Here is a 144,179-nt window from a genome sequence, read left to right on the forward strand (position 1 = left end):
GTTCAGCAGAGTAAGACACTATGGCTTCTGGACCCAAGTGGCAGGCTCTTATCTAATCACACCATCTCTTTTTTTATTTTTTTTATTGTAATTAGTAAAAGGGTTACATGATATTTGCCAGATAGAAGGTGCATTAATTCACATACATTGATACCCTTTCACATGTAATCATACCATCTCTTTCATGTTCCTACATGTAGCTTAAATCCTATAGTCATTGTCACTATCTAGTTCACTCCTCTTGTAATATTGACAATTAAAACCTGTGTGAATGATTATATGAAGTCTATTTCCTTTGAAATACATCCAATTAGCTGAAATAAAATCAAATTTCCTCCAATTTTGTTAGCCTATGTATTGACTAAATGGTTAAACTATTGTTCAGAATTGTTTTTCTTTCTCTAAGTTTTCAGTTATGCTAAAAAATATTTACTACTGTTTATTCTACCTGAAGTTAGATTTTCATTGCATTTTACATGAAGCAGCACAACCAGAGAATAAAAGATAACACAGTTACCAAACCAAGTATTTTAAAATAAATTTATTTCACTGAATGCTATTTATAACCTCCTTTAAAAATAGCTTTCCATTTATCCTGGTAACTAACTTGTGATACTATATTTTCATGGTTTTAAGGCAAAGGAAATATAACTCAGAGCTAAAGTGGAGTAATTTCACAGGCATAAGCATTGGTAGCATATCTTTTAAATTACTTGCAAGTTCACTCCAAAATCTATGCTTTTATCCACCAGGAACAAATGCCTGTTCTTGTTTTTAACTTTCAACCAATAAATATTAAGTCATCTAAGTGATTTAGAACTACTCCTAAGCTTTCATTTCAGATTATTGCCTTTTCACAACGTTTTGAAATGCTAACATTTTATAATATAGACCTGGAATTGCTAACATCAATTTTATGAGAAACATTTCTACAAATAGGTGAAACTGTTCAAAAAGATGTGAATGTGAAAATAATATCCAGTATTTGGTTACTGTCATTGCATAAACTGTGTATTTAAAATTTCAGAACCATGAGTTTGATACCTACACATTTGTAAGCCATTTTTAGTGTATTGTTGGTTAACTTAGAAGATATTTTAGTGTTTATATACATCAATACAACAGGTTTTTATTATTGTAATATAGTGATGGGAGATACTGAATGTTACCAAGGGTTTAAATACAGGGAAAATGGTTTAAGCAGGAGAGTAGATATTTTTATTTCATTTATAAGCATCATATGTTAAATAGAACTGAAATATAGATAAATAGTTATACTTTATGATGAGAAATTAAACATTGGTGTCTTTGGAAGGCTCTTATTTGCCTTTTTGTTTACATCTGCTAATAGGACTTATTTCAGAAATAATATTTCAGTTTTCATTATTTTATTATTCTAGTTACTCTGAAAAGATGAACAACAGATTGGGAAACCTGATTTCTGGTTTCTCCATTGTCACCCTAGATAATATCATGGCAGTCTTCATAATGAAGTGAAGGGACTCTTGGTAGATAAGCTAGCATTGGCTTACTGCTGGTGGATATCTAGTAGATTACTTTTTTGGGACAACAGAGAAAGTTTTTTTTTCTTTCTTTTTTTGTGTAAGTCGTGGGGCTTGAATTCTGGGCCTACAAGCTCTGCAGCTCAAGGTTACCGCCCTACTCTTGGAGCCACAGCACCACTTCCGGTTTTCTAGTGGTTAATTGGAGATAATAGTCTCTCGGGCTTTAGTACCTGAGTTGGCTTTGACCCATGATTTTCACATCTCAGCCTCCTGAGTAGGTAGGTTTACAGGCGTGAGCCACCCTGTCTGGTAGAAAAAGTATTTTTAACCACAAAGGTAATATTTATATACAGGTCCAAAGATTCATTAATGCAGGGTTTTAATGAAATAAATATTTTTTGAAAATCTGTAGTTTGTAAGTAATTGCTTCTTCAATTTTCTGTATGAAAAGTAGCTAGACTGAGTTAATTTCAGAACCCTGTGTATTGAATCATTTCTGAATTACATGAAATTCACTCTGGTATTAATCAAGAAAAACATTTTTTGTTTGTAGGTAATAGGGCTTGAACTTGGCCTGGGCACTGTCCCTGAGCTCTTTAGCTCAAGGCTATTTCCCTATCCTTGAGCCAAGCCCCACTTTCAATTTTCTAGAGGTTAACTGGAGATAAGAGTCTCAGGTCCTTTTGTGATGGGAGCTGGCTTTCAACCTTGATCCTCAGATCTCAGCCTCCTGAGTAGTTAGGATTACAGGCGTCCTCCACTACCTTCACCTTCAAGAAAAACTTTTTATGAATTATTTGATAGGGACAAATACTAAAAATCATAGAACATAAAAGGCAGTGCAACAACTTTATCACTAAAGTATCATATTTGTCATTGAAGTATATGCCAGTTAAATCATCACTGCACATATAAAGTAATTTTCTAAACTGAACAGAAAGCTGTTATAAGTACAAAATATTAATATTGAATTTTCTCTAGTCAGTCTGCATAGGAATATAAAGATGTGATATTTATCTTTCTCAGGTTGGGCTTTCTTGCTTGACATAATAATCTCTGGTTATATCCATTTTCAAACAAAGAATATAACTTAATATTTTATCACTGAAAATTGAAGAAAGGGATGAATATTGTAAGAGTGCATTAAAAATGATACACATAGACAGACAGATAGATGAAATAAATAAACCAATGAGAGATGACATAGATAAATGATAGGTAGATAGATTACTGAATAGGATAGATATATATATAGTTAAATAGATGAGAGATGGATGATAGGTAAATACAAATATAGATATATACAAACATGTAGATATAAGTAAATTGAATACATAAAGCACTCTAATGGGGGAAGAGGAATAAAGGGGTTAAGAATCATTCTAATGGTGAAATAGAACAAAATAAACCATGTCCATATATGTAAATATCACAGTAAAAGCACCTCATACAAATAAGTTGTACTAATTAGAACAAGCAAAAACAATTGAATTACATATATCATATATGTGATAAGATATATATATATATATATCAATGGCTATTATGATTTGAATGATGTTAACAGTGTATGAATAATATTGCTATTTGACTTTACATGTAGTTCAATACTTGGAATAAAAGATAATAGCTTGCTTTTTGTATAAAAATATTTTTGCTGAAGCTTTTATATTTAAAGTTCAGTTTATTTTTTTCATATATTTTTATTGTAATTAATAGAAGGGTAACACTATATTCACCAGATAGAAGGTACATTACTTCACATGCATTGATACTCCTTCTAATGTCTTGGTCCCCATTTCCCTCCAACCACCCCGCCCCTCATCTTGTTTTCCCCCCTTCCTTATCTGATTTCAAATAACCAAATTTTTTCCAATTTCCAAAATTCAGAAAGAAACAAAGTAATCAATTAAAATGTGTGGTATCTATTAATTTTTAATATGCATCTTCCTTGATGAAAACTGATTTTGTAAATCTAATTTTGTACTGATTTCATGTATTGTTCTTAGTGGACATTCTGTTCATTGTGTGTTAGATTAAGAATATATAAATGTGATTTGAAATGTCAGTTACTGAACTGTAAAATATTATGTAGTGAAGAGATCTTCAGATTAGTATTTGTAACCAAAATATTATGTATTATTATAAATAAAATTAATGCAATATCTTTTATAAAACAGGAACTCTGTGTACATCAGAGATACCCTGATGTAGTCCAGAGGAGCCAAGGAGAAGAATATTAGAATGTCCTAGAAAACTGCCAGTGACCTTGTGTCCCAAAGAAATTTTGGAAAAAATAAGAGGTACCAAATTACTCAAAGTGAAATCCCAACCTGTCTTCACTGTATGAGATACCTTGTGGCAGGGACCAGGAGTTTGGCCTAGTGGTAGAGTGCTTGCCTAGCATGCACGAAGGCCAGGGCTTGATTCCTTGGTACAACATACATAGAAAAAAGCCAGAAGTGGTGCTGTGGTAGAGTTCTTGCCCTGAGAAAGCCCACGGCAGTGCTCAGGACCTGAGTTCAAGGCCCAGAACCGGTAAATAAAAAAGGATACCTTGTGGTAGAATGTATAAATATGCCCAATTTTATCAGTTTTGATTTAAAATTAAAGAGAACCTGAGGAATTAAAACTAACCCTAACATCTTTACATAGGTCAAGAAGTTACTTATGTAGACACATTCTTAATTGGTTTGAGTTTCAAAGTTCTCAATATAATCTTAAGAAAATATCCTGATACTCTGTCTAAAAGTCAAAGTTTTTAGAGTTTATTATTCTACTAAGACATTTGTCTTTGCTTAAGGTCATCCTTACAACTTTGAAGAGACAACGTGCTGACAATTTATGAAGCAAATGTCTTCCAACTAACCATGGAATAGTTCAAGCTTATACTACCTGTCAAAGAGATGCTGAGAAACCACAAAAAAAGAAGACAAGGGACTCTATCTCCTGTCTTCTCATCTTTCTTTCTGTGCTGAATATACCACTAGAGAGTTCGAACGAGTCAGAGTCTTCTTTGAATAGAAACGTAACAATGAGGACTCAGCAATGTAGACTCCAGTCATGATTTAAATTTATTTGGAAAAATACCTATCGTTTGGTAGCATTTCACCCTCAGGTACTAATTACATCACCTGAGTGGAAAGAAATACATGGAGGTATCTATTACATTTAATGTAAGAAATTATATTGCAAATGTCCACATCAGTACTTAAATTGCTGCAAATCAAAAGATATGTTTGATTGAATGAATGCATGAATGATTATAAAATAATTACTCCTGAATGATTCCTTTTAGCAGAAGTGATTTTTTTAATATTGAAGGCCATAAAGTCATTATTGTAATTAATTCACAAAATACTATTACTCAGGCGAAATATTATGCTGCCTGATAAAAATTATCATATGGAGTGAAGATTGCCGTACCACACTTGTCTACTCTGTTTTTCGTCATTATTGGAGGACATAGGCTCATGCTATTGAGTCCATACAACATTCCCCTGCACAAAAGGAGCACAGTGCATTTTTTCTTTCCATACTAAACTGAAACCACTAATCCCTCAATCCCACCCTCTAAAGATGATGGAATGATAGGTGTGAGCCCCTTCTGTCTAACATTAAAATGTTTGAGTAAATCCTTACTAGAATTTCAAAACTTATTTAATGCGTTTTATGGTCATGAATATATTTCTTTTTATTTGGATGAAATGACCCAAGAGGATACTACACAATGAGAATTATTATCTACAAGTTTAAAAATGGGTTAGGAAATATTGAAAATAGCATCACAAAACGCAGAACAGAATTTGGCAATTTTACAGGAATTGACAGCCTCAAATTACAGGGCAAGAAAGCATATAACATGCATTAAAATTATAAGTATAAAACAACATTCTTGTTGGGTTAGTTGATTTTGCAATTAAGGTATAAGAGATCATAAATCTTCGAAAGGAATGTTTGAGAGAAAAGGAAGGAATTCTGATACATGGTAAGGTATGTTGCTAGACATTGAATTGTGCTGGGGTGCGTGGAGGTATGTTTATTTAAACCACACAAGGTTAGCTAGGTAGGTGATGGATGTTCACAAAAGCTTGTGGAACTTCATTATATTGCAAAGTGATATTTCAAAGCTGTAAATTAAACGAAGACTAACAGGAAGATAAAGGGCAAGGAATTGAAATCAATATTTGAAGAAATTAAATGAAAACTTACCCTGTTACATGTATGTGCATTTATGTAATTTTTCCTGTATTTATTCATTTCTTGTTTTTTGTGTAGATGTGTGCTAGCCATTCACTTAATGACAAGATAGGTTCAGGTTCATCAGTGGGTCACGGTAGTTTCCCAAAGATCAGAGGGGTCCACGTCATGGAATTTTCACTGTAACTCCTGTAGCAAAAACTTCCCAAAGCAGGCCACGAGCTTTGTCCAAGGGCTCTCATTCCAGGGCCTCACTGGCACTTCTCACTTTTCCAACCTGCCATTGTCTTGAATGGGCCAAAGAGACACGGAAACCCACAGAGTATTCACGTCCACGAGAAGTTCAGATGTGGGTGCTGAAAATGCCTTCGGGGACACCCTTGAACCTTAGGAGGTGGAAGAAGCAGGTGTGAAAGTTGTGACTGAGTGGGATTAGGTCACAGAAGGGATCCTGCCTTCTCTTATGGATCTTCTGATTTTCATTCTTCCCCTGTGATGTCAGTTCTCAACTCCCTGCAAGCCTTTCTCCCGGTGTCTACTTAGGGAGATGACTTTCTCAGGAGTCTGCATTTATTTCCCTCAGGCCTCCAAGTGATTAAGAAGGATCTCAGCTTGTGGGAACTTCCAATTATCTACTGATGGCAGCATATCAATAGATCACTCCAGGCAGTGGACAGACAATACAATTCTTCAAGCATATTATGACACGGATTCAAGGTTCAGAGGTATGGTGGTAAAGAATAAATTGTTGATATTGGGCTCTTTTATGTAAAACTCAATTCTATATAGAAATAACAGACAGCAAAAAATGGCACAATTTTATTTCCAGAAACAAAATGTCTAATTTATTACTCTATGCAATGAATTACGAATTTAGAGTACAGCATGGTCAGTGGAGTGAGACAGAAGGAAAGTGAACATGGGAAGAGGAAAGTGACAAAGTGAAAACATGAATGAGATGACACATCACAAAGTGTCATAAAGCTGAAATGCAATATTTGGGTTTACCTAATCAGGATCTTACAGAAGAATTAGTCATTTTGAAGTTGACTTGTAATAATAAGATAAAAATCACTTTATATTACTTTGGGAAAGAAATAAACTGAGTGACATATTGACATTAGTTCCTGCATTCATTATTATGTTTTTATTGCAGCTTAGGAAAGTAACTCTCAAATATTTTACCATCAATTTTGACATTTCTTAAAGTAATACCTTCTTTTTTTAATTACATCTGAAGTTCTATGAAATTCGGATTGTGCATTGTGAATTATGGAACAAAAATGGCAATATGCCATTAAAGAGCAATATTTTCATGTAAGAAGAAATTATCTATACAAGTACTTGCTTGTTACATACATCTATATATTTTAACTAACATTTTTCTTTGTGTTTGAAGTACCATATATAAGTCATATAACAGTTTGATTTATATTTTATCAGTGCATTTATATTCACTGTGTACTGTCTACATCTTTTATAAGCTTAGATTTTAAGGTGATTGAAAGCAACACATTTGTGATGAATTTTATCATCACTAAATATCAATAAATATCAAGGTCAAAAATCCAACCCAAACACTGTCAGCCTTCCTTGCTGTTTCTATGAAGTGTTTTATATGTGCACCCAGTTACAACTTTATGTGAAAATTATTCAATATTATATATACTTGCAAATGGTTCATATTATTTTAGATATTTTAAGGAAAATTTAAATGTGGAAAAACTAACATTATTTTCTTCCCATATCCAAATTGTTTCAGGCACATCTTGGTAATGATTAAAATATTCCTCTGTCGACTCATTCTCTACTACTTATCCATCTATATATCATTTCTCTATCCATCTGTATATTTATGCATGTATTTTTGTTTGTATGCGTCTATCTATCTATCTATCTATCTATCTATCTATCTATCTATCTATATCTCTATTTAAAAATATTGGAGAAGTGATGGACAGGGGGGTTGTAGTTACATAAAGTTACATGCTTAATTTTATTAATGCATTAAACTTTATTATCCCTCCCTGTTTCCTATCTATCTGTCTATCCACGTACCTATCTATATCTGTTTGTCTGTTTGTCTATGTGGAGCTGGTTACCACTCGGCCTTGTATATGCTAGGCAAGGACTCTACCACTAAGCCATATCCTCACCCAAACTAGTCTTTATGATTATGGGTGACAGACCCACTTGCTATGCATCAGCAGTTACAAATCATGTTGCAAGTATGTCGTGTATACTTAGATAATCTATTCAATGCTTCTGTGGCAATTTGAAAGTCCCAAGAAAAATATACAAGCAAATAGAAGAATTAAATAAATGTTGGGTGTTGCATTGCCCATACAGAATGATGTACTAAATTAACTGATTTTTTAATAATAGCCCCCTTTGTACAACGACTTAAATATAATAAAAATATTTTGGTTTAAAAATAAGTTTTGCTGGGAACTGAGGCTGAGATCTGAGGATCATTGTTCAAAGCCAGTCCAGGCAGGAAAGTCAGTGACACTCTTATCTTCAATTAACCACAAGAAAACTAGAATTGGTTCTGTGGCTCAAAGTAGTTGAGTGCTAGCCTTGAGCTGTAGGACTCAGAGACAATGCCCAGGCCTAGACTTCAAGCACCACAACCAACTAAAAAGAAAAGGAAAACATTTCCCATTGTTGATTAGAACAATTTAAGTCTATTCAAAACAAAAGAATCACCAATTTCTAAGAATAATTATCTGAAAACACAAAAACTGAAGAATAAACATGAAAAAATACCAAAAACAATTCTCTATTGGTAGAGAATAAAATATTTGAAGATAATTATAACTCTGGAAGAATGTTTAATTAAAAAATCTTATAATGCTTTGGGATGCCTGTTGTACCACACTTTTCATACATCAGACATATCTGGTGCCATATTTTATATTATGTTTGAATGTCCATTCTCCAAAAAGAACATTATGTTGAAGTATTCATTTGTTTATTAGTTTTATTTATTGTAATGGTAATAAACATGGAGGTTACTGTTACAAAAGTAAGGTAATGAGGACATTTCTTTTTTTTTTTTTTTTTTTTGCCAGTTGTGGGGCTTGAACTCAGGGCCTGAGCACTGTCTTTGGACTTTTTCCTCAAGGTTAGAGCTCTGCCATTTGAGCCTCAACACCATTTGCAGCTTCTTTTCTATGTATGTGGTACTGAGGAATTGAACCCCGGCCTTCATGAATGTTACGCAAGCACTCTACCACTAGGCCAAACTCCCGGTCCTCTTTTTTAAACATTGTTTTCCTCTCCCTCATTTTCTCCATTTACCACTCTCTACACTCTCCTCCCCAGAAAATATTTATATCTATATAAAACATCTTTTATATTATGGCCAGTATAGTAAAAATTCATTTCTTTATTTCTATTATACTTACTTGCCATCACTTATGATTTTTATTTCAATATATTTCTTCATATTCTTTTTGAATAAAAATTAAGGACAAACCATCACATTTCACCTCTGAGTTTAAATAAGATTATAGACCGATTCTTTGTGTTTGATGCACAATATTGTCCTTCATGTTGAATTTTCCCTCATAATTATGTCAAGTTAGTGATGCCTCAAATATTCTCTCTTGTTTTGATAGCGTTCCACATATTCCACTTTTTTGTACCTCTTTTTGTTGTTTAGTTTTTGTTACCTAAGCATGCTAAAAGCAACAAGTGTTATTTAGGAAATAAAGAACAGCATTCCAGTGCCAGTAGACTTAATCTATTTACTGTCTCCTCTGATTAAATAAACTTTGATAATCTATTGATTAGCATCTTAGAAAACCTAATATCACCACTTATGTGCTTTGTGTACCATGTTTTTTCCATGTTCTTAAATGACACATTTTATTTCCTAGCGTTCCATAGCAGTACAGGCACTACCATGAGATGGTGGCGTTGATCAATCTGTGGAGGCTCCTGAAGCAGCCCATTAGGACACATGTGCACATAGGCTGCAGCTTGACCTGATCTGAGTAAGCTTGCTGCACTAAGGGTATCCATACTGAAATGCAGCACTGTGGGCTCATGCTTCTAATCCTACTTTCTCAGGAGGTTGAGCCCTAAGGATCAAGGTTCAAAGCGAGCTCAGACTTCCGTGGTAGTCTCATCTCCAGAGCTAGATATCTGCAGATGTGTAGCTTAGGTGGTAGAGCACCAAATCAAATGGAAAGAAAAAAAAATAAGAAGCAAATAAAGTGCATGCCTTGAACTCAAGCTTCAGTACTGGCTCTATTCAAACAAACAAAATGGAGACCAAAAAATAAAACAAAATGAAGATCTCCATACAATTTCATTTTCTGCTGTGGGATCCAGCTGGAGGGCACAGCCATCTTGCATTTGAGACTGACTGTGATATCAGTTCCTGTGTTTCTATGTCAGCCCAAGAGTCCTTTCCTTAGCATCTCAATTTTTATGATGCCCAAACCTCCATGCTATTTGACTGCCTTAGAAATGCATATTCAGATAATCACCAAATAAACAAATAAATGTATATACAAGATACCAGGTAACAAGGGAAGGTCATGGGATGATGTATCCAATGTTCAAGACGTTATATACCCACTACCTGATGAATGCAACTGTAACCCCTCTAAAAATCACCCTGACAATAAAATATAGTAATAAAAAAGATAATCACCAAGAAAATGCATGCCATAGCTGCGTATCAGAGAACTCATGTGAAAGCCCAAGAACTCTGATCTTTCACCTGACAACTTTGTTTCCCAGAGGTAGAGGTTAATTGGCATTTTCATGGGATCAGCTCTGTCAAAGACTCCAAAGAGAGAGAGAAACAATCGACTTTGTAATATTCTATTCACTACAGGCATATAGAACGAAAAAGGACCAGAGGCTTAAATGTGTTCTGTTTTAAGCATGATTGACTGAATTTGTCCACTACATTGCTTGTTAATCAGTCATGCCTGAAATTCCTAAAAATAATTTCCATTAGATTTTAGACTATATTTAAAAATCAGATGTGATGTCTATAGAAACATTTATCAACTGGATTAAAAAGAACCCTTGAAACTGTTTTATAACACAGGAGCTTACCTTGCTCAGGTTTTTATAAAAGAATAGTTCTTTCAACTGTTGGCATTGTGACACTTCTAGAGATAGGACTTTCAACAAATTGATAATATGTCTTTTTGTGAGTCCAGTGCATTCTACCAATTCCACTGATCTCATCTCTGTGAAAATCTTAATCCAATTATATAATTTTGCTCTACATTGTTTCAATAAAACAATTCTTTTATTAGAATAACTATATGTAAGCTTAGACTTCATATGTAAAGAATTCAAGCACTTTAGTGCTTGTTTATATAGTATCTCTAGCTGGTATGTGATTAAAACTAATTCTCATTCCTAATTTCATTTTCTAACATTGTTATGTTAAAATTTGTGTGTACAAACAAGAAACTCCACATATATGATTGCTTAATGAGGACATCTCTGTCTACAATAGTTATTAATCTCCCTTTTATGAAAGTGTTGTGACTGTAGAAAGAGTAATGGATGACGGGGGAAATGATCAAAATAGTATGTGTTTATTTGCGGAAATAGCACAAGGAAATGCTTCACTTTGCACCACTGATATAGTGCCAAAAATAATTAGCCAAAGAATAATCAGTATTTGCATCTTATTAAAGTTCTCACATCCTTCCACTCACACACTCTACTGACAAAGCAAATAGACTAAGTTTCTCAACTTTATATGGATAGAATACCACAGTGAGCTCTTTTACATTTGGCTTCTTTCATTCAGTTTTATGTTTATCGAGTTTGCCCACACGGTGATGCAACATTCACATTACATGAGATGTTGTTTCACTTTACCAATGCCCAATAATTTGCTTATCTGCAACACTGATGATAGCGTAAGTTTTATTCACAGTTTGGGGTTATGACAAGTTTCACTGCTATTAATATTTTAAGACATATCGTCGGGTAAATAATGCACAAGCAGTTCTATCAGGCATAAATCTAAGAGTTGATTTGCACAACATATGTTGTACATATGTTCATATTTAGCCTAAACCACCAAATACTTTCCTGAAGTGTTTGTAGCACTTTATACTCCCAACACCAGCAGAACTCGAGAGATCTGACTGAATCATTTATTGCTTTCTTCTCCCCTTTCCAAAAGGGAATAGAGTATTTTCATTGAAGTTTTAATTTACATTTCTTTGACAACAAATGAAAGTGAAAATAAGAAATAAATTCATGCAGTCCTGGGCCATTTGGATATTTTTATTTTAAAGTATGTTTTCTATTTATTCTGTTGTGTTATCTTTTATTGATGGGTAGAGACACGTCTTCAGGAGAGTTTCTCTGAAAAACTCATAAGAGTTTACATTTTCTTCCTCATTCTCTTGCTATTCTAGTCTCCTAATAGTGTCTTTTGTTAAGTGTAAGTTTATTTATTTAATAAACTGTATTTTGTCATTTCTTCAATATTTGGAAATATCGTTCCTTTGCTTTGAACGTAATCCAATCCAGTTTCCTCAAGATTATCTCTTCTAAATTCTTTCTGGAGTTTCTTCTAAAAGTTCTATTGTGTTGCTTTTGGTTCACATTTTACAAATGTATTATCTTTTGTTATAAAGATAGTAAGTCAATATATCTACATGAAATGATCACATTTGTCTATATATTCACTTAATGCCTTTGTCATAAAGCAGTTCAAACATGAATATGGGTGCCTCTGCTTTTCATCCTTGAAGTAACACAAGATAGTCTTAATGCAGTACTAATAATGTTAGTAAAGCATTTTGAAATTTTGAAAATAAAATTGTGTAATCATAGTGAAGTTAAAAATTATAATTTTAAACTACATAATATGTTTGTACTATTAAGTTCATTGCATAAGTAAATGTAAATGTGTATTATTTTATATTTGTAAAATTATGCAAAAGATATAAGCAATGCATTGTTTTCTCTAATTTTTAGATATTTCATCACAAAATTTAGAACCATTGCATTAAACATATTTTCTTTAGTAATTTTATTCTGGAACTTCTGTAGTAGAAATATTTTTTATAAATGTACTTACTAATAGTACATCCCTATTTCAACAAATACCCCTTGTAGAAACAAAAACAAAATCTAAATTTATTGCATTAAGTTTGTACTTATTCTCTTAGAAGTGAATTTCACACTTTCAAAAAGGGAAACAAAAGGAAAAACAAAACAGAACTTCAAAGAAAAAGGAAAACTTTCAATAGGAAAACAATTGAATGACTGAAGGGTTAAATACATATTTTAATATCATTGAATGCTATGTAGCTCTTTCTTAGGACTCAATCTATTTGAATTTCAAGGAAATAATGGATCTAAAGGGAGATTTTTATTTTTCTGTGTATGGCAATAGTGAAGAGAATGAAGTGAATTGTCTTTCATATTTTCTAAATAATTCAGCAGAGTGATTTCACCTTTAATGAGATTGTCTCATCTCTTTCCACTTAAAATGTTACTACATTTTATGATGCTTTTATCCTCATAATTGTCTTGTACATTGTAGTCAGATATGTCAAAAAGACCAATATAATTCTTCAGTAGATTCTCATGCACTGATAATTCAATTTATTCCCATAGAAGTTAATTTTTTTCTGTAATCTATTCACAAGCATTGATCTGCCTGTCTCACTTTCATCTATCTTCCTATTTTCAACTATCTATCTATCTATCTACCTATCTATCTATCTATCTATCTATCTATCTATCTATCTATCTATCTTATTATTCTTCATCATCATCATCATGGTCATCATCTGTCTATTTTTAATCTGTAATCTTCAAGCCTAAGCTTCTTGAGAGGGTAATTCAGAGCTCATAATCTGGTAAAGGTATTCTGATGTTTGCATTTTGCCTTTTCCTACAAGGGACCTAGCACTGAGGGGTTGTTTCAAGGAATTATCCAACGATCTAAGCTAGACCTTCAGGCTTATTTGAGCAACATAGGAAGGTGGTTTTTTTTCTAGCCTGAAGGATATCCACAGATGCTGATTATTGCTCTAGTGCATGTAAATGTTTTAAGGATGACAGGAAAATCAAATTTCCACAGAACTGGAAATGGAGAGCTGTGGAGTCACTCCAAGTTTAGATATCTATCTTTCTTTCTTTTTTCTTTCAATTGCAGTTGTAAACCCTTGTGTAAATGGCTTGTAATATAAACATTCCTCAGAGTGCTGCGAACTCTAGACTAACGAACTCTAGACTAAATGTCATTTCAAGTGGAAAATCTGCATCACATAGTGTATTCAAGTTGTTTAGTATTTTGGTACTGCAGATCAAAAAGGAAGGAAGAAGAAAAGAAGGGATTTTGGAAATGATTGTATCTTACAAGAACAGCAATCACGTGGCAACAAAAGTAACATCAAGTCAATAAATACTAGAGCAATTCGCCCCAGAGTATATTTCCAGTAGTGGTGACATGCACATTTGTTTTGGTGATGTATCCTTCCTCACCTTCACAGACTCTGATAACAGAGACAATAAAATATAAACATGACATTGAAACAAAAATCAACAATTTTAGTGGTGGAGATAACCTTACTAAAGTTCTGTTACAATGACACAACTTAGAAATGGCCTGTGCAGCCCAGTTACAGAAAGGAGACCTGACCTACACACCACACAAATTTTAGAGAAAAATGGTGAGACTGAAACTTCATCATGTCACTGCTGCTTCTTTTCTTCATGAACACTATCCAAGTGTATATTCCCTGAAATTTCAATGAGTTAACTCATGTAATTTCTTTATATGATATGGCTTGTTTCAAGAACATTGGTGATGGAAGAGCAGACAGTATGTGTTGTAGGTATTACTCTGAAGAAGAGCATGCTCATACTCAGGCCTTTGCGGAAAGAACAATGGCTCCTTTCTGTAACTCTACTGCCTGACTCTTCTTGGTTTTGGTCCCCAAAATGCATGCTTAACTATCCAAGCTAAATATCTCTGAAATCATATAGATGAGTATTAATCATTGGGCTCAAATTTGTACACCCTACATGGGAATTCAAATAAATATGCCATTGATGAAAACGCATTGTGTAAGAAACTAAGGTGTTGAGCAGAAATCCCTTTGTACAAGTACTTAAATGTAATTTTTAAACAAAATACAATGTAGAATAGAATGAATTATGTGCCCAGGAGAAGAAGTTTTCTATTCCTGTAGTTTTTATATCCAGTTGTTAGAGACTATCTTAAACAATTAGATTCAGACTTCTATTTATACAGTGCAAAATGTTGCTGAAGTATATATGACAAAGCAAAGAATTAAGAAGCAAAGATAAGATGAGTAATTATAAAGCACATGATTAAATGAAAGTGTATCCAATATTCATATGTATATTTTCAAGTTAGCTAAATGTGAAACCTCAATATAATACTCACTCTAGAATTCTATAATTGGAGTTCTTTTGAAATTGAACTTATGTTAACATATCTGTATTATGATAGCCATAACTCATTAAAATTATCAATTCATATTTTAAAAAGTCTACATTTCTAGGTGTTCTATACTTGTAGCTAATAATGCTTAATTGTACAAAAGATTTCAAAATAATCTTTAAAGTTTGAAATATCTATTAATAATAGCTATGTCACTCCTGGGAAATAAACCACTTTAAAATGAACTGCTCCAGCATCTCTCACAATCTGAATATCAGGTGTGTTTCTTTAGAATCCCAAGGAAGAGCAAGAAAGGATGTACCTAAAGAATGTCCTTTAATTGATCCTGTTTTCTCTCTTAAATTTCTGCCAGTGTTATGAATATGGAATCATAATACTTTAGGTCACTAAATAAGAGAAATAAAAATTTCAAAAGACATTTATTATTACCTCATGCCTCATGACGATCTTATAGTTTGAAATAAAATAAGACTAAATTACTCTAATTATTCTGAAAACATACAGAGTTGACATATTTTCCCAGAATTTAGTTTCTTGCAAAACACATGAATCTTGCAGATGTGACATGAGCTTGCACATAACACAAACTGAAATTGGGATCCAGTAATATCAATAATAAAATTATTAATGTCAAGATGTTTGCTTCTTGGTTTACAAGAATACATGGAATACATTTTGTAATGAAACTTCACTACTGTGACAACTTCTGCTATAATGAGCTCATTATTGATCCTCCCTTGACAAAAGTAAGAAAGAAAAAAATAACACAATTGTCTTTTGTTGGATAATCCTCTTTGTCCTTTAAACATTGGTTCCATCAATTGATATTTCTCTTTTGTGGCTGTAAGCTTCATGAAATTCCTGTATTCTATTGGTTGTATTCATAGAAGTATTACAGATATTTTCTTTATTCCATGTAATACATACCTACATCAGACTTATGCATATCAACATAAAGCCACTTGTAATTACTAGTTGCTATGCTTAGGATCTAAATTTTTGTCTTCATTCTATTTTGAAATCATACCATTCAATGTTTAGCTGTATCCTAACATGATACATAAAGAAGCCACAATTTGTTAAAGGTGGACCTAACATGCTATTGTAAATACCAAATTATAGTTACATCATTTTCCATTTGTTTCTTCAATATTAATTGACCAATTATATGAGAAAATTTTGTTGAAGATTGAAGAATATTTAAAATATATTATTTTCCTCCAACAACTCCATTCTACCTAAGCCTTTCTAATTTTGAAGTCCACATTTTTATATTTTTCTCGAATCCAGTGGATCCATTAAAAAGAAAAATAAATGTATGGAATATATGCTCATGATGTGTTATCAGAGAAAAATATTCCCTCTGTTCTGTGAACTCTTAGTAAATCACAAACCCTAGAGGTATTATCTGATCAGACATGTCCGATAGAATCAACTAGATTTGAGACCCATGCTTTTTCCTTGCAGTCGCTTTTAAAGTGTCTGTTTATTTTTCTCCTGGATTGTCAGAATTTTATCATTTTTATCACCAATTTATCTCTCTACATTCTCTATCTCTATCCTCTCCTTATAAAAAGAAGGAAATAGCAATTATCTCCAGTATTTTATTCATCCTAGGCATAGAATTGGGCCATGACTCACACAATTGGCAAAATGAAGATTTTATGCCAGGAGAAAGCCTTTTATTCATTTTTCTCACATAATAACACAATTGTCTAAGAAGAATGAGATATCTTGACAGTATGATTAACTTGTATGGGAGTATGTAGAATATACAGCTCCTCTTTAACATTAGGGTAAAAATTGCATAAAAATCCAATGGAAAATTGAAAGATGACAAATGCTTTCTACATATTATTTATAATATTAATTTGAGGCTTACAGACACATTACAGAGGTAACAATTCCTGTTTATGTTTCACTCAGCTTTCATTAATGACAAGTATAGGAATTTCCTCAATCATAAACACTTTGAAGTAAGAAGGAGATTCTCATTTCCCGATTCAATTTTAGGTCACTCTAACAAACGCTACAGGAGCTTGTCCAGAGACAGTTTTCATTTTGGCTCACAGTGTCATCGGGGTGGTGTGTGAAATATTGCCTTTGGCTTGTGGTAAGGCCGTGTCTGATGATGGAGAGTGTATCACTGACGAGTACTGCCTATTTCAGGCCCCAAAGCAAAAGACAAAGAGGAACGGGCAGGAACTCACCTGTCTCCCACAGGCCCTACAGTTCCACCCATCTCTATGGCACCAGGAGTGGAGGGTCAGGTCTTCAATACATAGGCTGTGGGGGACATTCTAGTTGCAGACCTTAGCTTCCACCACCATCCTTCCCCTGATCCCCTTCCTACATCTCCTTCCCCCCTACGCCACCCCAGGACCTTGTCTTGAATTTATTCATTGTGTCTCTTTCATTCCCTTCATTTCTTGATGGCTCCTCGGCGCCTCTGTGTTCTCCGTGATCTTTGTCCTTGGAAAGATGACTCTTTATTTAGATCATGGAGCATTAATTACTATTCTTCTAATGTCCTCATTAAAATTTTAGATGGAGTTTATGGATTTGGGGGAAAGATAGGAGAGAAAAAAGACCAAATATTTAAGTACACTTGAGTAGGCTATGCCTCCTCTGAAGGCATGACAGTGAAACAAAATTAAATAAGTGGGACAAAGCAGTAAGAATATCCAAAAAGGACACCAGCAAGGGAGCTTTAATGGCAGTGATAATACAAAAGAATATGGAAGGTGATATTGAGGGATAGTGCCTAACAGAAGACACAGAAAAAATAAACAGTTGAACAGTGACATTGTCTTATACTTATTGTCATTTGTTCCATAAGTTGATTATTTTAGATCTGGGCAAAGTGGTTTGCGCATTTAATCTCAGTTTGCTGGGTAGTGGATGTACAGAAAGTAGCAATTTAAAACCTACCACAGGAAAAAAAGTTATATCAAATTCATCTGGGGAATAAATCATGCTAGTACACATGTGGAACACCAGCTATAAAGAATTTCAAGTAACAGGATTATAATTCACGTGGTCCAGACTGAAAACAATGAACAAACAAAGTGAAACTTCTCTGAAAAATTACTAAGGCAAAAGCAGTGGTAAATTTTCTCATTGATTTTTCTATTCTGGTGCAGAAAATCATTGCATTTTGGATGAAATTGTAATTGTTACAACTGTATAGCCATTTTAATATTAAATAGTTTTCTCATGTTCAAGAATTAGCAGGATTAATGCCATAAATATTCTTTGATATCTGGCCAATTTTCACCTCCAATACTTTCTAATTATTTTTTAAATTACTTTACATCTTAGTGAAATGTATCCCTAAAGGGTGTCTTATTTTTGAGGCTATCATAAATAGGATACTTTTCCTGTTTTGTTTTTAATTTGCCTGTTCATGTTGCTATTATAGAGAAGCCAATCAATTAATATTTTGCAATGAAACCTGCAAAACAATTGACTTGTTTGACTATAGATGTTTCATTTTGTTTCCTTCTCTTATTGCAGAGACTAGAATCTCCATCACTACAATGAATGAGAGTGAAGAGAATGAACATATTTTTCTGGCTTCTGATTTTACAGAAAATGGATTATAATGTTAATTTTCCCAGTATTCCTTTCTCTCCTTTACTTCTTTCTTTTTTGCTTTATCCTTACCGAGTAAATATCATTCTAACTTGTATTTAGTCCTTTTCTGTGAATTGTTTCTTTAAATATCATTAAACTTTGGGGGGGAAAGGAAAGTTAAGTTTAGAGACACTTAAATTATTGAAAATCATTTTTTTTTGTGGGTCATGGGGCTTGAACTCTGGGCTTGGCATTGTCCCTGAGCTCTTCAGCTCAAGGCTACCACCTTACCCTTGAGCCAATATCCACTTCCATTTTCTATAGGTTAATTTGAGATAAGAATCTAAGGTCCCTTTGTGCCAGGGTTGGCTTTCAACCTTGATTCTCAGACCTCAGCCCCCTGAGTAACTAGGATTATAGGTATGAGCCATCGTGCCTCCTGAAAATCAAATTCTTACGCTCAAATTATTCCTCTGTGTGTGTGTGTGTGTGTGATTTTAATTATTAAACTCACATTATTGTCTCATTGTAAAATGGGGAAGTATATGATGGTTCCTGTTTATAACTCTACCTTTTCAAGAGACCGAGATTCAGTTGATTATAGTTTGAAGTTAGCCAGAAAAGTGGATTATAAGTGTGAAGAATTGTGTATGATAGTCATTCTGCTTTTATTTTGTACTTGTCATGTGATTATAACATTAAGGCCTAATTAGTAAATGTTTAAAATTTATGTTTACTGAAATAAAATACCAGTTTGTATATATTGGAATTATTTCGGAGTACCAACAGCCAAGTATTTCTGTTACAATTTTAGAGTGAAATAATTTTACCTTTGAATAACCTCAGGCTCCATATTTAAATATGTGTTATATTTAAATAGGTTTTAATTTTGGATGTTTTCACTCTAATAACAGATAATTTGACTAAAATGTACAAAAAAATCTGATTTAAAACAAAAATGCGGCAACCAATTTACATTTTTATGACGAAGTGTATTACCAGAGAAGTCAATTCTTACATTAACCCAAACACCAATTATAAAAAAAAAAGTGTAGTTGGATTAACACACTCACATATGTATTTGGTAGAACAACTGATGGTTTTGCCCTTAAATTTGAAGTTTAATTTGTGATAAATGGTATCTTCAGGCACCTCCTCTGGAGAAGCCGATTTACTGACGACAAGTTCATATCCCCAGCACCCTAAGGGAAATTAATTCAGTGTGATGAAGCATTATAGCAAAATTAAAATTGAATTTCACTTGTCTCATAAAGGTTTATCATAATTATCTGACAACCTAGTTAACACAACCAATATATTTCCTGTTCTGAAAACCTAACAGGTGTTTGGTGGATTTTCTTCATCTGTTACAAATCAGTATAGATTCCAACTGGATGTGTTCCACTGAATAGACGGACGTGTTTTATACGTGCCGAACTCCTGCACCTGTTCCAGCAGTAGCTAGCTCCAAACCTGTCTTCTTGGTTGATGCTGGCTGCTCTGTTCTTGACATCAGGCCCATTCAAGCCACCTCATTGCTCTATAGAACAGATTTATTGTGTACATACAATTGCACCTGCCTCAAATTATCTAATCTGTCTCTGTCTGGCATGTTGTCAGTCATAGTGTGTCAGTGAAGGAAAAGGTTGATTCATGTAAAATCATATTTTTGTTTTATTAAAAAAATACAAATGTATTTCACTTTTAAAAAAATCACCGAAAATAAAACACACCTGTGTTAGTGTTTGAAATAATTTTCAGATGAGGAATTTCTACTTGGTGTGATTTTGAAGCTTAAGATAGATATGAATGAGAAATAGCTTGAGAATGTGTTCATTTTAGGTGGTGTTAAATAAACTCCGTATTTTTGTATTAAGCAAGGTAATTTACTGCTCTGGAAATCCAGAAAACGTATTTTCCTGGAGTAACTTAAGTAATTTAACAGCTAGTCTTCCTCCCTATTAAGAGAAAGAATGGGGTAAATGCACAAAATATGTTTGCTTTCTTAAGTAATAAACTGAAATTCTGCACAAGTGGCTGCTATTGCATTTTGAGGCAATCACATTTTTTTGCCAGTCCTGGACCTTGAACTCAGGGCCTGAGCACTGTCTTTGGGCTTTCTCAAGGCTAAAGCTCTACCACTGGAGCCACAGCACCATTTCTGGCTTTTTTCCATATATGTGGTACGAAGTAATCGAACTTGGATCTTTGTGCATGCTAGGCAAGCACTCTTACCACTAGGCCAAACTCCCAGCCTGCAACCCCTTTTTTATGAAAATAATTCATACTGGATATAAGCTCAAGATACATGCTTTAGTTTGTCAACAAGTTAAAATATTTTTGTTCATAAATATATTGTATGTCAAAAATTATTTAATTGTGATATTTACAAATTAGATGCATTGCATTTTTAAGCAAAGGCTATCTTTTATAATATAGCCCTCTAACTCCATTTCCATGAAAGATAATACTAATGATTCAGTTTTAATTATCTGAAGTTTTTTCTTCCAACACTACAAAAAAAGTGAATTAACATTTCAAAAAAGATAGAAATATTTAATTAGAATAAAGACTGAGAAAATAAAATAAACTTAAAAAATATTCTAAAAATTAAACTAGAATAGAAAAGAATGAGAAATGACAAGTTATTAAAAATGATTTAAGTATTAAAGAGCTAAACATATTACACAAATATTTAATAGAATTTCCCTTAAAGAAGTCATTTTACAAAAAATAACATGAATAGAACAAAATTATAGGACTATAGTCTAAAACTGTAACTATTGGCTAGGTTAAAACATATCTAATATAATCAATTCATAATACAACACGTGAGGCCGATCGTGACAAAATTGTTGGATTATACAAATAAAACAAAAGAGATCCTTTGAAACTTAAGGCTTGAATGCCAAATTATTTTAGTGTAAATAGTCAGGCTGATATCAAACCACTCCAGAAAACAGTGAACCTGAAAAGCATTTTAATGAATAAAACATGAGGCAAGGACTTTTCCTGTTGATCAAAGCTTTCTTCACAAACAACAAAATAGAGAAAAGTTGTATGTACTTAAATAGTATCAACAACACAATAGAGAAAAATATCTTCATAGCCATTCAGGTTTTTGGGACGCCTACTTGAAGAAAACATAAACAGTGAACTAATCTCAAATACAGCAGAAAGGAAGGTAGTAAATATTATAACAGATCTATATGAAATAGAGACCAGGATCAATTTCATTCAGAAAAAATAAGTTAATGATTTTTTTTCTTATCTTGTTAAATTGACTAAACAGTCAAAACAATGAAACTAAAAATTTAAGAAATCAATTCTCTTTCTAGGGAAAAAAAGAGAATTACACTAATAACTATAAAATTACACATATGGTCTAAGATAAAAGAAATTTTGAAAATCATGAAATCTAGTAAAAGTAAATCTGAATAGACTAATAATTAGCACCTAGATTTAAGCACTCATTAAAAAAAAAACTCTCAACAAAGAAAGCTTTAGTGCTGAAAAGCAAGTAGAGTAAATAAGAAAATAATAGGATAATGAAGCAAATTAGAATGTAATTAGGAACTGTGGTGAGTTGTTACATTCAGAGAATAAACAGGGTATATACATTCAGCACAGAATAGAAAACAGCTAATTAGGTTGAAAGATCACTGAAACACTCAGGTAACCTACAATAAAGGCTAAAACATGACAGATAAAACCATGAGAACCATGTGGATGCAATTAGTTGCTCAAGAAATATAAACTATTAAAAAATATTCCTTACAATTTTTTGTATTAAAAAAAGAAATCCCAGCTGATGAAATCCCAGATAATGAGTCAGCCATCCATTCAATTAAAGTTAATAACATTGCCAAAATAATGATCCTTGGTAGATTAACATAGTTGTTAAATCTAAACAAATATTCTGCTATTTAATGAAAGACAATTGCATGAAATCATTTTTTTAAATCAAAGTATTCTAAAACTGGTACTCACATACAAAATTTGGCAGATCTGAAAATTTTTATCAACACAAATGAGAGGTAGTAAGTAGCTTTAAAATGGTAAATTGTTCACTGAGGGGGAGATAAAGAGGATATGAAGGAAGTAAAACATTAGTAAGTTAATGCATTTACTTGCCTTTAACTCAGAAGGTTTTTTGATCACTGATGAAAGAAAATATGACATTTCAAATGAAAATCTGATAGCAGAAGAATTTAATTACTGAAAGACTGTGACTAAGTTAATATGATCTCTATAAGGTACAGATTGATAAAATCTCTCTCAAACATTCTTGACCAGGCTGGCTCTGAAGCACAATCTTCGTATCTCAGCCTCCTGAATAACTGAGATTACAGATGGGAGCCTGTGGCACACAGCCTCATCCTTTTCTTTCTTTTTACTTTTAAAATTCTTTAATAAATTTATACAGAGTTTCCATTCATATTACCAATTTATCCCCTTTCAAGATGCCCTTCTCCCCCATCTGACTCCAGCCATCTTCTCAAGTAACCTAGTTCTGTTGTCACATATGTGCAGTGAATCTTAGCACTCTTCCTTTGTCTGCCCCCCTTTGCTACTTATTACCTATAATTCCTCAGACAAACATTTTGTTCAACTGTCAGGTGTTGCTCCAGAATTGACACCACTTAAATCCTCCTCTGAGTTTATCATACCTCAGTCACATCGACTGAGTATGGAGTCATAGGGTCCTCTATATGTTTACGTGTATTTATAAATTTTAAATCTAACTTCCACATATGAGTGGAAACATGTGCCCCTTTTCTCTCTACTAGATTGACTTTCAACCAGAAATCAGCCACAATGATCTAGAGAGGCAAAGTTGGTGACAGGCTTCCATTCTTGCAGATACCTTGTATCTTTTGTCTTTCTAGGGATTGTCAGTTGTTGGCATCTTAAAAAATATCCATGATGTTTCATTCTAATCATACTCCATTTTCAACCAGGTTGCCCCCACCCACACATGAGAAATAAAAACATTCGAAGCTCTGGTTTTAAAAAGGAACTATGGAATTTACCCTATTTCAGAGTCCAGGCCTTATAGGAAAAAATCACAGAAGGGCTCCAACCCTTTCCTCTTTCTTTTATCTCTTTCTTCCATTTGCATTACTGACTGGGAACCTTTGATAGCAACAAAGAAGCAACTCACTCTCCAATGTTTCAGCATTCAAAATGACAATTCTTGGTAGAACCTGGTTTATTTGCAAGGAAAAAAAATTAGTGATCTAAACTAGACTTAGTTTTCAATGTTATAATGCTTACCCTTATTCCCATTTTGTCTCATTTTGTTACTCCTCGGTTTTCATTTCTCAACTACTTCTCTTGCTTATTCTACACATTTGTTGCCATGGTTGCTTGTTTTCTTTATTTTTTTTTTCTGAGCTCCTCAATTGTTCCCCCCTTTAGTGTATAGAAAGAAGCTAACCAAGCAAGAGTATGCATTCTGGCTACAGCTTTTTTTCAGGATAAAATTGACATTCTCATTGCTATGGAGTTGCATTAGATATCATGAAATCACATACTTGGAATACTGTAGCAAGATTCCATTCTGTAATCGGTGGTTTTTATGTTTCCATGGTGATATGCCCGCTTTGCACGCTTGTTTATTTGTAGAGCTCATTTCCACTTTATATCACATATAGCAGGATCACAATTCCCATTCAATTTAATTTAATTACAAAGCCACATCATGACAAAAAGAAAAGCCATATTTTAATGCACTTCAGTGCTACTGAAAATGTAAATGTCTTGTGTATAACATGAACTAAAAATAGAAATAACTTATTTCCCTGATGTAATTACATTGAAATTGCAAGAAGATTAGCATTTAGTTCATTTCATTTGCAAAGAACAAATTTAAACCATTATTTTTGTACTGTTTTCAAATGTAAAATATTGCAGTGATACTGTTCTTTGCATACCAAAGAAATCAAGGATCCACTTTCAAAATCCAGTTTGAACGAATGCATTCAAGTAAATGGCAACAGATATTTCTTAAGCAAAGTAATGTAATTCTATTTTATTGTACTCAACTCTTAATGAGAAGTAAGAAAATAATAGAGAGTAAAGATACAGGCATTCAAATTCATTTGCTCATTCAACATGTATGTCTGGGTAACTGATTGCTTCTTTTCTACCTTTCTACCTTTGTTTCTTTTCTACCTTCAGTTTTAAGTGTAATTATTAAGGAAGCAAGCAGCAGGACTCAATATTCCTATTCTCAAGTTTTGGGTTTGCATTCAAGTTATGTGTTTTATTCTATAGACTAAATAAGCAAATATAAAAGGAAGACATGGTGGGCACTGTAATGTGGACGCATTGAGCCCCTTGGAAGCTGACAAGGCTGAGTCTCACAGTGCAGCCAGAAACATGGAGCTCAGATCCCAGATGAAAGACACCACTGCTCTATATTCAGTGAGCAGCACAAGGTTCATGGGTGGAATACTTTATCTGAAAAACAAATCTACTCTTCATTCCAAAAAGGAGTATTACCTCTTATCTCCCAAGATCATTTGCTGTATGAATATTTTTTGGAACACATGTGTACAGAACATAAATGAATGTAAGCCCCATGGACATAGTAAAAGGGATTGTTTAGCAATAGAAATTATTTTGCAAGGTGATCAGATATAAAGACAGATATCTTGATGTGAGAAAGTTTAAAATGAGATGGGCAGAAGATGGCAGCAGTTCAATGCCTTTCTGAAATCTCGCCAAGATACCAGTTATAACCAAAGATCATACCCAAAGATTGTACCCAAAGTTCATACCCAAAGATTGATCCTAAGTAAGATTTAGCGCCCCGGAGCTCTCAGAGAGGAAAAAGGCAGAAAACCAGCACAAGATGACAGCGTAGAGCTGTGCTAGCCACTTGGAGCCACCACGGAGACAAAGGCTCCCTCCTGAACCTGAGCAGTCAGCATTTCTTAGCAGCAGAGACCTGCTGGCTCCAGACGGAGCCACACAGAGCCTGTGTGAGCCCAGAGCCGTCACCCAGTCGTGGCTTGGACCTTCCAGCTTCACGGGAACCCCAAAATCCAGCAATTAGTGAGTACCTCTGTGGAAAAGTTTCCACTTCTGCTTGCAGAACGGCATTGGGAAGGAATCCCCGGACCCCCAAAATGAAAGCAACGCCATCTTGACTGCTGGCAAAGACCAGACCAAACCACCTGGAACCTGAGAACTGGTGCTGGCAGCATCATCATTCAAAAGTGCAAAGGATTTCCAAGAGGCAGCTTAGCTGGATGTCCCCCCTGGTGCTAGGGGAAGTTCCTCCCACTGGGTGGGGCCACAATCCTGGTAAACAAAGCCCCTTGAGACTCCACCGGTTTTCTATTTTTTATTTTTTTTTTCTGCCCAATCAAGCAAACTGATCAGAAAAACCACAAAGCCAAATCACAAGAGAAAAAGACTTTTTGAAGGGTTTGGATACCGAATTTACTGGAGACATAAGTTTTCTATCCTGTCCCCTCCAAAAAAAAAACCAAACTGAAGAATACTCTTGGTTTTGTTTGTTTGTTTCTTTTCTACCATTTTTCAGTTGCATTTTTATGTGTTCTTAATTTTTTTTGCCACTTTACCTCCACCTTTTTTTTTAATGTTATGATTCTTTCCTTTATTTTCTTTTTTTTTTCCCTCACATTCCTTCTGTCATTGTGGTCACTCCTAGAAACATAGTGACAGCACTGGGTACAGACTGGATATAAATGATATTCATATTGATACAATCACCTGCTTTTTAATCTATTGGTCATAACACTAGTATTTCTTGTCTAAGAATTCACAATTGTGGGGGATCTTCCCCCACTTTTTTCACGTTTTCCTTTTTCTTTTTTTTTTAATTTTTACTTTTTAAAATTTTTATCATTGAATTCTCCTATATATACTTTGACATTTTCTCTATATATTCTTATTACTCTCCTTAGTTTAATAAGTTTTATCTTATTTTTTCTAAATTTTGTACTCAACAATTTTACCTTTCTATCATGTTAGGTCAGTTATACTTATGTTATCCCTTTTCTTCATTATTATATTAATCTGACACTACTTCATTACTCTTTTCTTACCCCCCTCTTGTCTTTCATACTATTTTTCTATCTCAGGTCTTCTGTTCATCCTTTAACTTTTATAATGCATGGATCTACAGTTGATGGTTGTTGAGCAATACTGCATATCTAGGTATTCAATCATACTGTAGGTCCAGAGGGACTTAAATACAATAGAGATTGGATTGAGGGGTTTATTTTTTTGGTCATAAAATGATGATTGGTGGTGGTATTAGATTTGTCTGTAAGTGCACAAAAAGAGAGAAAGAGAGAGTGATAATACCAATCTAAAAATTGCGAACATCTATTGTCTGGCAAGTTAAAGAGGTCTAGGTTGGTTATATCTAAAAATTGTAATCCTAAGCTAATGGCTAATCAAGTAATAGCATCTCCCACCAAATATAAATAGGCAATGGAGCAGTCAATGGCAAAATTAGAGGAGTATCCTTTAAATGCAATTGATAAACATGATTAATGAAAAGTTGAAAGCATACAGAAAGAGATACGTGAGAAAGCCATATCTAAATGAGATGAAACCATAAACGAGGTGATACGTGAATGAGAGGAAACCATAAAGGATGCCATAATAAAGCATTTACAAAAAAATGGATGAATTCATAGACTCCACAAACAAAAGGCTGACCGAACTCCAACAGATGTCCAATGAGAGTAAAGCTACTGAGCTAAACACTCAAATGGATATCAAGGAGTTAAAGAAGCCCATACATGATATAAAAAAAGAGATGCAAGGCATCAAATATGAGCAATTAGAAGGAGGATGATGAAGAATAAAGTAGAAAATTTTGATAGCAGGTTGGATAATGCAGAATAGAGTATTTCCGGGGTTGAAGATAATCTAGAAAGAATAGAAAATGAGTCAAACCAAATCTAGGAAATATAAGAGAATACTTCACGAGGTCCAGGATGTAATAAGGAAGCCTAATTTAAAGCTAATTGGTATTGAGGAGAGCCTGGAGAAAGGTCAATGGTTGTGGAATATACTTCAGGGAATCATTTCAGAGAACTTCCCAAATATCCAGAAGGGCAGGCCCATCCAGATACAAGAAGCTTTTAGAATCCCAAACAGACCTGACCAGAAAAGGACATCCCATAGCCACATTATAATTCATACAGGATCAAGAAAGACCAAAGAAAGAATCCTAAAAGCAGCCAGGGAGAAGAGAACAATCACCTACAAAGGAAAACCATTCAGAATAACCACAGACTTCTCTGCAGAGACCATGCAAGCAAGAAGAGATTGGAAGGATATATGTCATGCCCTTAAGACAAATAAGTACAGTACCAACTAAGAATACTGTACCCAGCCAAGCTTTCATTCATAACTGAGGGAACAATAAAAACATTCCATTCCAGGGAAAAGCTGCAATAATATGTAGCAACCAAACCAACATTACAGAAAATTCTCGAAGATGTTCTACACATGGAAAACAAACACAAATGTAATACAGAGAAAGACATGGCACTTAAACTCATAACATCTAAGTACCACAAAAACTATCAAGACACAGGCCCTAATGAAAGCTTTAAAAAATGTCAGGAATGGGCCAGGAGTTTGGCCTAGTGGTTAAAGTGCTTGCCTAGCATGCATAAAGACCCGGGTTTGTTTCCTCAGTACCACATACATAGAAAAAAGCCAGAAGTGGTGATGAGGCTCAAGTGGTAGAGCTCTAGCTTTGAGAAAGTCCAAGGACAGTGCTCAGGCCCTGAGCTCAAGCCCAGGACTGGCAAAAAAAAAAACGGCAGGAACTAGCAAATATTTTTCAATCCTAACTCTCAATATCAATGGACTTAACTCTCCAATTAAATGGCACAAATTCTCTAGGTGGATCAAAAAGCAAGATCCATCATTCTGCTGTCTTGAAGAGACACATTTTGCCCCCCAAAAACAAACTTTTTTTGAAAGTGAGAGGTCAGAATAAATTTTATCAAGTTAATGGCCCCCATAAACAGGCTGGAGTTTCCATCCTCATATCAGGTAAATGGACTTCAAACTGAAATTGGTAAGAAAAGACAAAGGTTATCACATACTAATAGAGGGATCTCTCCTCCAGGAGGACATAACAGTCCTAAATATCTACACACATCTATCTAGAAGCACCGAACTTCATCAAGCAAACTTTATTTTCACTAAAACCACACATGGATTGAAACACGTGATTGCTGATGATTTTAAAATACCACTCTCAACTATGGACAGATCAACCAGGCAAAAACTCAACAGAGAAACCTCAGAATTGAACAAGTGTATAGACCAACTAGATCTAAAAGACATCTGCAAATTATTTCACCTAGCAACATCACAATATACGTTTTTTTAGCAGCACATGGAACATTTTCCAAAATAGACCACATTTTAGGGCATATAACAAACCTGTGTGGATTCAGAAACACTGAAATTATTCCCTGCATTCTCTCAGACCATAAGGGCATCAAATTAGAACTTAACACCAATCTTGACCAATGAAAACCCTGTAACCCATGGAGATTGAAAAATACATTGTTGAATCACCAATGGGTCACTGAGGAGATCAGAACAGAAATTCAACAGTTCACGAAATTTAACAAAAAGGAGTACAAAAAATACCAGCTCCTTTGAGACACAGCAAATGTAGTGCTCAGAGGAAAATTTATAGCTATGAGTGCCTACATTAACAAATTGGAAAAATCAAACAACAATTTAATGTCACATCTTAAGCTTTTAGAAAAAGAGCAACAAACAAACACTAATCCCAGTAGAAGGAAACAAATTATTAAAATCCAAGCAGAATTAAATTAATTGGAGTCAAAAAAAAACTATAGAAAGAATCAACAAAACAAGGAGTTGGTTCTCTGAAAATTAACAAAAATAAGAGACCCTTAGCAAATCTTACCCCAAAAAAGGGAGTCCACCCAAATAAACAAAATCGCAGATGAGAATGGTAATATCACCACAAAAATTACCAAGATCCAGAGCATCATGAGGGAATATTTTTCAAACCTTTATGCCAACATATTTGAGAATATAGAAGAAATGGATAAATTTATAGCCAATATTAATATACACACACTGAAACAAGAAGACCTAATCCAACTAAACAGATCCGTTTCAAGCACAGAAATCGAAATGGCAAAAAGAGAACTTCCATCCAAGTAAAACCCATGGCCAGGTGAATTCACAGCTGAATTCTATAAAGTCTTCAAAGCAGAGCTCACACCAGTACTCCTAAAGCTCTTCAACAACATCGAAAATGAAGGCTCTTTGCCAAACTCGTTCTACGAAGCCACTATAACTCTCATCCACAAACCAGACAGAGATTCATCGACGAAAGAGAACTATAGACCCATTTTTTTGATGAAGATTGATGCAAAATTTCTCAAGAAAATATTGGCCAACCCTCTTCAGAAACTCACCAAAAAAATTATACACGATAATCAAACAGGATTCATCACAGGGAGGCAAACTTGGTTCAACATACGCAAATCAATTAGTATAAGTCAACACATCAACTGGAGCAAGGACAAGAATCTCATGATTGTCTCAATAGATACGGAAAAGGCATATGACAAGATCCAACACCAATTTATGCTAAAAGCTCTGGAGAAACTAGGAATCCATGGAACATTCCTCAGTATAATAAAGGCTGTGTATGACAAACCCACAGCTAGCATTATACTTAATGGTAAAAAACTAAAGCCATTCCCTCTAAAATCAGAAATGAGACAAGGATGCCCACTCTCTCCACTCCTCTTTAACATAGTATTAGAATTCCTAGACAGTTCAATAAGGCAAGAAGCAAGCATAAAAGGGATCCAAGTAGGGAAAGAGGAAGTAAAACTTCCCTCTTTGCAGATGACATGATTCTGTATTTAAAGAACTCTATAGACTCCACTCCCAAGATTCTTGATCTAATTCAAAACTTGGCAAGGTAGCAGGGTATAAAATTAAGCCTCAAAAATCAACTGCCTTCCTTTATGCCAACAATGAGAGGAATGAGACAATCATCAGGAAAGCAACTCCTTTTGCAATAGCCTCAAAGAAAAAACAGTACCTAGAAATTAACTAAGAATGTAAAGGACCTTTTGGATGAAAACTTCAAAACCCTGAAAAAAGGAAATTAAAGCAGAACTGAGGAAATGGAAAACCTCTCATGCTTCTGGATTGGAAGAATTAGCATCATAAAAATCTTGCCAAGGGCTATCTACAATCTCAATGCAATACCCAGTAATATCCCAATGTCATTCTTTAAAGGAATAGAAGAGGCAATCCAAAATTTCATATGGAATAATAAAAGATCCCGTATAGCAAAAACAATTCTTAGTAGAAAAAAAAGTGCAGGAGGAATTTCAATACCAAACTTTAGACTCTATTACAGAGCTAGAGTGACCAAAAGAGCTTGGTACTGGCACAAGAACAGGCCTGAAGACTAATGGAACACAACTGAGGACCCAGATATTAAACCACAGACCTATGGCCACCTAATCTTTGACAAGGGAGCCAAAAAAATAGAATGGAAGAAAGACAGGCTCTTCAACAAATGGTGCTGGCAGAACTGATTAAGCACCTGCAGAAAACTAAAGTTGGATTCTTCTTTTTCACTATGCACCAGGATTAACTCCAAATGGATCAAAGATCTGGAGGTAAAAGCAGATACACTGAAATCTTTACAAGAAGAAATAGGAGATACATTAGGCCTCCTTGGCACAGGTCGAAACTTTCTTAATAAGGACCTAGAAACACAACAAATCAGAGAACGTCTGAATAAGTGGGACTGCATTAAACTTCAGTACTTTTGTATGGTATGGCAAAGGACATAGATAGCAAATTAACTAGAAAGCCTACAGAGTAGGAGAAAGTTTTCACTAACCACACAACAGACAAAGGCTTCATATCTAAAATATATCAACAGCTCAAAAAATTGAATCACTCCAAAACTAATCTCCAAAGAAACAACCATCCCATTAAAAGATGGGCCAAAGACTTAAAGAGATTCTTCTCTGAAGAAGAAATAAGAATGGCCTACAGAACGTGAAGAAATGTTCAACATCTCTGGTCATAAAAGAAATGCAAATCAAAACAACTCTAAGATTCCATCTCACACCAGTTAGAATGGCCAGGATCAAGAAATCTAATAACAGATGCTGGAGGGGATGTGGCCAGAAGGGATCACTACTACACTGTTGGTGGGAGTGCAAAGTCGTTCAACCACTGTGGAAAGCAATGTGGCACTTCCTCAAAAGTCTAAACATAAAAACTCCGCTATGACCCAGCAATTCCACTACTTGGCATTATGCAATTGTCCAGAAACAAGGACATACTAAATCCACTAACACAATGATGTTCATTGCAACACTATTTACCATAACAAAGATATGGAACCTACCCAGATGCCCCTCAGTTGACCAGTGGATCAACAAGGTGTGGTATTTATACACAATGGAATTTTATGCTGCTGTCTGAAACAATGGCATTGCCCCATTTGTAAGTAAATGGAAAGATTTAGAAAAAATCCTAGTAAGTGAAGTTAGCCAGACTCAAAGGAACTTAGGCTCAATGATTTCCCTCATTTGTCATAATCAGTAGAAACCTTGGGCTCTCCTAGCAGAGATTTACAATAGAAAAAAACCTAGATACATAAAGCCATATAGAATGATGCTAAATGAAAGGACTTCCATGATATAGAAACAAAATCCATATAACGAGTGATTGCTGTCCTTAAGGTACTATATTATCTCTCATCTCTTTTGCTCCTCCTTGGTTATCTCATATTGTTGCACTATTTTGCCTGGTTATGTGATATATTGGATATATGCGTATTTCATTTTTTGTAGTCTGTTAGGGAAGGGAGGAAAACAAGATGGGGGCAGGAGTGGGGGGAAGGAAATGGGGACCAAGTCATGAGAAAGGGTATCAATGTATGTGAAGTAATGCACCTTGTATCCGATGAATATAATGTAACTCTTCTATTAATTACAAAAAAAGAATGTTTAAAATGAGATGACTTGAAAGTAAGTGGCTCACACCAAGTGGATTATATACATACATACATACATACATACATACATACATACATACATACTTACATACATACATATGATATATATGAAAATGAATATAAACCTGACACTGTGACTGAGCATCCCTGCAATCCTAGCCTTCCAAGCCTTCCAAGAGGCTGAAGTGTGAGAGGATCATCACCTAAAGCCAATTATGTCAAAGCAAAACCTGTGAGACTTTCAACCACAGAAATAGAGAAGAGTTTAAGGCTGGAGTTCAGCTCAGATCACAGAACTAACTGAATAATGAGGTCCTTAGTGTAAAACTCTGTACTGACAAAATAATAGTAATAAAAACACAAATCAGTGACCATATATTCTCTTAAAATTCCCCAAATTTAAGTGGCTTTGAAATGATGTGTTTTATTAATACCAGGACAACATTCAGATATTGAAACTACCTCATTCTGTGTTTTTGTTTTAAATTTATTTTTCAAAGGCTTGTTTTTTTCTCACTCGTAAGTGGAATTTAGAAGTCCCATTTGTAGATGTAGAGTTTAGATTAGATTTAGAGTCATCATAGAAATGATCACACCATTTATGAATGCCATTTGGAAAATTTATTCATGGGGAAGAAACAAAATTGTTGTTGGACATCTGTTTTATTTGTGAAGAATTATTACTACAACTAAAAATGAATGTCTTCACTTGATACTTTCACACATATGGTAACTTGATGAGCCATTTCTTTATGCATGCTAAACATCAGAAACATAATGCACAGCTATACAATAAACTGCATCTGATAACCTAGGAGAAATTTGCAAAGGTTAGTAAATGATGTGACAACTATATACTTATTATTTTAAAATTAACTTTTGATCAAAACAAATGGAAATTATCAATTTATGTTCCTTTAAAATCCTAAGTGCATATAAAAGTGCTCAAAAAATCTTTAGAATATGCAATTCTGCCCTCTATGTTTGAACTATTTTGAGTTGTAAGCACAGATGAAGTGGATGCTGGCTGTGCACCAGTGGCTTGGGTCTATTATCCTATCTACCTAGAGACTCAAATCGGAAGGAGCTCTAATTCAAATCCAGGTAGACAGATATGTCTGTGAAATTCATCTTCAATTAACTAGCTGAATGATGTATTGGAGATATATAACACTTGGCAGAAGACCAGCTAGGAATGAGAAAGCCAAGCAACAATATATTGTCCTGAGTTCAAGCCTCTGCCTCCTGCAGATATAATCATATTCTGATCCTAATTCATGTTAAAGAAAAATACACAGGAAATAAAATTACAACATGAGAGCTACCATAGAATAAAAGAAATACACATCTCATTTAAAGTGGGAAGGAGAGACAGAGAATTCTACTCTGACAAGTAAATTAATGAAATAACCAGAAAATTACTTGTCTCGATTGTTGTATTCCCATGATGTATTCAGGATAAGCAAACTGATAGACAAAAAGTTGAACTTAAAGTTGCAAGTGTCTGGAAGGAGAAAATGGGTTTCCGCTAAATGGTTTCTGGAGATTCCATTTCAGACAAGAAAACAATTTGAGTTAGTGCCCAGTTGATTATATTTATAATCCTAGCTGCTCAAGAGGTCGAGTTGACAAGGATTACAGCAAAAGGGCAGCTCAGTACAAAAGAAATGGAGACATCTCCACCAACAGACATGCGGCAGCGTGCATAGCTCATACCAGCTTTCAGGAGAATCAAAGTGTTAGACAACTTCAGTCCAAAAAGAAAAAGAAAAAGCAAAAGAAAAAAAGAGAAGGCAGGCAAGCCCATAATACAAGAGTAATCAGAGCAAAAAGTGGTAGACATTTTACTCAGTAGCAAAATACCCATAAAACTAATTAGTAAGTAGTTAGATGTATGCAATACAGTGACTGAGTGGCACCCACACTTAAAATGTACTTAAAATGACAAATTTTTATGGTTTTCAAAAACTCTAGCAAGATAGATATTATTAGCAAGAGTTTTTATTTAGCCAGGCGTGGTGGCTCACACACATAATCCTGGCTACTCAGGAGGCTGAGATCTGTGGGTCTTGGTTCAAAGCAACCCTGGGCTTTGAATCCAATTTATCTCTAGAAAATGGGAAAGTGAGGCTGTGGCTCAAGAGCAGGGTGGTAACCTTGAGTTGAAGGGCTCAGGGACAGTGCCCAGGCTCAGAGTTCAAACCCCAGAATCCCCTCTCCCCCATGAAGAGTTTTTTTATTTAATATGTAGCACTTTAAAAATTATGTTATTCAAAAACAAAGTTTTATTCTTCCTTTGGTCTGATCTCATAATGTTAAAATATGCACAGAAAACTATTATTTAATCATGAATGACTTGATTTTTCTTATCATTTTCCTAATACGATATATTTTTCAAGATAATCAATTCATCTAAAGGAATGTCTCCTTAACACTTTTCTCCACCATAATTCTACATTATCAACCTATGGTAACTAAAATAAATTATTCTAAATTTTACATTTCCAAATATATTTGAGAGTTTTCTTTGCCATACTGTCTTATTAATTTTGGCCAGTAACAGGGTTTGAATTTAGAGCATTCAGCAAATTGCTTGGCTGGTTCTATACCATTTGAGTTACACATCCATATAGCTTTTTTTATAGTAATTTAAAGATGGAATCTTGCAGAATGATTTGCAGGGGTTGGGTTTGCAAAGCGATCTTCCATGTCTCAGACTCCTGAGTAGCCAGAATTGCAAGCATTAACCCCTGGTAACAAGCTTATTTCAAGTTACTGTAATTCCTTCAAAACAGAAGAAAATTACTGCATTACAGGGTGCTGGGCTAAATTTTATTCTGCTAGAGACATTGTTGATCTTATACTAAATCTTCCTTTTAACCTTCACAAAAGTACTTAAAATATTTTAAAATTTAAATTAAGAATTTTAAAACTTTTAGATATTAAACAGAAGTCAATTAAACTCACCTGAACTTTTGACCTGTACAAGAGTCAGATGGTCAGGGTGATGTCCTTGAGCTCGTCAGCTCAAGGCTACCAACCTACCCTTGAGCCAATCCCCCCTTCCCCTTTTGCAGTGGTTAATTGGACATAAGAGTCTCAGATCCTTTTGTGACCCCACTGGGTTTGAACCTTGATGCTTAGTTCTCAGTCTCCTGAGTAGCTAGGATTTCATTTTTTTCATTAAATTTTATATTGTGCAAAAAACAAAAGGCATATGCAACACTAGGACTACAATTCAAAATTTCTTTGAACTTGAAACTGAAATCTATTAAAAATGTTCAAACAAGTGGACTGTGAACTTAAAAAATATTGCAGAAAAACTGGCTACTTTTTTGGCCGATTCTTGTTCTGGTGGTTCAGCTTGGTAGCTTGATGTATAATTATAATAGATGACTGTTTGGGTCCTTCTCGAAAGTCTAGATGGGGGGTAAGATGGTGACAGACCCCATGAATAATCCCAGGAATACAGACCCCAGAGACCAGACCCTCAGTGCAGATCTAATTTTATTTTAGAAACCACATTCGCTAAATACAGATCAAGCGCTGGCCGCCACATCAGCAAATAGGGACCTCTCTGAAAGAGACCATCAGCCAATGGTGTCCTGAGACATGCCACACTCACTGGGAGTATCCAGGAACTCCTGCTCCAAGCGGGAGGGGCCAGGCGCCCTCTGGCTCTGGACTGAGTGTATATGTGCTGAAGCACAGGTGGCAAGCAGCACGGCTCCTACACCACTCACTAGGAGTCCCCACAGTTCCCTTTTTCTTTATTTATGGATACTCATAACGGAATGTAGGATAAGGCCCAAATGTTGTGCAAAGACATTAGCTAGACGGTACCCAGGCAAGCCTGGATAAACTCAACCAACTTAAGTAAAGCTCATGTTGGAAATGAGCTTGGTGGGCCAAAGAGGACTAGGGCTAGGTGGGTTTCAGATGGGACTGGGGTAAACGGGAATCACAGTCCTCATGTCCTCCCCAGTATGCTTGGAAGGAAGACAGTAGGGTTGCAGTTCCTCTGATTATATTGTTCATAATCATATCACGGTCCACTGCTTGGGAGTCAAGTCTATTACTCCAGGCCTCCACAGTTCCTTTTCCTTCTGGTTTCCATGCCAGGGTAGACATAGGATGAGGTAGCTTTGAGGAGAGTGTGGAGGCAGTGTCTATGACATCCATATCCAGCAGAGCAACATCCAGGGCTGTTTTTCTGGATAGGTTGGTGTCCTGCCGTACTGGTTAGGTTGCAAAGGTGGAGGCAGGACTCAGGTCAGCTGGCTGCGGATGGCGGTGGTGTCTCTGAGAGGCCAGTTGGTGGTTGCAGAAACTTGTAGATTGTCTGCTCCTGAAACTTGAGAATTGACAATTATGCAAAGGGGAATCATGTGCTGTCTGAGAGGATGGAAGGGTTCAGGGCCTATCACAGAGGTGACCTTACTTTAGGTCACAAACTATAGCCACGCCTTCTGTGTGGGCTGCAGGCACCGTCTCAGCCAGGTGCAGTAGCTGAGCACTAGGCCATGAGTTAGGCCTCCTTTTCTACAACATAAGTTTCCATTTCCCTGATGTAACGTGCTCCATATCTCCCCATTTTTTGTTTCATTAGCAGCTGCTTGCCTTACTCTAGGGTGTGCCTTGTCTTAGGTTGTCCCCCTCTGGGGATCTTACCTGTCATTCACTACCATTCTAGCTCTTCAGGCAATTCACCTGTAGGGTTGGCAGACCCAAATGTAGATATTAAGTAGGGGAGATGGCCAATTTTCACAAAGGAAACCCTTCTATCCTCTGGTCTACACCTGTACATCCCACTCCACATCTCATTGTAATGACACATGTGAGTCAAACTCCCGCCACATTGTTAACAGAGGGGCCTGCTCCTGCCAGGTGTGAGTGATCAGGTCCTTCCATCAGACAAGGGGCAGGGGGATTGGACGAGGTAGCATGGTGCCCCAATGCTTATAAGAAGGGGAAAATCCTTTAGAATCAAAATTTTAAAAGGTCAATGTAAATAAAGCATCAACGAGCTAATCTTGAGGCCTCATGCCTTAAGAACCTGTATCCCCCCATTTATATTTGTTTTTAAGAGGGCCTAGGGGGCAAAAGTGAGCTAGCTAAAGTCCCGGGAGTGGAATCTGGGTGAAGATCCATCTTTTGTAACTTCTTCAAGCTGACTAAGGGCATTGTCTCTATACTTGGCGAGGGACCCTAAAAGCTTAGCCTATTTTACAGATTGATAGGCACACAGCCTCAGGTTCACAAGCTTCTTCCCTGAGTTTGTGGCTGGTGTCAACCGCAAATCTGCTTAGTTAGGGCTATGAGAAAAATTATGATTGTAAGCTACCCATTTATTTTGACAACCTTAAGTTTTAACTACCCACTATTATACTGACATGTTCCTGCCCAGTAGAAATAGGCATTAGTAAGGCATGTTTACAAACTATTTTATGACCTCCTTGCTCTGATAATTTCAAATGGCCAAGCACAAGTGACTCTAGGATCTGGCACCCCATCTCTCACACAGGGATAAATGTCCCATCGACATTTCACTTGGTTGGTTGCTGGACTTGAACTCTTTTTCTCTTTTTTGAAACAAACACAAAGGATAATCTCACTTCCAAATTTCGTCCAGAAACCCAACTCTAATTTTCTTTAAAACTTTAATACTTAACACTTTAGTTAAACATTTTTCTTAAAACCCTCTTTCCCAAATTTAATACATTTTAGGGGGCAAGTTGAAGAAATACTAATCACATCACTCACTTTACCATTAGATTTCCAGTGTCAGTCTTCGAGGAAGAGACAGGATGAAGCTCTGTCCTTTCTAAAAAACAGACAGACAAAGTTTTTGAAACTGATAAATTCACATTTAAACTTCTGATACTTATCTCCAAATTTAAACTCAAGGAAATATATTCCAAGTTCCCTGATGCCTTTTTGCTAAACAGAATACAATGTTAACAATGTAAACAGCTCTAGGCATTACAATACTAGATTTTAAAGTAGTTCCTCTTTAAGACAATACAATAATCCCTTGAGGCATTTGACTTTGATTGGAGTTTAGACTTAGATTTAACCAACTACCCTTTTTTTGTATGTTATTTTTAAGTATAGTCTCACCATTGTTTAATCTTGAATATGTTTGCTCACACACATTCACACATTCACACTCAAACATCTTAAAGCGTGCAAAATTAATATCGGCCGTAAACTTTCCGAAGTTTTCAAGACATTCAAATAGATAACAAAGATGCGTGCGCGCGCACACACACACACACACACAAAAAAAAAAACACCAAAAGGATCCATATTTAGGGCTGGTACCAATTTCAAAGACAAAACTGGACAAGAAAAAGTACCCAATAAAAACATGTAACATGAACAAGACAGAGAAGCAGAGACTTTTAAGTAACCCCCAAACTTCTGATGGCATGCCTGGCCTTAAACTATCAGACTGATGGAAAGATCATGGGGCCCTGAACTTAGGGGGCGCCTCGCCAATGGAGAAATCCATTCCCTGATAGCCAGCCAGCAGAGACCATCAAGTGAGAGGGAAAGCAAAACACCAAGAAAATTGGGCTGAGTCAGATACACTTATCACAAAAACATGAACTCAGATGAATATTCTCACAAAACAGCTTACTTAGATTTAGACATGTCTTCCCGGTGGGACTTGAACCCACACGTCCTCTCAGACATGCCCTATTATTGACAAGATCCCTAGAAGTGGGTCAAGGTGTCCCTTGACCACCCAGGCCTTAGAGAGGTTACTGCATCCAGCTTTTCCTCTCTCTTTTAGGCCCACAGTGCACTTTCTAGAAAAATGCAGACATACAGGGAGGTCGACCAACTTCTAGTTACCTCCGGAGGCCTTTGCTTTTAACCAGGGCATCTTTTCTGAAAAGGGTTGTAATAGGAGGGGCGGTAAAAGAAGACCACTGCTTATAGAAAAAAGCAATTCTTTATCTCAATAGCATAAATATACAAATTATTAGGAATTGATAAAAGACTTGGGAGCCCTGGTTGGGTGGCCCCCCATGGGTATATTTACCACAGGAGATCATGAAGAAACATGCATTTGAAACGTGAATTTGCCTGATGCTTATGATAACAAAAATGAGCAATTCTGAAGCTGTTCCTGTATTAATCTTCCGATATTGAAGCGGTTCTAGGTTGTGTGGTTCCCAGATCCACCAGGGTGGATTGCTATCTGACTGAGGGTAAAAGAAGCCTAGGGAGTAACAATTACTGGGAACGCTTACAAAAAGCCATGTTGAGGGTTCAACTTGGCCTTAAGTAAAGGAAGCATGGGAGAGAATTACTGAGGGAAGGGCGAACCCCGGGTGAGAACCCAGGGGATTCCTGAGGAGGCTGTGGGGCATAAGGGAACCTCCATGGAGGACCCTCCAGGATGTGGGGGAGGTCTGCTTTCATTTTTGAGTTTGAGATCAATCAGAAATGGATACATTTGCTTGCCCACGCCTTTATTTACAGGGGCGTGTTGACAAAGGTGAGTGGTCAGTCCCTTATTTACAGGTGCCACAGCCATCGTGGGTGAGGCCACGCCTTTATTTACAGGGGCAGTGGAGCATTCTTCCAGGAGGGGCCCAGTCTCAGTGACTGGCACCAGAGCCAAGGTGGCTGAACCCCAGTGGCAACTCAGAATGTCGGCCACGATGGCAAAGAAATACGGAGGGAAATCACCAATGTGCTCCTCTTTCTGACCCTGCTGGGCTACTGTTTCCCATGTGGACTCATCCCGTATCCTGCCTGCAATCCCCCACAGGCAGAGAGACAAAACAGTTTCATTAAATTGCTCAAGCTTTCTATCAGAAAAGTGGAGGTTCCTGCTCTCCAAGATCCCTTTGCACATAATTGCTTGAAGAGGTCCACTTACCTGCTAGTCCTGCCCACGTCCGTGACGCCAGTTGTTGGAGTCCTCGGATGTCTAGGAGGGGGTAAGATGGTGATAGAGTCCATGAATAATCCTGGAAACACAGACTCCAGAGACCAGACTCTCGGTGCAGATCTAACTTTATTTTACAAAATGCGCTCCCTAAGTACAAATAGAGAGGTGGCTGCCACGCCAGCAAATAGGAACCACCCTGAATGAGCCAATGGTGTCCTGAGACATGCCCCACTCACTGGAAGTATCCGGGGGCCTCCTGCTCCAGGTGGGAGGGGCCAGGCACCCTCTAGCTCTGGACTGCTTGCATCACTGAGTGTGTACATGGTGAAGCACAGGTGGCAAGCCGCAGGGCTCCTACACCACTAGCTAGGAGTCTCCGCAGATGACATGTATTGAGTTTTATCGAAGCAACTCCTCATAGCTGGATTCTTTAAAAGATAAGGGGATTCACCATGCCTCACCTAACTCCATACCTTGGAAATTGTACTTCAGAATTATCTTTATGTTTCTTTAGAAGTAATTTCCAATAGAACTTTCCAATTGAAATTAACATGAGTCAACTGAACTAATTTTAAGATGATTGCAACTTCCTAATTGAATTTCAGATAAATGCTACATTTTATGTGGCAAGGCTGGGATTTGAACTCAGTGCCTTACACTTGGTAGACAGGTGCACTTATTATTTGAGCCATGTCTCTCTCTGATCTTCACAATTGAAGATGACTGTGTGAACTCTGATAACTTCACAAATGCAGTTGTGTGGAGAGGTCTCCACATTATGTCTTTGGAAAATTTCAAGATAATTTTACATGGTTGGTGTTCAAAATAACTATTTATGATATTTTAATATCGAATAATCAGGTTAAATTTAGTTGTTCAGAGCTGAGGTAAAATGACCAAAACAAATTAGTGTTTGCAGTTGTCAACATCCATGGAACGCAAGGGACTAAATTAAAATGATAAATGTCATGTACAAACTTTTCTTAGAACCCCTTAAAACTATTTCCTTTGACATCATTGGAAATGTTTTACTTAAATGATATCTGTAACTACTAGAGAACTCATTGGAAAATTAGCCACTACTTCCTTTCTATTTCTCCCTGTTTTTCTTGCTGTTTTCTCTGAGCATTTCTAAGTAAGTGGCTACATTTCTAAGTTAGATTTAACTCAAAATTTGAAATGCATTATTTCAAATATTTATTGAGCCAACGTCCATCTATCTAACTGGGAAGGTTTATGATATTATTTTTATTCCAATTTTTTTCCTAGGGATAGAATTGTAATTTAACATTTACTGTGTTGTAGCATTAGTGATATGACAATTCAGTTATTTTAAGTGGGAGTGTGTTGTAAGATTATAAAACAATGCCAGGAGAAAATACTCTTATGTTACCCAGTGTTGGGGTTTTTAGCGCTTCTTGCCTCCTGACCTGCAAGAGGTACAAGGAGAACACGCCCCAACTAAGACAAGCAGAACTCGTTTATTCCAGAAGTACCTTGGGCTAAATTAGGATGCAGGAGCCTATCAGCATAGAGGTGGGCATGGCAGGGGGAGGTAGGTGCTGTCCGACATGGTGGCGGGCCAAACCCAGACTTAGAGGTGGCCTACTTTACATCACAAACCACAGCCAAGCCTCCCAACGAGGTGACAGACAGGTTGGATTTCAAGACCAGGAAAATGAACCCATTTTCCTGTTGTGATTGTGCCCCACAATCCAGTGTATCACTTCTAAGAATGAAATCAAGTACATATTCTTCAAACATTTTATTGTGGAGACATGCTTAGAGAGACACTGTAAAGGGAGAATGAAGTTGGATCATGGTCTCTGACGTGGCAGTTCCTGATTGGCTCTGTGGTTTCTGCATCTACCATGAGGTGGACTCTTCAGGTGGAAAGTACACTACAATGAGAGCTGCTCATCTCCTGGTAACCAGGAAGCAGAGGCAGACAGAGGTGGAAGCAGAGGCAGGCTCCCAGGTATGTTCCCAGGGGGCCTATTTCTTCTACATGTGCATCTTATCTGAAAGTATCTGTCACACCTCCCCGCCCCCCCCCCCCCCCATTGCCATTGGTGGACTTTCCCAGAGTTTAGCCAAAACCTTCATGGTCTAATCAGTTCTCAGTGATGGAATTTCTCAACTGATGATTGTCAGTTGAACACTTTTAAAACCACTTAAAGCATGATAATTTTGAGGAAACATTTCATATTCAAATCAAAACAGAATATATCAGTAACTATTTTATAGGATATTTTTTCTTGGAAATTGTTTTTCAAATACGTGTATCGGGGATTGTTTCTCTCCATTTCCCTTTAATTCTCTTGTTAGTACCTTCTTGTTACTGTTCTGGTACAGAATCTTGAACTCAGGGTGTTGTATTTTCATTTGGGGGTTTCATAGATGTTCTCTGATCTGGAATTTTGCTAGCTAGAGATACTTCTTACCTGTCTGCTGGATCTGGCTCAGAATTGTAGTCTTCAGACCTGAGCCTCCTGCAAGTGTGGACAACTGGTGTGAACAACTCTCTTTAGAAAGGTAGGATTGTTAGATTTTGATATCTAACTTATATTTCTCTGTCTTTTCTGGTTTATGCCTTGAAGTGTTGTTGGCCTATTCCATGGTATCCATGATAATTTCTAATTCTTTTATTTTTATGTTTATTTTTGTTAGTACTAGGACTTGAACTCAGGCCTATGTGTTGTCTTGGAGCTTCTTTTTTTTCAAGACTAGCATTCTACCATTTGAGTCACAATGCCACTTCTTTTTTCTGAGTAGATTATTGAAGATAAGAGCCTCATGGATTTCCTTTCTGGGCTGGCTTTGAACCATGATCCTTAGATCTCAGCCTCCTGAGTAGCTAGGATTATAACTGAAAGCCACCAGTGTAGTGCTAATGATCTCCCAGTCTTAGTTTTATCTTATACTTAAGTATCCTATCCCTTAAAATTGCATATAATTTCAGAATTTTTTTCTATCTTGTATTTGTTATATTTATAACCAGAATGAAATCCTTGAGAATGAAAACATCTTTATAAATAATCAACAATTTTCAGGTTACCAAGTCAAAAGTACAGAGAGACAGTTGAAAGTTTGAAAAATGTAATATTTCCATATATATTTTGAACAGCAATCAGACAGTACATTTAAAAGATAGATGCATTTAATCAATATAATTTATCTGAATCTCAAAAATTATAATATATTTTACATATCATTTGGAATTAATCACTTCAGCCACTATAGGAGAAATTTTGTTGTATATAAGGAAATGTTGCTGTATTTCCTTTTAAGCATGCCCTATTTCTTCCAAGTTCAAAGCACTTATCAGAAGCAAATGGCATAAGTTTTCAGTACATTAAAAGTAATGTCTATTGACTAACATTATGAGGGCAAAATAACTAATGAGTACTGAGATTCTTTCTAAAAGCCATACTGAGTGCTGAAGATGTTCCTGATATTTTGGTTACAAGAAGTAACTGTTCAAATTGTTTTATAATCTGTTGTAAGAGGATTGCTACTAAAATATCCATTTTGACACCAATTTTAACATCTTAGGTCATTTCAAATCACATGCTTCTTTAATAGTTTTATTTATTAGCTAGACCTTAAGCCTGTAATCCTAGCTACTCAGTAGGCTGAGATCTGTGGATCAAGGTTCAAAGCCAGTTCAGGCAGTAAAGACTATGAGACTCTTATTTCCAATTACCAATGAGAAAAGCAGAAGTAGTGCAGTGGCTCTTGGGGTAGAGCAGTAGCCTTGAGCTGAAGAACTCAGTGACAATGCCCAGGCCCAGAGTTCAGGCACCAGAAACAACAAAACAAACAAACAAATAAATAATTAAAAATGTCATTTTTGGTTGGTCATGGGGCCTAGGCATTGTCCCTGAGCTCTTTATCTCAAGGCCACCCCTCTACCCCTTGAGCCACGGTGCCACTTCTGCTTTTTTAGAGGTTAGAGATAAGAGTCTCAGGGACATTATTGCCCATGCTGGGTTTGAACTGTGATCCTCAGATTTCAGCCTCCTGAGTAGCTAAGATTACAGGTGTGAGCCACCGGTGCTAGGCAAATCATATGCTTCTTAATGCACTTTTGCTAGAAAATAGCCAGTTTTCATTTGCTAACTCTGTCTTTCTTTCAAATCATACTGAATCTCATTTACTGTGGCAAATCTGTATACACCTATTAAGTCCATTTCTATAGACCAGCTTTAATGGTCAAACATAGGCAATTGCAGAATTGAAATCAGAGAGTTAAAACAGCTACAATTTTATCACATTTTGTTTAAATTAGCTTGGAGACTTTTATTAAACTTTTAAAATATCAGTTAATGTAGTAGGGGACAATTTCTTTTTTTCGCCTTTTTTTGTAATTTAAATTCATTGCTACATTTAAAGATTTGCTTGCAATATTAAACACAAAATTTCATCTAATAAGTTTGCTTCTGTGTCTGAAAAAGTTGAAGACATAGGTACTGAAGCATGTGCTGATATTTCAAGCAGCCAGTGTGTTGGTATCAAATGACTTGGTGGAAGCAAGAAGAAAATCAATAGTATTTGATTCCAGGAACATAGAAACTGCTTTCATTTATCTTGTCACATTCTCATAATGGCTTATTATGTGTAACAGATTGAATGTATGTGTCCAGTTAGAATTGGCATGTGGTCTTCAAGTCTCTAATGTGATGATATTAGGAAGTGGTGCATTTAGAAAGTAAATAGATGATGAACATAGAGTTCTCATAAATGGAATTTGGACTATTAGTAGAGGAACTTCTCTCTTCTCCTCCTTCTGCCATGTGAAGAGAAAAGAAGACAACAGGGCTGGGATACCCAGGTTATACCGCAGCCTGCCTGAACTGGCTCCCTCATTGCAGACTTTCAGATTCCACACTATGAGAAATGAAATTATGATATTCCTAAGCCATTTCATGTATAGCTCCTTCTTTCACTAGCCTGAAATGAGATGCTGGTTGAGTGTCCTTGTTCTTATAAAACAGAGCTTTTATTTGAATACATTGTGTTGTTCAGTTTCTACCATGAAGGTAGTGAATAACAAGATGAAATTGGAACTGATTTCTAGGTATGGAATTTCCCATTTCTCACCTTATTATACTGTTTTCAGTTCCATGTATTGAGCACCAATACTAGTGCTTATATTTAAATAAATTTTGCCTTTCACAATGTGTGCTCATATGTGTATATATATATATATAACAAATTGCATTGTAACTAATCACTCCATATATATATATATATTTGTTTTTTCACTACTTAGCAATGTCTATTATTCTTTTTGCATTAAAATATATTCTAATATTCTTTTCTCTTTTAGTAAATCAAAATATACTTAAGACATTAAGCTATATGTTTCAAAGGAGATATAATCACTTCCATTTGGGTATTCAAGTGCAATGAAGAATTCTTTTAACTAATGAATGAAATGTAGCAATAAACTGAAACTTCATTACAAGGATAAATGTTGTAATTCACAATTTTTGCCTATTATGTGGGTTTTATACTCTTGATTTTCACTTATATTTAAAGTATTTATTAAGGGAATTTAGACTAAGAAATTTCCATTTCTGGTGGCTTCATTCAATACTTTCCTGAAACAAAATTAGACAAAAGTTTAATTGATCATTGACCCCTTCATGTCCTATCACTCCTTTCCTTATTCTCTTTTTCTCAACTTCATGTCCCTTACCCAAAGAAAGATACATTCCTGTTCATACACAGTTTCTAAATGGGGCTGAAGTTTCATGACATGTACTAAAATCTATAAATAGAAATGCTCTCTCTTGTCCACAGCTCATGGACACAGATTATAGGAAAATGTTTAAAATTATAAATAAGGACAAATAATTTTGTGAAATCTTGCAAGGGTGACTTAGAAACAACAGAATCAATTTTAGATTACAAAGTGATATAATTTCCATGCATTTCAGTGATGAATGGGAACAATGTTCTTTCAGCTGAAAGACAAGATAATAGTTGAATCCTTTCTTAGCTGCTATGTAGCCCAAGAAAACCAACATTTCTAACTTTCAGACACAGTGTCCAAGCCTGGAAAACTACTCAAGAATTCAAAGAATATTGAATTGTGTTATACTCATTTTTCCTCCCTGCCACCAGGAATGTTCCTGAGACTTAGTTTTAGCCATGGTGATGGGAAGGGGACATTTCAGGTTAAACTAGTGGTGATTTCATCTTGATGTTTTCAACATGACAAGAACTGTAACAATAATATCCCAAACAGGCCTACCAACACATCAATTCCTTGAAAATGGAAGTCAAACATCCCAAGACATACAGCTACTTGTTACAGGAAGATTCAGTGGCTAAGCTGTAGACATTATTTATAACCAGTGTTTCCCAACAGGAGAGGCCCATGTCAGTGATTCAGCAGTTGATAATTTCATAAGATATTGTGTAAAAAAAACTTGATTCAAACAGTAAGAGGCATATGTAATATTAGATTTGCAACTGAACCACCAGGCTTAAAGAAGTAAGTAAATATTTAAAAACTTGCATAAATGTTTTTGTATTGTCTTGAGTATGAGTATTTTGTATTTTCCGAAGTATTTCTTAAGCTTACACATAAACATTGGCACATTGTGATGAAGTCTTTAGTAGAAAATGTACTAAATCTGATGAAATGACCACATTAAATGGAAAGAAAGGTATGTCATGAGTCTACTGTCAGGCACAAAAATGTTGGAAACCATGACCATAATAGAAAAAGGTTAATTTTTAATTGGAAAATGAGAACCTGGACTAATGGAAAGGCATTAGAAGTTCCTTTTGGGATGGATTACAATTAATGTTCAGTGAAGCAGTAGGCATTTTGTGGAGTAATAGTATATGATGGCTGTGCTCACGACCTGAAGATGAGCTCAGGACCCTGACCAGAGAGGATTTAGCTGTTATGACTGTGCTGTATAGAAGTTAATGATCTTTTTGTTTGAAAAACTAGAAGACACTCTCACACTATTTTTCAACGAGGGTAAAATATTCTTTTATTTAAACCAGATCATGATCACATTTATTTATATTTGTAGATTTTGTGTTCTCCTTTTTATCACTCAATTGCATTCAAATGAAATATTTATTTCTAGGGGAACAGAAATGTAAATGAACTTTTACTGTGTAAAGTATTCTTTCTCTTTGAAGTTATATAACTTTTTTTCAAAATACTTCCTTTGTATGGTAATTGGTAATTTATATGTAATGCTTATGAGGGCGAGATATTCTATAAGCTGCTTCTACTTAGAATTAAATCCAGTTTTGTTAAGATCTTCCTGTAGGCTTCGTGCCTCTGCTGTGGTCCTTCTGGTTCTTTAGACTGAATAATTAGTTTAAAGAATTTGAAATTCAGCCTGGCACTGGTGGCTCAGGCTGTAATCCTAGCTACTCAAGAAGTTGAAGGTTACAGATCAAAGCCAGCCCAGGTACTAAAGTCCATGAGACTCTTATCTCCCAATTAACGACCATAACTGGAAGTGCAACTGTGGCTAGACTTCACTAGCTATAGGTAGTAGAGTGTTTTTCTTGAGCAGAACATCTCAGTGACAGAGCACTCAACTCCTGAATTCAATCCCCAAGACTGACAGAGAGGAGGAGGAGGAGGTAGAAACCTAATTCAGTTCCCCTTAACGCTCACATGGGGGGCTCTTACTTCCACTCCTGCTCTCCTTTCAGTAATTAAGGCTAATGGCGGTCATCAAGAGGAAACTCAATGCCCTGTGTCTGGAGTCTTTATGAAGAAGGAGTGACTCTAGTGATGACCATCTTTCTCCGTGGATGGAGAGAGTACCAGGCAAGTACTCGGAGGGTAGTTATGCAAATATGTGAGAAAAATATAATTCAAAGCTAATCCTGGGAAAGCATTCTTCTTTAGACTTGTAGGGTACAATCTTATGAGAAAATAAATTGCTTTAAGCAGCCCAGTCTATGGTTTTCTCTTATGAGAACATGAGGCAATCACTAAAATCTAATCTCAGAATGAAGTCAAGGGAAGGACATAATTTGAATAGGTGATTTCTTCTCTGGACGGGGAAGATCATATTGAACATGCTACAACTTCTTTTGTGCATAAGTTATGGGATAATCCTGAATTACTACCATCACATTCTAGACTTGGTCTTTGAATCCTTCTTGATTTGACTCCTTTGAGACTGCCAACACACTTAGAGACTTTTTTTGTTACTTTGTTGACTTTCTTTCTTGTTGCAGTTTTAATTGATGTAAGCATTTCAGCATTAAATTCTTATTTTAGAATTACTTTTTCTAAAAAAACTGAGAATTTTTTAAACTGAAAATGCATATTACTTTTCCTATTAAATGCATATTATATATTATATATGTTGGATTCTGAGTTCATTTCTTGAAGGAATTACATCACTTGGCTTCTCCCTTGCAAACACCATACTTGATTTAATATATTTATGTATACTTACAACCCCTGTGTGACTACTTGTATATTTATAAATTAACTCTGTCTTCCACATATGAGAGAAAACATATGTTCTTGGTATCTATGATCTTAACTTCACTTATAATATATATATATATATATTTCCAGGTCCATTAATTTTTTTGCAAATGAAGTAATACAATTCTTTCTAATGAATAAGATCAGTACATCTATCTATCCATCCACCCATATATTGGCAATGGTGAATAGTGCTGCACTGAACAGGTTTTACTCTTTTCTTGTTTATAATATATGAGTAAATGCCCAGGAGTGAAATTTCTGTATCACAGGATAGTTAATGTTTCCTTTTTGATGAATCTCTAAATTGCTTTCCAGAGTGGGTGCACAAATTTACATTCCCATGAATAGTATGTTAGGGATCCTTTTTCCCCACAGAGACATCGGCATCTGTTGTCATTTCTTTTCTTAATGATGAGGAAAATCAGTGTTTTGATTTGCATTTTCTTTGTGGCCAAAGAGGTTGAGCATTTCTTCTTGTGTTTATTGGTTCTTTTCATTTCTTCTGAGAAAAAAAAATCTCTACTCCACAGTCTTCTCAGGATTTACTTTCACAGTCTTAGTTAAGGATTTAAGTAATTTTTGAATCTAAACCTAAGGAAAGGATCATGTGAAACCTTGGGAAAATTATAATTAATAACTCACAAATACAACTCACCACTACTCTCCAAAAGCAAATTTCTGCACTCATTGATTTAAATCCATAATAACATGACAAATTTTACTCAAAGAAATGCCTGAAGATTATATATACATATATAATTACACATGTATATGTGTGCATGCATATATATCTGAAAAAACCCTAATCAGACAAAGAGAAATGAGAATAGTCAACATTACAAATTTAATTTTTTAAAAAGAAGTTATATGTGAATGAGTCCTAAAATTGGATTTTTAAAAAATTATTTACCTCTGGTCCACCTATATATGTTAATGCTACCATCAGCTTTCTGGAGTCTTTCCCAGATGTCTGCTGCTTGAACCACAAGGTTGTTTGTGTGTCCCAATTAGCTGCTGTCTAGGGACCATTAGGTCATGTGAATAAGTCAAATTCAGTTTACAACTCATTTATGCTTCCCTAATGCTTAAGCTGCCTATTTTAGGACAGCAATTAGAAAAGCTAGCAAATACAAACTTAGAAGATGTCAAGTAGAATTGCTTATTTCAGCCCTTTCCTCATTAGCCCCTGAACTATATTTATCTTTAAAATGTCCATGTCCATATTCCATTAAGTCAATATTTAAATAGCACCTGTTATTGAGGAAAACAGATGCCTCTATTTCTGCTTCTTTGTGGACAATATTAAAATTGGCCACCACTTTTTTTTAATTCTTAATTTCTAATTTATTAAAATATTTATTTACATAAAAGAATTATATAGTGGGTTTCTTTTTGAGACAGAACATGTATATATTATACTTTAACAAAAATCAAGATCCATGAGTAACTAATTTACTGTTTCTGAGCCATTCTCCATCCTCATCCAACTTTTTAAGTGTTTTGATGGGTGACATTTACTGTTTTCATATATGGACTTGTATACTGTCTACCACATCACAAATTCCTCCCTACCCAAATGCAGACTTCTCTCAATCAATCCCCTTTTAATATCCTGACAAATCATGTCTTAAGCTTCATATTACGTATGAGAAAGAAAGTATAAAAACGATTTTTCTGTTTTTTTTTTTTTTGCCAGTTCTGGGGCTTGAACTCAGAGCCTCAGTACAGAGCCTCAGTACTGTCCTTGGGCTTTTTCAAGGCTAGCACTCTACCACTTGAGCCACAGAGCCACTTGCAGCTTTTTTCTATGTACGTGCTACTGAGGAATAGAATCCGGGTCTTCGTGCTTGATAAGCAAGCACTCTACCACTAGGCCAAGCTCCAAGCCCAGAAAGTATATAAAAAAAAATTAAATGCATTTTATTAGACTTCAACTTTACGTTAGATTATCTTATTATCTGTTGCATACTTACATCATGCAATACAAATTGCTTCTGAATGTATAGGATGATCAAACACTCTTCCTTCTCTTTTTGACCATGTGAATATTTGGGGCCTAAATCTTATCTCAATATACTTGAGAATGTACATATTACTTAAATGTAATTTGATATCTTCATTTCCTATTTCAATCTATTTTAATTTTAAGTAATTGAACAAGGAAGCTGCCATTCAACAGAACAATTTATGAATATAGTTTCTCTTGATCAGTGCTGTCCCTTTCAGTATTCATATCTACTCTTACCATCTTTCTTACCATCTTAGCCCTTGCCTGTTTTCCATTTTGTAATTTTTTGCATATTTCCAAGTTTTCATATATCCATGAATTTTAATTTAATACATAATATTTGATTAATCAAAGTTATATACATATATATGTTAACTTATTCCACAATAATTTATTCAATATGAATACACATGATATTTAAAATAAACTCCATGAAAAGTGCAAATAGTATACTAGTATGATTCTTTAAAAAGACTAAGTCAAAGCCCACCAAAATAAGTACCAGAAAATGGGGGGAGCCAAGGGGAAAGGAGTAGGAGATGAAGGGGGATGACCAAAGAATCAGGCAAGAATTCATTTGCATTGACATCAGAATTGAGAAAAGTAAGAGAACAGGTATACTGAAGGAAGAGTGTTGATGTTGAAATGATGATACAGATCAAGATACAATATATACATAAACTTCTCTGTTATATGGCAAAAAATTAAATATACACCTAAAATTAAGAAAAGTGAGGAGAAGGGTGGGCTGGGAGGGCCAGTGAGAATGTTGAAAGGGGGGCAGTAATCAGGAGTCACTGTATACATAGACTGCTTTGCTGAATGCACCTCCTTTGTATAACTACTCAAAGATAATAAAAATTATCAAAAAAAGGAAAAGAAGAACTGACATTTTCCAAAAAGAATATACTCATCATCTGATGTATAAAATGGTAAAACCTCTGTACAATACCTGCATAATAACAATTACATTATATTTTAAAATAATAAATAAATTTAGTACCAAATACATGTTACTTATCTTTCTGTGTCACAGAGTAAATTTCTGATAACGAGAGATTGAGATAACTGAAGAATAAGATTGTTTAGAGGTTGCACTTGATGATTTCATACATATAGAAAAGCAAATTAAGCCCATTTTTATGTACATTTTACTCCTCGATGAAATTATCAAAGAAAAACTCCTTTATTTGACTCAGAAAGACTTTTGGTATTTTGTACTAGGAACATTGAGTCTAGAAATATAAAGAAATCTTATTACATATCTTAAGCCGGAAAAAATAAAACACTAAACTAATTAGTAAGATTCTAAAGATTTTCAGGGACCTAAGTCAGACTACCTCTATCAATGCTATTTATTTAGTTAAAGCACATCTTACATGAGGGTACTTCCTGTTATTAACCAATTTCATCCATGCAAATATGTGATTATTCATTTAATATATAGTGCTAAAATAAAGTTAAATACCCATCTACACATAAATATTATAGATAAAATAAAAATAATATCTATGCATACATATCTAGATGTCATTATATATTAAATATTAGTATATATCTATACACATATATTGCCCATACATATAAATAGATATTAATGTTTAATTTTTAAACGATCATATTTAACATTTTATTTAATACCATTAATGATATTATTAATACTTATCATAGCTATTTAATATCTATGTATATATAGATATTTAGATCTGCAGATAGTTATATAGATACATTTCTATATATATGTAGATATGAATCTCTATATATTGATATACAGATATAGAGATCTCTATATCTATGTTTCAGTATCTATACCTATCTATTTGTATCTATATCTATATATCTACCTGACTATATATCCATCTATTTGTTTCATTTAATATTTATTTTCTCATGCAAACAAATGAAAACACTTGATATATTTTTCTGCCCATACACAGTCAGGATGAAGAAAGATAGGACTTTGAATTCCTGTCTTGTCTACACAAATCTAAACAATAAATTTCTACTCAACAATCATGAATCTAACATGTTGCTTTTAAACCTTAGAGCTTTCCTAGGGAATCCAAATAAACAATTTGCCTACCATATCCCGTAAGCTTTTAACAATAATGAAATAACTGTTTTATTAATATGAGATGAACCAAAGAGCAAAAAAGAGAAGAGAAATAACATAATACATTAAGAACAACAACCACACAAGATAAAGCACTTGTTTCCACATCCTAGAGTTCCTTTTATTCAGTCTCATCTTATATGACCTTATGTACCTAGGTTTTGTGCCATTGCAATTCTCTGCTGGGAGAGTCCCTATTATTACAGTCTGGCTTATTTCACCTAATTTGATTTTTCTATTGTAGAGGGTAGTTAAGAAGTATATTATAAGAGGAATTCATAACTTACATATGTGTCCCTTATAAAAATTTCCCCAACAAAATATTTGCCACATGAACAGAAATATTTAGACCACTGTAATTCAAACTGAAATATATGCCATAGTGGAAAACATTGTATTACAAATATTATATTAACAATTTGTAATCTCATTTTATAAATATAAAAGTTACTTTTAAATCAAGTTAATAGTAAAATCAAATTTCCAAAGATCACCACTGAGAATTTTTTATTTCCATTATGGATAAAATTGTCACTATGTTCTTTTAAAGTGTGATTTACTATAGGATTTATTTTATTTCTAAAATTTCTATTGGCATCTATACATTTTTCTATAAGTTATTTTAATATAAGCAAGACTTTATTGTGTCCTGTATGACTTTTTAGTACAGTGTAAAGAACATAATTTTATTTTTGTACCTTATAAGCAAGATAGTCATGAGCTGTAAGTGATAAATTCTTCTTTGGAGAGAAATTTGCTTATTGCAATTTAACAAGTTCATTTTATTTAACTGCTGTAAATTACCTTTTAGATCAAAAGAAACACACACATAGAGGTTTTTGTGATTTACTTTAGCACAACAAACCACAAAATAGTTTTCGTAAGTCCTTCATTCAACAACTGAGGCATTTCCATTTATCTTGTCAGGAGGCCAAGAAGCCTTGCAAGGTCTATACTTCCATGAGGAATAGAGAAAACCAACTGTACACATGCATATACATGGCAAAAAGGAATATATTTAAAAGCTTATACAGGATAGAAAAAAATAGCTCCTTATAACAAATAAAATATTAAATATCTAACACAAAACCAACTTTCAAAGGAATGAAACAACTAAAGCAAATAATGTATTATTAAATATTAATTCACTAGGCAATTAATAAATAATTGTTAACAAACTACATGAATGTATGTGTGTGTGTGTGTGTGTGTATTTCTGTAAGGGAGTCAAAATCAATTTTTCACAGGTATTTTCCTATCCCTTATTGGTTTCAGAAATAAAGAAAAATGTGAGTATCCTATCCTGGAATGACTTTATTTGAAGTTTCAAATATTTATCTGTTTTGAAGCAGGTGTATTGGATTACTTGCTACTCTGAAACTCAACAAAGTTTTCAAATGATTGGTCAAAGTCTATTTTTTTTCAAAATTTTATTTATGGCCCTGTGTCATATATTAGAAAGTAGATGTTCAATGAAATCATGTTACTCTTGACATTCAAAAATTAAGCCCACTTTCTTCACAAGCAGCTGAATTCATCCAGAATCACATAGTTTTAGTTATAATACCAGTTGCTAATGATCTAGTCAAATAGTTTTTGTTAAAATAGAAAGTTTGTGGCCAGGGATATGGAAATAAGAGCTTTATGTTGTGTGATCGTTGTTCTTAATATACTATGTTATTTCTCTTCTCTTTTTTTGCCCTTTGGTTAATCTCATATTGTTACTCTATTATGACTTTGTTCCTTGGTATATTGTATATATATTTATTTGCTTATTTGAAATAGGAAAGTGAAGGGGGGAAAACGAGATGATTGGGATGGATTGGGGGAAGGGAAAGGAGGAAAAAAACATGAGAAGGGGTATCAATGTGTGAGAAGTAGTGCACCTAATACCTGATGAATGTAACTGTGACCCCTCTATATATTAGCCAGACAATAAAACATAAATAAATAATTTTAAAAAGGCTCATGAGTTTATAGAAAACCCCTTAGCTACCATCTTATAAACAAAATCTGCTTTCTGATTTTACTTGATGCATTATTTCTAATGGTGAAGCAAATACTCAGTCAAGAAACTCTCACAGTCTTAGTGAAGACGTAACTAAGACTCCCTTTAGTGGTGTGCTCCACCTGTTCCTTTCTATAGAAAAATGACACAATAATTTCTTCTGGTCTGATCATTTTTCCCAAGTTTTGCATCCAAACATTTAAATCACATCCAGAATTTCTTTCTCTACACCACAACTCCATGCTATAAATAAACTGGAGTAAAGGGTCAGGAGACTCTTAAGGCTAAGAAAAAAAGAAAACTGAGCCATAGAAAAACCTTGTATTCCAAGGATGGTTCTGCCACCTTAACAGGGATTGCACACCCGACTTGTAGCGCAGATATGACCTTCCATACCATGCACAAGCCATGGCTACTCCTACGCTAGTAAATCACTTGTGTCATGAATAGTCCCCTGGGATATTGTGGGTATTAAAAGAGCATATGACAGTTCATGTTGTTTAATACTTCCCCTTCTCAGTCATGTCTGATCAGGGCCTTTATTACCTCTTTTCTTCTTGTGTGACAGCTTAGTCAATTTGTTTCTCTATTTACTCACTTTACTTTTTGAAAACTGCCCATGGGATTCACCTACACAAACATACACATTCATCCTTGATTCTCTTAAAGGGACATTTATGTCCCTTTCAATTTCTCTATTGAAATTGAAATGTGTCCCTATATTCTCTCACCAGCATCTGGCTTAGCTCAGCGTCCACACTCACCCTCTCAGAGATGCCACCCCAGAGTTTAAGAAAGTAAACAAGACCCCATCCTTAAATAACGAGTTTTTAAAGTTTACTTTCAAATGTTACTGACAGCCACAGTTAATTTTTATTGAGGTGGCATTTTATCAAAATCTTTAGTAAAAACAACACTGAGCATATTCAACAAAGTATCTACTAGCACAAACCATGTATGAATCTATAATATATCATCAAGATAAAAATCACTGAAACAATCTGAAACATTTCTCTAGGAAAAATAACAACTTGTAGATCACTTTTGATGGGATAACTATGATCCCACTGTTTTCCATAGCATTCCAACTTGAGAACAAAAAAGAAATTAGGAAACAAATATGAGTAGTTGTGAAGAGAACAACTCATTAATTATCATTTTTGGCCCTTCATCTTTCCAGTAGAATACAGTTGATCATAATTCTCTCCTCCCATTTTCTTGAGAAATGAATTTACAGTTCAGGATATACTATGTTTCATACAAGAGGGATTTTGTTGAAATAATATTTTAACATGAAATAGGTAGATGTGAGCATGGTAATTTTTTTTATTTTAGTTCGATAAATGCTGTCAGGACAGAAAGGCAAGAGGATGGGAAGTTTGACTTTAGTCTAAGCCCCATGGCAAGAACTTCTGTAAAAAGAGAAAGGAAACATGGAGAAGTATATAAGAAATAAATATCATAACATTCTTAAGTAAATGGTTTTGCTTATACAACACAACTGTGATCTGCCATGGGTCTCAGAAATTATTTTTGCTATGCTATAGTAGAACATAATTAAAGGACAGGATATTCCCCTGAAAATCAGATGCATTGTTTCAAAAGTACTTTGCATGGAGCTGGGAAAAACAGTGGTGGCTGCCTCTACTTTTGTGTGTATTTCTGGACATGCCTAGTGCTATGCAAAGATGGAATACCCATTAAGCTTGAGGAAGTCTTACACGTTGTTTTCTGTGTCGTACCTCTGAAGAAATGTTGGATCAGAGCCTGGATCGTGAAAAGCACAAAAGTAAAAAGACAAAATATAGTGCTTGGCGGCTGTGTGGTGACAGAGCAGTTGGTTGATAAAAAGCTCATCCCTTGGTATTGTGGCAGAAGCAGCAGTTGGGAGAGTAAAGTGCACTCTTCCTGTGGAGTTCAAATTAAATTCAGATTTGTTTTAGCAGTGCCTTAATAGAAGTTCCCTGACTGGGATGCATTGGCTGAGCTGAAATCTCTCCATGCTTTGGCTATGCCGAAACCTATTTAGTCATTTTGTACATCCAATAAAATGGTATTAGTGATAACCAACTGCTTCATATATTAAATGCACACTTGTAAAGTGTGACATTGTGCTATGATTCTTAGAAGTTTTAACAAAAGCCAGGTGCAGTGTCTCAGGTCGGTAATCTCAGCGTTTGGTAAGAGGAGCAAAAATTCCAGGCTTATCTAGTATATATAGCAAGACCTTGTCTCCAAAAAGAAGTTAGATACTATTGTTAGATTATGCTTAATATCCCAGTAGAAAGTTTTGAAATGTATATATTTTAGTCATTTTAGGGAAGAAGAATGAAAATTAGAATTTAAGAAACCTATTTCTGTTTTATTTTAATTTAATTATCTTCCACTGATTATATATGTTTAGTTTGCTTATTTGATGGGAACTGAGAGCCTTTAGCTCATTGGGATAAAACTGAACTAGACTGCTTCCAATATATACATGTGTTCTTGAAATGAAATTTTGAGAAGTGCTTTCATGAAGCTGTAAGTGAGGCTGAGCTGGGCACCTGCTTCACTTAGGACATTTGGAATAACTTGATGTAGCCTTGTAGAAGTAAGTATGCAAGCCAATACTGAATGCAGCAATATGTAGACTAATTTAGTGTGTGTTTGGGAAATCATCAGCCAGGTGAACAATAAATGCACAAGTTATCATGAAACAAAGAAGCAGGCAGATTCAGGCTTCCACAAAACACAACTTACTGGGGGACTGAAGGCCAAAGCATGCCTTAGGAGACAGCAGAAATGACTGATCTCCACACCCTAAGGCAGGAAAATAATTTAAATGCTACCACACAAACAGCTGCTCTTGCAAAGGGAATCTGAATTTCTTTCTGAAACTATTTAAAGGTCGATATTACTTAACAAAGAATAAAGAGACAGATGTGGTAGAAATGCCTGTGATTCAAGCTACTTAATGAGTTACAGGTTTACAGTTACAGGTCATTGTCAGCCAAAAGGTTGATAAGCTCTGTATCAGTAAATGGCCTTGTCATGGCAGTAAAGAAGTAAAAAGGTCTGGAGGCATGGAGACATGCATAAGATTTTAGAGTGTCTTCCTAACAAGCACAAGGTCTTGAGTTTAAACTTCATCACTGTAAAAGAAAGAAGGAGGGAAGGAGGGAGAGACACGGGGAGGGGGGAAGGAGGGGAGGGAAAGGAAGGAAAAATACAAAGATAAAGGAAAGGAAAAAAAAGGAAGTGAAAAAGGTGGAGGAGGGGAAGATTGGAAAGAGGATGAGAAGGGATGGGAAGGGAAAGAAGGCTTAGGCTGGAACAATATGGTTGGCTGACTTTCTTAATAACTTCTTTCTATAGGACTTGGGATGACTGCCAGGATAACCTGGCAGAGAAAACGGTAGTTATGACCAAGACTTCTCTAGTCATGTCATCCCTACAGTGACTCATGAAATATTAAACGGAAATCTGCCCTATTTTTACTTACAAACAAATGTATGTTTATATATTTCACTTATATTTTGTCGGGAGTTTAGTGATTAATTGACAGCTGTGGCAAAAAGTAATGAAAAATTTTAAAATATAATCAAAATTTGAAGAATAAATTACACATAATTACACATAATTTTAATCTGGTTAACATTACTATTTCAAAAACAGTAGCTTATATTTATTCACTCGCTGATTTTAAATTGTTAGAAGTAACAATTTTCACTCTTTAGTTTCACAGGAGAGACTAAGGTATTAGAGCCATCCTTTCTGAAATATTTTAAAATTCTTATTTAAGTAATGTTATGTTCTTTTAAAATTGCTTTCAGGTACCATAAAACAAAACAAAAGAAAACACTAGCACATCCATGTTTCATGCCGCACTATTCACAATGGCTAAGTTGTGGGAAGAGCCTGTATATTCTCTATCTGACCTTGTTACCTGGTATATTGAATATATATTTATTTGTTTATTTAAATCAGAGAAAGGAAGGGGTAAAACAAGATGATTTGGCAAAGGAAAAGGGTGAACCAGTGTAACAGTGATATTCACAAGAGGATATGTTGGAAATGAGCTTTACAACGTGGGGGTGAGAAGAAGGGAAAGTGAGAGGAAAACATGGGGAGGAGTAACGATATTCAAGGTAGTACTACACACTACCTTACGAATGTAACTGTAACCCCTCTACACATCACCCTGACAAAAAATTAAAATTGTATTTTTACCTCCAAATGCTTGTCCTCTTCGATTTAATCTTTATTTCTAGCGATTTAGCATCCAACATACCTAAATAATTGCAAAATGTGGCTTTAGAGACAAGACAACTGAATTTGAATGCAGCCCACTCACTTAGCCTCTTCTCTAAAATAAGGCAAAACTTGAGGCCATATCATACAGTCACACATTCTTTGAAAATCCTCTGATGAGGAGGAAAAGACTATTTACCATTGTCTTGAATGAATGGATAAAAAATGTGGAACTTATACACAGCGGAATTTCACACAGCCATTAGAAAGAATAATATTATGTCATTTGAGGGAAATAGATGAACCTAAATACAAACAAACAAACGAACAAACAAAAACCTTGGTAAGTGAGGAAAGCCAAGCTCAGAAAGACAAACAGCAGGATTTTTATTTTGTCATGAGGCGGGTGCTGAATCAAAAATACACTGGGACTCATTTGTCACAATCAGTAGAAACCTTGGGCTCTCCTAGCAAAGATTTCTAATAGACCAAAACCTAGATACTTAAGGCCATGTAGAATGACACTAATTGAAAGAACATCCAGGATATAGAAACAAAAGCCATATAATGAATGATTGTTGTTTCTAATATACTATATTATCTCTCATCTCTTTTGCTGTCCCTTGCTTATCTCATATTGTTACAATATTTCACCTGGTTATCTGACATATTGTATATATGCATTTTTGGTTATTTGAAGTTGGATAGGGAAGGGGGGAAAACAAGATGAGGGCCATGGTTGAGGGGAGGGAAATGGGGACCAAGACATGAGAAAGGGTATCAATGTGTGTGAAGTAATGCACCTTCTATCTGGTGAATATGATGTAACCCTTCTATTAATTCCAATAAAAAATATATGAGGAAGAAAAAAAATAAAATAAAATACACTGGGACATAATAAATTATACACAGGACACTAGGTTTCACACATAGTGATACCTAAGCAGAATACTCTTGCAAAAGAAACATAAAGGGCCAATGCCTAGGTGTGTCTGATCAAGTAAAATAATATTTATCCAAATTAACTCTGGGAAATAGAAATAAGAGTGTTTTCTTTTGGGCTGTTTTGGTTTTCTATTCTTTTTCTCTTTTCATTTATCTATATGTCTTCAGGAATGTAATGGGGCCACAGAAATGAAGGGACAAAAGGTAAATAAATATTGCAATAGTACTCATTGTACCCTATGTTGAAAATTAACTATACAACTTGTGGGTGGGATGGGATGGTAAAATTGGGAGAGGGCAAGGGAAAGAGTGACTCATGTAACTGAAATTCCTCTGTGTTGAGTATTTTTTAATAAAACTCATAAAATATGACCATTCAGTGAAGCAATTAACAAATTCAATGGCTCTTGATGTCACCTCTTTCATCATTCTCTTCCATCCCTCAAAATACATTAATATTCACAATCAGATCTGTCCCTACTGATATAGATAGGTCTATGTATCATTTTTGAGCTTGTAAAAAAAGAAAATAATAAATACCTGTGATAATATATGAGAAATAAATAATGTAATATAAGACTATCAGCATCATCCATAATAATTTTATTATAATTGTTATGGGGTCAGGAGGAGGGGATTCCACATCCCTCCAGGTGGGGATACCACGTCCCACCAGAGTCTACCACACAGAGACAGTCTTACATAAAAAGGTGAATTTATTGGGGAAATAGATGGTGAACTGACTGGCCAGGGACACAGTGCAGACTCGGGAGCTGACACTGTGACCCCAAGTGACTCTCACACTGGGTTTTTTTTTTTTTAAATATATGTTTTATTTTATTTATTTATTTATTTATTTATTTATTTTTGCCAGTCCTTGGCTTAAGCTCAGGGCCTGAGCACTGTCCTTGGACATTCTCAAGGCTAGAGCTCTACCACTTGAGCCTCAGCACCACTTCTGGATTTTTTCTATGTATGTGGTTCCGAGGAATCGAACCCAGGTCTTCATGCATGCTAGGCAAGCACTTTAACCACTAGGCCAAACTCCCGGCCCCTCACACTGGGTTTTTAAGGGCAAAACCCATACGGTCGAACCTGGCCACACACAGGTGGCCAATGGGATAGTTACATACACAGAGGGACCATGGTCAGCTCTGATCACACGCAGGTAGCCAATAGGGTTACAGCCTAGTGTTTGAATTTACCTGTCACCTTAGTTGGAGTTGGCGAATTCGCCATCTCCACACAAAGCAGGCCCACCCCCACCCAAGAGATTATCCCTCCTTATGAGGGGTGGGGAGAAGGTCAAGGTTGCTCCTCCCTAGAAGGGCAAGGGTGGCTGGGCTGTACCATTGCTGACCTTCCACAATGGAGTGGGGAACTCTTAGGCATTCAGGATGGTGCTAGTCCCTGCTCCCCTTAACAATAATCAAAAAAAAGAAAAGCATTATTTTACTCATATCATTATAAAAAACTCCTTGTTTAATCTCTCCTTGATGAAAAGATAATACTCATTTAGGATATTGTATTTGTGTATGTACATATGCATGTATGCATATATGTATATATCTATCAATAATTTATCTACAGATTCTTAGAGTCCTAAGGTTTAATGAAGGAAAGTTTTTTTGAGGAGAAAAAGCTCCTTTATTGGAGGAAGCATAAATAATGTTAATAGACCGGTACCTAAGAAAATAATTCCTAGCCTTTGGTCACAAACCGCCCCCCCCCAAAAAAAAACAAGCATGGAAGCAGGGAACTCACAGAAAGCCCAGAGAAAGTAGGAAGGAGACTCAAAGTAGATGTTAAGAAATTCTTTCTTCTGGCCTCTTACAATCATTTGTTTAATTCTCCTGATGCCCAGTGTCAGAAATGGGTTTGAAATTTGAAAGACAGAATTGCATCCCGATTTCAATCAACATTATTTAATTGCATTTGTTTCTCTTTAGAGGTAGCACAACTTCCCAGCATTTGGCTGAAGTGAAAAAGACTCTTTCAGAGAATAAAGCTAATCATTTTGAAAGTAGTCAACTAAGAACAGAAAGCCTCACTCTAGCAGGGTAGAGCAGTGAGTTAGGAGGAAGAACATGAATTCATGTAATGTATTTATAAATTCTGCAGATCAAGGCCTGGACAGATTTGATAAGCTGGTACTCTGGTTACTACACAGACTAAAGCAGTGAGAATTACTAAATTACTTCCAAATTTATAACCAATTATACAATCTTTGCAACGAATCTTTCATTTGCAGAATCTGAGGAATTTGTCATAGATGCACAATCAAATTTATCTTAAAAGTTATGTTTGGTAGGTTTCATGGACTCTCAAGAGCTAATTTTTGATAAAAAATAATAAGCACTGTATTATTTATCTCTGCTTCAGTGTATACAACTATAGTACTGTATTTAAAAATAGAAACCTTTTTCCACAATTAACAATATCAGATCAAAATTTAAGATTTTTTGTCTACGTTTTTGCTAAATTCTCTGAGAACAAGTTCATTGTCTCTTTCTGCTTCTGTTAGCCTCTGGCATTTCCTGGCAAGTAGCACTGTCTTAAGTATCTCTTAAGTTCCTGTGTACTGTGGAATGACTTCTGTTGTATGTGTTTCTAATTCCTACCATCTGCCTATTACTTCCAGAGATATTGTAGGAGATTCAAAGATGCATGAAATATAGGAAGATCTTCCCATCTCAGTGCTTTTAAAACAATCTCATCTGTGAAAATAATTTTGCCAAATAAGGTAAAATTACAAATTTTAGGAAAATAAAATATGGTATAATTTTGGGACAACCATTCAATCCACTGAAATGGCAAAGAGATTATAACACAGCAATCAATTAGGTTATATAAATACATGCATACATTTATTATATGTACTACCTATTTTATTATATAGCTATATAATATACCATATTTCTTTAATATATGACTTATTATATTATATTCATACAGAGCATTTATAAATGATATATTCAACATACACATTAAAGATAAGATATTGAACTCCATTTTGAATCAGTGTGAATAACACCCTACAGACTGAAGGAAGTGCTAAAGATAAATCCCTTAGGGGAATAGGTAGGCATATAGAAAATTAAGATTGTCTTAAAGACCCTAATATACTTTCTTTGTGCAAGAAAATGTTTGGGGGGTTTCAAATCTTTTAAGAATCCACACAACATTTGCTGTCAGAACAATTGAAAGCCAGGCCATGAAATCTCAAGAGAAACAGAAATTCAGTGAGTCAGTGAGATGACTAGATATTTGATCTTTGAAGATATACTAAGAGTTTTGGGGTCTTCAGAGGTTTCATAATAATAAATCCCACTTATCTCACTGAGAGAAACATAAATCCATCTTGTCTCCTTGAGAGAAACGTAAAACAGCTATGGCGACCTCAGCAACCTAACTCTAAGGCTGGAAAGACATGAGGCAGACAGATTGGAGTAGAATTAGAAAATAAAAAACAAAGAAAAGAACAAAAGTGAGAAGCATCAGAGATGTCAAGGCAGTAGAAAGGATTCTGTAAAGGCCTGAATGAGACAGAGGTTCATAACCGATGATAATCCTTCTTTATCCTTGCTACTTCAAAGATATAGGGAGTTGAGAAATAAATCATTTGCAGAAAGATAGGACAGGAAGTAAGGAACACCCTATTTAGTTTACCACCAGTTTTAAGTTTTACTCTTTGAAATGTGAGTGAAAACTAACAAGTAATACTAAATTTGATCCAAATTATGTAATTTTCCATTTTCCCCTAGTCTGACATGGGCATCCATTCCACTTGCATTCCACCCACATTTTTGAATCAGGAGGTAGGTGTACAGATGATAGATTGGTTTTTCACTTTAGAAAATTCATTAATTTCCAGACAAACTCATTGTACATCTGCTCAGATGTACCGAGCTCTTTCTAACACTGGCCTGAAAATATATCTCTGTTTTCTTTCACCCACTTGATGTTAGAGAAACTTTAAAATGACAGAAAATATTTCATATTCTAAAGATTCTCAGATTTTTATCAAATCTTCGAGGTTATTCAAGGGTATGTTTGGGTGTAAGTCATTGCAATTTACGTGGGTGTATCTAAGAAGTAACTTTATAAATTCTTTCCTTTCTGAAGTGTTCTGGTAATTCTCCCCAAAGTAAGGTTATACTTTTTGTCAAGTGCACAGTGAATATTGATTCATATTTCCCCATTGGTATTCTTTAAGTAAACTATAGTGACAGCCAACCAATTTCTCTTTTACTTTGCTTTGCTAGATTTAAATGGATTTCTATCCTGTTTGTAAAATTGTATTTTCATATTTATTTAATGTAGTTCACTGAAGAAGTTTCAGGACATTGCCATGAATGCATGTAAAGTATCTTGATCATGTTTTTGCTTATTTTTTTTCATGATGCTTGAACGTAGGGCCTAGATATCCCTGAGTTTTTTTTACGTATTTATTTATATTTATATTTATTTATTTATTTATTTTTTGCTCAATGCTAGTGCTCTATCGTGGCTAGAACCACAGTGCCACTTCTTATTTGATCATATTTACTGCTCTATTACTATTTCACAGAGACCTCTTTCTCTCCCCCTTGTTCTTACTAATCCTCTATTGTCCTTCATATGGAGTTCTTTTGCTTTAGAATTAAACATGCTTACCTTAACAACATTCATTTTCCATCAGTTTAGCCAGTTTATTTTTATTCTTGCATCTGTCATAATATTTCTGAGATCAATGATAAACTCCAGGGAAAGTGGATAATTCACGGGTACACTGTTGAAAATTAAACAAGCATTCTTTACACTCATTTTAACATCTTTAGTGTGTGACCTTACAACCTTGAGAAACTTGTTTTATGAGCTAAAATAGTAATGATTACATAAGCCAACTCACAACAGGTTTTAATAGGATCAGAGCAATAACAGAAAAAACTCCATTATTTTCATATTTTGAAATACATTTAGCTACGGAACATAAAGCCTCATTTAGTAAGCCTGGTTTAGTAAATAAAAACATAATGTATGCTTTTGTAAATTAAGTATAATAAATATGGTGAATAGGAGTATGCTGACATTTTGACATCTAGAAAAATAAATATAAAAATTAAGCATGAAAGACTAAGTAAATATGTTGTTTATAATTGTTTTGGAAACACTTTAAAAATGCTCACTTTACAAAGAAACAAAATATCTTATTTATACAGATTTCTCTGTTTTATCAAACCTTAAAGTTTATTCAAAATTATACTTTTTGAATCATTGCAGTATGTAAGTGTACTAACATTGTAATTCCTTCCTTTCTGAAGTGAAATATTTTCAATTTATGCCTATATTTCTATTATGCCTACTTTAGCTGTGGGTACATAAAGCAAAGGTATTTGAATAAACAACATTGTATTCATAGAGTTGGAGCTTTGGGTAACAATACTGAAATATTGCTGGTTAAACTTTTCATGACAAATCAAAATTTTACTACTACAAAATGTGGCTTTACTAACAACATCCTGTTTTCCTCTTCAATTTCTACCTCTAAGGCCAGTGTATGTACACATTTTTCCATGGTGACTCTGGGGGACCATCTCCAGATAGAATGAGGTGGTGAAGTCTGGCTCAGCCCCTTGATAGGTTAATGATATCTTTTCATTATTAAATTAAATGCAAGGAGACACATCAGGAAATATACAGAGGGCTTAATATGCAATAAAAGAATGGAAAAATAAAAAAAACAGATAAAGTATAGGAAATGCGGGTTCAACAATTTACTATGAGTATACAGATTTGATAAAATTGACATGTAATAAACCAAGAAGTTATATCAGCCATGACCATGTAGATGGGAAGTTACAGTTCTACAAAATGCATGGAGTGAATTCTAAAGAAGCTCATGTTGTTATTGTATGTGACTTAGTTACCTGGTATATTGTATATATGTTATATAGGGATGGTAAGGTGGGGGAACAGGATGATTGGAAGGGGCTGGGGAAAGGAAACAGGAATAAAAAAGTGAAGAGGTATCAATGTGCGAGAAGTAATGCACCTACTACCTGATGAATATAACTGTAACCACTCTATACATTATCTTGATGATAAAACTTTAAAAAATAATGCAGAAAGCAGGTGATTTTAAAACTAAAGTTGAAAGTTTTTTTTTATTTTCAGCATAATTTATAGAGAGGTTACAGTTACATTCATCAGGTAGTAGATGCATGACTTCTCACACATTGATAACACTTCTCATGTTTTTGTCCCCATTTCCCTTCTCCCACCCCTCCCAATCATTTTGCTTTTCCCCCTTCCCTTTCCTATTTCAAATTAACAAATAAATGAATATACAATATGCCAGGAAACAAAGTCAGATACAATAATAATGTGAGATTAACCTTAAGGGCAATAAAAGAGAAAAGAAATTACTTAGTACATTAAGAACAACAATCACACAAAATAAACTACTTTAAAAATGAAACTTTTAAGCACTTCATTTTTACAGTAGATGGTGCAACCAGGAAAGTATAATACATAACATAAAATTTGAGCAAAGATTTTAGTTTTAATTTGCGATTTTTGTGTGTACAAGCACACTGACTAGAGAAGAACTAAGACAGAAGATACTTATCCACTACACTGCTCAAGGCCACATTACTCAATGATCTTTCCTTGCCTACTTCTAAAAGCAAAGTTGCATTTTCATTGTCTTTATGTAACTAAGCAAAAATACTAGAATTTTTACTGCCTAACAAGTACAAGGCGTTCCTTATGATCAAATCCTATGACAGCTAAAAATTACCCGAACAGAAGCTGCATTTTTAATTATGTCACATGAAGTTTTTCATGAAAAAAATCATCCTAATTACTTTTATACAAGAATAACCTCCCTGAATATATTTTTATTATCATTGAGTAGTTGCACAAATGGGATTATTATTCAACAAATCAGTTTATCAGTACAATGAATCTTGGCTGATGTCACCCCCTTTGCCATTCTCTGCCATTCCTTCTCTTCTGTGGGGCCTCCCAGCTGGTGGCATAGCACATGCAGTGATATGAACAGTCCTGAGCCAGAGAGCCCTGGCTGCTTCCCCCTAGAGCAGGAGCTCCCCAAAACTTCAAGGCAAGTGGGGCGTGTCTCAGGACACCATTGGCTAACAGTCGCATTCAGGAAAGACTCAACAACTGCTGCTGATATAAGGAGGTGGCTACTATTTGATTTGTATTTAAGCCAGCATTGTTTCTTAAAATAAAGTTAGATCAGCACCTGGAGTCTGGTCTCCGGAGTCTGTGTTCCCTGGATTATTCGTGGGCTCCGTTACCATTTTCCCTCCTCCTAGACATCCGAGAAGGACCCCAACACTCTTCAGTTGTCCTCTTTGATAAACTAGGCCTTGCATGTTGTAACTGCAGCTTCCCTGACCCTTTCTTCCTTGTCTGCTCTGGATCTTTTTCAGGCATAAGCCAGGAGGACAGGACAACAGAAACAGTGGCAAAGAGCTAATGGTGGCAAAGCTCTTGGCAGTTATGGATCTGGCTGCGATGCACCTGGGGACAGCAGAATTAATCATGAAAGAAGAGCTGCAGGGGTGCACAGACCCTATGTTTCCCAAACACAGGATGCTGGGAGGGTAGACAACAACTTACTCATGGAAGTAGCTGTCATGAGTCCATGGTTGGATCTAGAACCACTGATGGCAAAATTGGAGCTCTGCACCAAGAAATTTCATAACAAATACCACAGGTGCTGACAAATCAAGAAAATTCTGCCTACATTCTGTCCCTGCCCCCTATTTCTTTTCACTCCTGTGGTTGAGTGGATTGAGGTTTAGCATGCCAATGAAACCTGGCATTTAAGCTAATACAGTATAAATGAAGACATAGCTTGTTCTCTGAATGGATCTAACAGCCTTTTGGTGTCCATCAATCATGAAGTAGTGTAGGCTAAGATTGAATGACAAAAAAAATAGCAACAAATGTAGAGAGGGAAAGGAGGGGGTGGAGAAAGAAGGGGGAGAGGAGGTGAGGGGAGAGTTTTACTGTTCAAGAGGTATGGGGATGTATCTAGGAAACTGAAAAGTCAGGAAAGATATAAATATGGATAAATATTTCCAATTCCCCAAAAATGACTTTTACAAGGATAATGGCAGACACATAATATGCATGATATTGGAGATTAAATTTGTGGGCTGATACCTTAATGAAGTAACAATTAAGGTAAACAATTCTCTGAAATCAAATGTGAGGTTGCAGCATTTCAATGTTTCAATGCCTTCTCCTTTAGAAGGTTTTATTCTTATATATCCAGTAATACAAATTTTAAAGTTATTTTATATTAAAAAGTTCATATGACATAATGTAAAGAAATAGACTTCAGTTTAGGTTATTTTTAACTGTACTTTTGGTTGCTATGCAGGAACTCTACCACTTAAGCTACACTCTAGCTATTTTTATTTTAGATATATTTTAAATAAAATCCTACGTTTTACCTAACCATCCTGGACTAAGTTTCTGATAAATATTAAAGCAGCAAATTATAAGTGCATCCAGTAAAACATTTCTATAAATAATAATAAAATGCACTGTGAAAGACAGATGGTAAAGTTTGCTGAGGTCTGGTTTCTGAAAGGAGTGTAGAAAAATGGGGTGAATTAAATTAGTTAAACTAGAAGTAATTTGTGTGTTGAAGAGGATTCCTTGAATTCAGGGAAAGAAGAGGATTTTCCTGTGCAAAAAACACCTAAAGAAATGTGTATGCCAATGGCTTCTTGTACAGTGATTTATTTTAGTCTCAGTAAATAGAAGTCTGGTACACCAGACTATTACAGGTGGTATGATTTCATTTCACTGGTCAGGTTGCTTTATGGATTTGATTGATTCTTGATTTTCCTGTCAGTGTAAGGCAGGGGGCTAGTCAGAGTTTTAAATGTCTTTTTTAAAATGGCAACTTCAGAGAGATCAGTAGTAAGGAGGAGGATACTTAAGGTAGATATAAATAGAAAAATAAAAAAATAAAAGGATCCCACCCGTGATTGATCTGAAAATCAAAATTCCCAAAAAATTTGGACAAATTTATGAAGATAAACAACATTATCAAAACCCCAAACAGAAGCATTAATTATGACAAAATTAGTGCAAGCCAAAAATAAAGTTTAAACAAGCTCCTACAAAAGGCAAACCTAACACCTAAATAAAATAAAAGGAAGCAAACAAGTTTAAAAAAATCCCTATGTATTGGGCCAGGAGCGTAACCGAGTGGTAGAGTGCTTGCCTAGCATGCACAACGCCCTGGGTTCCATTCCTCATTACCACATACACAGAAAAAGCTGGAAATGGTGCTGTGGCTCAAGTGGTAGAGTGCTAGCCTTGAAAAAGCCCAAGAACAATTGTCAGGCCCTGAGTTCAAGCCTCGAGATGGGCCAAAAAGAAAAAAAAACCTCTCAGTATGTCTTGTGGAATTACAAAATCCTTAATAACAATAAAATATTTTAAAAATCCCATCATAGTATCTCACAGTGAAGTGAGAAATATAGATTTTTTAGCTATTTTTCAATAGAAATGAAGAAAAGCAGACAGGCACTAAAAAACAAATAGAATACCATCTGTATTATTCATGTGGTTGTGTATGTGTGTACGTATTTTTTGAGTTTTCAAGAATTATTCATTTTAATTCATTATATTTGTTCCTATGCCTAATTAAAATTCAGGTACTCACATTCCAGAAGGGTGAGTGGAACGGATTGATGATGTTAATTGGGTCTGACAATTCTGTTCTATTAAGACTGACAAAGTGAAAGCTGATTTTTCCAACTGAATGTTGCTTAAATGTATTAGTAGGCTAGAGGCTAACTTCCATTATTATGCAATTCTCTGCACATTTCTGAGTTATCAAATATAAATAACAATGACAACAAAATAATAATCATAGAACATACACTGTTAACATTATGACTTTTGGTAGTATTTTGTTGGAATATCTATAAAACTAAATCTTTGGTTCTAAAACAATGAGATTTAGGGAAATTTTAATGTTATTTGTTTCTATGAATATATATTTATAAAATCATATTAGTTTACAAATGTGTTGATATTTATGTGTAAATATATTTACTTATATATAAATAAAATATACAGAAGGTATCTGAGGAGGAAAGGAAATAAGTTTTGTTTAAAAAGTAAAAGTTTCTCTTCTACTATTGGTTGGGAGAATAAAGAGGAACAATTGCAAAGTAAATAGAAACTATATTTTCTCAGGGTCATTCTAAAACTTTAAATCATATGGCTATCTTTTCTATTTTTTGGGGGGGCAGGGATATTTTGTTCTTAGAGACTGAAAATTCTTTTTTTTGTTGTTTTTACTTTATACAAAATGAAACTGTGTTCAACAACTCTGTTTGGAATTCCATCATCAGGAATGTAATATCTTACTTTTTGCAGAGTTTTGACAGAGAAATTCCCTTGGCTGACAGAACAGATAGGATGTCAGATCAGGTTTTCTAAACACAGCTTTCATGTATTTTCCAAGCTTTGAGATGGCCCATGGTGGCTTAGAGGATAGTTTTTGCTCATTTTAATAGATGAACACAGCTGGCATTTATTGGAGGACCATTTGTCCTTGATTTTGAGGGCTAATTATAAAAAAAAATAATATCAAGTCTACTAATCAAAAAGATACTGTAAATAATAGGTGAGACAATGAAAATGTTAAAGATGAAAGACCTATTGCTCATTAAACAAGAGAATGTTTTAAATTTAAAATATCTCCAGGCCAGGAGTTTGGCCTAGTGATAGAGTGCTTGCCTAGCATGCACGAAGACCGGGGTTCAATTCCTCGCACCACATACATAGAAAAAAAAAAAGCTGTAAGTGGTGCTGTGGCTCAAGGGTAGAGCTCTAGCCTTGAGAAAAAGTCCAAGGACAGTGCTCAGGCCCTGAGTTCAAGTCCCACAACTGGCAAAAATATCTCCATATTGGTCCCAATCTAAGAATTTACTATAAGTCAACACCCATTTACAGTATTAAAAAGGCTCTTAGCCAACTTGGATATCCCAAGATACTTCATTAACATAATTAAGGCCATCCTTATCCTACAATAAGTAGTTGTATTTAAATTTAAGAGTCAGATGTAGATATTTTCCCAGGCTCACTCTATAAACCTAGATATTCAAGAGGTGGGAGCTAAGAAATCCAGGAAGCCATCCTGAGCAGACAAATCCAAGAGACGCTTCTCTCTAATAATCAGCAAACATACAAAATAGGCATATCTCTAGTAGTAGAGCACCTGCCTTGAATAATAAAGCTCAGCCCAGTATTGGAACAAACACACAAGGTTGAGATGGAGTCTTGTTCCTTTGGCCTATTATATATATATATATACATATACATATATGTATATATATAATCCCAGTAGTGAACTCTAATTAATTATATTAAATATAATTATGTTAAATATATGCACATTGACAAGGGAGAAAACCATGCAAATTCACAGAATGGAAGCTTTTAAAATGTTAGCCTAAGATGAGCAAATGAATAAGAGGCAAGTCCAGATCCTGAAAATTGATCACTTTTATACTAGTAATTGAAAGGACTTCATTAAAATAATAGTGTATGAGAAATACATCTTCCCCAAATTGGATAGCTATTTATAAATGCTTAAAATTTTTCTAAATATGTATGACACAAGATTGTATTATTGGTTCAATGAAATGCTTAAAGCAGCCAAATAAGTTTTCTTTTAGATGAATTTTAAGAAGCTGACTGTAAATTTCACACAAAAGTAAATGATCATGAGTAGATAAGTTATTTTTAGAATAAGATATTTCAATTCCTTTGTCAGATTCAAAGACTAGTTATGAGTTTTAGTAATTAAACCATGTGACATCAATACAAAAATTGTTATGTGAGTGAGGTGTCAGTAGCTCATACCTGTAATATAGCCATTCAAAAGGCTGAGTTCTGATCTTCAAAGCCAGACCAGGCGGAAAAGTCCAGGAAACTCTTATCTCCAATAAACTCCTCAGAAAAAAGCAGAAGGGGGGCTGTGGCTCAAGTGGCAGAGCACTAGCCTTGATCACAAAGAGGCTCAGGGACAATGCCAAGGCCCAGAGTTCAAGCCCCAGGTCAAGCAAAAATAAACATATAAAAAAATAAAAAATGATATATGACTGAGAGTATTATAGTTCATTGAGAAGAAGATATTTATCCAAAAACAGATCATGAAACAACTGGTTACACTAAGAATGTTTAAAAGATGTTATATTTATCCTTTATTTTTTTTTGTCAGTCCTGGGGCTTGAACTCAGACACTATCTGAGCCTAGACACTGTCCTGTGCTTTCTCCAGGCTAGAGCTCTACCACTTGAGCCACAGCACCACTTGTGGCTTTTTCTATGTATGTGGTACTGAGGAATTGCGCCTGAGTCTTCAAGCATGCTAGGCAAACACTCTACCACTAGGCCAAACCCGGGCCCCATGTGATCCTTGTTCTTAATATTTGATGTGAAGATATTTCTTTTCTCATTTTTCCTATTAGTTTATCTCACATTGTTACTGTATCTGAATTTGTTACCTGGTATATTGTATATATGCTTATTTACTTAATTGAAATAGGGAAGGGAAGGGGAAAAAATAAGATGATTGGGAGGGGTGGGGGAGGGAAAGCAAACAAAAATAAGAGAAATTGTATCAAAGTTCGAGAAGCAATGTACCCATTACCTGACCAATGTATCTGTAAACCCTCTATATATTACCCCTATAATAAAATACAATAAAAAGGAATAAAAGATGTTATATTTATATAGATTTATATGGATTTATTTAGGAAGGAAAGGTTTCACTTTTGCCATTCTTTCAGAGCTCCTTTCTAAGCTCCATGCCTGTTTTGATGGCACAGAGTGACAGAAGGATTAATGAGAAAATAAAAGGTGATTTGTCTCTTAAATCTATTTCTTCACTTCCTAGACTACATATAATACTAAAATATTATTTGGCACCTGTAATTTGCACTGAAAAAAAAGCAGTAAAAATGCCTCCACACATTTCTGAGGTCACACAAGAAGCAGAGAAGGATAGGAAGGGAAGATGCCATTTACCTGGCAGGCTAGGAATGCTCAGAACGCGATATGCAGAATTGCAGCATGGATGCCTGTACACAGAGCAGCGGCATTTCCTCCATCTGGAAGCTCTAATTCCCCGCAGCTAGACACTTTCCAAAAGCTTCTCATCCCTTACGGTAAACTTAGAGTTTTTGCTGTCCTGGCAACTATGCGCTTGGTATACAGACTGCCTCTGGCTCTTAAATTATTCTTGTCGGATTACCTCTGCCCCAGACAGTCTGGAGCCCAGGGAGCCAGTCTTGGGCTGGGGGAAGCTTGTAGCAAGCCTGTGCCAAAGGTATAGAAAGGGAATATACTCTTTGTGAGTTTCATTTCCTAGAAGCAAGTGAGAGATAGTGACTTCACTAGAGGTGAGTAGGATATAACCAAGCAAACCATCTATATATGAGAGCTTTCAGAAAGAGAAACACAAACACATGGGAGAACAGCAGAGAGAGCAAAGACAGAAAGCTCACAGGGAGTCAGAAATTGAAAATGAAATCATCAATGCTAAAAATGAAAATTGAAGGACAAAGTCTATAAAGAGCTTTTGAGAAAGAAAGAAAGAAGAAAGAAAAAGAAAGAAAAAGAAGAAAGAAAAAAGAAAAAAAGAAAAGAAAACCTAGGGTCTAAAAACAGCCTTAGGTTTCTTTAAATGTTTATTGTGGCCTCAGACACGGAGAAAATATCTCGCTTCACTTTTGTGCTATTATTTTCATTAGGAAAATGGTCCTTTCCAGAAATTATTCTTATATTCAGAAATATGTTTATACATATGCTGATAATGACACATTCTAATTTTTAAGATCAATGCTCACAAATTTGAATGAATATTGTCTGTTCAAGTTATTTGATCCCTTTTGCTCTATCTTCTTGGTTAGTCTATGATGATTGTGTTGCTATAAGCATTCTATTTGATTTATAGTAAAATTTTATTTATAATAAAAGTCCTTCTGCTCATATTCACACTGTACAGAAACAGTATTGTTTTTTTTGCAAATATTATATTATTATCCAGGACACAAAACCGTATGAAACTCAAACTGCCTGGTAACAGTCAATTATCATAATGATTTTTTTTATCAAAGAATGAAATGTACCTAAATTGTATGTTTCAAAGGGAATCGTAAGGATTATGGATTCAAGAATAATCTAAGCCTAATATAGACATGCTAATGCTTCTAGGTTTAAATATTTATTTAGTTAGATTTGCTGAATTGACTATCCCACATTCTTTAAAAAAAATCTTTTTTCACCATTCTTTTTCATCATATTTCTTTATCTTGGAATAGCTGGAACAAAGGGTTACTAGTCACCAAGTCAGTTCAGAACTAAAATGCATTTTATTCACGTCATCCCTTCAATCTGTCTCCCGCATCACTCTCCACCCATCCACCCCTTGCCCTTTTAAGTTTCATAGGATATACATTGAATATGTTGACTACATTATCCCTCCTTACTTTCCCTTCCCTTGACCTCCTCCACACCTTTCACTCACTAGCTTTCTGTTATCCATTTTGTTTGGCCTGATGTTGGCCAGGGATTTTGAACATTTCTTTCTTTGTCTGCTGGTCTCTTTTTCTTCTTTATCTGAGTAGTCTCTTTTCTTGTTGTTTTAAGGACAAGTGTAGTATCTATCCTCATCATTTTAATATCCTACGTAAAAAATAAGACCCTAACAAGATTTATAACCCTTCTGAGTACCTAAACAAGATTAACAGTGAAAAAAGGTCAGGAAAGTGTTTTAAAATTCTAATGACAAATTTACACTTACAGCATTAAGGATTCTGCATACTCATAGATTTCAATTCGATGTAAATTCTCTCCAGACTCAGCCTAGAAGCATTTCTGTGTTGTGATCATTTTAAACAGGGGTCCCTAAATATCAACATGTATGTGAATAAGCGCATTGAATAAAATAAGGACACAATTTGATTTGATGCTCAGCCCAATGGCTGCACTGGCTAGAATCAGCTTTACTCATTTTGATTATTGGTAAATTCCAGGGAAATTTAGATCCAATCTTTCAAACCCAAAATGAGCATATTTAAGGCTTATCATTTCAGGTTTTGCCACCAGAGAATGTAGACTCCGAAACTACTGGTGCACATGGAGAATTTGAACTTCAGAAGCATTTAGCTAAGTGAAAAGTTAAATTTGCTTTGTGGTTCTTTTTTCTCTGTTTGTAGGATTGCAGATTTTTGTAGCAGCAAAAATAAGAGAACATTATCACATCTCATAGAGCTTAATGTCCATTTTGTGGCTTCCTTTCCTGTTCTACTTTAGAGGAATGCAGAGACAAAATGTCCAAGAAATGTTTTACCCTATTTTATAAATCATATTCTCCTGAAAATTGGGTAGAAAGATCTAGATAAAAGTTTCAAGACATACAACATTTATTCTTAGCCATCTCTGGAATATTGAAATGTAAGTAGTTTCATTTTTCCCAAATATTTTATAAAGACCTGACTGCATTTCTTAAAAATTAAATTATCATTTAATTATTTCCCTTTAAGATACCTAAATAAAACAATTTACTTTTTATAAGTAGTTTGGTTTACTATAATATCCATTTGTGCATAATTATATCTTATTTCTGTCCCTTTCAGGTCATTGTTAGAGTTATTTTGATAACATGCTCCCCCAATTTTTTTGTTTGTTTTGTTTTGTTTTTTTTGTAAGTTGTGGGTAGGACTTGAACTCTGGGTCTAGGCACTGTCCCTGAGCTCATTAGCTCAAGGCAAGCACTCTACCACTTGAGCCACAGTGCCACTTCAGTATTTTTTAAAATTTTTTGCCAGTCCTGGATCTTGAACTCAGGACCTGAGCACTGTCCTTGGGCTTTCTCAATGCTAGAGCTGTACCACTTTAGCCACAGCACCACTTCTGGGTTTTTCCATGTGTGTGGTACCAAAGAATCAAATCCAGATCTTCATGTATGCTAGGTAAACACTCTACTAAATACTCTACACCAAACTCCCATCTCCCAAACTGTGTTTTATATATTAATTTACAAACTAGGTTTTATTTTATTCTTTTCTTTTCTTTTATTGTTGGTCATGGGGCTTGATTCTGGGCCTGGGCACCGTCCCTAAGTTCTTCAGCTCAAGGCTAATGCTCTACCACTTAAGCCACAGTGTCACTTAATTGGAGATAAGAGATTCATGGATTTTAGTGCCCGGGCTGCCTCTGAACCATGATCCTCAGATCTCAGCCTCCTGAGTAGCTAGGATTACAGGCATGAGCCACCAGTACCTGGCCTATTTTAGTTTTTTATACAAATGTTAGACACAGCATTAGTGTTTCCTTTACCTTGTTAAAACTTTAAAAGCTAAACTATAATCAAACGTCATCCTTTGTGTGGGTTCCTGAGTTCATTTTACCCTTGCAGTGATCTAATGCAAATATAACCAGATGACCTATGTATTTGTCTACTCTGCTCATTCTTGAAGCACATGCCTTAGAGAACCTATTATTGAATTGTTTTTCTCAGCCCTTTGACACTGATTTAACAAAATGTGTCTTTCCAATTTCCCAACCGGTTACCAGCTTTCTCCAGGAAGTATGAACTAAGTCATCATCGAAAGATCTAGGACAATTATTTTAATGTCTATAGGTATACAGCAGCCTTTCCTCAAGTTGTAAAATTATTGGTTTTGGTTTTTTTTGGATGGGGGGTAGGGTTGTGGGGCAGGGCCTTGTCCTTGAATGTTTCTCTTTGAGGCTAGTGCTCCAGCACTTTGAAGCATAATTTTTCTGACATTGGGGTGGTTAACTGGAGATAAGACTCTCACGTGGACTTTTCTGCCCCAGCTGGCTTCAAATCATGATCCTCATACCTCAACCTCCTGAGCAGCTAGGATTACAGTTGTGAGGCACTAAGGCCCAGCTTTATCATCTATTCTAAAGACCTGCAAATGTTTATTTTCCTGTGAAGTATGATGTGGCTACTTGTGATAGGTAATTTTGATTGCTGACTTGATTAGATTGAGATTTATCTAGGATTAATCCAGTATCTTTCTAGACACATCTCTGGGGGCCTATATAGAGATGAGTGACATGGAGTGCATACAGAAACTTGTGGAAGAAGACCTGTGGATTGACAGTAGACTCATTGAATTATCTGAGAGCTCAAAGAAGACAAACATGAAGAATCCCTGGTAAAAGCTCTTTCTCTATCTCCCTCTTCCTCTCTCTCTCTCTCTCTCTCTCTCTCTCTCTCTCTCTCTCTCTCTCTCTCTCTCTCTCTCTCTCTCTCTCTCTCTCTCTCTCTCTCTCTCCTTTCTTTTTCCCCTGTAAATCTTTCCTACTCTTAAGTTGTTTCTCTCAGGAAATTATCACATTAGATTCTAACAAACCTGTAATTTGTTGTTCCCCATTAAGCTATGAAAATTAAAAATTTTATATGTTTTATAGGGTGGGCAGATCTTAAATGGAGTTGTATATTTTCCCCCTCATCCACCTCAAATATGCAATCTTTTGTGTTTAACATTTACCTAGTATAATTTTTGACTTGATACCAGTATTATCAGCCTACATATGAACAATTAGCATCATTGTCTTTAATTGATATTTCAGTCACATTGTATCTACATTTAAGTTTGACACAAGTGTATTTGCCCAAGTAAAGTCTATTCAGTAATTAGTAGCATGACTCATATTTTAGGATAATTTAAAATGCAGTTGAGCCTAAGGTCTCTCTGTAAGGTTTCATGGTACACTTTAAATTGGCTAATTCTAATGGCCTATAGAAAATATAACAATGACAAATAGAAACAAATTACTTTGATCATAATTTAATAAATACTGGCAATATATATAAGGAAGTAAAATTCATATGTGTTCTTAGTGAGAATGCCTCCTGGGGTATGCACTAAGCATTGAGTTGCCCATGGGATGTGTACACTTCCTACAGGATTATTAAAATGACTGCTTTTCCACAGAGACAACCCTTTCAAAATAAACTTTCCTTTTTTGCCAAAGATTGGCTGATCACAATACAAAGATATTGTTCCCCTTGAAACTCTCTAGTAATCAATTTGAATAATGTTCATTGTATATGTTCTTTTATATGTACATGCCACTAGAAGTAGACACCAGGACGAAAACTCAGTGCTTTGCAGTCTTGGATTTTATGCTCGTGTCTTATTTCTTCTACTGAGGCAGGCCTTTAGTGTGGTTAATTGAAGATGAAGTGTCCCAGTCTAGCTTCCAATTTTTACATTAACATTTTATTTACTCATTACATATCATTGTTACTTATTATGAGGTAAAATTTGACATTGATCTCATCCATAAAGTAATTATATAAGGTTACTGACTTTAAATAATGTCTCATTTCATAGCTAAAAATAATAGAGAATATATCTCAGAAACATCATTACCAAAACCATTATTGTTAATCACATAACCTTACAGTGTTGATATTTTAGAGATGATTTACTCATCTCAGAATATTTTCTCAAAAGCTGTAGTCCTCTAGAATGCTACCATAATGTCACAGAATGGACATGAAAAGCTTGAATCACTCAGTCAGGTTGATTTATCCCTAACCCATGGTGACTGATACAATTGAGAGGGGCTCAAACTCCTCAGTTGAGCCTCACATCATTTTATTTATCATCTATCTATTTGTCTTTTCATCTATCAATATCATAACTTTTGCTTTCATCCATCTATTATCTACTTATACATAATCTTTCACTTTCTAGGATGATGACATCTAACGGCTATAATCTATTTATCATCTATCTACCTATAACAACTGCAATATTGCCTCTAAGTATCCATTAATTTCAGTCAGTGCTAGGAATTGTCTTGGCACTAGTCGAGTAGGATACAGAGTAAAGACTGCATCAGTGTTTATTTATACACACAAATTAGTGTGCACCTGGGACCACAACATTTTTACTAGACTAAGTAAGTTCTGTATGGTTAATTAGATAAGGTCTCTGCAGCACTAAACCTCCAAAATGTTTGAATTTATGCCATTTTCATTCATAGTAAATTACATACTACCCACACATTAGCACCGAGAAATGTTAAGTAAAATTCTCTAGTGACAAATATACCTACAATTCTGCTAAATGATTCTAAACCAAAGGAAAAGTTAGGTTTCTTCTAGACTATTTTGATTGACCTGTAGGAAATGCCATGTGACAAATGTTGTGTAATGTATAAATGGATTTTCTCTGGTAGATTTTTTTGAGAATAATACATGTAAAAAAAGAAGTATGAAGTAACAGAATAAAGCTATTATTATTTTATTTACTATGATTAAATGACCATGAAAACATGACAGTTTCAAATAAGAAAGCCCTTTCTCTCTTATAAAGTATTAGCCTTTCCAGGAAATAATCTTTAACACTTTTTGGTCTCAAATTTAAACTATGTTGTATGTGTTTTTAATGTTATCATTTTTATATAAGCTACTTAGTTTCTGGCATTTTAAATTGTACTTCAATTGTGGTAAGCTCAAAATAAATTAAAGTAGACTTATTCCTAGCAGTCTCATCTAACTAAAATTATTCTCCCATCAATAGTTTAGGTGAAAATTCCACATCATCACAACTTAAAAGGAGTGCAAGAAAATAGAAAATCTTTATTATTTACTAGAACCAAAGCCCCCTCAATTTCATGACTACTTGAGCATGAAAATTGCTTAAAAATATTTATGGTTTCAAATGAAGTTTCAACTCAGGGATGCAAATTGTGGCCCAGAGGACCAGAAACTTCAGGAAATTTATATCTACAGAATATTAGGGCTCCAAGTAAAAAATATAGGCACTGGGTGAATGCTTATTATCTGAAATGTAATTCCCTGAGCAACGATGGTATCTGGGAATGATCATTAAAAATAATGATGAATCCTTAATTAATTTATAATCATTGTTACAAACAAGATGTATTTAACTAATTATGAATATGTTTTTTGACACTGACAGTTAAAATGGATATCCCCACACATGTATGTGATACTCATTAAATAATGGTGAAATTTATAACAAATTCATTTATTGTAATCAAATGAAAACCAAAAGAAGTAAGAAATGCATTTTAGAAATAATCATTGTAATTTCTTTCCCAAATAGAAATTGACTAGTTGGTAAATAAAAAATATTCAGTCTCCCTACCCGTGATACATAATCACACAAAACATTATTTTACCTATTAAATTGGAAAGTGTACAAGATTCAAAGGCAGAATATTTGAGGAGTATCCCATGAAATATTATTTAAAAATTACATGAAGAGGACAAGAATATGTACATGAAAACATTTTTCAATGGTAAGCAGGCAGAAATTTATTTATTTGTTTATTTTTTATGTATCTAACACATGTTAATAAATCATAGATTGTTGTAGTGATAGTGATGATATCTCATCAATTATTTCTTGTGCTAAATTCTGATCGAGAATGACAGTGTGGCTAGTATAGGAGGCTCAAGACTGTAATTCTGTGAATGTGAGAGACTGAGAAGGGGGGATTATTTTAGAAGCCCAGCCCAGTCTGGAAAGCTAGCAAATCCTATCACAAGTCATTGCTGGTACAGTGGTATGTATCTGTCACTCTGAGAGGGGTGAAATCAGAAGACAGAAATTCCAAGCCAGTGAAGGCAGAGAAAGTCTGCAAGACTCAGTCTCTTTCCAGGCTAGCTGGACAAAGCAGCATGCACTTGTAATCCCAGAAATAATGGCGAGCTTGCAAAACTGGGCAAGAAGGGAGACCCTATACCAAAACAACCAGTAAAATCCAGGGATGGACACCTGGCTCTGCTGTTGTTCCAGCCTGAGTTCAAACCCTAATCCTGCCAAAAATTATACAAACCAATTACATCAAAACAAAATGCCAGAAAGTTAGCAATTGCTATAAGAAAAACAAGCAAAGTGCAGACATCAAATTGAAAGTATCCCAGAGAACAATGGTGAAATAACTTCTATATTAAAATTAATTAATTTCTGCATTTAAAAATAAAATGAATGAACCCTTTATGGTATAAATAATAATCGGATAGTCACATACATTTAGGAGAATTTTCAACCTTTTCTACATAAAAATTTATAGTATATAGAAAAGAAAGGAAGAAAGGAGGTCAGTAGAATATGATAATAATAATAATTATTATAGGCAAGGGGGCCAGGGGTTTGGCCTAGTGGTAGAGTGCTTGCCTAGTATGCATGAAGACCTGGGTTGGATTCCTTGGTATCACATACATAGAAAAAAGCTGGAAGTGGTGCTCTGGCTCAAGTTGTAGAGCTCTAGCCTTGAGAAAAACCCAAGGACAGTGCTCAAGCCCTGAGCCCAAGCCCAGAACAGGCAAAATAAAAAGTAATTAGAGGCAAGATTCACTGACGATTTTTAAATTAATGTATTAAACTTGAAGCGAAAATGAGCTACTTCCATGTCCTCACATAATCAGTTCCAGTCCAAGAATCAATGGTTTTAACCTATGGCCACACATTCTTCAATCATTTTTCCTCTTGAAAGTAGAAAATTCCATCTCCTTGAGGAATACTGGATTAGTGACTCACTTTTTATGGTGGAATAATAGAAAGTGATTGTATTCCCTAGAGTGGAGAAACTTGAGAGGTTTCACTGTGAACATGTGATCATATTCAGCATTCTAGAAATAATGCAGGTGAGAGGATACGTTTGCTATGGGAACAAGAGCATTGCCTCTTACCTGCATAATGTGATTCTTTCAAATCTACACATCAATGTAATGGTCTGAACCAGCACACAAAACCACATTAAAACATCTGCAACAGTGTGCCTGTGCAGTAGAATTTAGTTGTGAAAGTCAAAGCAAGATCTATCGCGGTTTATATGACATTAAGTATGTCTTATGTCTACACACAGTATGACATTGTAGGAGCAATTTTTGATCCTGAACAGGAATATCTATATGGGTGCTTTACTAAGTTCTCTATGTCCTATGTAATTGTTTATAGAATGTGTAATGCTCATGTTGGTAAAGATTGTTTTTTCCTTCCTTCATCTTTACCAACATGAGCATTACACATTTATAAACAATACATAGGAATAGAGAACTTAGTAAAGAACATATAGATATTCAGTTCAGGATCAATTGACTCCTAAAATGAGCACTACAGAGTGTCAGCCATAAGCCATACTTAATTGTCATATAAACCGCGATTGATCTTGCTTTGACTTTCACAGATTTGTCTATTATACAATTGGCGATATGAAAATCTAGCAAAAAACAGCTTTACAAAGAATATAGATGGATGTCTGTATGTGTTGCATAGTGTTTGCAAAGTCAGTTTAGTACCCCCCACTTTAATCAGTTCATCATGGTTATTTGTGACAAGAACACTTCCTATTCAACAGCTTGCATCTCACTGTCACATAAACAGAAAGAGCAATCATAGTGGCATGCACTTAATATAGCCAGTACCATGTCACTTACAATATACAAAACAAATTGATAAAGAATGTCCTCTATTTCATGCAAGATAAATAATTACTTAATACATTGCTAATATTGAATTGTAAAGGAATAAATAATTCGTTGGATGGTAAATGAAGAAAGGTTCTATTTAATTAATATAATTTCCATCTCTCATGCTAAGTGCAGACTGAGAAATCAAGACATATGCCAAAGGCTGCAGAACAACTTCCTTAGGTACTTTTTATCTGCTTTCCCTCTGATCAAGGGATGATATTCATAAATACTAATTTGATACTATGCACTTATTGCTTAACTTCTTTTTGGTAAGAATTTAAGTTACATGTAGACAAGACAATTGTCCATGCTTTCCTGAAATCTGAAGTACTTATTTCTAATGATTAGTAAATGGTAAGTGCTGATGTAAATTAAAAAGTAAATGAATAGTTAACTAGGTAAAATAGCAAATATATCAATCATGACTAGAGATAAAAGAGGTAGGAAACTTTCCAACAGAACAACTATGGTTTATATCTGGAGGTTATGTCCATAAAGAAAGTACAAGACAGATGAGGGTTACAGCTCTACCATGGAACTCTTGCGTAGCATGCCCCAAAGTCCGGATTTGGGCCTCAACATCATAAAATGGTGAGGTGAAAGGAGTGGTTTAATGTTACTAAAACTTAGCATCTCATGAGAACAACTGATGAATTGGCTAAACCAAAAATGGAAGTTTTTCTAATTTGAATATGTATACTAAGTTTGCAATAATATGTATATTTTTTGCCAGTCCTGGGCTTGAGCTCAGGACTGAACACTGTCCTTGGACTTTCTCAAGGCTAGAGCTCTACCACTTGAGCCTCAGCACCACTTCCGGCTTTTTTTCTATATATGTGGTACCAAGGAATCGAACCCAGGTCTTCATGCATGCTAGGCAAGCACCTTAACCACTAGGCCAAACTCCCGGCCCTGCAATAATATTTATAAGTCAATACCAGTCTTTGGAATTCCAGGTGTTAGTTTTCTGTTTAGGGAGGATGTTAAAATGGGAATTGTTTCTCATGTTCCTGAAAAATGTATTTGATATAGAATATTAATATTATATTGAATGAACAGTAAAACTGTACTTTGGTACAGACTTGTCTATGCAAAAAGTCTATCATTTGATTATAATGCTATCATTCCATCCATGATTGAACACTTTAAATGAGAGTTATGTACAAAATATTATCTATGTTGTGATTCACCAACATAGCTTTTCTAACTGTATCATTACACTACACATGAGAGGTCCTGTTTTTCTGGACTTTGAACACCAGTAGAAAAAATATAAAAAAATGACATGTGCTTTATAACTGAGAAATACTCCAGCATAAGATAGCGGGGAAAATAATTACAGTGTGTATTTGCAAGTGGCTAGATGGCTGAGAGCCAAAGACATATTGTGGATTGAGTATTGAGTGGTAAGTACGAAATGTGGTTTGGGTGTCCCACAATTGTTCAAAAGTGAAGAAATGAAGGGAAGAAAGAGGTGGGGTGCAGATATAAGATCCAATGCATATTATACCAAATTTAAGAACAGTGAGGAAGGGGGTAGGTTGGGAGGGGTGGGTGGGAATGGTGAAAGGAATGACACTCATCAAGGTGCTCTGTATCTATAAACCTTGTTGGATGGCAATTCCTTTGTACAACTCCTTAAACATAATAGTCATATTTAAAAATGAGTCGTGAGCCTACTTCCTACTCAGGTAATGCTGAGGGGGGGTCTTGGTTATACCAGTGATTTGGCTGGTTGCTCTTGCCTCCCGCCCCAGTTTTCCTTCAGAAAATGATACAATAGTCCTTTGCATTTCCAGCCTCCACACCCAAGAGCTAAAGACATTTCTTTATTTCTGCCTTTTACGGACTCCAGATATTCACACAGTGAGACCAAAGGAAAGAGTTTCATTGCAGAGTATCACACAAGTTCAATAGCTATGTGCACAGAATCATATCAAATGATACGTATTGAAGGGAACTCCAAGAAATGAAAACAAGAGTTGCTGTCTTCTGCCCCCAGCCCTGAATTGCTGTTTTTGTTTTTGTTTTGTACACTTTGTCTTGTTTGTAAGTTTTCTATTCTGGGGAGTGTAAGGGGTGAACAGAAACGGTGGGACTCGGGGTGAACAAATGCAGCACTACTACTCACTAGTCACTAAGTTAAAAATGAGCTGCACAATTTGTGCAGGGAGATAGAAGGGAAAAGTTGGTAGAAAGTAAGGAAAAGATTGACACTGGTCAAAAGGAAATGAAGGGAAGGGAGTGTGGCCTAGTGGTAGAGTGCTTGCCTAGCCCTCATGAAATCTTGGGTTCAATTCCTTTCTGATACCACATACACAGAAAAAGCTAGAAGTGGTGCTGTGGCTTAAATGGTAGAGTGCCTTGAGAAAGCCAAAGGACAGTGCCCAGGCCCTGATTTCAAGCCCCAGGACTGGGGGAAAAAAAAAAAAAGGAAATATACTCATCACCTGACTCTAACCCCTCTGCGTATCACTTGTACCATAACAAGAAAATCTTATTTACTTGATAATTTTCCCTTTTGCATTGCCCTTTTGCATGGGACTAAAATCATAGGACTCCGCTAAAGAAAGAGGAATAAAAGGAAAGGGAACCGAAAAAACTTGTGAAAACTCTTGGTTTGCTTGGAGAACTTGCATGGGTTAGCCCACACTGGCAGAGTAGTACATAGACAGCTTTAATTGAACTCTTGAGTAAGTAAAGATATGATTTCTATCTTGTAGGATATCTATTTATACATATATATCACACACACATGAGAGAAATGGAACCCGACTTGCCTGTGGCAGGACTGAATCCAGCCAATAAGTGATAGGCAGCCCAGATTAAGAGGCAAGGCCACGGTGGTAATAGACACAATGGTAAAGATGCTTAACAGAGCAGCATTGTATCCACTTCTTGTGCAATTGCAACCAAACAGCAGAAAACGGCACAAATACCAAGGATCTACTGGTAACTGAGAAATCCCTTCATAAAAGCATCTCCACCAATCATAAAATTGAAGAACAGAAGATTAACCAGCAGTCAGCAGGTTTGGTGGAGGAACCTGGTTTAGGTAGGGAGGGGGTTGGGGAGGAGAGGGCAGAGTAGGTGGTATCCATGGAATTGTTTTGTTCCTATAAGTGCTTTAGTCTCTGTTCTTTTTATGCACCCTCAGCTATCCAGCTACACCATTTTATTGTGCATCCTGACCCACAAGGCAACAGCATTGTGAAGCCTCGGCTTTTTTCTTTGCAATTGGTGTGTTTTCCTAGTCCAGCCGGCACAGCGCAGTTGCCCTGAAGAGCCTGTCTGGCTGGCTTGGTCATCTGCCAACAGTGGCTCCAGAGGGACCACTGGTCCCCACTAATCCCGGGCCTTTGCCTTTACTTCTCTCATTCCATGGCCAGGGGCAGGGTGCCTAGAAGAGGATCACCAGCCAAGGGCACGTAGCTTTCTCCCCGGTGTTGAATGACAGGGCTGTGTTTCAGTCTCCTCTTGTGTCTCACGATAGAAACGTTTCAGAATTTGATGACAGTCAGCTACAGGAAGCAAGAGAAGGAGATAGGAATGTAGAACTATTTACATCTCTCTGGCAAGGAGGATGCTTGTGGTGGGGTGTGATTTTTGAATCTATCCTCAACATGGAGTTTCTTTCCTTAAAATTTAAGTCTAAAGGCTTTTTTATCTACTGTACTTAAGGAACACATACTTTATACCCAACTGGAGATTTTTTTTTAATTAAACTAATTCTGAATATTTAAAAAAATACCATGTTTCAATTTAACTTGAATACCTTCTAGTCTAGGTTTGATTCCAGATACCTTTAATCGTCTCATATTATGACACCAAGAAACCATCTCGTGTAAGATTTCATAATAGAAAGCTTACTGGGAAGATTTTCATCCACAGTGGATCACAGTGCAAAAAATGGTTTGCGTTTGTATATTTCAACTATACCAAATTTGTTCGACTAGAAATACAGTCTCCCGCATCTGGTAAGTGTTTGCATGTGGTACACAAATTCAAGTTAACACTCCAAAGTGATGGCCACTAAATTTTTGCAGTTAAACAGACAATTTAAACTTTATTAGTTGTTATGAAAATTAACAAGTTCTTAGCTATTAGATACACTATGAGACCTATGTAAAATCCGAATCTAAGGAATGCTTCTGTTGTCTTGCTTATAGGATAAACAATAACCAATCATATGGAATCATATACTAGGTATTATGATAATAATGAACAATGTATGACGGGTATTCCAATGCTTTGATAGAATTATACTGCAGATCTAATAGAATAAGCAGCCCAAATTTTTAAAGTTCTTTTGAGGTGTTTTTCCCTTGTGTAACATCCATACTGGGCAAATTTCACTGCTCTATTCAGGATAAGATTCCAAGAAAATCCTCTCTATAAGAGAAGAACTCAAGGTGCATTCCCTTATCATTTTAACATGCTTCTTTTGTCTCACATAATCTACTCATGGCTAAAACCAGTCATATTGGGTTAGTATGAGAGGATATTTGTGCAACCTCCATCAATAACTAAGTAATAACACTATACATAGAATTTGGGTAATTATAATCCACATGAGAACTCTCTGTATGAACAACAAAAGATGTGATTAATTAGGGGCCACTGAGATAATAATATACAATAAACAGTAAGGAAATTTAAAGCCCACAGTAGCTAATTTTTTTCTATGGAAATATATTCTAAGCATTTCCTTACTTCTTCCAGTTAGCTTCATTGGTACATGCAGTGTAGCCCCAGAGTCTACTTAGTTGAGTGACTGCTAACTCTCTTTATATTTAATTATGAAACTATAATTAGAACAGATTTGAAAAGGCTTGATGTGTAGGCTGCTCAAACTACCTTTTAAAAGTTGACATATGATGTGTTCAGGTACTTTATAGGCTTTTAATACTGATCTTTATCAAAACATTTTAATAGTAACATGAGGTAATTATAGCTTTAAAAGTCCTCAATTGTTTTGCATCTTTGCCAGGAAATTACTTGTTCATGTCCTAAAACAACCTAATTTTCTCTGGCACTCTCCATTTCTTGATTTATTCTTGAAATCTGTCACATTCAACTACATATGCCAATAAGGCAAAATTAAAATGGTGAGCTCTGTCGAAAATGTATTTTCTAATGTATAAAATTTTCAAACATTCTGATGTAAATACTGAGTCTGATTTTGAGCATAAAACTAACTGCATACTTCCTGACCTCATTTGCTATAAAAATGTAAAATATTAATATTAGCACAATACTCACTGGGTATTATAATATATACTTACAAATTAAATAATATATATGATGGACCTTTGTTATTCATAACTCAGCAAACTAGTTTGACAATCTATTGTATTGCATTTTTTAGTTTTTCCTGGAAACAGTTATTAAATATATTTCCTTAATTATCTTGTGGTTTTCCCTGTAATTTTAATAATTTGTTTCCTCCTCTTCAAGTCATTCTGAAAAAATGTGGTAATACATTCAAATACACCAGATAATTTATTTTGCCCCTTTTGATTTCCTATATGATCTTGGAAACATCTTTCTTAAACGATGTTTCCATATTTCTGTAACAACTCCTGGCTGTATGAACTAATTATGAAATTTTAATTGCAGTGACTTTTATTTTTTTTATTCATTTCTGCCAGCCCTGGGGCTTGAACTCAAGGTGTGGGCACTGTCCTTGAGCTTTATCAAGGCTAGTGTTCCACCACATGAGCCACAGCACCACTTCTGGCTTTTTCTATGTATGTGGTACCAAGGAATAGAACCCAAAGCATCATGCATGCTAGGCAAGCACACCACCCCTAGGCCATGCTCCCAGCTGATCATTCTATCTTTTAAAGAACCTATCAATTTCTTTCTTGGGTAGATGTACTTGTTCCAGGCATCCACAACTTTTGATAGATTTCTCTTTTTGTGGTAGAATATCACCTTCAATAGTTTTCTGAGGAAAAAAACATATGCAGCAGGAATTACTTTAGAAGCCTATGGGCATGCAAGAAATTATCTAAATTATATTCATTTTGCATGCTTTCTTCAGAACTTTAATAAATAAAGTTACAGATTGAAGGTCAGAAATTGAATGTACTTCCCTGAGATCTGACTTCCAGTTCTATTATATACAAGTCTAGAGGCATCTTAACCTTCCATCTTCTATGTAGTAATTGATTCTATTTTTTAGATGCTTGGGAAGTCTCTGAACACACTTTGCTACCAATATTCTACATTTTCAAAGATTCTTATTTTGCTGTGGGTGTCGTCTGTTTACAGAATCAAAATCCATAGTCTACTAATTTATGTCCTCAGATTTGGTACTTGTGAAATTCTCTCTCTCTCTCTCTCTCTCTCTCTCTCTCTCTCTCTCTCTCTCTCTCTCTCTCTCTCTCTCTCATTCTTTCTTTCTTTCTTTTTGGTCAGTCATGGGCTTAAAATCTGGGCCTGAGCACTGGCCCTGAGCTCTTCAATTCAAGGCTAGCACTCTGCCACTTTGAGCTACAGTACTAATTTCAATTTTCTGGTGGTTAATTGGAGATAAGAGTCATGGCTGGCTTTGAACCTTGATCATCAGATCTCAGCCTCCTGAGTAGCTAGGATTACAGATGTGAAGGTGTGAGTTACAGATGCCTGGCTAAAATTGTTTATTTTATTCTCTAAACACATCCATTTCTTTTCCTGGAAATGCCATCTCAAGGATGTACAAAATATTCCTTCCCTTACTCCCTCTTTTCTTTCTCTTTTTTATAGTAAGTTTTATTCATTTGACTATTTTTGTCTTCTCAAGGAATTTTACTTTCTTGTCATTTTAATCACTCTTCCATCCCTTGAATTGGCATTGTTTCTATGTTTCTTTTTCATTACTTTCTTCCCTTTCTTCCTTCACTCCCTCTTTCCTTTCCTCCTTCCTCCCTCTCATCTTCCTTCCCTTCCCCTCCTTTCCTTCCTTCCTTCCTCCCTTCCTTCCTTCCTTCCTCTCTCCCTCCCTCCCTCCCTCCTCCTTCCTTCCTTCCTTTCTTCCTTTTCCTTCAATTTTCTTCTTTTCCTCCTTCCTTATTTCCTCATTTCTTTCTCTATTTTTTCTTCCTCCCTCTCATCTTCCTTCCCTTCCCCTCCCTCCCTCCCTCCCTCCCTTCCTTCCTTCCTTCCTTCCTTCCTTCCTTCCTTCCTTCCTTCCTTCCTTCCTTCCCTCCCTCCCTCCCTCCCTCCCTCCCTCCCTCCCCTCCCTCCCTCCCTCCCTCCCTCCCTCCTCTCTCTCTCTCTCTCTCTCTCTCTCTCTCTCTCTCTCTCTCTCTCTCTCTCTCTCCCTCGTTCTTTCATGCAGACTTTTGTCTCCATGTTTTGAGTGTAAAGGATTACCTCCAATGTATAATGTGACTAGAACACAAGTAAATGAATAAAAATGAAACTTTCCCTATATGAAAAGACTTCTTTCTACTGCGATTCTGACATAAGTAACTTTCTGCTGTTCTATTTTCCTTGATTGTATAATCCTGACTGAAGACATTTTGGAGGGCTGAAGCAAAGATGAATCTAACCACTATTCTAAATATTTACTTAACCATCTTTCTATTACGGCTATACAGTTTTTGCTGCTCTCTTTGCCTGTTATCCTAAACCCAGAAAAACAAGCTCCACATTTCCACTGACCTGGAAAATATGGTCTAGAAATCTCTTCATGAATTTAAACCTCCCTTTCTATTTCTAATGCAATTTGCCTTGGAGAGGTAATCTTTCCCGAAAATATCTTTGTTTTTTTGGTTTGTTTTACCCTATGTATTTAACCTTCATTTTTCTGTGGTATGTAAGTTGCCACTAATCCTTTCCATTCTATAGCTTCCAAATGTTGACATATGGGACAAATAAATCCTTATTCTCATTCTTTTACTGTGTGTGTGTGTGTGTGTGTGTGTGTGTGTGTGTGTGCGTGTGTGTTTGTGTGTGTGTATTTAGAGAAGCTTCTGGAACATAGCAAAATAACACCTATTTGACTGAATTTCTTATAACCTTAGAGGGTTCATTTAGGAGAGATTGTTTAGAGAAAAAAAATGTAAAAAAACGTCCATTTTCATAGGCTGTTCACCCAAACGATGATGAATCTTCCTTCAGAGTAATGAGAGTTTATATCTAGAAGCTTCAGTGTTATTTGTTCAGTTAGATGCCAGGTAAGCAGCCCCTGAGATAACATGGTATGTAGAAGCTGATGCGGGTGGGACTGGAACATTCTTTGCTCTTACCAGTCTAGACACTGATGGCCAGAGAACCCCCTTCACCTGGACCCTAGAAGTCACAGCATCTATCTATGCTGCACGAGGTCATGATTCATTTGTCCACAGAAGCAGTGGTCTCAGCTGTGTGTCTATCTCTCTGACAGTCCCCGTCTGTGATTCGCTTTGTATATACTGCCAGCCACTTGAACAGCTCATTCTGTCTTCTCTTTCCTAATGGACGCAGCCCCAGGATCCCATTCCATCTCAAGCCAAGTTCAGCTGTGCCTGACATCCTTAAGCCTGACTCACCATTTATGACACATGCTTTACATAATTGGTGCTTAATCTAAATTCTAAGTGATGGCGTATAGCATTATAATATGGTTTGCCATTTAAGAATAAAGGCACCAATTATAACTAAGATACGAAACTATAAAATGCTTCTTGATTTTAAGTAGTAGAGATACTTATTTGGGCTTCAATGCAATGTTGTAAATGGCTTATGTCATATTTTTCAAGTAAATATATTCTCAATGAGATTTGGGTTATTGATTAAAATAAGCAAGTTTGTATTGTGACATTGTAATGAAAGGCTATCAATCATAGTGGTACATTCAATTTAGTTCATATCTAGATGATAATGAGATGTTTAAGGAATCATCTTTCCTACAATATGGCCAACTCAGAATTGTAGTTTTCATGAAGAGACTTGTTTCTTATCTAAGTATCCACAATATGGAAATTAAGGAGTAGTACTTCCTAAAATTGCCCATTTTTTAAGATCTGCTTGACACTGGTAGTTCATGTAATATGAACTATAATACAAGCTACTAGGAGGTTGGGATATGAGGATCACAGCTCAAAGTCTGTAACACTCTTAACCCCAATTAACCACTAAATGTCCATAAAGTGGAGTTTGTGACTCAAGTGGTAGAGAGCTAGCTTTGAGAATAAAAGATTAGAGACAGTATCCAGGACTTCCAGGGACAGCATACACATCCACCCACCCACTGCGAACACGCACACATGTATGCATATCCAGGCACACACACTCACACGCACGCACACAGGTACACACACCTACAGACAGTTCTCAGCTGCAAGAACTAAATTTCATGTTTCTATATCTAGAGATCCTTTCATTTAGCGTCCTACTATATGGCCTTTTGTATCAAGATTTTGCTCTATTGCAAATCTCTGCTAGGAGAGCCCAAGGTTTCTACTGATTATGACGAATGAGGGAAACCATTGAGCCTAAGTTCCTTTGAGTCTGGATTACTTCACTTAATATGATCTTTTCTAAGTCTTTCCATTTCCTAACAAATGGGGCAAGCCATATAATGTATGATTGTTGTTCTTAAGGTACTATGTTATCTCTCATCTCTTTTGCTGTCCCTTGGTTATCTTATATTGTTACAGTATCTCACATTGTTACCTGATATATTGGATATATTTGTATTTGGTTATTTGAAATTGGATAGGGAAGGGGGGAAAACAAGATGAGGGGTGAGGGTGGGGGGGAGGGAAATGGGGACCAAGACATGTGAAAGGGTACCAATGTATGGGAATTAATGCACCATCTATCTGGCAAATATCATGTAACCCTTCTATTAATTACAATAAAAAAAGAACTAAATTTGAAAGGCTTAAGAAAATTTAGGCAGGAGAAATTACTTGAAAAATTGCATACTCATCTGTTCAAAATTCCAGTTTTTCTTGTGAACATTCTCTCATTTACTTGTTTCAAACATATTCTAGCCCACATTTTTATATTCAGTTAAATATTTAATTAGTATTATTTCTGCCTGGATAAATCAAATTATCAGATCATTGTTGTAAAAGGGCTTCCTAATATATATCTATAAACTAATTCTCATACAGTAATTTTCATTTTACTTTTCTGTACTTATAATCCTGTTAAGGTAATTCCATACCTGGCTCCTTGGTTTATGGCTATAATCTTAACTATGCAGGTGGCTGAGGTCTGAGGATCACAGTACAAAGCACACCCAGGCAGGTAAGTCCATGAGACTCATCTTCAATGAACCACTCAAAAACCTAAACTGGTGCTGTGGCTCAACATGGTAGAACAGTAGACTTGAGCAAAAGAACTCAGAGACAGCACTTAAGCTCCAAGTCCAGGCCCCAGTAGTCATAGGGAAAAAAGTAATTTTACAAACTTTTGAAAGTTGCTTATATATTCCGGATAAAAATCTTTATTAAATTTAAACTCTGTAAATATTTGTAACCACTTTGCGCCCTGCATTTTCATTTGCTTAGTGAAGTGTGTGGGGATTTAAAAGACAATGAAGTTAATTGATGACATTTTCTCTTCCATAAATAGGACATGTTTGCTTAACCAAATGATGGATCAGTCAGTATAACTCAGGAATAATCTAATAATGCCTTCGTCACTAACCAAGTAATGCCTAGTTTTTTCAGTTTATAGTTTAGGTACCTTAAAACTTGAACTTTATTCCAAGCTGCTATGTTTATATGTCACTCCTTTCCACTTAGTTAATAGTCATAAAATCAGTTAACTGAAAATATTTGAATTATTTGTGTCAAGAAAGAAAGTCCATTTATTTTATGGACTATATTATTCATGAAACAGCACCAAAACCATCTGTGAAAGAACCCTAATGAAGGTGATTCAGAAAGCTAAATATTTTTCAAGAAATCTTCCAAATGGTGAATATAATTAAAATAGAATAGAATAGATAATTATATTTTCTTCATAGATTCTTCCCTGTTTAACAAAGGCACACAACCAGATGCTGGTAGAGAATATATTCCTTTTTGCCAGTCATGGGGGCTTGAACTTAGGGCCTGCACACTTTCCTTGAGCTTTCTCAAGGCTAGAGCTCTACCACCTGAGCCACAGCACCACTTGTGGCTTTTTCTATGTATGTGGTACTAAGGAATTGAACCTGGGTCTTCATGCATGCTAGGCAAGCACTCTATCAGTAGACCAAGCCTCCAGCCCCCAAGAATGTATTATTTAGGATAAATAATTATTCTTTCAAAACACTTTCTTAGGTCCCAAATACAGTAATATTTCATATTTTTTACCTGTGTAGACAATGTAAAAAGAAAAAAAGAAGGTATCAATGAACCCCTCATGCACTGTGGAGAAATTCAAGAGTCATTCATATTTTTGTGCAGAGTACAGTAAAAAAAAAGTCATTTGTACTGTGAGAGAATGACGAATCTAATAATGAATGGCAGATGAATTAATATTCATAAGAATGATAATCAACTCATAGCAACATATTAGGGAACAGTTTTACCAATGATACAGTGACTTGATTTGTATATGCTGGTTGAATTTGAAGGTACAATACATCCTTGGTTGAATGAAAAAATGAGGTGGCATATAATTTGAAGGTAAGGAAAATAATGAGTCCCACAGGAATAAAATGGAAATTATGAGAAGACCTAGATATTCCAAATTCCCCACTAAATTATGCTTCCACATTCTCTGAAACAGAATTCCTACAAGGATGAAGGGTTCTTTATGTGTTAATTACATATTTAACTTTTTATCTCTGAGCATTTCTAGTTAAATTTGTTTTCTTTTGCCTTGGAAAGTAACAAAGCTTTTGCTGGATCTTTTGTTCTTTGAGTGAGAAAAGACAGATATGCCTTAATAGACTTATGTGAGACTACTGGGCTAGGTTCTATGGCAAGAAGCAGAAGTTGGGGCTGTTCAGTACATTTCTCTACTTGACTTACACAGTAGACAAGATAAAGGCCAAGAACCTCTATGGTTATTCAAGCATGTCTACTCTGATTAAATAATCAAGCAACAAACATGACTTGAATGAAAAAAAAGGTATACTTATCCTTCCATATATATTTTATTTTCAAAATATATCAGGTTTAATGAAACTAGCTAGGCCTACTTGAGTACAGATGTAAGACTGTGCTCCAAGGAAAAATAGGACAGAAATCTTGGGGTGGAAGATTATGCTAATAGCAGATGGAAAAGTTCAGAGAAATGATTTACATACTTGGAATGAGATTAAGAATATAAAATAGAGAGCCAACAGACTATATAGATGGATAGACACTGATCTATGATAGCAGATAAATGATAGACAGACAGAGAGGTAGATGGATGAGGTATTACAAATGTCACCTAATCATTCTACTTCCTAGATCACTTTTAGTTTCCAGTGATATCTCTTTTTTTAAATAATTTATTTTTTGTTTACTTAACTAACATTTTCACTGTAAAGGTGATATAGAGGGTTATAATCCATGGGTCAGGTAGTGAGTACGTTTATTTTTGAAGTGTTACCTCCTCCCTCATTTTTTTCCAAATTGTCCCTCCTGACTCCTCACTCCTAAAATCTGTATTGTTAAGATATGTCTGCCTCTCTGTCTGCCTGTCTGCCTGTCTGTCTGTCTGTCTGTCTGTCTGTCTCTCTCTCTTTCTCTTGCTTTGTGGATCATGGGGCTTGAACTCAGGCTGGATGCTGTCCCTGAGCTCTTCAGCTCAAGGCTACCTCCCTACTCCTGGGCCTGGGCATTGTACAAGAGCTCTTTAGGCCAAGACTACCACCCTACCCTGGAGCCAAGCCCCACCTCCCATTTTCGTGATGTTAATTGGAGATAAGAGTCTCAAGGCCTTTTGTGTCCTGGCTGGCTTTGAAATGTGATCCTCAAATCTCAGCCTCCTGAATAGCTAGGATTACTGGCATGAGTCACCTCGCCGGGCCCATTGCTCCATTATGACATGTGTGCACTTATCTAATTGTGAGTTCCTAGTAGATATAAGTTTATATCCTAGTAGATATAAGTTTACCCAGAAATTGAATGTTGTATGAAAGAGTTGCTTAGTTACAAGACACTAAGGAATTGATTGAACACAATCTGTGTGATTATAAGGGTAATGAATAAAGCACACTTTAGTTGAGGATATGCCCATCACAGTTCTGAAGGAGTTACAAAGTGCTCATTTTAACCACCTTCCTTCTTTCCACCAAAGTGAGAATAATAATGGCTACTGATCACAAATTGGTGGTGAGAAGATTAGATAGTTGACAGTTACATTCGTTTGAAGTTAGAGTATACAAAAATGCTCTAAGGAATGTTTCTAAGGCCCACTGAAATGAAACCATGAACTATAGCATTAAGAACACTAGTGTTTCTTGTAGACTCATAATTTTTAGGGAAAATGAACTCCATAACATTCTCTACTTCTCTGCCACTGTTTTATTTTCTTCTTTTGCAGCTAATATCTTCTTGTCACTCAATTCAATAGGAAAGTTCCAGTTTGGTTATATGTCAAAATAGATGTCACTTCTAAAGAAATGAACATGATAAGATGGGCATTAATCAAATAAAAATTTATTCACGTCAAAGACATAAAGATATTCAGAAAAGTTAGAACTCTTTTAAAATTCATTCTTTCATTGGAAACTCAAGGGTATCAATGCAGTTGTGTATAGGCAAATGTTTACTTTGATGAAAATCAGAAAAAAATTTCATTGTTTGAAATAATTGCTATCTATTTTTCTCCAAATCCAAAGTACAATGTCCAAAACCCTGGAAAATAATTTTTGTTTATTAATTCTTCTTCAACATTTTTTATAAATTTTGTGCACTTACATATTGCACATTCAAAGCCAAAATCCATACCCATTTTCTTTAGACCGAACTATGTTCTCAGCGAATTTGTGATGGGGGAATGCTCATGAGTAGAACATAGTGGCCATATTTACTTGTGATTTAGTAAAGCTGAGACACACCTCCATTTTTCCATGTTTGTAATTTAGTGGCAAAACTCAATGATCTGACATTCATTCTTCAAAAGAAGCAAATTTCTGGGTAGAAACTATCATTTTATGTTATCCATTAGTGGTTCTTCTTCCAGAAATAACTAAGCATTATTAAATTTTCTATTTTGAATAATAAAGATTGAGACATCATATTTACTTCTTGAATAAAATTCATTGAGAGATTATAAATTTAAACATTGGAGCATATTAGAATGATACAGCCATATACCTGGTAACCATTCATTTGGTTAGGGAAAAAAAACTGTTGCTCTCCAGCAACACAGGTATGAGAGGGACACCCAGGGCCAGGCTGAAGTCCCACGGAGCCCAGCAAGATGGCAAGTATCGATAACCCAGCCCTCCCCCAATTACTGGGGAGAAAACGACACTGAGCCAGGAGCTGTGTCAGCCATGAAAGCGCAGCAGATCTCAGGTTTATTGCGTTGGGCACATAGTTGTATACTGTCGGGGAAAGAGGAGGTGGGAACTGGGAAAGGAGCCAATAGAAAAAAGGCCAAGGTGCTATCAATAAGGGTCAGGGCAACCTTTCAGGTACTGGGCAGACCAGTGCAGGAAAGATTGCGGGCTGAGGACCTGCCCTAGGGGGTTCAGTTGAGTCAGGTACACAGAAATACCTCAAGAGAGGTATGCAAGGAATGCCTGGCCAAAGCCCTTTAATGGCCGCTGAGCCAGAATGGTGAACAGGCCCCAGAGATGGCAATCAGGCCCTAACAAAAAACTACTAACAAAATAATTCAGTGAAATGTTAGATAACGGCACCTGTATTAAAAATATATAATACATAAAAACAAAATTGAGCTGAGTACAGATATCTCATGTGTGTAATTCTAGCCACTCAAGGCAGAAGGTAGAAGGATTATCTTTATTTATTTATTTATTTTATTGTCAGGTGAGGTACAGAGGAGTTATAGGTACATTCATCTGATTGTGTGTACATTCCTTTTTGAACATTGTTACCCATAGCAAGATTGTCTTTAAAAGCCAGTTTAGGCAAAACGTTTGCAAGACCTCATCCCAGCCAACAAAGCTGTTTGCAATGATACACAGCTGTCATTCCCACTTTCATGGGAAGTAAATAGCAGTACTTTGAGGTCCAGCCTGGGGAACCTCAAAAAAAATGCAAGGCTCTATCTCAAAATTAAGCAAATCATAAAGGGCTAGAATCACATGTAGAGCAGGAGTTCTTAGCAAATGTGAGGAGGGAGGAAGAGAGAGAGACAGACAGAGACAGAGAGATACAGACACACAGAGAGAGACAGAAAGACAGACAGAGAGAGAGACAGACCGAGAGAGATACAGACAGACAGACAGACAGACAGACAACGAGAGAGGTAATCTGAATGATCTAAAGAAAGGAATGTAGATTTAGGGTAAGTAAGGGCAATACTTAAAAGATAGAGTACAGTGAAATTTGCATGTTATAAAGATGGATTACTAAGGATATGGGCAGTATGAGTGTCATTTCCAAGATGTACATGAATTAGGTATGTAATATAAAAATGATTGCAGAATTTCATAAGTGCAATGCAAATACACTGCACATTTGTCTGCACTAGTAATAAAATTTTAACTATTGGTACCATCGGGAATGGTGTACTTCTCAGAGTGGAGGTCAATATATACTTATTGAGTGAGGAAGATGTCTGGGCACTGCTGAATTTCTGTAGCATTTGCATTGTGCATGAATAATGATCCCATAAAAAATCACCATCAGGATGGTCCAATGGTAGTGGATATTTGAGATATACTTGAGAATGAAAAACTCTTTTTGGAAACATTTGGAATTGAACTTTAGGGCCTTGCAATTACTATGCATGTGCTCTACTACTTGAGCACTGACTCCAGTCCTTTTATTTTGCCTTATTTTTTCAAATAGGGTCTTGAACTTTGACATTGCCTGGAACCCCAATCTTCTTCCCTCAGCCTTCGTAGTAGCTGGAACTTCAGACATGCATACTAAGAAGGAAATGTTTCATTGTAGCATAGATGGATAAAAGTTTCAGTTTGTTGGAATTATATCAATAATAGTATATTTGGTAATTTAATTATTACCGTGTAATGCGCATATAGTATGCCACAGTTAAATAATTTTCTTCACTGTTGTTGGAAGAAAATTTGGAAGAAAAAGAAAAAGGAATAATATGAGAATAATTTTCAAAAGTTTCTTTGGAAGAACTATGTTGTCTCTCATTTCCTTTGCTGTCCCTTGGTTATCTCATATTGTTCTAGTATCTCACTTTGTTATCTGATATATTGAATTTATTTGCATTTGGTTATTTGAAATTTGATAGGGAAGGGGGGAAAACCAAGAAGGGTGGAGGGTGTGGGGGGGGAGGGAAATGGGTACCAAGACATGTGAAAGGGTATCAATGTATGTGAATTAATGCACCTTCTATCTGGCAAATATCATGTAACCCTTTTACTAATTACAATAAAAAATGCAAAAAAAAAGAAACGTTTTTGACCCTCATACATTTCTGAATTTGGCATTTATAATCTGGACTTTTTTAACTTACCAATAATTTCAAACAAATAACATTCAATAAATACATGTTTGTCTATAGAAAGACTATTTTCTACATTCATTTTCATTTTGGTAGCAATATTAACACAAGTAGAATGTGCAATTATCGTACATTCCAAAATGATGAAACATATGTACTCAATAGTATCAAACAATAAAGTTGTTATCTATTACTACCTCATGATATAAGTCATTCAAAGATGCCAGTCTTTACATCTAACAAATATAATGCAATGTGAGATAAATTATCCATCTATCATTTCCAGAGAAAATAATTACTTAATATACAATTATTCTAGGAGAAATTAACTACAATCTCCTTAAAATCATTAGCATTATTCAGGATATAGTGCTTTGTAATGGTTGCCTATGTCAGGAATTCCTAAGTATTTAGGAGACTGAAAAATAAAGGATTGCAGTTTGAGGTTTGTAGTTAATTCAAACAGAAAAATCATCATCGACAAAGGCAGAAAAGTCCATCTTCAAAATAACCAACAAAAAAAGCAAGTTTGGAGGCTTAGCTAAAGTGATATAGCACCAAACAGGCATGCCAAGTAGGCATAAAGTCCTGAATTCAAGTCCCTGTATTGGCAAAGACAAGGGAAAAAAAGAACAAGGGCAGTGGAAGGAACATGCACATATTTCATAAGATGACTTGAGTCCAAAATTACCAAGAAAACAATGCTTGGAGCATGCGTATCAGTAACTAAGTTGAGAAAAGTTGATATTTGAAATACAAATTAATCCAGTTATTATAGTGAACTGATGGTATTAGATATTTGAAGCACATAGTGACTTTCTTTTTTGAATCTTTGCTTAACAAACACAATTTTGATTGTGATGTGACTGTTAGTCTGACATATGTACAGAAAGCCTCTTATTCATCTTTGAGCCTTTAGCATAGTTTGCTGAAGGAGAGAAAATGTGCTGATGTACCCTTGAGCTAAGGCATTAAACATCTGTCTCTGGGGACTTGGTTAATATGAGACTGTTCCCCTGAGACTATCTATTCTTGGTGTCCTGATGCATTGCATCCTTGTGCTTGCCAACACTGTAGAGCTGACTGAATGCAGTCAGCTGCCAGAAACAGGAAGACGTAATGATGACAGATGCAGCCCAGAGAAAGACAGTGTCTCTCATGCAACTCTTGTCCCCACAGCAACTTTCTTTCAACTGCAATATTGTGCATTTACATGACATTCAGAATCATGCTAATTATTCCTAAGAACTCTGAGTTCGCACAGAGTCATCTTTTTCAACCCCGAGGAACTTAAAAAAAAAATCTCACTTAGGAAATAATTTTATTCTTGTCCTGTGAAAGGCAGTGATTGATGACTATAAAGATTAGAATACCACAATACCATCACATGAAGATTAGAATCATGAAAAGATTAAAATAACATCATGAGAGGAAAATCTTATTTCTTATTTTATATTCACAATCTAAAGACAGTCATTCTATTTGCATCAGCTAAAGTGATCATGATAAATTGTATTTGTTAATCCTCCTATTTAAAACTTATTAATGAATTCCTAAATTAAGCACAAAACTGCTAGGTACTGGAATAAATTTTACAGTCATAGTACTTCAATTTAGGGCCTGGGCATTGTCCTTGAGTGTTCTCAAGGCTAGCACCTGAGCCACAGCGCCACTTCTGGCTTTTTCTGTGTATGTAGTAGCAAGGAATCCAACCCAGAGCTTTGTGCATGTTAGACAAGCACTCTAACACTAGGTCACTCCGAGCCCAGCTGGAATACTTTCTTCTTTCTTTCTTTTTTTTTTTTTTTCTTCTGGTGGTTAGGCTCAGAGACTGGGTGGGCACTTTCCCTGAGCTTTTCTAGGCTCAAGCCAGCACTCCACCATTGGAGCCACTGTGGGGCACGTCACATCAGGAAAATGGGCTCATTTTCTGGTCTTTAGATCCAACCTGCCTGTCACCTGGTTGGGAGGCTTGGCTATGTAAAGTAAGGCCACCTCTAACTCTGGGATTGACTCCGCCACCCTCTCAGACAGCACCTACCTCCCCCTGACATGCCCACCTCTATGCTGATAGGCTCCTGCATCCTATACCTAACCAATAAACGAGTCTTCTGCTGTGACTGATCTCCCTGGCGCATCTATGTCTTCCCTCCGGTGAGGGAGGGCTGGATGAAGGCAGCCAGTCGTCCCAAACCTTTCTCGGTCTCATCTTAGTCGGGGCATGTTCTCTCTGCCCCTCTTGCAGGTTAGGATTAAAAACCCCGACAAGCCACAGCACCACTTGTTTTTTCCTGTTTATGTTCTGCTGAGGAATTGAACCCAGGACTTCATGCTTGTCAGGCAGGCACTTTAGCACTAAGCCACATTACCAGGCCCTGGAATACTTTATAAGGATGGCCAAAAGAAATACGCATTAAGCCTGGCGTGGTGACTCATGCATAGCTACTCAGGAGGCTGAGATATGAGGATCAAGGTTCAAAGCCAGCTCAGGCACAAAAGGACCTGAGACTCTTATCTCCAAATAACTTTCAGAAAATGGGAAGGGATTTTTTAGTCCTCCGTCCCTCCCAACCTGTAAGAGGGATAAAGAGAACATGCCCCGACTAGGAGGAGCTATTCTAGGTCTTTTCTTGTATATGAACCTTTGGATTGTATCTTTTATTTATTTTTTTATTATAATTAATAAAAGTGTTACATGATATTTGCCAGATAGAAGGTGCATTAATTCACATATATTGATACGCTTTCACATGTCTTGGTCCCCATTACCCTCCTCTCTACCTATCCTCCCCCCCACCCGTCTTGGTTTTCCCCCCTTCCCTATCCAATTTCAAATAACCAAATACAAATAAATCCAACATATCAGATAACAAAGTGAGATACTGTAACAATATGAGATAACCAAGGGACAGCAAAAGACATGAGAGATAACATAGTACATTAAGGACAACAATCATTCATTATATGGCTTTTGTTTCAATATCCTGGAGGTCTTTTCAATTAGCTTCATACTGTATGGCCTTATGTATCAAGGTTTTGCTCTATTGCAGATCTCTGCTAGTAGAGCCCAAGGTTTCTACTGATTATGACATATGAAGGAAACAATTGAGCCTAAGTTCCTTTGAGTCTGGCTTACTTCACTTAATATGATTTTTTCTAAAACTTTCCATTTCCTAACAAATGCGTCGATGTCGTTTTTTCTGACAGCAGCATAGAATTCCATTGTGTACAAGAAAAACAAAACAACTCTAAGATTCCACCTCACTCTAGTTAGAATGGCCAGGATCAGGAAAACGAATAACAACAGATGCTGGAGGGGATGTGGCCAGGAGGGATCACTACTACACTGTTGGTGGGAGTGCAAACTCATTCAACCACTATGGAAAGCAATATGGCAGTGCCTCAAAAGGCTAAACATAGAGCTCCCCTATGACCCAGCAATTCCACTACTTGGCATTTACCCAACCATCCAGAAACTAGGGCATACTAAATCCACTACCACAACAATGTTCATTGCAGCATTATTCACCATAGCAAAAATATGGAACCAACCTAGATGTCCCTTAGTTGATGAGTGGATCAACAAGTTGTGGTATTTGTACACAATGGATTGTATCTTTTATTTCAGTACAGAATGTCTTTGGCATTTTGATGAGGATTGCATTGAATTTGTATATCAGTTTTGGCAGCATGGCCATTTTCACTATGTTGGTTCTCCCTACCCATGAGCATGGGATGTCTTTCTATTTCCTGGTGTCTTCTTTAATTTCTTTTGTTAGGCTTTTATAGTTTTCATTAAATAATTCCTCTAGGTCTTTGGTTAAGTTAATTCCTAAGTATTTTATTCTTTTGGGGACTATTGAGAATGGGATCATTTTCTTGATTTGGCTTTCTGTTTCTGTATTGTTGGTGTACAAGGAAGCTACTGACATCTGAAGGTTAATTTTGTATCCTGCCACTTTGCTAAAGTAGTTTATTAATTCTAGGAGTTTGGGAGTGGAGTTTGTTGGGTCACTCAAGTAGAGGATCATATCATCTGCAAATAGGGATATTTTAATTTCTTCTTTCCCTCTGTGGATCCTTTGATGTCCTTTTCTTGCCTTATTGCTCTGGCTAAGGATTCCAGCACTATATTGAAGAGAAGTGGAGAGAGTGGGCATCCCTGTCTAGTTTTGATTTTAAGGTAAATGGTTCCAGTCTTTCATCATTTGGCATAATACTGGCTGTAGATTTGTCATGTATGGCTTTAATTATTTTAAAGAATGTACCTCTTATTTCTATTTTTTCTAGTGCTTTCACATGAATGGATGTTGTATTTTGTCAAATGCCTTCACAGAGTCCAGAGAAATTATCATATGATTCTTATCCTTAGCTCTATTGATATGATGTATTACATTGATTGATTTGCGAATGTTAAACCAGCCTTGCATCTGTGGTTTGAAGCCCACTTGCTCGTAGTGTATAATTTTTAAATTTATTTCTGGATTCTGTTGGCTAGTACTTTATTGAGGAGTTTTACATTTGTGTTCATTAGAGAGATAGGTCTGTATTTTTCTTTTTTTGTTGGGTCTGTCCCTGGTTTGGGGATGAGTATAACATGAGCTTCATAAAAGGAGTTTGGTATTGCTCCTTCTGCTTCTGTTTCTTAGAAGAGTTTCAAGAATATAGCTATTACTTCATCTTTAAATGTTTTGTAGATTTCCGCAGTTCAACTGTCTGGATCTGGACTCTTTTTGGTTGGCATTTCCCTGATTGCTTCTGCTATTTCATTGTATGAAACACATTTGTTCAATTTGTTTACCTCATCATTGTTCAATGTGGGTAGCCTATAATTACTTAAGAAGTCATCCATTTGTACTAGATTTTCTGGTTTCTTTGAATATAGGCCCCGGTAGTACTTATTCATAATGGACTGAATTTCTTGGATATCGGTCTAATTGTTCCCGTGGGTTCTCTAATCTTTTTTATTTGAGTCTCCCCTCTCCTTTTTTTGATTAATCTTGCCAGGGGTCTGTCAATTTTGTTGACTCTTTCAAAGAACCAACTTTTTGATGTATTAATTTTATGTATAGTAGATCTTATTTCAATCTCTGATATTTCTGATTTTGTTTTTGTTATTTCTGTCCTTCTAGTTCTTTTAGAATTAACTTTTTCTTGCTCCTCTAGGTGCTTCAATTTCTTCTTTAGGTCATTTACATCCTCTTCTTCTGTCTTTTTTAATATGGGCTGCTAGTGCTATAAATTTGGCTCTTAGAACTGCCTTTGCTGTGTCCCATAATTTCCTTTGTGATGTCTCTTGATGGTCATTTCATTCAAGTAAATTTTGAATTCCTTCTTTGATTTGACCTGTAACCCAGGAGTTATACAGAAGTGTGTTGTTCAGCTTCCAAGTGTTTGAATGTTTTTATATTTTACTGTGTTGTTCAAAACTAGTCTGATTCCATTGTGATCAGATAGAATGGATGGGATTATATCAGTCCTCTTGTATCTGCTCAAGTTTTCTGTATGAACTCTTATATGATCTATTTTGGAGAATGTTCCCTCTGCTGCTGAGAAAAATGTATGAAGTTTCGCCTTTGGATGGAAGACTCTGTGTATATGTGTTAAACCCAGCTGGGCTATGGTGTCATTTAAGTTGATGGTGTCTTGGCTTATCATTTGTTGAGCTGACCTGTCATTTGGTGAGAGTGACATATTGAAGTCTCCCACTATGACTGTGTTTGAGTCTATCTTGTTCTGTAATATTAAGAAAGTTTGCTTGACGAATTTGGGTGCTCCCGTGTTAGGGGAGATATGGAGTGGCCATGTTTATCTTTATGTACTGATTTTACTGAGAAGTTAATTTTGTCAGAGATTAGGATTGCTACTCTGGCTTTTTTGCATGGTGCGTTGGAGTGGAAAATTCTGTTCCATTTTTTCACTTGGAGTTTGTTTCTGTCTTTGGCAGTGAGATGGATCTCTTGGAGGCAACATATGGATAGGTCTTTTTTCTTACTCCAGTCTGCTGTTCTTTGACTTTTGATTGGATTGTTCAGCCGGTTTACATTTAGGGAAATTATGAAGAAGTGGTTAGTGTCCTTTGTCATTATTTATTTTTACTTCTGAGTTTCTTTCTCTCTTTTTTTTCCCTTTTGTGTTTAGTGATTTATAGGTGATTGCTTCTTGTTGGGGGTTCTTGCTGTTCTGCAACTTTTTCTTGATTATTTAATATTTTTGTGATGCTAGTTTAGTGTGCATGTATTCATATAGCTTCTCTTTGGAATGAAATATTCTTGTTTCTCCCTCAAATGTAAATGATAGTTTCACTGGATACATCAGTCTGTGTTGGCAGTTGTTGGTCTTCAGAGAATGGATGATATTTTTCCAAGCTTTTCTTGCATTTAGAGTTTTAGTGGGGAGGTCTGCAGTTATTCTAATTTTTTCTTTGTTTTGCGGCATTTAAGATCAGCTCCTTAGTATTCGGGTCTAATGTTATTACTATGATGTGTCTAGACGAGTTCCTTCTAGGATCTCGCCTGCTTGGAGTTCTGAAGCAATCAATAAACTGATTATTTTCCCTTTTGAGTTTGGGGAAATTCTCTGCTATGATTTTGGTGAATAAGGGTTGCATTCCTTTATTAACAAACTTTGCCCCTTCTTCGATCCCTATTATACGAAGGTTAGATTTCTTGGCTGCGTCTGCCAGGTCCTGTAACTCTCTTTGGTGAATTCTGACTGATTTCTCTAGACTGATCATTTTCTGTTCCAGCTCTTGCAATTTTTTTTTGATTTTTTTATTGTAATTAGTAAAAGGGTTACATGATATTTGCCAGATAGAAGGTGCATTAATTCATACATTGATACCCTTTCACATGTCTTGGTACCCATTTCCCTCCCCCCCACACTTCCCACACCCGTCTTGGTTTCCCCCCCTTCCCTATCAAATTTCAAATATCCAAATACAAATAAATTCAATATATCAGATAACAAAGTGAGATACTATACCAATATGACATAACCAAGGGACAGCAAAGGAGATGAGAGACAACATAGTACATTAAGGACAACAATCATTCATTATATGGCTTTTGTTTCAAGATCCTGGAGGTCCTTTCAATTAGCTTCATATTATATGGCCTTATGTATCAAGATTTTGCTCTATTGCAGATCTCTGCCCTAGTAGAGCCCAAGGTTTCTACTGATTATGACAAATGAGGGAAACCATTGAGCCTAAGTTCCTTTGAGTCTGGCTTACTTCACTTAATATGATTTTTTCTAAGTCTTTCCATTTCCTAACAAATGGGGCCATGTCGTTCTTTCTGACAGCAGCATAGAATTCCATTGTGTACAAATACCACAACTTGTTGATCCACTCATCAACTGAGGGACATCTAGGTTGGTTCCATATCTTTGCTATGGTGAATAGTGCTGCAATGAACATTGTTGTGCTAGTGGATTTAGTATGCCCTTGTTTCTGGATGGTTGGGTAAATGCCAAGTAGTGGAATTGCTGGGTCATAGGGGAGTTCTATGTTTAGCCTTTTGAGGCACCCACACTGCTTTCCATAGTGATTGAATGAGTTTGCACTCCCACCAACAGTGTAGTAGTGATCCCTCCTGGCTACATCCCCTCCAGCATCTGTTATTATTCATTTTCCTGATCCTGGCCATTCTAACTGGAGTGAGGTGGAATCTTAGAGTTGTTTTGATTTGCATTTCTTTTATGACCAGAGATGTTGAGCATTTCTTCATGTGTCTATAGGCCATTTTTGTTTCTTCTTCAGAGAAGGCTCTCTTTAAGTCTTTGGCCCATTTTTTAATGGGATGGTTGTTACTTTGGAGGTTAGTTTTGGAGTGATTCAATTTTTTGAGTTGTTGATATATTTTAGATATGAGGCCTTTGTCCATTGTTTGGTTGGTGAAGATCTTCTCCCACTCTGTAGGCTTCCTGATTAGTTTACTAGCTATGTCCTTTGCCCTACAAAAGCTCTGCAGTTTAATGCAGTCCCACATATCCAGCCTTTCTCTGATTTGTTGTGATTCTTGGTCCTTATTAAGAAAGTTTCGACCTGTGCCAAGGAGGCCTAGTGTATCTCCTATTCCTACCTGTAAGGTTTTCAGTGTGTCAGCTTTTACCTCCAGGTCTTTGATTCATTTGGAGTTAATTCTAGTGCAAGGTGACAAAGAAGGATCCAACTTTAGTTTTCTGCAGGTGCTTAACCAGTTCTGCCAGGACAACTTGTTGAAGAGGCTGTCTTTCTTCCATTCTATTTTTTTTGGCTCCCTTGTCAAAGATTAGGTGGCCATAGATCTGTGGTTTAATATCTGGGTCCTCAGTTCTATTCCATTGGTCTTCAGGCCTGTTCCTGTGCCAGTACCAAGCTGTTTTGATAATTATAGCTCTGTAATAGAGTCTAAAGTTTGGAATTGAAATTCCTCCAGCTCTGTTCTTTCTGCTAAGAAGTGTTTTTGCTATCCGGGGTCTTTTATTAATCCATATGAAATTTTGGATTGCCTCTTCTATTTCTTTAAAGAATGACATTGGGATATTGATGGGTATTGCATTGAATTTGTAGATAGCTCTTGGCAAGACTGTCATTTTCACAATGTTGATTCTTCCAATCCAGGAGCATGGGAGGTTTTTCCATTTCCTTAGTTCTGCTTTAATTTCCTTTTTCAGGGTTTTAAAGTTTTCGTCAAAAAGGTCCTTTACATTCTTAGTTAAGCTAATTCCTAGGTACTTTATTTTCTTTGAGGCTATTGTGAAAGGAGTTTCTTTCCTGATTATTGCCTCATTCCTCTCACTGTTGGCGTAAAGGAAGGCAGTTGATTTTTGAGGGTTGATTTTATAGCCTGCTACTCTTCCAAAGCTTTGAATCAGCTCAAGGAGCTTGGGAGTAGAGTCTATAGGATTCTTTAAATACAGAATCATGTCATCTGCAAAGAGGGATAGTTTTATTTCCTCTTTCCCTACTTGGATCCCCTTTATGCTTGCTTCTTGCCTTGTTGCACTGGCTAGGAATTCTAGTACTATGTTAAAGAGAAGTGGAGAGAGTGGGCAACCTTGTCTCGTTCCTGATTTTAGAGGGAATGGCCTTAGATTTTCACCATTAAGTGTAATACTAGCAGTAGGTTTCTCACACACAGCCTTTATTACATTGAGGAATGTTCCATGGATTCCTAGTTTCTCCAGAGCTTTTAACAAAAAGGGGTGTTGGATCTTGTCAAATGCCTTTTCCGCGTCTATTGAGACAATCATGTGATTTTTGTCCTTGCTCCTGTTGATGTGTTGAATTATATTAATTGATTTCCGTATGTTGAACCAGCTTTGCCTCCCCGTAATGAATCCAGTTTGATCATAGTGTATAATTTTTTTGATGAGTTGTTGTAGACGGTTGGCCAGTATTTTGTTGAGAAGTTTTGCATCGGTGTTCATCAAAGATATAGGTCTATACTTCTCTTTCTTTGATGAATCTCTGTCTGGTTTGGGGATGAGGGTTATACTGGCTTCATAGAATGAGTTTGGTAAGGAACCTTCATTTTCAATTTCGTTGAAGAGCTTGAGGAGTATTGGTGTGAGCTCTGCTTTGAAGACCTTATAGAATTCAGCTGTGAATCCATCTGGCCCTGGGCTTTTCTTAGGTGGAAGTTCTCTAATTGACGTTTCTATTTCAGAGCTTGAAATAGGCCTGTTGAGTTGGCTTAGTTCTTCTTGGTTCAGTGTGGGTATGTTAATATTGGCTAGGAATTCATCCATTTCATCTAGATTCTCAAATTTGTTGGCATAAAGGTTTCAGAAGTATTCCCTCATGACATTCTGGATCTTGGTAATTTCTGTCGTGATATTACCATTTTCATTTGCGATTTTGTTTATTTCGATATGCTCTCTTTTTTTTTTTGGTAAGATTTGCTAAGGGCTTGTCAATTTTGTTAATTCTTTCAAAGAACCAACTCCTTGTTTTGTTGATTCTTTCTATAGTTTTTTTGGATTCCAAATCATTTAATTCTGCTTTGATTTTAATAATTTGCTTTCTTCTACTGGGATTAGGGTTGGTTTGTTGCTCTTTTACCAGGATCTTAAGGTGAGACATTAACTTGTTGGTTTGCAATTTTTCCAACTTGTTGTTGTAGGCACTCAGCACTATAAATTTTCCTCTGAGTTCTGCCTTTGCTGTGTCCCAAAGGAGTTGGTATTTTGTGTGCTCCTTACTGTTAAATTTCATAAACTGTTGGATTTCTGTTCTGATCTCTTCGATGACCCATTGGTGATTCAACAATGTGTTGTTCAATCTCCATGAGTTACAGGGTTTTCATTGGTGGAGATGTGTGTTCAGTTCCAGTTTGATGCCTTTGTGGTCTGAGAGTGTGCATGGAATAATTTCTGTGTTTCTGAATCTGTCCAGGTTTGTTTTATGGCCTAAGATGTGATCTATTTTGGAAAATGTTCCATGTGCTGCTGAGAAAAACGTATATTGTGTTGTTGCTGGGTGGAATATTCTGCAGATGTCTGTTAGATCTAGTTGGTCTATATAGTTGTTCAGTTCTAAGGTTTCTCTGTTGAGTTTTTGCCTTGTTGATCTGTCCATAGGTGAGAGTGGTGTGTTAAAGTCACCGACAGTCACTGTATTTCGATCTATGTATGGTTTCAGTGTAAGTAAAGTTTGCTTGATGAAGTTTGGAGCTCCGGGATTGGGTATGTAAATATTTAGGATCGTTATGTCTTCCTGGAGGAAAGATCCCTTTAGTAGTATGTAGTAACCTTCTTTGTCTTTTCTTACTAATTTTAGTTTGAAGTCTATTTTATCTGATATGAGGATGGCAACTCCAGCCTGTTTATGGGGGCCGTTAGCTTGATAGAGTTTATTCCAACCTCTCACTTTCAAAAGATGATTGTTTTTTTGGGTAAGATGTGTCTCTTGAAGACAGCAGAACGATGGCTCTTGCTTTTTGATCCAACTAGACAGCCTATGCAGTTTAATTGGAGAGTTAAGTCCATTGATATTGAGAGTTAGGATTGAGAGATATTTATTAGGTCCTACCATTTTTAAAAGCTTTTATTTGGGCCTGTGTCTTGACAGTTCTTGTGGTCCTTAGATGGTATGCTGTTTAGGTGCCATTTCTTTCCATATATTGCAGTTATTTTGGATTTCTATGTATAGAACATCTTTCAGAATTCTCTGTAGTGTTGGTTTTGTTGCGACATATTGTTGCAGCTTTTCCCTGGAATGGAATGTTTTTATTGTTCCCTCAGTTATGAATGAGAGCTTAGCTGGGTACAGTATTCTTGGTTGGTAGTTATTTGACTTAAGGGCATGACATATATGCTTCCAGTCACTTCTTGCTTTCCTGGTCTCTGCTGAGAAATCTGGGGTTATTCTGATTGGTTTTCCTTTATAGGTTACTGAACCCTTTTCCCTGGCTGCCTTTAGGATCCTTTTTTTTGGTTTCTATTGATCCAGTTCGGATTACGATGTGGTGGTGTGATGTTCTTTTCTGGTCAGGTCTGTTTGGGGTTCTAAAAGCTTCTTGTATCTGGATGGGCCTGCCCTTCTGGATATTTGGGAAATTCTCTGAGATGATTCCCTGAAGTATATTTCCAATACCATTGACCTCTTTCTCCACGCCCTCCTCAATACCAATTAGCCTTAAATTAGGCTTCCTAATTGTATCTTGGACCTCCTGAAGTGCTCTCTCATTTTTCCTAGATTTGGATTGACTCATTTTCTGTTCTTTCTCTATAATAACTAAATTATCTTCAGCCCCGGAAATTCTCTCCTCTGCATTGTCTAACCTGCTATCAAAGCTATCTACTTTATTTTTCATCTCCCTTGCTTCTAATTGCTCATTTTTGATGCCTTGCATCTCTTCTTTTAGATCATGTATGGATTTCTTTAGCTCCTTGATTTCCATTTGAGTGGTTAGCTCAGTAGCTGTATTTTCTTTGAACATTTGCTGGAGTTCGGTCACCTTTTTTATTTGTGGATTCTATGAATTCATCCATCTTTCTTTGAAAAACGTTTATTATGGCCTCCTTTATGGCTTCTTCTTTTTCCCTTATCACCTTGTTTATGGTTTCCTCTTGTTCAGCTATGGCTTCCTCCCTTATCTCTTTCTTTATATTTTCACATTTTTCATTAATGATGTTTATCAATTGCATTTGTGTAGCACTTGGAAGACTCTCCTCTAGGTTTGCCAGTGACTGTTCCATTGGCTGTTTACATTGGGTGGGGAGGGTGGGGGATGCTGTTTCTTGATTTGACATTTTTCTTGAGTTTCTTATTCTGCCCATTTGAAAATGGGAGCAAGATTAATACTAAACACGATTATAGTTTTTAGATATAACCAACCTAGACCTCTGTAGCTGGCAGACTCTAGATGTTCACAAGTTATGATTGGTGTTATCAGTCTTTCTTTTTGTGCAGTTACCGACCAGTCTAATAATCCACTGATAAGCGATTTATACCCAAAACAATAAGCCTCTCAATCTAATCTCTATTGTCTTTAAGTCCCTCTGAGCCTAGAGAATAATTAAACACCTAGTTATACAATGTTGCTCAAACAGCCATCAAGTGTAGATCCATGCAGTATAAGGGTTGAGAGATGAGCAGAGGTCCAGAGATAGAAAAATAGAATGAGAGAGGTCAGGGGGTAAGTAGGTAGTGTATTTGAGTAGAAAGTTTGGAAAGTATTAGAATAAAACTTATGTGTTGCTGCACGACTAGCTCTTAGCCCAACCATTGGCCTCACAGTGGACCATGGGATGGCTCTGCGAGCTTCCGTCTAAGCGAGGTTGGCCGAAGTTTTCCTGTGCTGCTTCCAGGGACGGCCCCAAGCCAAGGGTCTGGGGATTGAGAGTTTCAGGGGCTCTCAGCAGGACCAGCAGGAGACCCCTCTGTTCCCAGGGGCAGGGCCCAGCTGGGGATGTTGGCTCCAAGGGCGGAGCCATGCCTTTTTGGTTCTCAGAAGGGGAGCTTGGCTGCTGGTGGGCCCTTCAGATCCCTGCTGTGTTTCCACTGCTTTGTCAGAGTCTGTGACTGTGGGGGGCCCCTCGGTGCTGTCTTGCTCAGGATTCCCAGCTGGAGGATGCCCCGCTCAGGAATTGAGGGGGGGCAGATGCTGGCTCCTATTTTCCCGCACCCCCTACCCACTGTTGTAAGGCAGGATCCCAACGCCCTCCACTCTCCAGATCCAGTGGCCTGGGAGAGGAGCCTGATGGGCGGGTGGGAGCTGGGACAGCTCCACCTCCCCTGGTGGGGTGCTGAGTCTTAGGGTCTGCCCACTTGTCAGTCTCCAGTCAGAGGGCTGGGGGTTGAGCCCATTGGGCGTGTGGGAGTTGGGACAGCCCCGCCTCCCTTGGTGGGGTGCTGGTTCTTATGGGTAGCCAGCCTGTCAATCTCCAGTCAATGGCCTGAGGGAGGGGGCTGTTGAGGGGAGGGACAGGATTCTAAATTCCTTGCCCCCTGCTCCTGCCAGTCTTTCTCGGGTGGGGTGTTGGGGTCTGAGTTAAGTTCTATTGCTTGGCACCCGCTCTGCTTTCCCGATGTGTTTGGGGACACGCTGTATTACTCACGCCTCTGCGTCCGTCTGTGGGTGCTCCATGGTGGTGGGGAGTCTTTCACTCCCCTCGGGTCTCCACAGCCGCCTGTGTTCTGCGTCTGGGTTCCGCTGTTTCCGCCGTTTGCTGGCCCGGTTCTGTGCTGGTTTCTGCAGCCGTTGGGCTCCCAGCCTGGCGCCCTCCACTGCCGCCGCTTTTTGTGGATTAAAGCAGGTGCCTGCCGCTGCTTTCCCAGTGTGGAGCCGGCACCCGCTCAAGCCACTTTTCGTAGCTTGGTCCGGAGCCAGCTTCCCCTTTTCGCAGCTTTCCGTGGCTTTCCGTGGCTTTCCCGGCTTGGATCTGGTGGCAAGTGGTGGGGGAGGGGTCCTCGCGTTCCGAATTCTTTGAGAAAGTTGGATGTGAGCTTTATCTTGATTTCTTTTCCGTTTTGAGTCCTTCTCCGTTGCTTTTTGAGTTTGTTGTTGTGGATTTCTTTAGGTAGTTAGCTCGTGGGACTCCCTGGTTCTCTCTTTTTGTCAGAGAGAGGTAGGCTGCGTCCCTATTGTCTCGGCGCCATCTTCCTTCTTCATTTTTTTGCAATTTTTTTTTTTTTTTTTTTTTTTTGCCAATCCTAGGCTTGAGCTCAGAACCTGAACACTGTCCTTGGGCTTTCTCAAAGCTAGAGCTCTACCACTTGAACCAAAGTGCCACTTCTGGCTTTTTTCTTTGTGGGTGGTACTGAGGAATCATACCTGGGTCTTCATGCATGCTAGCAAGCACTCTACCAATAAGCCAAACTCCTGGCCCTATATACCACTTATTTTTTGATCCATTCATCCACTGTGGGGCATCTAGTTTGATGTTCTATCTTAGCTATGGTAAATAATGCTGCAATGAACATGATCGTGCTGATGGCTTTAGTGTGGCCTTGTTTGTGTTCGTTTGGATACATGCCCAAAAGTGTGAATCCTGTGTCATAGGGAAGCTCTAAATTTACTCTTTTGAGGAACCTCAATACTCCTTTCCAGAATGGTTAAGCAAGTTTTCACTCGTATCAACAGTGTACTAGCATTTCCTTTTGGCCACATATCAGCTAGAATATGTTGTTATTTGCTTTCTGATAATGGCCCCCTCGTTGGGAGGAGGCAGAATCTCAATGTTGTTTTGATTTGCATTTCTTTTATTGCCAGAGGTGTTGGATGTTTGCTCATGTCTGTTGACCATTCTTATTGTTTCTTTGAAGAAATCTATATATGTTTTTAGACCACTTATTAATGGGGTGGTTGGGCTTGTTTCGTTTACTATTTGTTTTAGGGTGGTTTAATTTTGTGAGCTCTAAGTACACAGGTTGCATGGTTTCTCTCATTTGCAATAGCTAGAATATGCCTATAAATCTACACAGTAGTTAAATGGATAATAAAGGACAAATAATTACACTTGGACATAATTAATCAAACTGCATTCTAAGCTTTCACACCGAGAACAAAGACGGATATTCTTAGGAGAGGATCATAGTGGCTCAGTAGCTATGTGCATATAACAATATAAAATGATGCTTATCCAAATGAACTCCAAGAAATGGAAACAATAGTATTTTTTTCTGCTTGCAGTTATTTATTTTTTTATTCCGTTCTTTCTTTGGTTTATTCCATTTTGTCACTTTTTTAAATTTCTGTGACCATTATGTTGCATATAAATCTATGTGAGCTGAGAACGGGAAGGGGAGTTGCATAAACAGCTGGACAGAGGGTAAACTAATTCATCAGTAATACTTACTAGACATATTATTGGAAATGAACTCTACAACCTGAGGTAATGAGGTTGTGGGGAGGAGGAAAAGTGGGAGACATTGAGGGAAAGGGTAGCACTCTTCAAAAGGAAATGTACTGGCTGGGAAAGTAACCTAGTATTAGAGTGCTTCTAATGTGCACAAAACCCTAGGTTCTATTCCTCACTACCACATACACAGAAGTGGTGTGTGGCCCAAGTGTTAGAGCTCTAACCTCGAGCAAAAAGGGTTTAAGGACAGTGCCTAGGCACTGACTTCAAACCCCAGGACTGGCACACACACACACACACACACACACACACACACACACACACACACAAAGAGAAGTGTACTCATTTTCTGACTTATGCAACTGAAATCCACTTTCCAATTACCTTTATGATAAAATTTAAGTTAAAAACAGAAAAGCCTAGCTCTGAGCCCTGAGCTTTATAAAATCTATCACTGCATGAATATTTACAGTAACCTTTTGTCCTTATTTTACCTTCTTGACTCTTTGTATGTATTTTGAACTAACTTGTGAAATGATAAGAGAGTTTAGTCATAGCCTTTCCATTTTTTCCTTATTCTACAGCAAGGAAAGCACTCATGAGTTAGCAAATAAATACTAAATTTACATTTAAATCATTACTCATTTATTACTATTTTAATGATGTGTCACAGTAGACAGATGAATCAAAGCAATACAGGGTTTCTCCTGGAATCATTCAATTCTTCATTATATCTCCCACTAATCCTCCACAGATTTAAGACAAGTTGTTACTAGTTAGTTGAGAGACTATAGAACACAACACTATCAATTTCCACTGAAGTATCAAATTCACAGAGGACAACATCTAATTTCTACTTATTTTTGGAAAGTAATTTGGAAATTCCAGTACTCCATTAAAGTGTATAAATCTCACCAATTTTTCCAACCAACACAAAGGATTTATAATATCCTCAGTGTATCATTTGCTCTTGGATGTAAAAGCATCAAGTTTTCCCTTTAAAGAAGTCTACATTTTCAATCTAGATAATGAAAAATATTTAGTGCTCCTTAGATTATAATCATTCATTTATGCATTTATGTAATGTTTACTGCTCAAGGGATTTAGCTGATGAGAAATGCAACATCTATAGAAGGTGTGTAATAGCCACTTGCAAAATGGTTCACCTAATCACCTCAAGTTTATAGTAGCAGAACACTAGCTATTCATGTATCTAATCAATCTACCAAGATGCATTGATTAAAAGTTTGTCACGTAGAAAGGTAATATAACTCTGTTCCTGGGCTTTGGAAACTGGAATTGGCTGAAATTAGAGTTGTTTGGGGATTGTAAAAGCAAAAACTCTGTTGAACTCCAGTGGCTTACACCTGTAATTCTAGTTACTTAGTTTGTTAAGATCTGAGTATCTTGGTTGGAAGCCAGCCCAGGCAGAGAAATCTGTGAGACTTTCATCTCAAATTATTCAGCAAAACTCAGGAAGTGGAGCTGTGACTTAAATTGTACAGTGATATCCTTAAGCAAAATGCTCAGCAACAGGCCTTGAATTCATCCCATGTGAAATCAATTGTTCTTTATACCTTGCAGATTTCAGTGACCAAGATGTGGACAGAGAAAGGCAATGTAGGAAGGAAGAGGAATTCCACTGAGGCACAGATCTACCTTCTAGAAATGTTTTGCTCTCTGATCTGTACTATAAACTTAAGATCATTTTGGGCATTTTAAATTGCAAATCAATTTCTTCAAAAATATGCATGAAACGGGCTCCAGGAAAATGTTGAAATAGTTATAGATTCAAGAGGATTTAAAAAAATTAAATAGAAAAAGACATAGAGAAAGGGATTGGTCTGTGTGAATGTGTGTGTGTGTGTGTGCGTGTGTGTGTGTGTGCATGTGTGTGTGTGTGTGTGTGTATCTATCTGTCTGCATAAGACAAAAAACCCACATACATGACCATGATTATTACCAACCACATGCTTGTGAATCATTGCTTCACTTATCCCTGAAAGCAGAATGCAGAGGAGTTTAAGAATACAAAGAACTCTTGAGTATCCAAAGATTGGCTGGCTAGTGAGATTCCCTTTACCCACCATCAGCCAGAAGTAAACATCGCAGACATAATGGCTTCTGTGTGCTCTCAGACCCATCCCAACCAGCAGAATAGCAGAGCTGTGGTAATTGCTGTTTGCTGTGTCTTGTTGAGTCCTCTCTTCCCTGCATTTGGTTGTAGGCCCCAGGAAAAAGCAAGGTATGGAAGACATGCTAGTGGTGGATTTGTTCCTTGACCCCAGTCTCTGATCTGCCCTCAGGAACATCTGGTTTACTCATCTCCTCACTCATCCTTACTTTCCTCAACTTCCCAGCCCTGTACTCTGTATTCAAGCCTTATATTTTCTGGCTCTTTGTTTTCCATGAGAAATTTCACTTTTCTTATTATTCTACAAGAATAGTGACTGTATACATCAAATTCACCTCTTCTAATGTATTCCTGGCAGTGACTAAATCAGAATTAAAATAATGGTGCTATTAACTTGAAGTTGATTCATAATGGGAGAAAAGGTAAGACTGTTCCGACAGTAAGGTTAAAATTTAATTGCATTCGGCTATTCGATGTGTGCAACACCATTGTGTAGCTCTGTGTTACAGGAAGCCAAGATTTCCAATTGTCATATGTTTCATGGAGATAATATGAATACAGCTTTGACCGGGTTATAAAAGACAATTTCCCAAGTGAAAATTTAAAATATTTACAACATGCAACTGGAAATATTGCGCAGAAATGGATATTATTTTTAATAAAGAGAAGATAAGGAGGAAAAAATTCCAGTTCCATGATATATTAACAACACCATCTCGTATGGCTGTCATCAATACATGTAACAAAATAAATTCATATATAAATTAATTTAGAATAAAAAGGACCATCTGGAGCAATATTTTCTCATACTATTCCTATTCTATGATGCAGCCTTGTAGAACCAGCCTGAGGTCATATGGGAGAAAGGACATAAACACAAATATTCATTTCTGAACAGATTTCTGCTTCCTCCCCTCCCTCCCTTCTTTCCTCCCTCTCTTCCTCCCTCCCTCCCTCCCTTCTTTCCTCCCTCCTTTCCTTCCTTCCTTCCTTCCTTCCTTCCTTCCTTCCTTCCTTCCTTTCTTCCTTCCTTCCCTCCTTCGTTCCTTTCCTTCTTTCTAAACTCAGGGCCTGTGCCCTATCCCAGAGTTCATTTTGCTTGAGATAGTGCTTTACCACTTTAAGCCACAGCAGCACTTCTGATTTTCTGGTGGTTAACTGGAGATCAGAGTCTCACAGATTTTTCTGCCCAGGCTGGTTTTGAATCATGATCCTCAGGTCTCAGCTTTCTGAATAGCTAAGATTATAGGTATGAGCCAATACACCTGATTCTAAGAGATTTCTTTTCTCCTACCTAGACCCACTTGTTTGATTATATGTTTATATTACTGAATGCTTGTTACAATTAATAAAATTGATGGATATTTTCAAAATGTCTTAGTTTCATATATTTATCTAGTAGCATTAATTTAAAATCAAGACTTACTGTATGACCCTTCTCTAGTCTTCAAAGAATTTAGGCCCCAAATGGTACTTTGTGAGGTATAAGTGAATATTACAATGATGGCCAATCTACAGTCATACCAAGAGAGAAACTATTTTGCATGGACAACTACCTAATTACCACAAACAAGTAGAAGAAAGAAAAAGCTTACAGGAAGTACAAAGTGCTGAAATTATAGAATGTTTTCATGGATTAGATTGCTATTGAGATTATTCATTAAGAGTTCAGGCTATTAGATAATAAAGAAGGTATTATATCTAAAATATAATGTTTATTTTAAAAATGGATTGCTTTTCCCCACTATTTTTCCTTTCCATTTACCATGTGCCAAGTGTGACCAGTTGACACTTCATTTCTGAAGATCCCCTTATTAATTAAGAACTATATCATCTAGGAGTATCAAAATTTCTGTGAAAAACCTAAGTAAAAAAATCTTTTCAATGGCAAGGAGTTTGGCCTAGTGGTAGAGTGCTTGCATAGCATGCATGAAGACCCGGTGTCGATTCCTCGGTACCACATACATAGAAAAAGAAGCCAGAAGTGGTGGTGAGGCTCAAGTGGAGAGCTTTAGCCTTGAGAAAGTCCAAGGACAGTGCTCAGGCCCTGAGCTCAAGCCCAGAACTGGCAAAACAACAACAACAACAACAACGACACAACACCTCTTTTTCAAATCGTGCATACAGGTTACCTTGGAAGATTTTCTTTTTCAAATCATACACACAGGTTACCTTGGAAGCATAGATTTTTAGTGCAGAATATCAATTGTCCCCAAATCCAAGCATCTGATCTATCATAAGCATCAATCTAGGTCTGCAAAGAAATAGGAAAGGAAAAAGTTGAGAGTGATGAAAATGAGCATTTCAATCTTCATGCCACCAGCACAGTTCTGTATAACAAAATCTACACTTAACTGCCGTATCCTAACAGTCCCTACAGTTCTTTATTTCTGTGGGTTTTTCAATGTTAAAATTAATAACTATGGTAGTAGTAATTAATGATTAAACACAAATTGCAGCAATGATAATTGTAGTAGTATGAACAGTATACTCTTAGTTGTCAAAATAGTAGGTATTTGGCCTTGTTTTACTTACTATTTAATGATATTTGATGTCATGAAGGGTAAAGTGAAATTATTTGAGCAAAGTCAATGGTATAATTATAAAGTGTTTTCAAAGGGATGCATATGAGTACATGTGAAAAATCTTCTGAGTTTATTCATTTTATTTGAGGTTAATTGAAAGTTAGAGAACTTTTTCTTTTATAACTAGGATGGCTTACAGTGAGCCTGCATGGTTTGGAAAGTAGGAGTTAAAACAATCTCATCCATGATTTTATACATTCACTACTCCATCATACAAACTTTCCCATCATAAGGTTGATCATTCTGAGGAAAGCTAGAGTGATTCTGAATTATTCTCTGGCTTTTCTTCAGATATCTCCCTGATGGGGCACAAACTTCAGTCAGATATAATATGCACACTAAGTAGACACTCTTCTCTTAGAGTAAAAACAGTAAAAATTTCCCTCTGGCCTACTAAGATCTCAAAAATGGAAAATTAAATGAATGAAACGTATTAATAGTCTACAGTCAATGGGTCAGAAGAGGAGACATAGATATTTCTTTTAGATGCACAGATAAAACAGACAAGTTTAAGTAAGTGACTTCATTGTACAAAGGCATACCTAAGATTATTTTCATTCATGACATAGATGTAATTTTTCACTTGAGTGTAAAGATGAAGAAAAAACTTTAAAGTTCTCAGAATAGAGTGATTCAAAAATGATTCATTTAAATATATCTGCAGCAGAGGTATGTATGCTTTAGAAGCAATCAGGTCAAATATTTAACATCTTTTAGAATTACAGCACAAATAAACATTTCAAATGAATACATGCAGAAATGAAATAATCTTCCAAGCAAAAGTCTGTTACACCATTTCAGATATTAAACCACAGACCTATGGCCACCTAATCTTTGACAGGGAGCCAAACAAATAGAATGAAAGACAGACAGCCTCTTCAACAAGTGGTGCTGGCAGAACTGGTTAAGCACCTGCAGAAAACTAAAGTTGGATCCTTCTTTGTCACCTTGCACTAGAATTAACTCCAAATGGATCAAAGACCTGGAGGTAAAAGCTGACACACTGAAAACTTTACAAGAAGGAATAGGAGATACACTATGCCTCCTTGACACAGGATAAACTTTCTTAACAAGGAGCGAGAATCACAACAAATCAGAGAAAGGCTGGAAATGTGGGACTGCATTAAACTGCAGAGCTTTTGTATGTCAAAGGACATAGCTAGTAAATTAATTAGGAAGCCTACAGAGTGGGAGAAGATCTGCACCAACCAAACAATGGACAAAGGCCTCATATCTAAAATATATCAACAGCTCCAAAAATTGAATCACTCCAAAACTAATCTCCAAAGTAACAACCATACAATTAAAAGATGGGCCAAAGACTTAAGAGAGTCTTCTCTGAAGAGGAAACAAAAATGGCCTATAGACACATGAAGAAATGCCCAATGTCTTTGGTCATAAAAGAAATGCAAATCAAAACAACTCTAAGATTCCACCTCACTCCAGTTAGAATGGTGAGGATCAAGAAATCTAATCATAACAGATGCTGGAAGGGAGGTGGCCAGGACGGATCACTACTACACCGTTGGTGGGAGTGCATGGAAAGCAGTATGGCAGTTCCTCAAAAGACTAAACATAGAGCTCCCCTATGACCCAGCAATTCCACTATTAGGCATTTACCCAATTGTCCAGAAACAAGGACATACTAAATCCACTAGGACAACGATGTTCATTGCAGCATTATTCACCATAGCAAAGATATGGAACCAATCCTGATGCCCCTCAGTTGATGAGTGGATCAACAAGATGTGGTATTTGTACACAATGGAATTCTATGCTGCTGTCAGAAAGAATGACATCACCCCATTTGTTAGGAAATGGAAAGACTTAGAAAAAATCATATTAAGTGAAGTAAGCCAGACTCAAAGGAAATTAGGCTCAATGGTTTCCCTCATTTGTCTTAATCAGTAGAAACCTTGGGCTCTCCTAGCAGAGATCTGCAATAGAGCAAAACCTAGATACATAAGGCCGTATAGTATGATGCTAAATGAAAGGACCTATAGGATACAGAAACAAAAGCCATATAAAGAGTGATTGTTGTCCTTACTGTACTATGTTATCTCTCATCTCTTTTGCTGTCCCTTGGTTATCTCATATTGTTATAGTATCTCACTTTATTATCTGATATATTGGATATATTTGTATTTGGTTATTTGAAATTGGATAGGGAAGGGGGGAAACCAAGAGGAAGGGTGGGGTTGCGGGGGGAGGGAAATGGGGACCAAGACATGTGAAAGGATATCAATGTATGTGAATTAATGCACTGTCTATCTGGTGAATATAATGTAACCCTTCTATTAATTACAATAAAAATATATGAAAAAAAGAGAATCATTATACTATTTCCCCAAAGGATTATTAATATGCATGACCTAATAATTATCAACTAGTTTAATATTATCTCTGTTCCCTTTGCAATACTATGGAAGTCTATATTCTGTTGGGTAAATATCAGTTGTGCTGAAATATAGAATCACAGGACATCTCTAATATTTGCATCATTTCCCTTTTGACTGATTTGAGTGATATACTTACCTTGTCTCAAAATTTACCTTACATTTAGAGTACAGTCGTGAAATGCTATGTGTATCCTACCAAATTAAGAAAATTGAGTGAAAGGATGGGATTGGGAGCGATAGGAAGAATGATAAAAGGGGCAACGCTGATCAAGGTTAATTGCTATGTTGAATCATAACTCCTTTATTTGTAGAACTACTTGTAAATATAAGTAAAAATGCCCAGAAAATATTCTATCTTCAATGTTATATATTAATGTTACTATTGTTAGACAAGAACACGTATAAAGGTACTCCAAAATTCCGTAACTTAAAATAAGGACATTATGGGGCAGCGGAAAGGAAAGGGGAACAAAAACTTCAAGGTTCGAGAAGTATTGTGTCCACTACCTGATGAATGTAACTGTTACCTCTCTATGCATTACCCTGATGATAAAATATGATTAAAAATCAGGACATATTTCTATTTTGCTCAAGTGTCTGTATTTCAATTTATTTTTAACTTTAACTTTAATTTTTTTGGCAAGAGGACATAGGTGGCTTTTTTCAATTACACTGTGTCAAAAGAAAGTATTTCCTGAGAACCATCAAATCTACTTTTTGCCTATCAAGTAATAAACCTACATAGTTATAAGAATTTATGCTTAGGAAAAATACATGAGCAAAGGAAACAAACAAAAACAAAATACACATACAGCAGTAGGTCACCATCATACATTTTTTTTGTATTTGATTTCTGCCTTAGTCAAGGCCAAGGTTAGAATTGTTTGAGCTGGCCCATCTCCACCAATATCCTCAACATATGACCGACAGCTTTGCTCCCAGGTGAGTGGCCAGCCATAAAAAGACTATACAACATCCGCCTGATAAAACATGGAGACCTTTCCTGAAAAATAACTAAAAGCAAGATAATCTGTTCAGCCATTTAGCTTGAGTTGGAGAACACTTACCCCACCAAACTCAAGACACTGAGCACAAACCCCAGTGCCACCAAAGCAAATCTAAGTATTTAACAGTTATCACAAAAATACATATATATGTATGTATATATATTTATATGTACTGAACTGTTTACTAAGAAACTCAGTTTTATTAAATGCATTTCTACTTATTGTGGAAAAGATAAACATAAGGATAAAATCCATTTACTAAAATAACATTCCCAACTTTACAAGAAGGAATAGGCCTCCTTGGCACAGGTAGAAACTTTCTTAATAAGGACCAAGAATCACAGCAAATAAGAGAAGGCTGTGTTGGGAGCCAGAGTGGAATCAAACTGTACCTTGATTTGCATCAGGCAATGGCTTTATTGTCTTATTGTTTTCTGGCCTTATTCTGTTTAAATGACCTGAGATTTACCATATGAATGTAACACCTGGAAGTTCCCTGGTTTCAAGGAGGGATATAAGCCTGGAGTTGACAATAAACCAGGCTGCAGTTTTTACCTGGGCTGCAGACCTCCCGGACCCGATGTGTTTGTCTCTCTTCTATTTTTTCCAGTCCCTGCCCCCTATTTCAGGAACCCCAATTTGCTGCCGGTAGACCGGGCAAGTCTGGATAAGTGGGACTGTATTAAACTGCAGAGCTTTTGTTATGGCAAAGGACATAGCTAGTAAATTAATTAGGAAGCCTACAGAGTGGGAGAAGATCTTCACCAACCAAACAATGGACAAAGGCCTCATATCTAAAATATATCAACAGCTCCAAAAATAGAATCACTCCAAAACTAATCCCCAAAGTAACAACCATCCCATTAAAAATGGGCCAAAGACTTAAAGAGAGTCTTCTCTGAAGAAGAATCAAAAATGGCCTATAGACACATGAAGAAATGCTCAATATCTCTGGTCATAAAAGAAATGCATATCAAAACAACTCTAAGATTCCACCTCACTCCAGTTAGAATGGCCAGGATCAGGAAAACAAATAACAACAGATGCTGGAGGGGATGTGGCCAGGAGGGATCACTACTACACTGTTGGTGGGAGTGCAAACTCATTCAACCACTATGGAAAGCAATATGGCAGTGCCTCAAAAAGCTAAACATAGAGCTCCCCTATGACCCAGCAATTCCACTACTTGGCATTTACCCAACCATCCAGAAACTAGGGCATACTAAATCCACTACCACAACAATGTTCATTACAGCATTATTCACCATAGCAAAAACATGGAACCAACCTAGATGTCCCTTAGTTGATGAGTGGATCAACAAGTTGTGGTATTTGTACACAATGGAATTCTATGCTGCTGTCAGAAAAAACGATATCGCCCCATTTGATAGGAAATGGAAAGTCTTAGAAAAAATCATATTAAGTGAAGTAAGCCAGACTCAAAGGAACTTAGGCTCAGTGGTTCCCCTCATTTATCATAATCAGTAGAAACCTTGGGCTCTACTAGCAGAGATCTGCAATAGAGCAAAACCTTGATACATAAGGCCATATAGTATGAAGCTAATTGAAAAGACCTCCAGGATATTGAAACAAAAGCCATATAATGAATGATTGTTGTCCTTACTGTACTATGTTATCTCTCATCTCTTTTGCTATCCCTTGGTTATCTCATATTGTTACAGTATCTCACTTTGTTATCTGATATATTGGATTTATTTGTATTTGGTTATTTGAAATTAGATAGGGAAGGGGGGAAAACCAAGATAGGGGGGTGGAGGGGAGGGTAATGGGGACCAAGACATGTGAAAGGGTATCAATATATGTGAATTAATGCACCTTCTATCTGGTAAATATCATATAACCCTTTAATTAATTACAATAAAAAATTAAAAAAATAAAAATTTAAAATCCGAAAAACAAAACAAAAAAAAATAGATAAAATATCATTCCCTAATCTGTAGCTGAATTAGTCACTGATCTCTACAATTAATCTTCATATTTTCTTAAATAAAGAAGAAAAGGTCCACAGGCATGTCTTTTGAGAATAGTGATGAGATTATTTTGATTTGATGCTAAAATATTTTCTGAAGAGTAGCTCACACTGGAAATCTCTGCAGCTTCTCTCCAGCTGTGGTGTGGCCAAGACCTGCTTCCAAGGCAGAGCTTGTGAGGAGGTATTAGAAAAGATTTATTTCTGCCGCCCTATTTTTCTTATTTATTTCCCATGCTCTGTTCATGTTCCATGAGCTTCCTCAGATTTCAAAAACAGCTAGTCGTCTTTGAGAAACAAATAGTGCCATTTACTTCTGTCCTCTGAGAAAACAAATGGCTTCGTTGGTGAGAAGTCCAGGATGATGAGACAGAGCAGAGCTCATGTCCCCAGCAGAGGAAATTGATCGTTGCAAAATAACTCTCCACAGGACCATGGCGGGCCTGCACTCAAGACTGCAGTGCCACATTTTCCTCTTTCTATAACTTTTAATGTCTTTCAAAAGAAAACTCCTCGGAGGGCTGTGGGCAGACACATAGACTCCAAGGAAGTCACAGAAACTGAATATCCATAACACTTCAAACCCTTATGTACATATCTATTGAACATGGTGTGCATAGACATACATATATGTAAATATAAATATATAGAAATATATACATATAGAAATATATACTAATTTTCAATTTCTATGTGAGATAATATGACTAGGTAATTCTAGAAGATGTGTACTTTTCTTTGAATAACAAATCAGATTAAATTAGTATGAAGGCTAATATAATTAAATACATATAAATTAAATCAAATGAAATGCAATTAGGGAAAAATACGAATTAATATAAACTAAATAAATTAATACAAAATGTAGTCAAGCATTTCAGTTTAAATTATTTCATTTCTAATCTGACTTAATATCAATATAATTTTTAATTGTATGTTTCTAACACTCATATTGATGTCATATAAAATTTAGTATATTGTAATATTAATATTTTTGATTTGTGCTATCCTCTTACTCTATCCCTAGTCAGAATATAGTAATTAATAATTAAAGGAAAAGGAATATTTGGGGCCTGAGAGATTTAGTTGTAAGGTATGTAGCTAGCACATATACCCTGGTTTTCATCTCAGCGCTGAGCCTTACAAGCAGAAAAATTTTAATAAAACTGAATTTGTGTATATCTTATTGTCCTTAAATATGCAAAAGGGATTTAATAGGGCCGGGAGTTTGGCCTAGTGGTTAAAGTGCTTGCCTAGCATGCATGAAGACCAGGGTTCGATTCCTTAGTACCACATATATACAAAAAAGCCGGAAGTGGTGCTGAGGCTCAGGTGGTAGAGCTGTAGCCTTGAGAAAGTCCAAGGACAGTCCTCAGGCCCTGAGTTCAAGCCCAGGACCGGCAAAAAAAGGGGATTTAATAGGCACCTGAAACCATATGAAACCCAATTTCCATTCAGTGTTTGCTTTGGTGGCATATGATGGCCTGCTTGTAGATACTTTCATAGTAGAGTGGATTTTACAATGCATACCTTCAGAAAGTGGACCAAATTCTAACTCAGTAGCATATGCTAGCTAGAGAGAAGTCTTTAAGCATTCATTCTTACTTGTGGGGATAGTCCAAGAGTTTCCAGACTGTGTCCCTTCCCTAAAGCTAAAGGGAAGGTCACATTGCTCAATTGATAATAGAAAAAATATCAATAAGGGCCCAACAGAAGGAACATAATAATATTTTAGATGTGATACGTTGAGCTTTCACTTGCACTTACAAAATGATGCATTTGCAGGATTTATCTCAATTTACCAAAGATCATAAAATTGCCATTGTCATTTCTAAGATTCTAGCTTGTTGTCAGTAGGACAGGATTCTTTTTAAATGATGCCATTGTAAAGCTATGTCCGAAAACACGTTTCTAAGTTTATCAAAATGCATAGAAGCACAAACATTTTATATTGAAAAAGATCTTGTTAATTATCCCTGTAGCCTTTTCACATACACTGCAGTGTTTGCCATTGTGGTTGTCAAATGAACATTCGGAGGCTTCCAGGGAACTAAAGAAGCAGAAATCAGGTTAGGAGGATTAGTGATTTAAAGTAGCAAAAGTATCTATCTATCTATCTATCTGTCTATCTGTCTGTCTATCTATCTATCTATCTATCTATCTATCTATCTATCTATCTATATCTGTCTGTCTGTCTGTCTGTCTACCTGTCTGTCTGTCTGTCCATCAATCTATCTCTCTCTATATATAAATTTATTCGTATGTATATATTTCTTGTGTTTATGTATTTATATGCCTTTATGTATATAAATGTGTAGGTATACATGTTTTCTTTAGGATTTTTGAGTTTCCCAGGAGCTCGCATTAATTTTATTTGAAAATTCAGTTCATTTCTCAATTGTATTGGTTTTTTGTGAGTGAATGAGTTCAAGTAAAAATCATAACATAATTCTTTGTGAAGCTAGGGTTTTCTTTCTTTTTTCTTTTTCTAAACTTCTTATAATCTTTATTTCTTATATATATATTACTGTAATTAATAGAAGGGTTGCATTATATTCACCAGATAGAAGGTGCATTACTTCACATACATTGATACCCTTTCTCATGCCTTTCTCATTTCCCTCCCCCCACCCTCACCACTCATCTTGTTTTACTCCCTTCCCTATCCAACTTCAAATAACCAAATACACATATATACAATATATCAGATAACCAGGTGAAATGCTGTAACAATATGAGATAACCAAGTACAGCAAAAGAAATGAGAAAAAACAGAGTACATTAAGGAAAACAATCAGTCATTATATGGCTTTTGTTTCTATATCCTGGAGGTCCTTTCATTTAGTGTCATTCTATATGGCCTTATGTAACTCTGTTTTGTTCTATTGTAAATCTCTGCACTGAGAGCCCAAGGTTTCTACTGATTATGACAAATGAGGGAAACCACTCAGCCTATGTTCCTTTGAGTCTGGCTTACTTCACTTAATAGTTTTTTTTTTCTAAATCTTTTCATTTCCTTACAAATGGGGCGATGTTGTTCTTTCTGACAGCAGTGTAGAATTCCATTGTGTATAAATACCACATCTTGTTGATCCAATCTTCAACTGAGGGGTATCTGGGTTGGTTCCATATCTTTTCTATGGTAAATAGTGCTGCAATGAACATCGTTGTGCTATTGTGTTAGTAGATTTAGTATGTCCTTGTTTCTGGGCAATTGGGTAAATGCCTAGTAGTGGAATTGCTGGGTCATAGGGGAGTTCTATGTTTAGTCTTTTGAGGCACTGCCACACTGCTTTCCATAGTGGCTGAACGAGTTTGCACTCCCACCAACAGTGTAGTAGTGATCCCTCCTGGCCACATCCCCTCCAGCATCTGTTGTTATTAGATTTCTTGATACTGGCCATTCTAATTGGAGTGAGGTGGAATCTTAGAATTGTTTTGATTTGCATTTCTTTTATGGCCAGAGGTGTAGAACATTTCTTCATGTGTCTATAGGCCATTTTTGTTTCTTCTTCAGAGAAGACTCTCTTTAAGTCTTTGGCCCATCTTTTAATGGGATGGTTGTTTGCTTGGAGATTGGTTTTGGAGTGATTCAATTCTTTGTGCTCTTGATATATTTTAGATATGAGGCCTTTGTACATTGTATGGTTAATGAAGATCTTCTCCCACTTTGTAGGCTTTCTAGTTAATTTGCTTGAAGCTAGGGCTTTCATCCACTTTTACTTACCAAATAAATAGAAATACAATCTTGACTAGCTCATTGGCTTCAGCATAAAAAGTATCATGTCAGCCAAAAGTGGGTCTTAATAATTATTCACTACTTTATTATTACTAATCCATGTACATTTCAGAGAAATTAAGCCCTTGGTTATAATGTGTCTGATTACAAATTTTGATCAGAAAAGATGACTATTCCACTGAAGTACAGATTTCATTGAGAATCAAAAGTAGCCTCCTTGATAAGGATGCATATGACAACTGTTATTCATAAGATAAATGACATTAAAATTGTTTTTTATTTATTTCTTTAAAGGTACTCTGTTTACTTGAAGAGACGGACTTTCTTTCAACCTGACCTTTTGACTCCCTTACCAAATATTAGGTTGGCTATAGGTCTGTGAGTTCATTTGTGGGTCTTCTGCTCCATTGTTCTGCAGGCTTATTCTTGTGCCAGTACCAAGCTGCTTTTTTTTTTTTATGATGGCTTTGTAATAGAGTTAGAAGTTTGGTATTGATGTTCCGCTAGCACTGTTCTTCCAGCTAAAGATTGCTTTTGCTATTCTGGATCTTTTATTATTCCATATAAAGTTTTGAATTGCTTTCTCTACTTCCTTGAAAAATGTTGTTGGGATTTTGGTGGATATTAAGTTCCATTGAATTTGTAAATTGCTATGGGCAGTATTGCCATTTTCACAATTTTAATTGTTCCAATCCAGGAGCATGACTTGCTGGATGGTAAAATGCACGCACACACACACACACACACACACACACACACACACACACACACGAGACATGATGGGCAGTGGACATGGTCATCCATACAGGTCTCACATTTGGTGAGACCAAAGAAGGATATTCTTAAAAGAGAAACACAAGAGTGCAATACCTATGTGTATCTGAATATGTAAGACAGCATTTATCAAAATGAGTTTGAGAATTTCAGGAAATGGAAACAAGCGATTTGTTATTATCATTGTTCCTATTTTTTCTTTCTTTTTCTTTTTGTCTTTTTTGTCCTTTTATCTGTTTGGGGATGGGTAAACGGGGACAGAGAAATAGTGGGATTAAGGGTGAACAAATGCAACAGTAATACTCACTAGAAACTATGGTGAAAATGAACTCTACAACTAGTAGGTGGGAATGAAAGGGAAAAATGGGAAGAGAGCAAGGGTAGGGATAACATTGTTCATCTGACTTATGGAACTGTCATATCTCTGTGCATCACCTTTAAAATAACAATAAAATGCACGAAATAACAAAAGTTAGGGTGTGTTTTTGTTTAGTGATTGTTATTAAATTCATGTTCAAGAAAACTACTGAGTGAAGTTTAAAAATCTATCACTATGCACATACTTCTGAGCTTCGTGTTTTTATTTATGACACGATTTCTTTTAGATCAAATCATTACTTTGGAAATCCAAGGCCTGTCTCTTTTCTGATTAGCCACTAATAGAAAATGTTGTAGTTCTACTTGTTTGAACTCTGAAGGGAGCAATTATTGGGGGGGGATGGGTTTGCTGGGAAGGTTGCTAGACTTCATGGAGATAAAGTTTGCTGTTATGAATGTCAGATCACATCAAGTTATTGTACATCAAATTGTTAAAAATCGGTAATAGACACTGATTCTCTTTGACATATATTTCTGGCTTGAATGCTATCTGAAACATGTGTAACAGTCCTTCCCAAACTTAATGGCACCTTTAGCGTCCTTGAGAGTTATAACGTATGGTTAATAAGCTTTCCTGGATATGTAATATTATTCCTCAAAAATTATCTCAAGAGACAGTGAGACATGAGAATACTCCATGAGCAACTCTGTTTCTTTGTAGTGATAAGGATCAAGTATTTATCTTGGATGACAAAGACTTCAAGGTTTTTATTAATTATAAGCTTCAGAGCCTGACATAACTAATCAAATTTACTCTTATAAATGGAAAGTCACAAAGCTGCCATAAACTATCTTAGCCATGTCAGTGGAGTTGTCTTTTGAGTTCAAAGTATTTAATGTCCTGCTTCAGTCTCTGTTTTCCATGATGTTGTTTTTTTTTCCTTACATGAAGATAAAATTCTTTGTTTAATTTAAGCAGTTGCACAGAGGGGTTTCAACATCGATGTATGTGTACAAGGCATCTAGACCAGGATCACTATCCCATCATTCTAGAAGTTCCGTAGGAAGTGACACTTCTGGTCTATATGAGTGGACTCGACATATGTCAAACACTACAGCTGATCTCTCAGATATAGACTCCCCATGCAATGAATGAAAAGAATGAAGCAGCCTCTGTTTGGGGGTATCATTTTCCCTGACAGAAGGGGAAACCAAGAAGGGTAACATTATGAGAAGAATTAACATGGCTGTTGCCCTTTCTACATTTCTTAAAGTAAAACAATGCATCTGATTAAAAGGTGTACGAAGGGGGATAATGATGGAAGACAGGTAAATATGATGAGGCATGATTCTGATTTCATGCTAAGTCTCATTCTTCTTGCTATTTAAAAAGTCCATTGGTTCTTTAGGGTTGATTTGTTATTCAGCTTCATTTCTGAAGGTGTTTATAGACCTAGACATTTATTGTGAAGTTTGTAGGATCTGCTACTTATAGAATCATATCATCCACAAATTGGGACAATTTGATTTCTCTATTCACTATAACATCCCTTTGATATCTTTCTCTTCCCATATTATAGTACCATGTTGAGTAAGAGTAGGAAACGTGGGAATTCTCTGCTTCTTTAAGAAGCCATCTCTTGAATGATTGTTGTCCTTAATGTACTATGTTATCTCTCATCTCTTTTGCTGTCCCTTGATTATCTCATATTGTTACAGTATCTCACTTTGTTATCTGATATATTGGATATATTTGTATTTGGTTATTCGAAATTGGATAGGGAAGGGGGGGAAAAACAAGATGGGGGTGGGAGGGAGGGTAATGGGTACCAAGACATGTGAAAGGGTATCAATGTATGTGAATTAATACACCTTCTATCTGGCAAATACCATGTAACCCTTTTATTAATTACAATAAAAATATTTTAAAAAATAAACATAAAAATTAAAAAAAGAAGCCATCTCTTCTCAGTCAGAGAAGACAATTACAAAAACCAAGAAATAATCAATACTGGTGAATATTTCAGGGAGACAAAATTCCCATTTCACTCTTAGTGGGAATATTAACTATTCTATACCCTTTAAAAATGAATATTGAGGATCGTCGGAAACTAGACATAGACCTTTCTCACAACCCCAACATACTACATTAGGGAATATATAGAAAGGAATATAAGGGAATATATAAGAAAGATAATTGACTATCCTTGTTATTGTAGCAGCATTCACAATAACCAAACTGTGGAATCAGCCAAAGTGCTCAACCATTGCTAAATGGATAAGGGAAATGTAGTGTATATATATACCATGGGAATTACACAGGCAGAAAGAAAATTGAAGTTAGATAATTTGCTGGAAAAGAGATGGAACTACAGGTAATGCCAGTGACAGAGATTGACATAAACCTAAAGTTGGAAGCCAAATATCATGTTTTCACTTATTTGTAGAAACTAGATCTAAAGGCAATATGCATTTATGGATATCAATATATATGTATATGCATACAAGTATTTATAGGTTCATAAAACATTCTAATGGGACTTCTTGGTGGGATGGGAGGTATGAATGATGGAAAAGAAAGATCGAGGATGAGTAATTGCAAAATCCATTCCCGTTCTGAAGGTGGTATGAAGAATTTCCATGAAAGCTTTGACCAGTAGAGAACTAGGGATCAGGAATAGAGAAGGTGATTACTCTGGTTATAATACTCACATGCCCACCAGAAATACAATTGTGAATTCCCTTGTTAGAAGGACAGGTATCAGGTGGGGGGGGGAGAATGAATGAGGAGATGGAATGAGCGTATTTGTTGTAGGAAATTATAAAAACGAAACCTGTTGAAATCTCTTTAGAAGAAAGGAGAATGAGTACGGGGGAGAAATACAGTAGTTACATTTGTGTGGAAATGTCACAGTGAAATTTCATCTTCACTAACTAATATATGCTCTTAAAATACTTAAAAAAAACAGTATGTTACAGAAAGCTGTTATAAGTGACTAGGTAAAAAATGTAATTTTGCATGCTTACAAACAAAGCTACAAGTGTGTAATGACAACAATGGATGTATTCAAAGAACATTTTAATGCCTGGTCAAGGCCATAAAATAATGATAAGCCCTAAATTCCTTTCTATCAACCTACTTCCACCTTGCTGTAAGTTTAGAGCTGACAAAAACATACTGAACTGCATGGAAAATAGGTATATGTGGAGATAATAATCATTGCACAATTCCAAGTTTGTGGTAAATAATTCACACAAATAATCCAGGCAATGTTAACTATGGTCATAGTAATTCATTGTCCATCTGAGAGACTTGAAGCATTAATTTTGAAGCAATTATCTTTAAGTTAGGTAGAACTTGGGTGGTGGAAATTTTTGAGTGCCATTGTTAAACTTTCCATTTTTAAACTTATGTTTAGAATTACTGAAAATTCTAACTAAACACCTCTGCTCTTTTGTGTAGATTGTGTTCAAATTTCTTTTGAATAAATTAGTGTTAGTGCACAAATTATCTGGCCAAGATAATTTTTGATTAAGTGGTCAGATATTTTTACTACTGTTGTTCTTTTTAGTATTTTTGTATCATTTAACTAATGTAGCATTCAGTCACTTAAGAGCATCTGGTTTTATTTTACTTTGCTTTGTTTTCGGAATTTCCTTTATCTGTCATTGAAGATATTTCTTTATGATTTCAAACATTCAGCTGAGATGTTCTTGATCTTATGATAATAAATTTCTATCTGAAACTCTCATCTGGGCTAAAATCACATAAGACTTTTAAGTATGGCTCCATGGAGTATTCTGCTGATACACTCAAGCTTGAAAGGGATAGCCTGTCACATTTCCAGTCGACTGTCCACAGTTTTCTCAAAAACACAGTGTATGTCATTTGGGAAAACCCACTGAATGGAAGTTGAACTTGACTGTGATTGTAACTCACTGTAATCAAGCTACACAAACAAGTAGACAAATACAGAGCTTCAACAAGGAAGGGAGCACCACAAATTGCATGCCTATTAAATATGCTCAAGGCAGTTAAACCAACATCAGTGATGAGTACTGTTTGATTTCTAGTGGATGGCTTGTTGTATTTTTCTGAATTTATTTGCTTTTCCATCTTCAAAATGATTCCATTCTTTGTTCTATGCAGGTGACTAGCTCATCACTAGAAAACTTAAGTGATGATAATTCATGTCCTCTCATTTTATTTCCTTTCTTCCTTCAAATTCCATTGGTGTTTCCTTAATAAATTGTGTTTTGGTCACACTGTGTGTGTGTGTGTGTGTGTCTGTCTGTCCATGGATATCTGTGTGTGTGTGTGTGTGTGTGTGTGTCCATCGATGTGTGTGTGTGTGCATGTGTGTGTGTGTGTGTGTGTGTGTGTGTGTATGTGCGCCCATGCATTTGCAGGTGTGTACATGCATGCCAAAACACTCGGGGTCTGAGCACTGTCCCTGAATCCCATGCACTTTAATACATGGGCTGGCTCTGAACCTCAGTCCTCAGTTCTCAGCCTCTAACGTAGTCAGGATTATAGGTTTGAGACAAAGGGACATTTTATGATTGTGGCTTTGTTAAGATATTTATACTTTGCTTCTGCTTTGCCATTTGTCCATCATTGCTAAGATTATTTAAAGTTGTGAATTAATAATTACCCATTTGTTTCAACCCATTTCTTTGGAGTTTCCCAATCACTCTACAGACAGCTTCTCTTAAACTCATAGCAGCTCCGAAGCCCTTCCTAATTCTCTTCTTGCCTCCTTACCAGAAACCACTGACTGCATGGGTTGTTTCTTTCACTGTTCACAGTTTCCTTTTTAAAAATATATTTTTTATTGTTGTTAATAGAAGGGTTACATTATATTCACCAGATAGAAGGTGCATTACTTCATAAACAGTTCACAATTTCTGATTTTGCTGGAACTAATTTGCCTTCATGATCACTGATTTTTTTTTTAATTCTCATTTTGTACATCATCAGGTTGCTTGGGACTCAGGGAAATTAAGTAAAGATGATATCATAACTCTCCATGTATAATTTCTCAGAAAATAAATTCAACTTCTAATATCAAGGCAAATAAATGTCTGTGAGAGTTCTCTGTGATACCTTCTAGGTGGGAAAAAAATATTCCCTAGTAGCCCTTGGGAATTCACATCTGAATTTTTTGATGATAAGAAATCAAGAAAGGGAAAAATTCTGCTGTACTTGAACTTTCAATGAGCATCTAACATTTTGGTGTTGACTCTGAGTATGTTATCATCCATTTTATATGAAATCACATGCATTCAGAGTTTTTAAAGTACTATTTATTGATTGCATAACTTAAAATCTCTACATATCTTAAACATGTATGATTATTTCAAAAATCTCACACTTATGCGACATCTGAGACATGTCTTATCAATTATTTTATATATGTCTGTGGAACTAATTTCTGTCCTAAGATCATTTTGTTTTCAGAGTTAGATAAATAGGTTATCCAGATGTAGAGACTACCACATGATTTATCTTTACTTGTATTGACTACATCAGTGCCAGTTGGAATTTTCCAAATGCCCATATAAAAAAGAGAAACCAGTATAATTTGCAAACCATCCTTCATTGCTTCAAATTTAAGAAAATAAATACTAAAAGAACACCGACTGAAAGACTACATCTCAGTCATGCTGTTTCAACAGGGAATTCATATTCTTTAGTCCTGAAGGGCAATGCGATTTTGATTTAAATCTGAGGAAACAGAGGACTAGTTCTCCAAAACTATACTAAGTATTTGTAGAATTTGTCATTTTCTATTTCTCCTTTATAAAATAGAAATAAAATTTCCCAAACACCTATTTAATTCTCACTATCTCAAATATCCATTGTAATGATTTTCTTAAGCATGGAAACCTGAGTAGGCTAACAATCAATTTCATCCACTGCCTCCATTCACGCATCGCTTCAATAAGGTGCATGGGTAATGCTGGATCTTGTAGCAGGATATGATAAACAATGAAATCAGACGTAAGGATGTATTTAAGACCTAATACTTCTTTCTATGAGAATTCCAATTCATAGGAGCATACATCACCTTTAATGACTGGAAGCCACCAATGGTAGGGGGAGAATGATGATGGTAGAAATGCGAAGAAATCTACACAAACATGTTACATATAAACATAGCCTCCCACAATATAATACTTACTAGAAAATCTAACACATCCCTGTCTGTAGAAGAAATGCATTTGAAATCACAATTTGAATCACACTTGGCCATCTGAAGTGTTTGACCAACAAAGTGAAAAGTGGTTGTATCCAGAAATAGTGAAGGATTTAGCATCTAACATACACTTGAGGTTCTGCCATGAGAATGTTTTATTGTAAGTTAACATTTTCCCTTAAACTTCTATTTCTTAATGAAGCAAACACCTACAGTGAAGTCATAGCCAGAAATGGGTCAATGTGAATGAAGCATGATGATTTCAAAACTGATGGTTATCTTAAAATTATTACAACAGATAAGGTGAGCTATGTGTGTATTTTCTATTCTACTAATTTATTGCAATCTTCCCTAAGTACAGCTTCAGTGAGACCAAACACATCATCTATGTTGTTTCCTTTACGCCAGACTCTAGAATATTAACCACTCAATAAATGGTTGAGACTCAATAAATATTTGCATAGTGAACAGATAAATAAATGTATATGCCTGTTTGACCGATGAATTCAGAAAGCAGTTCTGTTTGGCAAATACTAAATTTTAAGTGATAAATTTCAGGGCTGCATCTTTGTAACTTCAATCTTCTTTACGATGTAAAGAGCATTGCATTTGGTATATACTTTGTATAAATTTTCCGAATGTAATTAAGTTGATGTTTACTCTCACATGGAGTCAGAGGATAAGAAATTGCAAACGTGGCTTTGAATTATTAATGACTTTCTAACGCAATATGAATTTTAATCTCTTTACAGTTACGCTTTAATTGGCTCATGTTATCTTATGATTTGAACAGCAATATGTGCTCTGTACATTCCTATTGGAATGTTTGTGAATTCTCGGGCTTAGTAGGCATTAACAATTATGATCAAATTTGATTAAACATATAAACAAAAATGTTACCAGCATTTATTTTTAAGGTGCTAAAAAAGTAATTTAAAAGTGGATTTAAATGTATATATATATATTATATGTGTCTTCTAGTTGAAAAGCTAAATAAAGTGAGAAATAGTATTGATTTTGAAAGAACAGAAATACTGTAATTATTTTTTCTCATTGTCAATGAGAAAAGAGAGTGTATATCAACTTTTTATTTTAATTGGAAGGGTATTTGCAATATTGTGGTATTTTCACTTAGAAGATTCCAAGAAAGAGTTAATCATTAATGTACTCATCAAATGGTAACAACTTCAAAACAGCTTGAAGAATCTGGTCTTTTACCATGTAACAGCATAATAAAGAGATTTCTTTCCTTCAAGAAAGGTTCAAAGAGGAGCCTTTTCTAAACATGTTGATAGGAAATAATAAATATTGTTATTAGCAAAATAAGTCATGCAACTGTAAATTGTCCAATTTGAGACTAGGGAAGTTGGGTGTTATGGTCTCCTGTTGAAGAGGAAAAGAGTAGTTTGGAAAGTGGGAAACCTGATATTGATTTCCCCAGAGGAAGTCAGGAATTTCTTGAGAGTACTACATAGCTTAATTCTGCAAACACCATCCAGAATATGCTCAAGTGGTTGTCACCATGTGTTGCAAAAGTACTCCTCTCCATAGAAGATGCTAAAAGAAGTTTAAGAAATCGTGCATTGAAGTGTTACTGTTACAGTACAATCAGAAGGTGCAACTGAAAGTTACCGCAAAGCAGTCAGAAAGCTCCTGAGTGTTATATGAACTTGTTTATTGACACATGGAAGACAGGAGAAGAGAGGTGGCAAGGTCCTGGGGCCTCTGGTAATTGCTTTTTGCCCCACCCCATTTTGCTTTTTCAATTCAAATTCTGAATTTTTGTTTTCAATTTTAGGTTTTGTAATAAAAAAAAATGTCCTACTCTACCTCAAAGCACTTCTGCCTCAATATTGAGCATCTATGCTGGAACCAGGATTTATTACATGAATAATATTTCCCAAACTGCTTTTACAAAATTCCTCTTTATTCTGGTACCAGCTTCCCACGAAGCCAACCAAAGCAAGTCTTCATATTTCAAGAAAACCTTCAAGGTATGTACCTTGGTTTTTCATAGTAAACAGGTCATTAGAGAAGCTCCATCTCCAAAATCAACAGCAAAAATTCAAGTTGGGAGTTTGGCCTAGTGGTACAGTGCTTGCCTAGTATGCATGAAGACCTGGGTTCAATTTCTCGGTACCAAATACATAGAAAAAAGCAGGAAGTGGTGCTGAGGCTCAAGTGGTAGAGCTCTAGCCTTGAGAAAGTCCAAGAACAGTGCTCAGACCCTGAGCTCAAGCCCAGGGCTGGCAAAAAAAAGATAAGTTGAAGGCATGGATCAAGTGGTAGAGTGCCAGCCAAAAAAGAAAATTGAGCAAGTAGGAAGCTATGAATTCAAACCCCAGTAAGAAACAAATAAAAGAAATAATAAAGAATATCAATAAAATGTTAGCAATAAATACTATCAAGAACACCCATTATCAAGTGTTTTGCTATAACAGCACAAAATTGATAAAGTTAAGCAATTATTAATGAGGATAATAGTGTACTATTTCTCAGATATAACATAAAAGCTATGTTATAGAGTCTCAACAACAAAAATTAAAGGTTTTTATTAAACCTTTGGACACATCAATAAATAATATGATCAATCAGCAAAAATAGTTATGATGTATGTTTATAGGGTAAACAATGAGAAGGCAAATGTGGTATATACATATATACATATGTATATATATGTATATATGTGTATGTATATATGTATGTATCATATATATATAACAGTTTCTGGAGTTATTTTCTTTTTTTTAGTCCTCAAGAATACCATTTATTATGAAGCTAATTTACAAAAAACATACTTATAAGATCATATATTTATAAATATATATACATGCATATACATGTGGGTATTTAATTATGTATTGTCCACATAACAACTTACTACAAGTTCAGGTGTTACAGAAAACTTCAATATTATTATTTCACCAATCTGTAGATTGGAAGTACCTTAGCAAATTGAAGTCCATATTTTTCAATCTAAAATCTCTTTGTTAAATCTAGAGTATACACCTCTGCATTCGTAGCAGATTAATACTCAACCTGAATGTGTATATTCTCAACATGTTTTATAGTATGCATTGTATAATAGGCAGCATGCAAACAAATTTGCTCTAAAATCAACTTTTTTATTATTTGAGCCATATAATTAATATGATCTGACTAATTCCAACTTGATTACTTGATTTACACTTTCAAAACATGTCTACTAGACATAATTATAGAATATGTATGATTTAATATTTTATCCCATTCAATATATATATTTATTGAACTGTTTTATACATATATATATATATATATAACAGTTTCTGGAGTTATTTTCATTTTTCTTTTTTTTCTGTATGTTCTGTAAGGTTTCAGAGTTTAAAACTTCTTTCAAAAACTGGGACAAAAGAAGTAAATTGATTTCTTTTTTGCCAGTCCATAAGCTCAGGACTTGAGCACTGTTCCCGGATTTTCTCAAGACTAGGGTTCTATCACTTGAACCACAGCACCACTTCTGGCTTTTTCTACATATGTAGTACTGAGGAATCCAACCCCAGGTCTTTGTGCATGCTAGGTAAGCACTCTACCACTAAGTCAAACTCCCAGCTCCATAAATTGATTTTTTAAAAAAGGAACTTTCTTTTAAAAACATATTTGACAGCTTTATTTCCAAACAACCCAAAGTGTGCATATTTAAAAAAATAATTTCTCATTATTTCCATATGGCCAGTGCAATGTGAGTTTTTGTAGGCTAGAAAATCTGCCTTTTGAAAAATATCCCTGCTTAAAAAAAGAAATACATACTGAACAATGGGCTTTCAAACCTAGCACCTTATACTTTGAAACTATGTGCTTCATTACTTTTCTCTACAGCAGTTTGAATATGGTAACTACAAGCCACATTTAATTATGCAGACTGTAATAAGTCACAATCTCATCTCCACTAATTGATTCAGAAAATTATTATGCAAGATTAGCTTCGTGTTACATGTGACTCATTGGAAATTCCATGAACTTTCCTCCAGTTCAAATGTGTAGCCAACTTTATTTCTCTTCCTTGAAAACCTAGATTGCACTGAAAGCTATTAAAGGATATGAGGATAATAACCTACATTTACATAGTGTTGTCAAACACCAGATAAGAAAGAAATGAGATGGATAAGTCTTATTGAAATATTGCCTGTACATAATGTATAGACCCCCAATGTAATGAAAGTAGCATATCCAAGACACAAATATTTTGCTTCAATAAATGATTCTATATAGTTTCTTATCAACAATAATTTCAAATGCTTTATTTTGTAGTATTTGATGTGTTAGAAATTTCACTAAAAATTTCTTCTGTAAACATGCTGTAATAATTTATTCAACTTGAAAATATGAGAAGTTATCATGGGGAAGCATAGAGCTTTTTATGTAAGTGATCTCAATTCCTTTTTATAGATAAGAGAGATAAGGTAGACACATAGTCTAGTAAGATTGGTGACTTAGATATATGACTTTGAACACGAAATACAAAATTGATATTTTTAATAACTTTTTGCACACATATTTACTTTGTTGATAAGGAAGCATAAATAATATTAGACAGCATCATGTTACAAATATAATAATATTATACTTAAATGATCCTCAGAAGGCATTGCCAACTTGGTCCCAACATATTCACGGGGAATTCCTTCCTCTGCTTTCATAGAGCTTTCTTCTTACTCCATACGAAAAATGACATTTTAGAGATTTTAAGTGAACTGGAAATACCCTGTGTGATTATCTTTTGGCATGCTTCTCAATATTAAAAATGTAAACATGTAAGAAAAAATTTCTTGGGAATAGAGAAAGGAATATGTTAACATAATAGCAATAATAATAAAATTCTAATATTGTTAAATACTAAAAACATTCTCATAAATATCCATGTTTATTATCTTCATTTCATGTTTATAAAGATTATTATTTCCACATTTGAGATTAGATATTCAAGGCCTATCACATGCTCACAGGAATAAACATAGTAAGACATAGATATGAAATCTGATACCACATGGAAACTTTACAAGCCAGTATGCTACCTCATTTCTTCAAATATCAGTTAAGAAAAATCAATCATGCTTATTTCTGAAAACAGAAACAAAATTTGGTTCCTTACACTGGAGGTCAAATTAAACCCAATTTTTATCCCAGACTAAAAATGTATAAAATGTTCTCCACATGTAATACATTTTTTCACACACTATGGATTTGATAGTTATAATTTCAAACATTCCCTTAATACTTTGTGAAATACTATTAGCAAAAAATGATTAAGTACAAAGAGACATCAAAAAACATTACTTTTGGGGCCGGGAGTTTGACCTAGTGGTTAAAGTGCTTGCCTAGCATGCATGAAGACCCGGGTTCGATTCCTCGGTACCACATGTAGAAAAAAGCCAGAAGTGGTGCTGAGGCTCAAGTGGTAGAGCTCTAGCCTTGAGAAAGCCCAGGACTGGCAAAAAAAAAAGAGTTATTTAAAAAACATTACTTTTAAATACATTTAAAAATTAATAGGGAAATTGAATCTTATTCAAAGGATGGAAAATGTTGGATATCACTCATTGTCATTGTTTCACAGTAAATGGACATTGTGGTGTGTGTGTGTGTGTGTGTGTGTGTGTGTGTGTGTGTGTGTGTGTGTGTGTATGTGGAGGCGCATGCATGCTGATCCAGGGACTTGAACTCAAGGCTTGGACACTGTCTCTGAATAATTTTTCTCAGATCTTCTGTCCTACCACTCGAGCTCCACTTTTGGCTTTTGTTTATTTATTTATTTATTTTTGTCAGTCCTGGGCTTGAACCCAGGGCCTGGGCACTATCCTTGGACACTTCTTTTGCTCAAGGCTAGTGCTCTGCCACTTGAGCCACAGCATCACTTCTGGCGTTTTCTGTGTATGTGGTTCTGAGAAATTGAACCAAAGGCTTTGTGCATGCAAGGTGAACACTCTACCACTAGTCTACACTCCCAGCCCCATATCTTTTTAATGATCAGTTAGAGATGAATCTCACATACTTACTTGCTTGGACTGGTTTCATAGCATGATCCTCAGATCTGAGACTTCTGAGTAGCTGTAATTAAAGGTGTGAGCCATGGTTACCTAGATCCAAATAAATACATTTTTTAATATTGGAGAAATTTAAATAATTTTCAAAAAATATTCTTTGTGGAGTAAGAATGAAAACCTATTTTATTTGTGCAGGCTAAAATAATTAGAGGTAAAAGCATACCATCTAAATCTTTGACATGTTGGCATTTATCATCACAAGAAAAATGATAGAGTATTCCAAATTTTTAGAAGCTAACCTCATCACAATTGCGCCAAATTTTTCTTCAATGCTGCCAAGATCTGAAAAGCAGATAGCAGATCTGAGAGAAAATTGTATTCTTCTGGAATCTAATACAGAATGTTTTACTAACACAATATACCCTGGAGTCTGTTGTCACAGAGAAGGACCAATCAGCAGCCCTAGACATCTCACAAGCTTTCTGATAACAAGCTTCATTCTAACAGGTGGTGGATACTTGGAACAGAAAAGGCAGCTTCATTGCAACAGGACAGAAAGACCCATGGAAACTGCAGTTCAGCACTAGCTTTCATGCTGTAATACATCACTTTGTCAACACAATTAAAGTTCAGCAGGAAACACAAATGAGTAGAAATCAAATTACAGAAAAGAATGAAAAGTAAAGCCATTATTGCATAAAGTGAGGTAAGCACTAGGTTTGAGACATTAAAGAATGTTGTGTTGAGAATGAAGAGGTAGAAATATGGTATTTGTGGTTCAGAAAATTGCATAACAGGAATGCCTGAGTCAGGCAAAATACATCTGGGAGTGGCCATTAGGGAAACAAAGAGGTCTTTACATATTACTGGAACACAGAAAAACCTTAAGGAAGACAATGTATGATCTGCATCTTCAACAGGACTTTTCATATTCTAATAGATGAGTTTTTTTTAAACTTTGTGATTCTTTAGCTATGCAAGTGGATCTATAAGCATGAATCAATTATGTAACTTTTTTGACCATAAAAATCACATATTCTGGGTATAGTCAATATTGTTGATGATGTTATATCTAATAGCCTAGATATCTGTTATTTCCAGCAGAACAGAAGAGTGAGATTGACAAATGCTAATTAATGGAAAAACCAGACAAGTTAGGAATAGGCACAAAGCCTGAGCCTATAATTCCTTGTTTTTGAGCTGATCTATCATGAAAGCAAACCAGGTTCTGAGAATCTAATGCAACAGGGAACTGATATTCTATGCTTCCTACAGGATTCTTGGTATCAAGGTAATGGAAGGAGATTTTTAAATGACTGAGATTTGATTGGCAATTGTCTTAAAAGACATTAGAACCAATTAATTTCACAGAACTTGATAACTTTGCTTACAATGATCTATCCTATGAAATTACATGATTTCAAGTAATTCTTTGTTAAATCCATGGAAAAATGGAATTAAATGATGATGTTTGATTTCAACCAACAAAAGACAACTTTTCTAGAACTCATATCCTAAGGGATCACATAAGCAGCAACAAAGACTTATTGAAATTATGCCATTGATACTTGGGTACTAGATCTCTGACTCTTTCGGTGATATTCAAACAAAATGTTCCAGGTACTTGTCCCAAAGTTATGGAATGTGCACAAAAATTTCAGAGTTATATAATGGTCTTTTGAAAGCTACCACCTATAACATCAGACATTCTTTTAAAAAAAAAAAAAAACAAAAACAACGATAGAGGCAAGCTTTATCCATTGGTGGATTTTCCTTACCTTGTTAAACTCTTGGCCATCCATGGTTTTAATTATGGTACTACCTGCTTGGTTATTATTTTAAAAAAATCAAAATACCTTGGCATTTCAGCAGCTGATATTTTTCTAAGCATAAGCCAGCTTATGTAAAGAAAAACATCAGCTACCCAAATGCTTCAAACATATTGCTGACGTTCTTTACTTGGGCTGACTTGCTGATAAAAATACCATAAAGCTCCGGCTCACTTCTGCTTCATCGTCGCTACAATACTTTGTTCTTAATTGGAGGGAATGAACTCAAAGAAAGTTCACAAATCTGATCAAGTCTCAGAATTCTCCACCATGCACAAATATAAAAGGATTTAAAGTTGGAAAAAGATGATTTCAGCACTTCTTTACATATGGCAAACTGATTT

This window comes from Megascapheus bottae, chromosome 1 (assembly GCF_031878675.1).
Source record: "Megascapheus bottae isolate mThoBot1 chromosome 1, mThoBot2.hap1, whole genome shotgun sequence".
Lineage (NCBI taxonomy): Eukaryota > Metazoa > Chordata > Mammalia > Rodentia > Geomyidae > Megascapheus > Megascapheus bottae.